Source organism: Nansenia antarctica, assembly GCF_963989245.1.
Source record: "Nansenia antarctica genome assembly, chromosome: 3".
In the NCBI taxonomy this organism is placed as follows: Eukaryota; Metazoa; Chordata; class Actinopteri; order Argentiniformes; family Microstomatidae; genus Nansenia; species Nansenia antarctica.
In genome coordinates, this window is record NC_137688.1 from 35,883,736 (window position 1) to 36,001,235 (window position 117,500).

Consider the following 117,500-nt stretch of genomic DNA (forward strand, 5'->3'; position numbering starts at 1 on the left):
GGGATGAAGAGGTCTGTATTGGGGGATAGAGGGGATGAAGAGGTCTGTACAGGGGGGTAGAGGGGATGAAGAGGTCTGTATTGGGGGGTAGAGGGGATGAAGAGGTCTGTATTGGGGGGTAGAGGGGATGAAGAGGTCTGTATTGGGGGGTAGAGGGGATGAAGAGGTCTTGGGAGGGACAGTTAAGGTGTAGCCTGAAGAAATTAGTCTTCAGTCTACAGTGGGATATAAGAAAATTAGATCTCTGTTTCTTACTACCCCAGGGCCATCCAGGCCCTGAACACAGCAAAGACCTAGGTTCTGGGCCCTGGACAGTCTGGACGGATTGATGGCAGCTGCTGGATTGAAAAAATCAGGTGTAGTGCTGAGGCACAAATGTGTACATTTCAAGCCTGCAAACTGCGACACTTTAAATGAATGTGCAATAACACTATGTGCAATATGACAACCCTAGTCGTCTTATCTGTACAGTATAGTATAGTGGATAGTGTACATAGCCTTTATTTATGTAAACCAGCTCCTTTCCCTTTTTTTTCTTTTTGTTTCTTTTTTTCTTTTCTAGCACCAGGGGAGCCACCCCTCCCAAATTTCGTTGTTTGGTACCTGTACTATAGCAATGACAATAAAGACCATTCATTCATTACTACAAATGGTCTCAGAAACAAGGTGAACAGCCACACCCTTATTTCGAGCTTTCATTTGACTGAACACATATACCTCTAAGCTAAGGGTGTCATGACAAGATCAAAAGCGGCATACAGTAATGGCACATGTTCATAAACAATCTGAAGTATGTCACCCGATTGTACTCGTATAACCAGAGTGACAAATAAACATACAGTCAAATTGGTGTGTCAGAAACAGAATGCTTTATTGTCATTCATTGAAGTACAGTTTAATCCATGTCATCTGTCCTTGAACCTCTAAGTTAAATAAGTAAAGCTCTATTTTTACAGTTGAACATTTTAGTACAAAACGAGAGAGAAACGACAGAATTATGACTCCTTGGTGACTTCCGGTCTACGTGATGAGCGGGTAGGACATGAAGTTCAGAGCTCTTGAATCCGTTATTCAATCCGTTATCATCAACACCTATTTTTCACTCCAATAGTTGTTACTGTGTTATAGTATCATCATACTCGTTTTTATTTACGTTTTCAGAGTTTTTGCTTTTACCTATAGCCACCAAATCGTGAGCAGTGGCTACTACAATGCCGCACACGCGTGCTACTATGCAGGCTAGCTCTCCTGATGCTAACTCTGCCCCTATTAACGAAGCTAGCTCTACCGAAGCGGTGCTACTAGGGGCTATAGCCGGGCTGCGCGAGGAAATCAAGGGAATCAAGCATGACATCAGTGCTGCAAAGAATGACATCTGTACCTCTGTTGACACAAAAATAAAGAGCTTGGCTGACCTGATGAAAACTGAAATAGCTGCGGTGAGAGTCGAGCATCACCAGGCGGTGGCTGGCATTCAAGCTGAAGTTGGCACCCAGGTTACCCGTATAGATGAGCTGGAGCAGGGACTATCCCATTGGTCCGACGAGACGACCGACCTCCAGGCGCAGGTGCGTTCTCTGACAGCGGAGGTAACATCCATCCGAGACAAATGCGAGGACCTGGAGAGCCGCTCACGCCGGAATAACATTCGGGTGCTGGGCATCGACGAGGCTGAGGGCTCACGCGACCCTCGCGAGTTGTTGGCTAACTTGCTGAAATCCATGCTGAACCTCGAGGAAGCCCCATTGCTGGATCGGGCTCATAGGCTATACTCCCAGCCGAGGCCAGGAGCGTCCCGTCCTTTCATAGCGAGGGTCCACTTTTTTCATGTCCGTGAGGAAATTCTCCGACGCGCCAGAGAAGCGGGGCCGCTCACTCATAATGGGAAACGTGTCATCCTGTTCCCTGATCTCAAGGCAGCTGTTGCTAAGAAGAGAGCTGCCTTCAACGACGTCAAGCAAATGCTCCGAGGCCAGCAGGGTGTCAAATTCGGGTTTTTACACCCAGCCCGGTTCAGACTGACTTTCGACGGCAAACATAACATCTTCAGCACCAGGGAAGAGGCGGAGTTGTATGTGAAGGAGCAGGTCCTTTCCTCCAGGGATAAAGGTTGAACAGTGCACTTTCGTGCATATCCGATCGATGGGTAACCACAGTCGGGCTGACGATTGGGCTGTTTTTCCTCATGCCCCCCGGTTTGAGGGTAGGTTTGTGTGATCTATCACTGCTGGTAGTATACATCACTACACTTTTTTTTATTATAATTGTTTGCACTATTTGGCGGTTGATGCTAATACTATGCAAATTGTCAAAGTGGTACTATCAGCCTGTTCGTGTTGTAGAGCGTTACTACTTTTGTTGCTTAATGCGGGGTACACACATAAGGATTTTCGGATGTCTGATGTCTGAAAACAACAGAAAACGCCCGGTTATCAGATGGATCTTAACATTTTCCTATAACAGAATCCTGTGGTGTGAGGTGTGTTAAGAGTCACTTCTCTTCAATTGTGCAATCAACTCTCCCGGCAACCTGCTCGGAAAATGGGCGTGGCCGGCAATCGTAAATGTGAAATGCGTTCTATTCATAGCTTTCAGTCACGTGCAGGGCTGGACTGGGACAAAAATTAGGCCCTGCCATGTGGCTCAGACCGGCCCAACACAATCGGTCCGACACCGCCGATCAACATGCTGGCAGTCTGTTGAATATATCATTTGTAAAAAAAAAACTATAGAGCGGAGTAAGTGACATGGACAGCAAGTATACCAATGCAAGTGTGAACCAGTGTACTCACTCACTGTTGACGTACTCCACGGTGATGAGACATGGCTGCTGTATCTGTAGTAGGCCTAGCCCCCACAGTCGATCCAGAGAACATATCTGTCAGTTTCTGACATTTTGAGGCATCCTCTGCTAGCTTCTTACTTTTTTTCTCCCTAATTTTCTGGGCACCCCCTTTCACTATCTTATCTACGAACATGACACTGCACTTGGGTTGTCGGCCGAGGGATCAGAGAGGGGGAGGGGGCCGATGGACAGCAGGGCCTAAGCATGTGATTGGGCCAGCCCATGTGTTAGTATAAACGGGGGCCGCCGCTTGATTCAGCGCTAGTTGATGCCGCGCTATTTTGGGCCGCGCTAGTTTGGGGTCGGCCGAACAAATTAATTTTTTTGGGGGGGGGGGTCGTCCCGACCGGCCCAAAACTAGCGCGGCCCACCTGCCAGCGGGCAGGTAGATTGTATGGCCAGTCCAGCGGTGGTCACGTGGTTTCTTCCCTAGCAACCACCAACCTGACGGGCAAAAAGTATCATAGCAACATCGCTCAACATGGCGATTTACCGGCTGCCTACTATTTAGACCACCTCACCGATGAAGAACTATCAAGATACACGACGGTGATAGGAGTGGAGGATCGACTCCATTCAAAAACGTTTGGATTCCATGTCTTCTCCTCTATCCGGACACGTTGGAATTATTTTCCTAACCCCCGGAGAATCAAAGTTATTAACCCGCAAAAGGTGCGTCCTTGACCGGCTTTCTCCGTGAATAACACCGGTTATGGAGGTGGTACTAACACAAGACTATTATTGCTAAATTCACCATCAGTATACGGTCATTTTGAGCCCTTAACCACCTCGCTGACACCCCGAGAAGATATACTTTTAATACGAAACTCGATCAACCGGGCGTTCGGGAGTTCTACCGCTGCTGGACGGAACTCCCGCTGACAGAGGGTCGAGGGGATATTTCTACCCGGGAATTCGCTCCTTGCTGTGTCCACGGTGATAGGAGTGGAGGATCGACTCCATTCAAAAACTCTTCGATTCCCTGGCTTCTCCTCTTTCCGGACACGTTGGAATTATTTTCCTAACCCACGGGAAATCAAAGTTATTAACCCGCAAAAAGTGGGTTTTGCCCGTGGGTTTTGCCTGCAAAAAGTGCCTTTTGCCCGTCAGGTGGGCGTTTCCACTATGCTGTGACGTCACATGAAAGCTATGAATACTTCCGACCAGAAACCATAGGGTTGCCAGATTGTTTGGTGAAATTAGCGGTTTTAGACTGTGGTTAGGGTGGAAAATGTCATTCCCATCTGGCAACCCAGATGCACCAATCAGAGAGCGCCCGCACCACTCCTCCCCCCGCTTCTTCCTTTTTTCTTTTTTGTGTGTTAGTATTCTACTTAAAACGGATCCCGCAAACTCAGTGTTATTAATTCATCTTTAAAGGGAGTAAAGGATTGAACAGAATCAGCATAGGTTTTATTTCAATAAAAGCATTTTTAAAGTAATTTTAAGGAGCACCATATTCACAGTGATGGAACCCTGCTCGCCAATCAAGAAGCGTGGGGAACGAGACTAGAGAGTTTGGAGTCTGTCGTAACGAACATCTTTATGTCTGTGGGGTGCTGAAATGGGTAAATTGGCGCACACCACACACAACACGATCAAGGCTGTTCAAATCCAAGATTTTGTTTCTTCATGTGTGGGGTCTGTCTCAGATAAGATTTCTGTTAAGATTTTGAAATTCCTTATGTGTGTACCCCGCTTAAGGCTCCTGCCCACTGTGCGATTTGTCCACGAATTTGTTGTCGCAGACTACGTTGCGTAGTCGTAGAGACATCCTAGCGTCGTAAGGCCAAATCGGGACGTCGTAAGTCGCACAGTGTGAGAGAGTCAGCGATCAACGACTAATTGCTCTTACGTTCTAAAGACGAGGCTACGACCTGCCGACAAATTTCTGGCAGGTCAGAAATTTTCGTCGTGGCTCGTGAAGTGTGGCTGGTCCTACGATAACATACTGCTCTGTGAGAATGAAGCTCAACCCGGCGCAGGGGGCTGTCCTTAATACGAGGCGTGAGAACCGTGTAGACTCAACCATCTCTGCTCAGCAGTCTTAGCTGGCGAAATGTCCGGGCGCCTGTGTTTTCTCCTCGCGAATAACGGGCTATAAGTCACCGGTGGTGCCGAGTTGAGGTCCAAATGCAAACGGGCCAGCGAGCAGACTTGCCTCCGTTTAGAATAAAGTCATGTGAGCCGCGAAGACCTCGTGTGTTTTGTTGTGACTTGCTCAAAACCCCGCAGTTCCACCGTCGAAGGGAGCGGTGCGCAGAACTGCCTTCTAGATGGAACCCCTGCTCACCAATATTTAATAATGATGCACTCTTAATTGGGGGGCGTCCGATTAGATTCCAACAATGGGCTGACAGGGGTATTCATTCATTGGGCGATGTTATTGGGGATAAAGGTCTTCACTCTTTTGAAGAGTTACGAATTCATTTTAATTTACCACGCTCCTCGTTTTTCTTTTATTTACAACTAAGGGCTGCCATGAAAACCTATGGGGTCCCATGGAAGGAGCCACTTCATAGGCACCCGGTGCTTGTTGTTCTGGACAGGGTGGGTAGTACGAGGGGCTTAGTTTCCACATTATATAGGTACTTCCTGCAGAAAACATACCTGCCATTGGCAGTTGGATCGGTATGGAAGGTGGACATTCCGGACTTAGACCTAGAATTTGACTGGGATAAAGTGTGGTCAGATGTCCTACAAACATCAAGGAATCCTGAAATGATTGTGGGCAAATTTTTTCATATGATTTGGGAGTGTCCAGAGGTTACAGAGTTTTGGGTAATGGTCGCTTCTAAACTTTCTGCTCTGCTCTCTGTGACTATACCCCCTTCTCCTTCTGTATTGATCCTCAATGATCTTTCCCTGTTACCCCTCCCTCAAACTAAAAAACGCATTCTGTTTGCTGGTCTGACGGCAGCAAAGAAAATGGTTGCCACGCGTTGGAAGCCTCCACATTCACTTTCATTTAAACAATGGGTTTTAAGTTTTTGGGATGTTGTTTATTTGGAACTCTCTACGGCCCGTATGCATGGTGCTAAAGAGGCAAATATTAATTTGTGGATATCCACAGCTGTCGATCTTAAAAATCTTTTGAGTTGAGTGTAGGTTATCACAATCGTAATTGACTGTTGTCCTCTGGTCCCTGGGGTGGGTGTGTGGGGGTTATTTGATTTACTTTCTTTTTTGTTTTGGGTCCCGACTTGTAATGTATGTCCCTAATACCTAGATAGCTATATTGTAATGTGTGTGTTGTGGTATGGTTGTATGGGCTGTTGGGGGCGTTGATTGCAGGATGTGGCCTTGTTGTCTTGTTTTGTCATTATGTGTGTTTTAAAAGAAAATAAAGAAACATTTGATCACAAAAAAAAGAATTATGACTCCTTCTTCTTCTTCTTCTTCAGTTCTTAGGGCATCATACAATACAACATGTGATAAATGTGTTTAATTTGAACAGTGTGGCCATTACAACATTGTCAATCCCATCTGGCAACCCTGCTAGAGTGATGTAAAAGTCGCATAAACGCGACTTGACAGTTCAGACGGGGGCGCGTTGCTAAATATCAGATATGTATCCGATATAATACCACCTCTGAACGCGATCGAGGTCGGATTTAAAAAAGTCAGATTTCATGTGACTTGGCTGTTCACACGGTCATGCATAAATCAGACCTGAGTCGCATGTCGGCAAAAAAAAAAAAGATTTGGATCACATTTCACTGCCGTGTGAACGAAGCCTAATTCCCCATTTGCCATGAAAAGCAGAAAAGACACATTTTGACAGTTGATGAACTTCCATGTTAGCCATTATAAGCAGATATCTTTGGATACAGTTCCTTGTTTACCTATTTACATCATATACAGTGGGGGAAATAAGTATTGAGCACATCAACATTTTGTCCAGTAAATGTATTTCCAATGAGCCTATTCAAGTGAAATTTGCACCAGACGTTGGTATTAACTCAAACAATCCAGAGTCCATATGCAAATAAAGTTATGTGGAATAAAGTGGAATGAAACAGGAAAAAAGTATTAGGTAAATTAGGTAAATAGCTTTTAAGGGGGGATGCAAAATGAATTATAGCCACATTGTAATAACTATTTTAACATGAGTTACACTATTAAATGTATGTTTTCTCAGCCTCAAAATAATAAAAGTGTTTTTAAGGAATTAATATCTTGATATAGCAGAGGAGTGTTGTTTGTAAGCCTGGGCTACACAATCATCTGACATCACAATAGGAATTCCAAGTGACAAACAAAGACACAGAATTCCATGTGTGGAGTTCTAATTCCACTCAGAACCTTGGAACCCCGTGTTAGAGCTGAAACTGTTCATTAGCTGATCAGCCAGACAGAGAGAGAGACAGACAGACAGAGAGAGAGATAGAGAGAGAACAGGTCATACAGAAAGAGAGATTACCCAGAGAAAGAGAAAGAGAGAGAGAGAGACAGAGAAAGGCTACCCAGAGAAAAAGAGAGAGACAGAAAGACTAAATACCCAAGGAAAGAGAAATAGAGAGGAATAAAGAGAGTTCAGAGATGATCCGTGAGAGGTTGTCTGGGTCTCCCTCCTTCGCCGCCCAGGGGGTCCGGAGTGAGGCCTCCTCCTGGTCCCAGGTGGGTCTGGAGATGCCCCCCCAGGTGTGGGGGGGTGTGGCCGCCCAGGGGGTCTGGAGTGAGGCCTCCTCCTGGCTGGTCCAGGACTGGTCCTGTCTGCTCTGGGTCCTGGTCGGATTCTGCCTGGTCGGGTTCTGCCTGGTCCGCTTCATAACCAACAGCAGCCGTAGAGGGGATGAACACAAGCAGGTAACTGATGGAGGAGAGGAGAGGAGGAGGGAGAGAGAGACAGAGGAGGGAGGGAGGAGGAGGGAGAGAGAGGGAGGAGGGAGGGAGAGAGAGAGAGAGGAGGGATAGGGAGAGAGAGAGAGGGAGATAGATAGGGAGAGAGAGAGAGAGAGGAGGGAGGGATGGAGCGGGAGAGAGAGAGAGAGAGGAGGGAGGGATAGATGGAGAGAGAGGAGGAAGGGATGGAGAGAGAGAAGGAGGGAGAGAGAGAGGTAAGACCCAGCAGTAACAATTCAGTGATGACATTCAGAACGAAAACCCCCACACGTCCAATTGACCTCTGACCCCCCCCCCCTCCACCAGCGTCGCCCCTCCCCCATGCCCTCCATGGTCCGCCAGGGTCTGGAGGTGCAGGCAGAGATCCTCAGCAGGCTCATCTCCATGGAGACCAGGCTGGCGGCCGTAGAGGACTTCGTGTCTGGCCCGGCGAGGCGCGGTCGCTATGGCAACGACCACAGCAGCTCCTCCGATGATGGATCCGATTACCACTCTGTGACGTGTCTGTGACATCACCGGTGACATCATGGTGTCTTCCCCAACCACCATTTCCCCTTTAGTTCCTTATGTTGAGTTAATAAAGACCAAGTTACTTTTACATTTAAACCTTGGTTGTGTCCTTTATGTTGCTACGTTCCTTTGAGCTGGGGTTGTAACAACACACATACACACACACACACACACACACATTTTAAATGCTTTATTTATGTCCACATACAAAGTACAATTCTAAAGGACATAAATACTAACAGTGCATTTTGACATCCTGGAAACAATTTGTTACAGTAATGTTGAGCCAACAACCAGTTCTGCCACACACAGGATGTTATTCGCACAAGACCAGTGGGTTGATCAATACTACTAAAAGACAGACAGTATCCCGCTCATGGGTACAGGAAGCACCGCCTTCTCCATATTGAGCGGCTACCAATAATAGCGGATATTGAGCAGTATTTTGCTAACACACACACACACACACACACACACACACACACACACACACACACACACACACACACACACACACACACAGGAAAGATCAAGTAAAATAAAAAGAAACAAAAAGAGAAATAAAAGAAAGTAGGCTATAGGGGTTACTAAATCTAAATCTAAGTCTCTTTGTAGGATACATGTCTACTCTGTATACTGCAAGTATATCTAGATTTATGATATATAATATATATGATAACATGATAACATATATAGGATAACATGATAACGTTACAACCGGTTTCATTTTGAAGTTTTTGTGCAGCGAAAGCCGGCAAAGATAAGAGCAAGTGCGTCTAGAGTGCAGGGTTGCCAGATGGGGCGGGTTACCGCCGAATTGTCTACTGGATTTAGCGGTTATAGACTGGTTAGGCTGTAAAACTCGGTTAGGGTTAGAGAAAGAAAACCACAGGAAACATCAATGTGACGGACACTGCAACAATGCACAAAATGACCCCTGTGATATCAGCCGAGACTAGTGAACCCTTTCGACGAGAACCTTTTCAAAAGGGGCAGAAGTGAAAATGGACAGAGCTACACTATTTATGGAATGCAAGGAAGTGAACCTTTGAACCAACATTCTCTGGTTTTCATCTAAAAATAAACAGGGCAATAAATAACAATGCATAAAATGACATATCTCATAGATCTGTTAGGTCTGACATATCTCATAGATCTGTTAGGTTTGACATATCTCATAGATCTGTTTCATTTTACTTACTTGAATGAGGAGTTTTTGCAGGATTGCACTGTGATAATTCATAAATGAAAAAGAAGGTCAGCTGGTCTGCATGGTTGGCTTCTGCTGTGTGTGTGTGTGTGTGTGTGTGTGTGTGTGTGTGTGTGTGTGTGCGTGTGTGTGTGTGTGTGTGTGTGAAAAAGACAGACAAGAAAGATGATGTTACTTTACCCTAGGCTGGGTGGCCGGTGGCCCTTTGGTGACACTGTTATGACCTGGTCCCTCTATCTGAAGGACACTCTCGCTTTATACCCTGCACATGCACGGAACACTCATGGCGGCTGTCGTCAGCAGAGCAGTGGAATGCAGTGTCAGTTACTTTCCTTATCCCACTCATTTCCATACATACCCAACTATGGAAGAGGGACTGTTATCTATCAGATAAAAAGCATCATTTGTCCATCTTTTTGATATCACACAGATCATTTTGCGCATTCAAATTAAACACATTTATCATCTACTGTACCTTCTGTGGTTAGGCGGTTAGAGCAAACTTGATGAAAACATTTCCGATACTACTATATATATATTATTTTTTGTATGCCCACGAGATCTGTCAGATCTTTCATTCCGATCCCAACCTCTGCTATAGCTGAATGAAATGTTGGGGTTAAGACTGCCTTTGAGGCCCTGCTTAGCCTCTTTAATATGGCTGAGCCCCATAAGGCAGGAGAAAGTGTCAGTGTGAAAGAGTCCCTCTATGACATTATGACCAATTAGTGCAGTGACCCCTAACCAGCAGGGGAATGTTAATCCCACAGCTGTCAGCTATTAACAATGCACACAATAACACCACCAGGGCTGTTTGCATTGGAATAGCCAAATCACATGAATGTTATACACATGACGTGATATTCAATATTCTACTGACACTGAAGAACAAGGACATACAGTACATTGTCTAGGAACAGTTATCACCGTATTGCTGCTCAGTACTTTGCCACTAATTAGTCAAGCACAGCAGAAGTTAATACTACATCATAGCACGTAGCCTGGGGTGGTCCAGGGCTCTAGCACCACAGCCTACAGTGCACACATTATGCCCATGTCGGCATGGCTTCGAATCCGGCCCACACCTTGCTGACATGCCCTCTTCTCCTTACTTTCCTGTCTGTCTATCTTCACTATCTCTATCCAATCAAATGAAAAAATATGAGTGGGACTGCCCCACTCAGAAAAAAAAAAAAAAAAAAGTTAAATACTGAAGCATTGCTATACTGTGTTTATTCACAAACTGAAATCCTTGAGCACGAGATACTCTGTCCAGCTTATGAAAATGTTCCCCAAGGAGGCTCAATGTCATGAGCAGTTCCTCTGGTCAGTCCTGAAATATCCCCAACTTGAGACGCAGAGGGCTGATAGCTGCACTGACAATCTCTTGACAAATAGCGGTAGTTCAGTAGCAAATGCGCAGGGATGATCAATAACAGACCGACAGTTGGTAGATTCGTCATGTACGGCCCTTCAGAAGCACATTGTAAAACATACTATTGGAATGAAGAAATGACAGCAAACAGGGCTTGTCTCCTAGGAAGACCTCAGCAGACGTCGTGAGTTTGTCTTCCAGCTTTCATGCCTGTGATGAGTAAGTGTTTTTTGAGTCATAGATACTTGTCGAGTAGGCCTTTGGCTCATGTCCATCTATTCAGTATGACACTCAGACTGTAGGGCCTGGCATACTTGTAAAGACTGTACTGCAGTCAAAAGGCATGTCTAATCAATTACATTTGCTCTCAGGATTGAAAATGTGAAGGTTGAAGTCTACTGTTACATCTGGTAAAGAAAAGTTGAATAGGATTGGTACAGCAGGCCTATTTGTAATTTAGTTGTGGATATGGTACCCTGTATATTCTATTACAAATCAAAAGAGGTATTGGCTGACTTGAAAAAAGTTATTTTTCAGTTATATATTTTCTTCAAAACTCAAAGTTTTGCCAGAAAGGTCACAAAACGGACACTGTTAAATCATTACTTGGTTTTTCACAGTGGGACTTGTGTGCGCCAGTGCCAACTGCTTGTCCACAGCCACTCCCGTGCTTCAACAGGGCCAACTGAACTCCTATTTGGTTCTTAAAACTCAGGCTTTTAACCTCCTCTAACCCCCTGGTCCTCTGAGGCCAAACAGGGCTAGGACCAAGGGATGAATATTCTTATCAGCCAAGTGCTTTAGTTGCCTAGCGAACTTGCTGGGTGACAGGCATATATCGTTGTACACAATGATTTGAATAGCGCTCACGCTGAATAGCTTAGAACTGAAATAGATAGATACTGTAGGTACTTTATTGATCCCCGAGGGCAAATTAAGCCATTACAGCAGCTCACACCACAAACAACAACAACAACAACAAAAATAAAGTGATAATTGAATGATAGATTTTTTTTTTTTAAACAGACAACTGAACTGTTACACTAAGTGTTTAAGTTATCAAAATTTGTTGGGAAACCAGAGGATTTGACATGTTGTCTCTGTATAATTCACCACCTCTACTATGTGCAGAATGTAAACAAACTGGATATCATACAATATACAGGGTGGGACTAGAAAGCGACAGCGTTGTTTACAAGGCTCGAAGCTCCAGGCTTTGATCACTGGCTGGCTGATAGTAACTTTGGCACACACAGGCACTGCTGTCAAGAAGTGGCAATGTGTACAGTATGACTGGAACTGAATAGAGCAAAAGGATGAACAACTATTGCACAATGTTGTTTGGATGTCAAAAAAGCGAAGTTGTTCCCAGACCAATCTGTGTGTGTATAGTATTTGCTGGACAGGCGGTGTTGACAGGCATGGTGAACAGTTGCCCAACGTGGACACTGGCCCAGATCCAGGGGTTAAAGCAGTGGTGGAGTGGGTGACACAGTGGTGCTTCCCAGCATGGGAAAGTAAACTAAGAAACACACACACACACACACACACACACACACACACACACACAATCAAACAGCCTCTGAACAAACCAACTTGGTACACTGATTGACTGATTCCATGAACTGAGCGAGTCGGTTCAAAAGTATATCGTCCTACTCTACGATTTGTTGTGTGACCATATCAGAGAATATTATATTAATATTATATTATAAGTCTTACACCTCTGTGAATGCTTTCAGTCTGTGTGTAAGTACTAAAGACAGATTCAGATCAGGCAGAAAAACATTACAGCATGAAATTGTGAGATAATAATGAGATAATATGAGCATCAGGAGATAATAATGAGATAATATGAGCATCAGGAGATAATAATGAAATAATATGAGCAACATGAGATAATAATGAGATAATATGAGCATCATGAGATAATAATGCATCATAGCTGCATCAACCTCCAGTCAAGTCAAACCTTGTTTACGTGTTATTACAGAAGTATACAATACAACACAAGGCCTGAGGCAGATCAGCTCTACAACATCAATCAACATCAACAACAGAATGTAATAAAGATAATGGCTAAACAATAAACTATCAACAGTAATAACATTAAATACTGTCAATATATAATACAATATAGAGAATCTTATTAGCAGCAGTAGCAGCAGCAGTTGTGTTGCCAGTTGTTCTCAACCCAGAAGAGGCAAGTACTTACAGGACACACTTAAGGTGGTGTTTTTTTTTTCTTTCTGTATTATTAGGTCTGAAAATGATTGATCGTACAATAAAGTCCATGTAAAGTCTGTGGTTGAACGTGTTGACGAGAGGGTGTGAATACTGTATCAATCCAGCAATAACACATGTGAGGCTTTACATTAGAGTTTCCCTCCCTCTGTACATCAGTATGAATCACAGCCCTCCAGCCTTATTCCTCTCTGTTTCTGAACATGTTGCTGTGTGTACATTCACATTCTGTGGTTTCTGTGTGACTCGACAGACTGCAGACAGATTTATTGTATTGTTTGGTTGACACGAAGGTAAACAATCCCTTAACTGTCATTCCTAAGACCTCTTCATCTCTTCTATCCCCCTGTACAGTTTCTCTACTGTAAATACATTTAAAAAAGAAATAATCAAAATTCTTCCTTCTTCTAGCATTATGACTGGCAATGGCCCCCGGCCCTAGCATAGATTACTTTTTCCTTACGATGACTGATGGATAGATGATTGACTTACTTTAGACAAATGTACATATTGTAAGTTGCTTTGGAAAAAGGCGTCTGCTAAATACCAAAACTATATAAATGTAAGCTTGGTACAGTGAGATAGAGTTCCCACTGTTAATAGGAACAGGAATATCAGGTTTAACTGTTGGGAGTAAGGTACGCCCACCCTCATGGTCATTATGACTAAGTGACTCCCAAACAGAGTAGAAATTATATAGGCTTTCTGAATGTTTGTTTCGTTCAACTAAAAGTATAAACACAGCCCGAACGTCATGTCTCAGTCATTGATTTGAAAGCTTGCAACAACGCAATGGCCACTTCCAACTTTGTACACTGTATCACCCACCCAGCATTTAACCTCTCCTCTACCTGCCCGCAAACATTTCCAGTACGTTCCTTGCAGCAAACCCTGGGCCCTGTCCCATATTACAAGGTGGCAGTAGTGGACTGGCGCTGTGGGGCTGGTGGATGGGCTGGTCGATCTGTGGGCTGCAAGCATTTCCCTTTAAGATATCACGATTCCTGTCGGCCATATCTTTTCATTTGATTTCAACAAGGTGGGGTTTGATGGTATTACAAACATGTGTTTGATTACATTGTTGGTTATTTATTGTTTATCAGATATTATTATTGACAGAATACTAGTGTTCCTATTTTTACATCAATGAATATTCAGGCCAGTGACCAACGAAAATGAACAGCTGGTTTTCACACCTGGTTTTTACACAGGTAGATCCATGTGGGTTACACACCTGGTTGTCACACCTGGTTGTCACACAGGTAGATCCATGTGGGTTTCACACCTGGTTGTCACACATGTGGGTTACACACCTGGTTGTCACACAGGTAGCTCCATAAGGGTTGGACACCACACAAGGCCCCTCTTTGTACGTGATCCTGAGCAGGAAATCTCCATGCTTTTATTAAGCCCTTAGTCAGGTAACAGGCGAACCAGGTAATGGACTGGGACAATGAGGTTTAGGTGTCTGGGTCTAACATTCCTCTGGCAAAACAGTGCTTTGTTGGCCTGTGTGGGCATTTCCCCAGCTCGACAACATGGACCGATCTGTATAGGAGGTACTACAGTACATGACCTTTCCTACATTTAAAAGCAGCATAGTGAATCTGTACAGAATAGATAGGGGAAATGAAGGCGTTATAGCAGCACACATCACCAACAACAACAAAATAAAGTGACAATACAATAATAGAATAAAATAAAATAGACTTCTGAACATTCTGGAACATTATACACAGTAAGAGCAGTCCAGTATGATTTAACATCCCCCAGCTTGACTCTGATCACCCCGATCGAGCCAGCCGGTGGAGGAGTTATAGTAAGTTACAGTCTTTTTGCGGCAGGAAGAAAAGAAAAAGAAAAGAATGCCGACCCTCTCTGTTTTCTGGCCTGGGTATCAGCATCTTCCATTACATAAAAATGCTGACTGTCATCTGCTCTGACAGAGTTAAAAGGTCAATGGCCAACAGTCTGAACTAGTGTTTTGAAGTCATACAGCTGTCGCTTATTTCTGATTACTGCATTGCATGGAGACCAAGTGGACTCTGTTACATAGAGTATGTCTGCACATGCAATCAGTTATTCAGGATGTGAACAGTTATTCAATCAGTTATTCAGGCTGTGAACAGTTATTCAGGCTATTAAAACGTTATTCAGTCAGTTATTCAGACTGTGAACAACACTGTTTCAAACTGTAGACATGCTAGTCTATTCATGCCACTGCAAACCTGAAGATGGGGAATGTACATGTTCACACCTATTCAGGTGCGCCACATTCTCTTGAGTTCCACATTCAACAGAGATAATACAGAGCAGAGCAGAGCCTGGATTGAGAACGCTGCTATGTCCCTGGGGTGTCAGAGGGCGAGCATGGATCAAACTTATTTATTTTAGATCATTTGCCCAGATAGATCTAAGCACATCTGACGCTTTCTTTGCCATCTTGTTGATGACATTTCAGAGTGCCATCAACATTAAGTTAGACTACAACCATGCAGCCCTAAGGCCTGGACTACACGTATATGTTATTTTTTATTTATTTTTAACTGTTCAATCCATGATTTTTTAAATCTTCATGTGTGGGGTCTCTCTCAGATAAAAAATCTGTTAAGATTTAGAAAATCTTTATGTGTGTACCAGGCTTAAACCAGAACATACACAAACTGTTTAAGTTAAATATCTTTATTTTATTTAGTTATATCATGCAGTTATAATCACCATTAATCAGTCATGATATACAGCGGGCATTCTTTCATTCTGAAGCTGTCTGTTTACCAGCAGAGTTCAATATTATAACAATACAAGACAGTTTTCCTCATTATCCTGCGCCTAAATCTTACAATTTACTATGATACATGACTGTAGGAAGCTGCATAGGCATTGCCATGACAACCGCAAAATAATTAATGGAGCACACATCTATAACATATATAAATACCAAATCGTGTTAAAATAAGATGAAAAGCAGAGCAGAAATGTCAACGTATTGATGAAGGTCGTTATTGAAAAGAGAAATAGACACGACTATTTGACACCTCTTGTTCTGTACAGCATGTATGTTCATTACCAAAGCTGAAGGACAGTATATGTGAGTAATTGGGTCTTTGTCCATATTTCAAAAGTCGCCTCTCAAGGCAATCAGGTCTGCAGGATGAAGCTGCTTTGCAGCAGATGTCATGATATTAACTAACTAGATTAACTAGCAATATTTCATTATAATAGGTGCTGAATTGTACATGTTCTCATACGTTTCATTTGCGTTGAGAGTAGAGTGCATTGCACTGTACCTCCAGCTTCTCTGCAGGGACATCTGAGTGGCTGATCAGTGCCACTGCAGCTGGGATGCAGTGCATTACCATCAACTCCAAAACAGCACCCTCTAGTGGGGGACAAAGTCTGTTTTTCACCCAATTAATGTGTCACAAATCAAGAGCTATTCAGAAATTGTTTTGAACCCCCCCCCCCCTTAACTTGAGAAGAAAAATAGGCCTAAAACATTGAATGAGACAAATATGTCAGACCTTTAAGTATGGTGTCATCATTAAGTTAGGACCACTGAGACAATTCTGCTCTTACTTTAAAGGAAATGAAAACATTCAGTAAAGGCGACATTTATGTGACAGACTAACAATGTATCTATATATGTAAACTACATAATGGGCAAAAGATTCACTAAAAGTAGAAAGCTATACATTAAAAGCATTGGAAACTACACATTATTAACATATTGTAAAATGGAGCAAGAAATTGGCAAATTATAACTTTACTAAGTAAACTAATATGGTGCAAAACAATGCAGACAGCGCTCATTCCAATCTGAACAAAATGTCCACGAGATCTATGGTACTGTAGGTGTATGTTGGTCTCTCTTAATAGCTGACTCTCTAATATAAATGGGACCTTCGTGCAACACAGCTAAACCTCTGAAAGAAAACACTTCTGTAGATCTGTAGCTATCAAATTACTCTCACGACAATGTAACATGTAGAAAAAAACAAAATGCAGCATGAATGTACATTAATGTACAATTTCTGATGCAGACAGCTGGTGTGTTGTGGTGAGTCTTTGAGATGTATGATAGATAGCAGTCTGTTGAGTAGGCTGTCCAGAGAATGCTCCAGGAGGAAGGACAGGAGATGGGCAGGAGTTGTCCGGTCCGGCACCGGGTATGAAGCGGTCTGTAGCTGGTCTGTATAGCCGGTCTGTAGCTGGTCTGTAGCCTACATGCACTTCTGACTCATGGTCTGTCTGTAGCGGAGAGAGAGAGGGAGAGAAGGGATGATTACCAGGCAGTCACTGATTTCAGCTACTTTATCTCACAGCGTGATGGCCACGATGAATCAAGAAATGAGATCACATGATAACGTTAATTAAAGAGCGCTGTTTTAGTTCCAGCCAAGCTCTTTCTAAAATCTACTGTCGAGGTTGAGCACTGGACTTAACGTATCTATTTAACTTTTCTTTGTTAACAAGGATATGTTGCCACATGTTTGCCTCTATTAGAAAATGTAGCATATTTAATGCTTTCAGATTTTCCATGTGGCCAGAAAGGGCAGCAAAGCATAAAACTACCTGCTTCACCTTTACATCATCATAACCTATCATCATCATAACCCATAATAATAATAATAATAATAATAATAATAATAATAATAATAATAATAATAATAATAATAATAATAATAATAATAATAACTTTATTTGTATAGCGCTTTTCCTGCTAACATTGCAGCTCAAAGTGCTCCAATCATTATATAATCATAATTTAATTACTTCGTCATTTAAAGGCAATATTAAAAAGATGGGTTTTTAGTCTTGACTTTGCTGAGGTTGCATCCCTAATGTAAACTGGCAGTGCATTCCACAATTTGGGTGCATAAAATGAGAATGCAGCCTCCCCAAATCTCTTCTTTTATACATGTCATCATCCACATAACCTATCATCATCATAACCCATCATCATCATAACCCATCATCCTCATAACCTATCATCCTCATAACCTATCATCATCATCATAACCTATCATCATCATCATAACCTATCATCATCATCATAACCTATCATCATCATCATAACCCATCATCATCATAACCTATCATCATCATCATCATCATCATAACCTATCATCATCATAACCTATCATCATCATAACCTATCATCATCATCATAACCTATCATCATCATAACCCACCATCATCATCATAACCTATCATCATCATAACCTATCATCATCATAACCCATCATCATCATCATAACCTATCATCATCATCATAACCTATCATCATCATAACCCATCATCATCATCATAACCTATCATCATCATAACCTATCATCATCATAACCCATCATCATCATAACCTATCATCATCATAACCCATCATCATCATCATAACCTATCATCATCATCATAACCCATCATCATCATAACCTATCATCATCATCATAACCTATCATCATCATCATAACCCATCATCATCATAACCTATCATCATCATAACCTATCATCATCATAACCCATCATCATCATCATAACCTATCATCATCATAACCCATCATCATCATCATCATAACCTATCATCATCATCATAACCCATCATCATAACCTATCATCATCATAACCCATCATCATCATAACCTATCATCATCATAACCCATCATCATCATAACCTATCATCATCATCATAACCCATCATCATCATAACCCATCATCATCATAACCTATCATCATCATAACCTATCATCATCATAACCTATCATCATCATAACCTATCATCATCATCATAACCCATCATCATCATCATAACCTATCATCATCATCACCTATCATCATCATAACCTATCATCATCATCATAACCTATCATCATCATAACCCATCATCATCATAACCCATCATCATCATAACCTATCATCATCATAACCTATCATCATCATAACCTATCATCATCATAACCTATCATCATCATAAGATCATCATCATCATAACCCATCATCATCATAACCTATCATCATCATAACCCATCATCATCATCATAACCTATCATCATCATCATAACCTATCATCATCATAACCTATCATCATCATCATAACCTATCATCATCATCATAACCTATCATCATCATCATCATCATCATAACCCATCATCATCATCATAACCTATCATCATCATCATAACCTATCATCATCATAACCCATCATCATCATAACCTATCATCATCATCATAACCCATCATCATCATCATCATAACCCATCATCATCATCATAACCCATCATCATCATCATAACCCATCATCATCATCATAACCTATCATCATCATCATAACCCATCATCATCATAACCCATCATCATCATCATCATCATAACCTATCATCATCATAACCTATCATCATCATCATAACCTATCATCATCATCATAACCCATCATCATCATAACCCATCATCATCATCATAACCTATCATCATCATAACCCATCATCATCATCATCATAACCCATCATCATCATCATAACCTATCATCATCATAACCTATCATCATCATCATAACCCATCATCATCATAACCTATCATCATCATCATAACCTATCATCATCATCATCATCATCATCATAACCCATCATCATCATAACCTATCATCATCATCATAACCTATCATCATCATAACCTATCATCATCATCATAACCTATCATCATCATAACCCATCATCATCATAACCTATCATCATAACCTATCATCATCATCATAACCTATCATCATCATAACCTATCATCATCATAACCCATCATCATCATAACCTATCATCATCATCATAACCCATCATCATCATCATAACCCATCATCATCATAACCTATCATCATCATAACCCATCATCATCATCTAGTAAACCTCAAGTGATGTCACATACGGTGGTGGTTATGGTGGTTACTTGTTGTGGTTGTAGTGGTGGCTGTATAGACCTCCACCCCTAATGGAGTGGGCTGTAGGGGAGGACAGCGGGTGGTGACCTGGGCGGACAGGCTTAGCTGCAACACAGAGAAGACCCGTCCATTAAACACCACAGAGAGGAGTGACACTTGGTTAGAGGCATTCACAAACTGCAAAAAGTAAATCAAAGTAAGATTAAATATTTTAAATCAAGGCAATTATATGCCTTTGTTTTTTGTCTGACTGCACTAGTTTTAAGATATCTTTTGCTTAGTTTTAAGAAAATCTTGGCAAGTTAAATTTGGTTGGATAGTTTTGCTTATTTTAGGCAATATTTCCCCCATTTGTTTTTGAGAGCTGACTTGTTGCAGTGCAGCTATGTTATCCTCATGGTTATTATCATTGTTTCTAGCCCCCACCCCCCGCCCCAGTCTCCCTGTCCTTACCTATCTGAGCAGAGTGGCCTCTCCTGGCAAAGTTCTTAGCCCTGACCGCTTCCTTGATGCGGTCCACTTCCACCTGGTAGCGCTTGCGGTCCCTCATGGAGTTCTCCTTGGCCTCCTTCAGGGCGTTCTCCAGGGCCTTCACCCTCTCCGCCGTGGCCCGGAGCCGCTTCTCCAGCTTGGGCAGCTCACAGCGCAGGTCGGCGTTATCACGTACCAGCTGGATGGGACCGAGAGGATGTGATAGAGTAGACGGGAGAGTGGGGGGGGGGGCGGGGGGGAGATTTTGATTGAAGACGCTTCAGGTCGTGTTTCATTCATACTGTGTAGGACTGTGTAGGGGCATTAACTTGTGGTCGTCTGTGGCTCAGAGCATGGCCCTAACAACGCTTAGGTTGTTGGTTGGATTCCCGCTGGGACCATATATACTGACAGATGTGTGCACTCAGTGTGAACTACAGGCCTGTACTACCCTCACTGTACTACCCTTACCCTACAGGTAGGTGTGTACAGGTAGGTGTGAATGGATCTACAGGTAGGTGTGGATGGATTTACAGGTACTGTAGGTGTGAATGGGTCTACAGGTAGAGGTTAATGTCTCTACAGGTAGGTGTGAATGGGTCTACAGGTATATGTTAATGTCTCTACAGGTAGATGTTAATGTCTCTACAGGTAGGTGTGAATGGGTCTACATGTAGGTGTGAATGGGTCTACAGGTAGGTGTGAATGGGTCTACATGTATGTGTTAATGGGTCTACAGGTAGGTGTGAATGGGTCTACAGGTACAGTAGGTGTGAATGGGTCTACAGGTACAGTAGGTGTGAATGGGTTTCCCAGTACCTGCTTGTGGACCTTGGTGAGCTGCTCCAGGTTGTTCTCCAGGAAGGAGATCTTCTGTTTTTGGGCAGCGCTTCCAACCCCGTCCTCACAGTCCAGCTCTGCACTCTGAGCAGGAAGCAGAAATCATCTATGTCAATAAACACTACAACGCAGGGGGGTAATTCCATCAATGTCGCTAAAGGAAAATCCAGGCTTATTCTTGATAACTGCCGCGAGGATAAGGCTAGATTTTCCTTTAGCGACGCTGATGGAATACCCCCCAGGACTCCTCTGCTTACAGCACAACGTTTGCTGCATCTTTTAAAAGATATCGCTGTCACTTACTCAGAATGATCACAATGAGGGGTAAAATATAGACATATACCTTCTTGACCCGTGTCGTGAGATCCTGGACAAAGAATCTGCGCAGGTTATGAAGTGTCTGCAGCTCCTTGGCCTGTGAAAACCCAACAGAAAGAGACAACACTTACTTAACACACGGAGAACACAAACACACTACTTTTCAACACTACTGGATGGATCCCCATAGTGCCACAAGTAGTTTGAACTGGTAAGAAACAAACGGTATTTTAGCATCATTACTTCTCGTCTCAGTTTATGTAAATAGCCTGATTTTATTCTACACAGTGCCCCCAGTATTAGACCTTCGATCAGCAAGTGGATAACAGCGAATGAACATAGGCCTTACCACAGTCTCCTCCAGGCCCTTGAGGTCCTGTGTGGCCTGCTCTCTCTGCTCGTTGAGGACGCTGAGGTTAAAGAAGCAGGTCATTACATCCCTCCTCAGTAGGAGAAAAAACACAGTTCACTGGAAAAAACTGTAAGTCAATGGCCTGTCGTGAGCTTAGAATGATAAGGTTCTATCTCCGTTTAGGGTAGTTCAGAGATATTGAGTGTCAAAGTTTTTACATTCCATTATGTTTTGTGAGATGGAACCTTTGTATTTGATTAATTACTAACTAAAAAATTTAAACATTTAAAAATTAACACCACACAGGCATTAATAAATCAGATTATGTAAAAAACAATAAAGTTGAATCGAATTAAAAAAAAATCTATCTTGGTCGTAGCACAGAAGTGATACCTACACAAGCCTCTGCAGCTTCATGTCCTTCTCCTGCTCCTCTAACTTGAGTTTGTCGTGGTCAGACATCAGCCTCTCCTGCTCCAGCACCAGACCCTGGTTCATACTAGACCAGATAAAACATTGTTTTAATAGTTGAATGAATATGGTAGAACAAATAGGTTTGACGTAATCAGATGGCTCCGCTATGATATAGCCCATACATTCCCCCCCCCCCCCCCCCCCCCCCCCGCTTTAGGTAGGTAAACACAAAGCAAAAGGGTAGGTGGAAGCCGGGGTCTGGGTGGGGCGACCAAAGAATACACCTCTCATAGCCAGGGGCGAGAAACTGCTTAGCCATAGAAGAGTGCTGCAAGACTCGGCTTTTAGAATCAGAATCAGAGAATCTGAATTGCTTTTATTCCGTACAATCACAATAATAGAGTAAAGTAAAAAAAATAAGTAAAATAAGTAATAATAAAGTCTCTCCTTAAAGTGCCCGGTCTGACCTTTGAACTTTACTACACTTATTTACATATATAATTTTCTACATTTATTATTTAAAAAATGGTTTAATAACTTTTCTTTATAACTTTATTTATATATGATTTTCAAATATCCAAAAATACAAACAGTAGCAAGCAGTAGCACAACAACAACAACAACAGTTGATGAAGAGCCTAATCATTTACAAAAAAAAAAAAAAAAGCATCCAGTACCAGTATTTTTAAAATTATTATTATTTTAAATAAATAAATAAAACAATTATTTTATTAGTTGTTGTTTTTTTTTCTGAGTGGGGCTGTCCCACTCATATTTTTCATTTTATTGGACAGATATAGTGAAGACAGGAAAGTAAGGAGAGAGGGCATGTCAGCAAGTGCATGGGCCGGATTCCAACCCATGCTGACATGGGCATATTATGTGTGCACTGTAGACCGCGGTGCTAGACCACTGGACCACCCCCAGGCCACCACTTCATTTCTTTCTTACTCTGTGAGCTCGTCCAGCCTCCTCTGCTTGTGGTCGATATCGTCTCGGAGAAGACTCAGCTGCTTCTGGTGGGCCTCCCTGTGGCTCTCCATCTGCTCCTCTAGAGTCTTCTGCACGGGGCAGGAGAAGGTAGGGAGGTACGGGAGGAAGGGAGGGAGGCAGGGAGGTAGGGAGGCAGGTAGGGAGGGAGGTAGGGAGGTACGAGAGGAAGGGAGGGAGGCAGGGAGGTAGGGAGGGAGGCAGGTAGGGAGGGAGGTAGGGAGGTAGGGAGGTACGGGAGGAAGGGAGGGAGGGAGGGAGGTAGGGAGGGAGGTAGGGGGGCAGGCAGGCAGGGAGGGAGGGAGAGAGGGAGGGAGGTAGGTACGGGAGGAAGGGAGGGAGGTAGGTACGGGAGGAAGGGAGGGAGGCAGGGAAGTAGGGAAGGAGGTAGGGGGGCAGGCAGGGAGGGAGGGAGGGAGTAAGGGAGGTAGGGAGGGAGGTTGCAGGGCAGGCAGGCAGGGAGGGAGGGATGGAGGTAGGGGGGCAGGCAGGCAGGGAGGGAGGGAGGGAGGTAGGGGGGCAGGCAGGCAGGCAGGGAGGGAGGAAGGCCGGGAGGTAGGGAGGGAGGTAGGGGGGAGGGAGGTAGGGAGGCAGGGAGGGAGGGAGGGAGGTAGGTAGGTAGGTAGGTAGGTAGGGAGGTAGGGAGGGAGGGATGGAGGTTTAGGGAGGTTTTTTAGCAGGCTCATAAAACAAGCTGTGTTAGTTGACAGGCGATGTGTCATTGATTTTCAACAACGCGGAAATGTATTCACGTTTCGAAAGAAAAGTCAGATTACATCAGATCCCGACATGAGGACCAAAGCATCAGAATGTGTCACATCTATTTACATTTTTCTGAATAAAAGTCTGAACATTTGATCGCCTGCCGACTTGTTCTTGTGTGGTCACATATTTCTGCTACAGTACATACACAAGATGTTGTATTACTGTTATTATTGCAGTCATTAATGCTGTTACTTACACTACACCCTTATGCACTGCTACTGTCACCGTTTTATTATTACTATATTATATACAATATGACTGTTGTTGGATCGAGGAGCAAGAACCCAAAGCATCTCACTATGTCCATTACTGCTGTATGCCATGTGCGTGACGAATGCAATTTGATTTGATTTGATGTCACACACATACTGTACAGGCACAGAACAACAGAAACTCAAACACAGATGACAGGTGAGACCCTGCAGCCCTATACCACCCATGCTGATCAATAACAGGTGCTTTACACAAATCACTGCAGTTTACTTACCTTTATCTCCTCTTCGCCTTGGAGCATGCTGATGTGCTCCTTCTCCTTATCCAACACTGACACCTCGTGCATTTTCTCTGAGGAAGAACAAACCCAAGACCCACACCAGGACACCACGTGACGTTAGAATTATACGGTAAATTTTTGGTCAAAATTGAGTTTTTTACATAATCTGATCCATTAGGTGTTTATTAATGCCTGTGTGGTGTTATTTTTTAAATGTTTAAATGTTTTAGTTAGTAATTAATAAAATACAAAGGTTCCATCTCACAAAACATAATGGAATGTAAAAACTTTGACGCTCAATATCTCTGAACTGCCCTAAACGGAGATAGAACCTTATCATTCTAAGCTCACGACCAGTATCAGAGGAAACATCTTGACAGACCACTCTGTGGTGTGTAAAGTGTTGCCATAAGGGGGGTATAGTGTGAGTCAGGGACGCACTGGGACAACAAAACAGCCCTGGAGGGGAGGCATTCAGCCAATGGAGGGGAGGCATTTGACATTTACATTTTTTAACCATTTAGCAGACGCTTTTATCCAAAGCGACTTACAATGGAGAGATTACAGAGACAGTCTCCCTGGAGTAACTTAGGGCTGAGTGCCTTGCTCAAGGGCACACAAGTGGTAGTCCAACTCACTATCCTCTAGGCCAGGCCACCACTACCTAGAGGCTGCGTGAAGCCCACAGATTGACCAGCCTACGGGGAGTAGGACCAGGGCACGTGCATCACACTCTGTGCGTAGGGCACCGGGTGGCCAGATAGGGGGGCACCAAACCGGCCTAATGATCATCATAACAATGAATTACAATAGAGGCACCATTAGACCATAATTAGACCCCCCACCCCCCCATTCAATTACACTTAGGGCACCCAAATGGCCAGCATCGGCCCTGAGTAGGACATGGGAGGGCTCCCCAGAGAGCCCCCCCCCCCCCCCCCCAGAGAGCCCCCAGAGAGCCCAGAGAGCCCCCAGAGAGCCCCCAGAGAGCCCAGAGAGCCCCCAGAGAGCCCAGAGAGCCCCCCCCCCCAGAGAGCCCCCAGAGAGCCCCCAGAGAGCCCAGAGAGCCCCCCCCCCCCAGAGAGCCTCACCCTGAGCGTGTAGTTTGGCCAGCTCCTCAGTAAGGGCGTCCTGACTCTCCTCCAGCTGTCTCTTCTTCTGCTCCATGTTCTGCATGTAGTCTGTCAGAGACTTGATCTTGGCCTGGTGCTACAGCCACACCCCAGCATGACAGGGTACACACACACACACACACACACACACACAACACACACCACAGAATGACAGGGTACACACACACACACACACAACACACACCACAGAATGACAGGGTACACACACACACACACACACACACACACACAACACACAACACACACCACAGCATGGCAGGGTACACTCACACACACACACACAACACAACACACACCACAGAATGACAGGGTACACACACACACACACACACAACACACACCACAGAATGACAGGGTACACACACACACACACACACAACACACAACACACACCACAGCATGACAGGGTACACACACACACACACACACAACACACAACACACACCACAGAATGACAGGGTCGGTACACACAACACACACCACAGAATGACAGGTACACACACAACACACAACACACAACACACACCACAGAATGACAGGGTACACACACAACACACAACACACACCACAGCATGACAGGGTACACACACATACACACACACACACAACACACAACACACACCACAGCATGACAGGGTACACACACCACACACAACACACACCACAGAATGACAGGGTACACACACAACACACACACACACACACACACACACACACACACACACACAGCACAACATACACCACAGAATGACAGGGTACCCATAAAACACACACCACACACCACAGCATGACAGGGTGGATACACAAACAACACACAACACACACCACATCATGACAGGGTACACACACAACACACACCACAGCATGACAGGGTACACAAACAACACACACCACACACCACAGAATGACAGGGTACACACACACACACACACACACACACACAACACACACCACACACCACAGCATGACAGGGTGGATACACAAACAACACACAACACACACCACATCATGACAGGGTACACACACAACACACACCACATCATGACAGGGTACACACACAACACACACCACAGAATGACAGGGTACACAAACAACACACAACACACACCACAGCATGACAGGGTACACACACAACACACAACACACACCACATCATGACAGGGTACACACACAAACACACCAACACACACACTCATCAACAAACAGCTCTCCATCTTCATAGGCACCTCTGTGATTGTATTCATTATATTTTTACATTTATATGTTTTGCATTTGTCTAAGTAAGTGGATGGTCTATCCATCAGTCATCATAAGGAAAGGTTATCTATGCCAAACCAAAGCTAACTAGGGCCGTTGGCCCCAATGCTAGAAGAAGGACGATTTACTATTCAGACCAATATTTGTACTGTGGGTCCTCCTCTCTGTTACCTGGGAGATGAGCAGCTGACAGGAGGCCAGCTCCTTCTCGTTGGCCTGCATCTTGCGGCTGGTGTCGGCCTGGGCGGTCTCCAGCAGCTTGCTGCGGTTCACCAGAGACTTGACCTCTGACCTCATCTTGCTGATGTAGAGACGGGCCATGGTGAACTCCTCCTCGATCACGCCACCGTTACCGTTCCCCTCAGACATCTACAGATGAAGGAAGGATGACTCAGACATCTACAGATGAAGGAAGGATGACTGTAGCAAATTGAGTAGCCCTCTGGGAGAAGAGGAGGTGCTGTGTGATGTGCTAGTGGGAGGTTATAATTGCTACATTGGTGGACAAAGTTCACAACTCATTGAAGGAAAAGTTAGGGATGGTGTGTGTGTGTGTGTGTGTGTGTGTGTGTGTGTGTGTGTGTGTGTGTGTGTGTTTGTGTATATGTTACGGTATGTGGGAATACGGTACATGTGGGAAAACTAGGGTTAGGGTTAGGTGCTAGGGTGACTTGGTACATGCTGGCATGTCTAGCCCTACCCCTAACCTTAACCTTAACCCTAACCCTAACCCTACCCCTAACCTTAACCCTAACCTTAACCCTAGCACCCTAGCACCTAACCCTAACCCTAGTTTTCCCACATGTACCGTATTCCCACATGTACCGTAACATATATATTTGTATTGCTGTGCCTATGTGCGTCAGTTAGACCCTCTCACCGTCTTGATGTCGGTGGTGCTGATGATGCTCCCTATCTCACTGAGGTCCCGGAGCAGCAGGTTGAGGATCTCAGCTGCTCTCTTCCTCTGGTGTCCATTGAGCTCCTGAAGTTGAGCCAGCTCCCTCTGCACCGCTACCAGGACCTCCTGAAACACACACACACACACACACACACACACACACACACACACACACACAAACAGACTTGAGTAACATTTCAGACTGAAACATCGTGCTGCCCTTTCCAACCCTTAAGAGGTTTGAGGTAGCCCATTGAGGTATTACTACACTGCAGAAAGTCAGCTCTCCCAATAAAATGGGGGAAACATTACTTAAAATAAGCAAGATTATCTGCCAACAGAACAGGAGAATTTCCCTCGCCAAGCTTCTCTTAAAACAAGTAAATAAGATATCTTAAAACGTGTGCAGTCAGAGAGAAAAAACAAGCCTATATGACCTTGATTTAAGATCTTCATCTTACCTAGATTTACTTTTTTGCAGTGTACCCAACTTAACTTAACGGAGTGAGCAACTCAATGTCTTCCTGGGTTACTATCAGGTCAATACCATCTGTCCAATAACTCTAAGGGGAAGGCCTTAGTCAAATAGTTTTATTGCCAATCAATCATGAATCAATCAATGCATCCTATTCCAGTGGATCGAGGAGAAACCCCCCACCGTCACACAGTGGTACAAAGAAACCTTTAAGGTCTTTCCTATGGAACGCCTCAGTGCTACATTAATGCTAACTTTTTCTATAATATTTGGCAACCCTTTCTTGATTATCTCCCTGATGATTTAGTTGACCTACTGCAGAAAGGGCGCCCGCGATTTGTTTTCACAAATAAATCATAGTCATTTGTTTTGCTTTTGTAGTCTCTTTACCTCTGACGTGATTCTGTTGTGTTTGAAATGTCATATACCGTATTTTCCGCACTATAAGGCGCACTTAAAAGCCTTTAATTTTCAAAAAAAACGACAGTGCGCCTTATAACCCGGAGCGCCTTATATATGGATCAATTGGTTAATTTGTTGATCCATACTGGTTGTACACGGCGCTCAAGGCGCTCTGTCAAAATGTTTCAGTACGACTGGTAAACTACAAAGCCGCACCGCTTGCAGCATTACGGTAATCAGTAAACACCGGTATACTGTGCTTACTCACAGTCCCCCACCACAAGACCCCAAGTAAAGAAGACTAAACAGAGTTTCCGAGGGAACAAAGTGAGATTCTTGGTGCTTTCAACTTGAAGTTTTAAAGTACCCACTCGATATAATAAACAACAGTTTAACGATCACTAAACACTTATCATTTGTGTATTGGATTCATTATTCTCGTTTGCCGGAGGCTACCGGTAAGGGAGGGTTGACTTGTAAACATAGTTTCGTTTTAGCTCGTGTTCAAAAGCAAGAACTGTGTGTTCATCTAGTTATGTGTAGTTATGTGTTTTTAGCATGTCGATGTTCTCCCAGTATGTTGTCATGTTATTAAAATACAGTTTAGACCTTCGTAGCGATGTGTTTTGTTAGCTGTTAGCCGCTAGCAGCGTTTGTTGTGGTTTGGTCAGAGTCACTTTTCTCCCATTCAGTGTTTGAGGTGAACCAACATTCAAATACGCCTGTCGTGTTCAATCTTTCTCTGATTTTAATGTATGACACATCATTTGAAAGCTTACAATCTGTAGTTTAAGCATGTGTAAAAACTGAAAAAGTACGTTGCACATTTCACCAGGAGCTGTCACATATTGGTTGTTGGTTATAATTGTATAGCCTATTGGTTGTTTTCTGGTGTTGTTTTGCTCTGTTTGTAGTCTACTTGATGTATTTTTATCAGCTGTTAAATCACCACAGCGGTTAATCCACTAATAGAGATAATAGCAGATTGAAAATGCTTGTAGCTAACTACTCTATATCTCGTGGTTGCAGCTATTGCGAATTGCTATTCACGCGAGTCAGCTGTGAATCACCGCAGGTCCTTGACGCTTGTTGCAAAAATGGATGACGAACGGCTGATACTTGAGGTGGAAAAATATATATTTTTGACAGTGGAGCAGGTAGAACGTTGACGGTGACAACGCTCAGGTGGAGCTTGGACAACGGGAAGTTGACACAACACCGATGGAGAGGTGACGCAACGCAGTAGGTGGAGCTTGGGCGTAACGCAACCCCAGTCAAACGTTTGACTGCAGTATCTATTCTATGCGCCTTATAATCCGGTGCGCCTTATAATCCGGTGCGCCCTGTATATGAAAACAGTTCTAAAATAGGCCATTCATTGAAGGTGCGCCTTATAATCCGGTGCGCCTTAAGGGCTCTGCACACAGCGTGCGATTTCTGTTGCGTGTCAACATTCCATTTTGAAGTTTGAATGGAAGTCTATGAGAACATCGCATCTCAACACACACGGCCCCGATTTTAATCGCACGGCGAAAATTCGATTCCATTCATTTTGAAGCTAACATTTGCAAAATTTGACAGTGCGACAAAACTCGCATGCCGTGTGCTTTGTCCCATTCAAAATGAATGGAATCGAATTTTCGCCGTGCAATTAAAATCGGGGCCGTGTGTGTTGAGATGCGATGTTCTCATAGACTTCCATTCAAACTTCAAAATGGAATGTTGACGCGCAACAGAAATCGCACGCTGTGTGCAGAGCCCTTTATAGTGCGGAAAATACGGTATGTCCAGTGTACTAATGCAACCCATGTATGCTAACCATTATTTTTGTTTTGTAACTTGACAATACCTGTGCTGTCTGATTGTTCTGTTATGCAAATCGAATAAAATATTATATTATTATATTATAATCAATCACTGTTTGGAATGTGCTTTTTCTGCACTAACCCTAACCCTACCGATTGACCTACCGATTGCTGGCCGGCCTCTCTAACCTCTAGGCCACCTGCTACAACCCCCTACGTCCCCCCCTCTCTCTCCTGTCTGACTCACAGTCTTTTGCGCCAGTTCCTCTGCTAGCCCTTCGTTGGTGTGACCCCGGTCCTCCACCTCCTGGCTCTTCTGGTCGTAGTTGACGGCCAGCTCCTCCAGGGCCTGCAGCACCTCCTTCACCTCCTCCTTGGCCGCCTCGTTCTCCTGCTGCAGACGAGACAGCTCCTCGTGGATCTTCTCGTAGTCCCTCCTTGTGGACGCCAGCAGCTGCACGTCGGATGGACACACGGGAACATGGACACACACAGAGACAGAACGTTAGAATGATAAGGTTCTATCTCCATTTTTGTCAAAATTGAGTTTTTTACATAATCTGATCCATTAGGTGTTTATTAATGCCTGTGTGGTGTTATTTTTCAAATGATGATTTTTTTGTTTGTTAGTTATTCATAAAATACAAAGGTTCCATCTCCCAAAATGGCATGTAAAAACTTTGACGCTCAATATCTCTGAACTACCCTAAAACGGAGATAGAACCTTATAATTCTAAGCTCACGAGAATCAGAATTGCTTTTATTACATCCAATGTACGGGTACACAGGAGTCAAATTCTAATGCTCAGGTTCTTCGACATTGGCATTGCAGCAGAATACAAAATCAACAATAATAGAATAAAGTAAAATAAGTAAGGTAATTCATTTTTAAAAAGTAGAATATGGTAATAAAGTGATAAAGTGATGGTAGTCGTACTACAGCGGGACCGGTCGTCGTACTGCAATAGAACAGTAGTGCAACATGCTGTGCAGGTATTGACCCGAATATGAGACAGGTTTTTCCCCCCGGAAAAAAGTCTGAAAAACTCGCATCGTCTTTTGGGTCAATACGGTAATACCAAAATGAGATTCTGACTGTTACCTGTACCGCCCATGTATGGCCAGTAGGTGGCGGTAAAGGAAACACTACTGTGTTAGTGTATTGTTTTAGGAAGTGAGTTTCTGTAGAGTTAATAGAAGTCTGGCGGTCACCTCGTCCTGGTCCAGCATCTGTTCCTTGAGTTTCTCTGCCAGTTGACTCTGCTGGTTGATTTCATCATCCTGTAAGAGAGGTTACAAGCAACCTTTGTATAAATCAACTGGTTGGGTTGGATGATATTAGACTTTTGGAGATGTTCCGATCAGTCAATGTCTACTCTACCTCATGAGTGATTTCGTTATAAATGACTACATTGAATTCTCTCAAAATGCAATTGGTTGTCATGGTTGTCATGGGGACTGGAGCACAGAATGTTTTGGACACTGCCCTAGGCCAAGTCAGTCTGTATGCACCCTCACCCCCTCCCCGAGTCCCCAACCCACCTCTGCCTTTAAACTACCACACTTATTGGAATGACATGATTGTTCTTAGTTTCAGTGAGTTACTTCATACCACAGGTATGATATCTACATTAAGATTCTACCGTTGTCTAGCTTCCCACTGCTGTCAGGAATGCAGTCACTACCTATCTTCCGTCAGAGACTGAAGACCCATCTCTTCAGTTTACATCTTGACTGTCCTTCCTAAAGACCTATTCAACCCCCACCACTCCTCTGTACAATGACTCTACTGTTAATCAAATAAAAAATAAAATAAAAAATTCAGTAATCCTTCCTTCTTCTAGCAGTGTGAATGCCAGTGGCATTTAAATGTTATGGCATGGGACGCTTAGGTGGAGTAGCGGACTAAGCGCTGACCATGTAACCGCAGGGTTCCCGGTTCGATTCTGGCCGCGGACATATCCTGCATGTCATCCCTTCTCTCACCCATCCTTCCTGTCAAATCTCTACTGTCTCTGTCACAATGAACAAATATGAGTGGGACTGCCCCACTCAGAAAAAAAAAAAAAAAAAAAAGGCATGGCATTCAAATGTAAACATGTTAAGGGACTACCTTGTCATCCAGCTGCTTGTAGAGGTTACTGATGTTCTCCTCGTACTTGCTTTTCTCCTCGGTGGACACCAGCATGCCATTGGCTGGGGCCAGGTTGTCGATGATGGGCGTGTTGTCACATGGCTCCAGGTTCTTCTGCTCCTTAGCGCTCAGCTGCTCATCCTCAGGCACGTTCTCACCTTAGGCAGAAGGGGGCACTGTTTACAACACCGGGGCTATTACCACACAGGGGCTATGGTAGATACAGTGCCCTCCGTAAGCATTGGAAAGAGGAAGAAGCTTTTTTTTGTCTATTTTTATTTTTACTCTGTACGCCAGCAGTTTGGATTTGACATTAAATATGGGGTCAAAGTAGAGATTCTTGGCTTGAATTAAATGTTTGGGTTTAGAAAGACGTTTTTAAAACATACTCCCCCTTTTCATGGCTCCAAACATATTGTAAAAAAAAATCATATAATGCCAAAATAAAGTACTCATATTTAGTATTTTGTTGACAATCTTTTGCATGCAATGCCTGAAGTCTACAACCCATTGACCCCACCAAATGCTGGGTATTATTATCTGGTGATGTTCTGCCAAGCCTGTACTGCAGCCATCTTCAGCCGTTGAACTTTCTGCTTTTTGGCCCTGAAAAACTCCCTAGTTGCTATGGCAGTATGTTTGGGGTCATTGTCTTACTTTATGATGAAGCGCCATCCAAAGCACTTGAGCAGACAAGATGTTTCTGTACACTTCAGAAAGCTATATGTTGCTGCTGTCAGCTGTAACATCATCAAATAAGTTAGCCTGTTCTTGGACAGATTTTTCAACTTCTACAATAACTCTAGTCTGATCTGTCCACAAAACCCTTTTCCTCTGCAGACTTTTTAGGAAATGTTACTTTATTACAGATCCTTTTTGAGAATAGCTAATGGTTTGCTTCCACATTCACCCCTGAGCAGCGCTCCAGGAGCCCCATGCTCTACATGTTCACCCCTGAGCAGCGCTCCAGGAGACCCCCTGCCAGCCTCACCGTTCCTCCAGCGGTTGAGCTCCATCTCCAGCCTCTGGATGACGCTCTTCAGGCCCTTGTTCTTGTCCTTCTCCTTCTCGTACTTCTTCTTCCACTCCTCGGCAGTCAGCTCCAGGTTCACAGACACTGTGTTCTTTATGGTCTTGGCTCTGCATGTGGCAAACATTAATTATGATTATTTTATATACATGTATGTATTATTGTTTAATTAATTAATTAATTAGACACAACTGAACAGTGGACAAGCTGAAGTCAAACAACGCCTTGTCCAAAAACAACCTTAATTCCTGGTAGGCTAAATGGTATTGTTTCACAAGCTTGCTAATACCTATCCAATCTTTCAGGCTATGTATGCACTATGTACTGTATCTGGGCGAAAGGGTTGTTTCTGAATAGGACCAATGATTCAGTCACCACTTAAGTGTAAGGGGCTTAACCGTTAAGGGGCTGTGGGAAGAGGTTTCCCAGCAGGAACCTAAGCGTTGTTAGCGCCATGCTCTACCAACTGAGCCACAGAGGACCATGGCAGATGGCCGGTGAGCCAGTCATCCACCAGGGAACTGCTGGGTGATGAGAAGAGCAATTTGAGCACTGGGACACTTCCTACTTCCTACTTTAATCCTGTGTACTTACACTGAATGAGAGATTGGGTGATCAGAGTCAGGCTGGAGTATGTTAAATCCTACTGTATATAAGGTTGCAGATGTTTAATATTTGTATTTCATTTTATTGTCTATTATTCCATTTATTGACTATTATCTATTAGTCACTTTATTTTGTATCTATCTATCTATCTATCTATCTATAAGAAGCCTGATGTTATCCAGATGAAGAAGACATTGTTCATCTGTCTCTGATCAGAAATGGCAACACTCAAATGCATGCCCTGCTGACCCTCTCCTCCTTACTTCCTGTCTTTCCCTACTGTCTCTGTCCCATAAAAAACTTAACAAAAATATGAGAGTGGGACTGGGTAAATCCTAGTCTACTGAGTCCAACACCGCCTTATTTAATGTACACATATTTTTTTCAGGCTGTCATTAGGCTACAATTCTTCTGGAAACAGTATCAGTCATTCAAACAATCAAACTTTATTTATATAGCACAAGTCATGCATTGAATGCAACTCTAAGTGCTGAACATAAAAACAATAGTAAATAACTATAACTATAATACTATAATAAACTACAATACAATAAAACATAAGGTAGGAGTCGGGATAAGAAATAGATCAAATACATACAACACAATAAAACAAGGAATAAAACAAGACATAGGAGATTAACATTTCTTGACATCGACACTAGATAAAAGCTAAGCTAAAAAGGTGTGTTTTAAGGTTTCTTTTAAAGATATCTACACTCTCTGCCACTCTCTGACAGGCCGTTCCCAGTAGACAAGGAAGTCAATACTCTAAATATAGGATTAAAAATAGATGAATTCAATTCATTGTAATCATATTGTTATTGCCATCATGCGTGACACGTGTGTCTGTCTTTAAGAGGACTCTCAGTGAGACACTAGGCCACTATTCCAAGAGAGGCTGGCTGGTGGAGGCAGAAATCGGAGGACGGGCTCATTGTAATGAATGGAATAGAACTCCATCCCCCCTGCACTGTTCACACCCCTGTTGAAGGGTTAGTGAGCCGATACGTCAGGTTTTATCGACAGGAATGCTGTTGGATAAATAAATAAAAAGACCTTACTAAGCAGAAACCGAGACGCTGTCCCATTCTCCTCCTCCTGCCCATTGGTCTCTGTCCCTGGCCTGCCTGGCCGCACCCTAAGCTCAGCTCATGCTCGTGCTTTTCTTTTCTTTTTTCTTTTATCCTATTATTCAATGGTCACTTTATTTTGGTGTTGTTGTTTTTGGTGTGAGCTGCTGTAACGCCTTCATTGATCTATAATGTATCATGTTCACACTCCCTCCCTCATCCGCTAGGCTTGTTGTCCCTCCTAAAGACTGACCTCCTCATCCCCACTTCCCCCCCCCTGTACAGTTTCTCTACAACAACAAAAAAGGGATTCTTCCTCCCTAACTGTCTGGTCCTGGTCATAGCACAGATTACTTTTCTCATTCTTACGATGACTGACGGATAGATGGTTTCATTTACTTAGACAAATGTATTTGTTGCAAGTCGCTTGGGATAAAGGCTTCTGCTAAATGTCAAAAAATGTACATGTCAAGTCTTTCCCAGGCCCTGTCTCCTTGCAGAGGAGGCTCCCTCCCGTAGGGATGGCACGCTGAGTGCCAGAGGACACAGAGGACACGCAGCCCTACCTCTGCCCGTGGAGACGGAGTAGGACTACAGGGGTGCTGGGGGGGTGGTGGTGCTACAGTGCTACAGTGCGACAGTGCTTCACTGCACCGCTACTGAGCCATGTGACCAGTAGCTCTGCAGTGTGGCTGAGAGAGCCGTGGGGACGTCACACGCCTCTGGAGATCACTAGGCTAATGAGTCCCCCGACCACCTTGGTAGGAGACAAGGCCACCTCTGGGACCACTCAGCTACAGTAACCCGCCACCAGCAGCCTTGTTATGGTTGACTTATCCCTTCAACTTGTATGGGATAATTGTGCCCCAGCAGTTCCGAATTGTTCCATAAAACCAGACAGTGTCATGATAATGACACCGTATAATAAAATTGTATAATAAAACCATCATAAAAACCATCATAAAAGTGGTATATAAACCATCATAGAAACGAAATAAATAAATTAAAGTGGTATATAAATTAAACCACAATGCTTGTGAGTAGTCTGGTCCCAGATCAGTATGTACTGTACTCGAGGCAACCCTTATGACTAGGCCTGACTATGCTATGCCAGTTGTGTTAGCTAAAGTTGTGTTAGCTCAAGTAAAACAACAACAAACAGCAACAAAAAATAAGTGTTTTTGCTTCTATTTTGTTTTGTCTCAGCCTACACATTTTCGGTAATTTGTTTTGTTTTGTTCTCCATTCGATTTAATGCTTTATTGATATGTATTTTCTATGTTAAAAAAGGACTGAAATAAACTACTACTACTACTACTACCCCTACCACTACTACTACTACTACTACTACTACTACTACTACTACTACTACTACTACTACTACTACTACTACTACTACTACTACTACTACTACTTTATTTATTTTATTTTGTATTTGTATAGCACTTTACATCAAAGTGCTTAACAATAGGTAAGCAGCAATTTAAAACAATTTAAAACAGCTATTTCAATTTTAAAAACACACATAATTACAACAGCACAAATACACAGCCTATGACATGTGGACAACAGAAAACCTCTTCTTATCCACCTAATTTTTCTGGTTTTCTGCTCGAAATGACATGCCCACAGTGAATATAGAATATCTCCACAATCACAAGGGCCTTCATAATGATATTGTTATCAAATGAAAGCTAACACCTGTGGGGTGGCTGTAGAAGTGTCAGAATCAAAATCTATGTTACTGTGTCAGAGCAAATAGAGCTAGAACATTATAAAACATCTCAAATTCAGTCTCCGCCTAAAAAACAAACAGCTTTTACAGTGAATATCACCTTGGAAACCTGATAACCAAGCCCAAATCATCTAGGAATCAGTACTCCAGGGTCTTATTAGTACTTGTGCCAAAGTTGATGCTAGTAATGTGAGCAAATGCAACTTTGTACCTGTTTTAGTACAGGTATGTTTAGGCGGACACCTATATGTTTAGGCCATTTGGAGATATTTTGGCACCATCTTTGACCTTTGACCTTTCTCATGTATCAGATTTATTATTATTATTTTTTTTTTTTGGGGTTGGCCGACCAATGGTATGGACATTTGGCGTTGAAACCGGACATGACACATTCTCCAGTTGGAGAAAACTGGATGTGACTTAGGCCGTGTTTACCGTCTCGGGGGAAAAAATGTGGCATCGTATAGCATGCAAAATTGTGAAAAAAATGTGATATCGATGAAGAGAATTGATCGAGGTAAACTCTTTATATCACTTCGGATGCCCATCTGGGTCAGTGGATAAGAAGAGATTTTTGAACACTTATTTTTAACACTTATTTTTGAACACTTTCACTGATTCTGCCTGTCTGATATCCAGTGGAAGACGGTTCCAGAGAGTTGGTGCACGGAAAGAGAACGCACGCTCACCGATTGTCTTTTCTAACTCTAGGAATAATGAGCAGGGCAGAGCCTTGTGAGCGCAGAGCCCTTGAGGGCACATATGGGTCGAGAAGGTCCTTTATTTCAAACCTGCTAACTGCGACACTTTAATGAATGTGCAACAATACTATGTGCAATATGACAACCCTTGTGTACATAAGGTTCAGATATAGGAAAAAGTTAGGATATTTATAGCATAGCATAGAGTACAGCACAGTGTTTTATTGTATAGTATAGTAGTATAGTATAGTAGTATAGTATAGTAGATAGTGTACATAGCCTTTATTTATGTAAACCAGCTCTTTTCCCTTTTTTACTTTACCCTTGGCCCTCTTGTTTTTAGTCTTTTTTCCAAGCACCAGGGGAGCCCCGACTCCTACATTTCGTTGTATGGTACCTGTACTGTATTAATGACAATAAAGACCATTCATTCATTCATTCATTAAATAAGAAGGCACAGTACCATTTATAGCGTTGTATGTTAGTAGCAGCGTCTTGAAATCCGCTCTAACATGGACAGGGAGCCAATGAAGGGAGGCCAGCACTGGTGAGATATGGTCGTATTTCTTAGACCCAGTCAAAATGCGAGCTGCAGCATTTTGGACCATTTGTATACCATGGAAGCTCTTTTTTGGCAGTCCTGACAAAAGGACATTACAATAATCTAATCTGGATGTCACAAAAGAATGGATCAGAACCTCAGCATCTTCAAAAGAAAGGATTGATCTAATCTTGGCAATTCTTCTGAGTTGAAAGAATGCTATTTTTATCACCCCCTTTATGTGAGGGTCAAATGTGAGGCTCTGATCCAGAATGACACCGAGATTTTTAACCTTGTCCCTGCACTGGATGACACAATCATCCAAGGTCAAAACAAGACTATCACTTGGATGATTTAGTCTAGCTGGACCGAATTGTATAATTTCAGTCTTGTCTGAATTTAATAGCAGAAAGTTCGCTGATAACCAGCCCTTTACAGCAGCCAGACAGGTCTTTAACGTAACTAAGTCTGAGACATTTCCTGCTGTTATAGGCATATATATAGTTGTAAATCATCAGCATAACAATGAAAAGCAAGACCAAAAGAACGCAAGATCTGACCCAGTGGTGCCAAGTACAGTGAGAACAACAGAGGGCCCAGAACGGACCCCTGTGGGACTCCATACTTGACTGCCCGGGATGCAGACAATACATTATTGTGTAGAACACATTGGGATCTATTTAACAGGTATGACTCTAGCCACTGGAATACTTGGCCTGAGATGCCAAACAGGTTCCTGAGCCTATCTAGTAATATGTGATTATCTACTGTGTCAAAAGCAGCGCTCAGGTCCAACAATAAAAGAACAGATGTTGAGCCTGAGTCGACCGTCAATAGCAAGTCATTTACCATCTTAGTGAGTGCTGTTTCAGTAGAATGGTTGGTGCGGAATGCCGACTGTAGTGGCTCAAACAGATTATTAGAAGACAGAAAATCTACAAGCTGTTTTGAGACCACTTTTTCAAAAACCTTAGACAAAAAAGCCAAATTCGAGACAGGTCTATAACTTGCCAGTGAGAGTGGATCTAGACCCGGTTTCTTTAATAGGGGTTTAACCACTGCAGATTTAAAACAGGCTGGGAAAACTCAATTTAAGAGAGATAGATTGAGGATAACTAAGACATAGGCTCCTAGAGTTGACCAAAGATCCTTAATAACCCAGGCTGGTAGCGGATCCAGGGAGCAAGTTGTGGATCTAGAAGCCACGACCACCTTAGTCAGATCATCTAATGAGATGGACTCAAACTCAGAGAAAACATGTCCTGAATAAGGGGGCAAAATGGCACCAAAATCTAATCCCCCCATGGATGGCTGTGGTACTACTACTACTACTACTACTACTACTACTACTACTACTACTACTACTACTACTACTACTACTACTACTACTACTACTACTACTACTACTACTACTACTACTACTACTACTACTACTACTACTACTACTACTACTACTACTACTACTACTACTACTACTACTACTACTACTACTACTACTACTACTACTACTACTACTACTACTACTACTACTACTACTACTACTACTACTACTACTACTACTACTACTACTACTACTACTACTACTACTACTACTACTACTACTACTACTACTACTACTACTACTACTACTACTACTACTACTACTACTACTACTACTACTACTACTACTACTACTACTACTACTACTACTACTACTACTACTACTACTACTACTACTACTACTACTACTACTACTACTACTACTACTACTACTACTACTACTACTACTACTACTACTACTACTACTACTACTACTACTACTACTACTACTACTACTACTACTACTACTACTACTACTACTACTACTACTACTACTACTACTACTACTACTACTACTACTACTACTACTACTACTACTACTACTACTACTACTACTACTACTACTACTACTACTACTACTACTACTACTACTACTACTACTACTACTACTACTACTACTACTACTACTACTACTACTACTACTACTACTACTACTACTACTACTACTACTACTACTACTACTACTACTACTACTACTACTACTACTACTACTACTACTACTACTACTACTACTACTACTACTACTACTACTACTACTACTACTACTACTACTACTACTACTACTACTACTACTACTACTACTACTACTACTACTACTACTACTACTACTACTACTACTACTACTACTACTACTACTACTACTACTACTACTACTACTACTACTACTACTACTACTACTACTACTACTACTACTACTACTACTACTACTACTACTACTACTACTACTACTACTACTACTACTACTACTACTACTACTACTACTACTACTACTACTACTACTACTACTACTACTACTACTACTACTACTACTACTACTACTACTACTACTACTACTACTACTACTACTACTACTACTACTACTACTACTACTACTACTACTACTACTACTACTACTACTACTACTACTACTACTACTACTACTACTACTACTACTACTACTACTACTACTACTACTACTACTACTACTACTACTACTACTACTACTACTACTACTACTACTACTACTACTACTACTACTACTACTACTACTACTACTACTACTACTACTACTACTACTACTACTACTACTACTACTACCTCTACCCCCTACCCCTACCCCTACACCTACCACTACCACTACCACTACCACTAAAGTACATACTGGTCTGAGAGCAGGCTCTGGAGGGATCTCACCTCTGCCCGAACATGAGGGTAGACTTGGTCTCGCACTCGTTGTAGACGGAGGGGGAGCAGCAGATGATGATGGTGGTCCTGCAGTTCCCTCCCAGGGAGTCCTGGAGGATGCGGGTCATTTTGCTGTCTCTGTACGGGACGTGGGTTTTCTACAAAAACACAGAATAGAAAAGCACCAAGCTTTTATGGTGGCAGAAAAGCAGAAGGGTCTTTGGGGGGGGCAAATCAGAGGAAATCAATGACCTTCCCATTATTGGTTGTGTTAGTAACAGCACTTTTGCCCTATTGGAGAAACACTGTGGCTACACCTATTTTAAGTACGCACGCTATACGATATGTGCAGGTATTCTAGAAATCATCAAATAAGGCCCTAGATAACCTTCTATTCATAACAGCCTTGATGGCTTCAAGTATTAACTTGTTCTGGGTTTTAACTGACAATCTATGCATTCACAGTGCCTCTTATCTATCCCTCTACAGCAGGGAAAGGAGAGAGGAAAGCTAGAGACATTATAGGACAGAGGAAACAAGGAATGATACGAAGAACAGACCACTTACAGTCCCTTCAGCCAGTGCAGAGATGACATTTCCCAGTGCAGAGAGGGACTTATTGATATTTTTAGCCTCGTCAAGCACAGATCCTTCTGCACCTGTTTTGCTGACCTTTAAGAGACAAAGAGAGTGAGAGAAGGCTCCGTCAGGAGGTGAATGACAGGGACACATGACTCAGCATCTATCTATCTGTCTGTCTGTCTGTCTATCTATCTATCTATCTATCTATCTATCTATCTATCCATCTATCTATCTATCTATCTATCTATCTATCTATCTATCTATCTATCTATTTATCCATCTATCTATCCATCTATCTATCTATCTATCTGTCTGTCTGTCTGTCTGTCTGTCTGTCTGTCTGTCTGTCTGTCTGTCTGTCTATCTATCTATCTATCATCTATATATCTACCTATGTACCTATCTATCTATATATCTATCTATCCATCTATCTATCTATCATCTATCTATCTATCTATCTATCTATCTATCTATCTATCTATCTATCTATATGTCTGTCTGTCTGTCTGTCTGTCTGTCTATCTATATATCCCTTTAGGAGGTGAATGACAGGGACACATGACTCAGCATCTTAGATAGAACCTGACAGGTCTGGACAATACACGAAGGGCCGGTTTCACAGACAAGGCTTGAGCCTAATCCTGGACTAAATCACACTTTCAGTGTAAAATCTCCATTGAAGATGATTTTTAGTCTAGGATTAGGCTTAAGCCTTGTCTGTGAATCCGGCCCCAAATATCATGCCGAGCTGTGTAGACACCCATACAAGTGTAGTGTCCCACACGATAACACAATGTGGTTGACTTGCAGTATGTTGGACTGTTGGAGTTATGATACCTTCTCACTACCAGCCAGGTCCACCAGGTACAACTTCCCCGACAGTTTCTTCTCTGTTTCGACGTTCTCTTGTTTGATGTTGATCAGGAAAATGCTGTGGCTTCTGGAACTGTGCTCATTCATGTCTACGTGCACAAAACAGAACTATTATATTAGAGGTATTCTTTCGACTAGTTCACTGTAAACAAAGTGCTAATTCACTATACAGTGTATATGTTACGGTACATGTGGGAAAACGGTACATGTGGGAAAACTAGGGTTAGGGTTAGGTGCTAGGGTGCTAGGGTTAAGGTTAGGGTTAGGATTAGGGTTAGGATTAGACATGCCAGCATGTACAAAGTCGACGTAGCACCTAACCCTAACCCTAGTTTTCCCACATGTACCGTATTCCCACATGTACCGTAACATATACACACAGCTGTTGAAGTTGACATAATTAACACTCAAATGGATTTGAGCATAATGCTGGTATGATTATGAAAGCATGGTGAAAGGGAGAGAGAGAGACATACTTGTTACAGCCACGTGACGAGCAGCCTTCCCCTCATCGATGACATCCATGACTTCTTCCGGACTCGACACAAAGCGCTCCGTACAGCCCTGGGAGAAGATCACAGCTTATATTTTACATTTTTGGCATTTAGTCTTTATCCAAAGCGATTTACAACAAATACATTTGACTAAGTAAGGGAATCATCTATGCACCAGTCATAGCAGGAAAAGGGAATCTATGCTCGGGCCATTGGCAGTTGTAATGCGAGAGTTAACAGTAGAGCCACTGTACAGGGGGGTCTCAGGAGGGACAGTTAAGGTGTAGCCAGAAGAGATGGGTCTTCAGTCTATGGCGGAAGATAGGGAGCGACTCTGCATTTCTGACAGCAGTGGGAAGCTTCAACACCTGGTTGGCTTTTCTGATTCAGTGCTCACTACAGTGCCATTGCTACAGATGAAGTGAATCACACCACGCACGCAGCCATCTTTACGGTGCTAAGAATATATTTGTATTGGGGTGGGGTATTAATATCTGAAATCATATTGTATAAAAGACAGTGGAAGTCTCTATGCTACTCACCTTGACATAAGGCACTCTGTTTTTGTCCTCATGTACAGCGAGATTCGTCTTCGAAACTTAAAAATAGATACAATAGAAGAATTGAGAGATATAATACTAATATCCACAAATACACACACACACACACACACACACACACACACACACACGCCAAACTGAATGTGACATCTTACCATCTAGCAAGTCTCTGATCTTGTCCAGGTATATTTCAAAATACGAGACCTGCGCAATTAGATGGGAAATGCAGTGGTCATTTTGATAATCAAACATCACATCAAACATAAACACACACACCTGTTATTTACCACATAGTGTACAGGAAGTCACCCGCCTGGGTTTACCTTGATGTGGAACTCCAGGTTCTCATCCATGGAGTAGATGTGGTCGAAGATGTCATGTGCGATGCGAGGGATTATGCCCATCAACTGGGGGTCATGCAGCTTGCCCTGAGAATGAAGAAGAGAACATTTTATTTATAAAGCACCTTTCAAAACAGAGTTACAAAGTGCTGTACAGTGGACATCACATAAAAACAATCAGGTAAAAACAAGTTAGCACAAGGCACATAAGGGCATAAGAGCAATAAAACAACAAGAGATAAAACAAAACAATGACCTATAGAAGTGGGTCAGGTGAAAATATCATAAAACAAAGTGCAAACGAAACAGGTGTGTTTTTAACAAGTTCTTAAAACAATTAATAGATTGAGCATTCTTTATCGACACTGGGAGGGCGTTCCACAGTGTGGGAGCCACTACTACAAAAGCTCGGTCACGATGTAATACTCCACACAGTACCAAACACTCTCATCATAACAAACTCAGAGGGAGTATGCCCAGCAGACAGCTGTTCTGTAAGGATTCATTTCCTGGTTATTGACCAATGATCCGGAGTAGAAACAAACAATGTTCTTCTAAGCCTAAGGACATATGCAATCTAGAGAATGCAATCAGTATCACCCACAATACTAAACTCAACCTTAATTAAATCTTAACGCCCTTATGCAATGTCCACCCCACTGTAATAATTGTATGTTTTCTAATGCTCTTATACGGATAGAGAGGACTGGCTTTCACTGCGATTTCATGGCAGAGACCCTTGGCACTACTGGATTGTGTGAGGATGCTGAGTAAAGTAGTTTGATCTGAACAGCTATTCTGCCCCACAGCAGTGCATGTAATTCAAACAATGTGAATCTATACAAACATGGTCTGATCCACCCATCAACACTGAAGCTCAAGTCTACCTAGTTGCAAGTTGCCTAGGGGTTAGAGAACCCGGCTAGCAATCGTTAAGTTTCTGCTTCAATCCCCACCCCAGGAGGGAGCTGGATGTGAACTGGTGACTGGAGGGTTGCAGGTATCATATCTAAGGTGCCTACCAGTGCTGTTGTGCCCTTGAGCAAGGCACATAACCCCTAACTGCTCCAGGAACTGCAAAGATGGCTGACTCTGTGCCCAGAGCTCTGTTCTCGCTGGGGGGGGGGCACGAACTACATTCTGTTGTCTCAGTACTCTGTTGGCTCAATGACATGATCAAGTTGAATCTTATCTTTAAGAGTGTTAAAGTATTCCTGTTTACAATTAATCAGGCTGACCTCCATGGTGTGTGTCTTTCCTGAGGAGGTTTGTCCGTAGGCAAAAATGGTTCCATTGTAACCTCCCAGGACATCTGTGTAGACACAAGGAATTTGGGTCAGTCGTAACAGTCGTTTATTACAGGAGGACTATTAAGTAGTGGACAATGGACACAGCTGGGATTAGCTTACCTTTAACAATCTGTTTGGCACACGCATCGTAGACTTGCTCCTGGGCCGTGTTTGGGGGCAGGACACGATCAAAGACATATGGTTTGGCCTGTACATAACGTAGAAGAGAGACACAGTGACATATGGTTTGGCCTGTACAGGACGGAGAAGAGAGACACAGTGATTCTCAAGTCTTAACACAAGCTGGAAGGAGGAGGGAGATTAATACATTACAGTTTTCCTAGTTGCTAAAATACAGTCTGTCTTGTCATTATCAGTCCACACCACACACGCGGCACACACACAGCACGCACACACACACACACACACACACACACACACACACACAACATCAAAAAACATTTAAGTTACGTTGATCAACTGAGAACAAGGCAATTGTAGAGCAATGTGACTTACTATAGAAGGGCATTTTCATGATAACAGGATGTTGTAGGGAATAGAGTTTCCACTTTCAAACATAATGTCAAATAAAAACCCTGGATAGAACAGTTTAACAAACCATACAACTCTATGCACAAGGACTACTCCTAACAATTCCCACTGAAAATGGAATCTCCCTGTTTTTTTTTATGTAACTACTTTTCGGCCACATTTCCCCACTAACTGCATCAAATTAGGTTAAAATATGCCTGCAGAAAGATTGGGGTGATTGCTATCATATGATACTTGATGATCTCAGCAATCACAAACAGGCTGGTAGACCAAGGAATACTTCTACAGTGGATGATGAACAATGCTCACCATGAATAAGAAAAACTCCAAAACAAAACAACTGCCCCACAGATCAGAAACACTCCCCAGGAAGTAGGCATGAAATAGACGACCATCCGCAAAATACGTCACCAGCCCAACTACAGAGGCTTCACTGCAAGGTGCTAACACTGGTTATCCTCTAAACAAAAAGCATGGTTACATTCCAGTTTGCAACAACAACAACAACAACAACAACAACAACAACAAAGTCCTTAAGAGTCTTCAGAGGTCTGGAAAACAGTTGTGTGCATATGTTACGGTACATGTGGGAACATGGTACATGTGGGAAAACTAGGGTTAGGGTTAGGTGCTAGGGTGCTACGGTTAGGGTTAGGGTTAGGGGTAGGGTTAGGGTTAGGGTTAGGATTAGGGTTAGGGTTAGACATGCCAGCATGTACCAAGTCGACGTAGCACCTAACCCTAACCCTAGTTTTCCCACATGTACCGTATTCCCACATGTACCGTAACACATAGATACAGTAAGACAAATAGTATCATGTACCAGAGTGATTGCAAGAGGAAAGTTTGAAGAAAAAGTAACTAAGGAATTTTTCAGAGCCAAAAAGTAGAAAGTAAAATCTTCAGATTTAAATCCAATTGAACATGCATTTCATTTTCACCTGATGTTGTTTTGTTTTGAGGCAAAGGGCAAAAAGGGCCTCAAAACAAACAACAACAGAAGATACGAAGCATCTGATGGGGGTCAATGTGTCGCAGATTTCAGGCAGTTATTGAAAGCAAAGAATTGTTGACCAAATACACAAAATGTGTGCTTAATTAGGACTTTATATGAATCTGTCCCATTACTTTTGCTGCCCAGAAATAGGGGGACTATGTAAACAATTAATCTGACAATCTGTACTTTAACCTCAGAGTAAATGTTTTGATTTCAAATCAAATATTTTGGAGTGTTGAGCCAAAATAAAAAAATAAAACGCTGGCCCCATTACTTATGCAGGGAACGCTATATATAACATATAATATGTATTATTTACATCGGGTAACAGAATGACAGCATGGATCTCCATGCATCATTTCTGAATTTCCTTTTTTTTCTCCATGATGACGTACCTAAAACACTCTCATTAAGGTAATAATGTCTTCTCACAAAGTCACAAAACACAAGGGAACATAAATCAGCCTTGGAACCTCTTCTCTTTTTAACATGATTTAAATGATTTAATTCAATCACACTTGTTCTCAATGTTTTTTTCTCCATTATACAAAACAGAAATACCCCCCCCAAAAAATTGCCTAATACAATACGTTTTTGCCACCAACATTATATATTTTTAAAAATAGGTCTATTGTGCAGACACACACAATCTGCTCCTAGTTTGCCTCAGAGATAACCTCTGCACCATGAACACATTCTTTATTGTCTGCAACCGGTGTGGGAAGGATCCCAAAACCCTGTTAGGGACACCACACCATTATGTCAACGCTCCCTTGGTGAAGATAAATCCCTTGCTATCCAACAAGTGTACAACATGTTTAAGCAACATCATGCTTAATGGTAGTTACTTGCTCTCCATATATTTGTGTGATTTGCTGGCTTTGCTTTCCCCACTGTACTCAACAACAGTGAAGTCTACATTTTTTGGAGCATGAGATGAGGATGTTGATGAATGAATGAATGAATGAATGGTCTTTATTGTCATTGCTACAGTACAGGTACCAAACAACTACATTTAGGAGGGGTGGCTCCCCTGGTGTTAGGAAAGGGAAAAAAAAAAAAAAAACTTTAAAAAAAAATCACAAGAAGGTAAGGAGCTGGTTTACATAAACAAAGGCTATGTACACTATCCACTATACTATACTGTACAGATAGACGAGTAGGGTTGTCATATTGCACAATAGTGTTATTTCACATTTATTTAAAGTGTCGCAGTTTGCAGGCTTGAAATGTACATGTTTGTGCCTCAGCACTACACCTGATTTTTTCAGTCCAGCAGCTGCCATCAATCCGTCCAGACTGTCCAGGGCCCAGAACCTAGGTGCTGTGTTCAGGGCCTGGACGGCCCTGTGGTAGAAGCTGTTCTTCAGTCTGTTTGTCCTTGCGGCCAAGGTCCTGAACTGCCTTTTCGAGGGCAGCCTGGTAAAGTGTTCGTACCCAGGGTGGGTTGGGTCCCTGGAGATCTTGGAGGCCTTCCTGAGACAGCGTGTGTTGTACAGCTCTTCCAGAGAGGGGAGGGGGGCGCCGGTGATCTTCTGTGCTGTTCTCACGACTCTCTGTAGCGCATTTCTCTCCGCTGTTGTGCAGCTGGAGAACCAGTTGCAGATGCCGTAGGTGAGGATGCTCTCCACTGCGCCGCGGTAGAAGGTCACCAGTATCTCCTGCTTGCTGTGTTCCTTCCTGAGGACTCTCAGGGTGTATAGCCGCTGTTGTGCCTTCTTGATGGTGGCTTTTGTGTTGTCCTTCCAGGTCAGGTCATCCCGCATGTGCATCCCCAGGAATCGGAGGGTTGAGACTCTCTCCACGCTCTCTCCGTCGATGAGCAGGGGCTGGATCTCGGACTTTTTCCTCCTGAAGTCTACGATGATTTCCTGGGTCTTTGACTTGTTCAGCAGCAGGTTGTTAACCTTGCACAGCTTGCTCAGTTGCTCTACCTCATCCCTGTACGCCGCCTCGTCCCACCCCCGAGATGCATCCCACCACGGTGGTGTCGTCTGCAAACTTTACGATGGAGTTGCTGGGGTGGACGGGGTGAAGTCGTAGGTGTAGAGGTTGTAGAGGATGGGGCTTAGCACGCAGCCCTGGGGGGACCCAGTGCTGAGTCTGAGGGCTGTGGAGGTGTGGGTGCCCACCCGCACCCTCTGGGGGCGGTCGGTCAGGAAGTCCTTGATCCATGCACATATAGAGTGTGATAGACCCAGGTCTAGTAGTTTGGTCACTAGCCTGTCTGGAAGGATGGTGTTGAAGGCGGAGCTGAAGTCCACAAAGAGCAGTCTCGCGTAGCTGTTTCCCCTCTCCAGGTGGGATAGAGTGGCGTGGAGAGTCGTCGCGATGGCGTCCTCTGTGGACCTGTGGGCTCTGTAGGCGAACTGGTATGGATCCAGGTTGGGCGGGAGGCGTGTGAGTATGTGGGCCCGGACTAGTTTCTCGAAGCACTTCATGATGATTGGTGTGAGTGCCACCGGGCGGTAGTCGTTTAGGCAGCTCACCGTGCTTTTCTTCGGGACTGGGATGATAGTTGAGGTTTTCAGGCAGGGTGGGATGGTGGCCTGGGACAGGGACTGGTTGAAGATGTTGGTGAAAACCCCGGCCAGCTGGTCGGCGCAGTCCCTCAGCACCCGTCCCAGGACGCCATCCGGCCCCGAGGCTTTCCTGGGGTCCACCGCCTTCAGCACACGTCTCACTTCATGCTCTGTGAGGGTGAGGCTGCTGAGAGCTGGAGAGAGTGGTGTTTGTGTTGTGGTTACCTCCGTTCGCCCCTCGTCGAACCGGGCGTAGAAGGTGTTCAGCTTTCCCGCCAGCAGGGGGTCGTCCTCTGCGGCTGTGAGCCTGTTGGCTCTATAGTTTGTCATCTGCTGAACCCCCTGCCCCCCCCTGATGCAGTGGTTGGTGAGGACGTTGATGCAGTGGGTTTGTATGATTTCAGTTTTTGTGTCTATCCTTGTGGAATATCTCTTTTAGAACCTTTTTAAGTTCCATAGAACCCTTTTAAGTTCCATGTAGAACACTGTGAAAAGAGACAGCTGTCCCACAGGGACACAGCCTTTGCTTCCCTATTCTTAAGATAGACGATGGTTGAGAAAAAAAATTCTGACTTCATTTCCTAGAAATATACAGACTCTTAGCTTTTATTTGGCATCCAATTTGATATGCACTCATGAATTTCACATTTTGGACCTCATGGGTCCTTTTTACACAGAACTGCCCAGAACTCCAACTAACAGTGTTTGGGTAAGCGTACTAGACTGGCTGATAAGCGCAGGGATAACTCCTGGGATTCAACAGTAAAGGACCAGACGCAGGAAATCATTTAATTCTGGATCCCAGAAGTCTCTCAGGAAAAGGCCTTCCTTCATTTGAAAACAGGCCTCTCAGCAGCAAGCCACTGGCGATGTCTGTACCAGTGCAATGTGAAACAGGGCTCTGTTTCATTAGCTGAAACAAGTGGTTGTAGTGACGACACAATTGCATACAGGCCTGTTGCCTTCGTAAAATATGAGTTCCATTTAAGATCCGTCTGTCTCAGAGGTAAACATGCAGTGTATTATACAGCCTCAGTGATTATTGAATGCATTGCAATCCAATGAATAATGCATGAAAACTCACTGAACTCACTGTGTGTGGAGAGGAGAGAGAAGCAGAGATAGAGAGATACAGTGTAGTATAGCTATTGTGACAGCAGGCTGCCTATATATATATATTCTATATATATGTATGTATATATTATTGATAAGCATTTTTTCTTTTTACATTTGGCAGGCATCTGCATATGTATATAAATGGACCTGCATGACTATACATAGTAAAGTAAATAAGTAAAAACAAAACCTGCTTTTGTTTTATTACTAGAGGATCTATAATCATCTATGGTGGCAAATAATGTGCACAGAGCATATCAATGAAGTGCAGATACCAACTGCCAAGCCAGCCATGCACGATAGTCAATGATGTTCACTGGCCTTATCATTAGGCTGTGACTGCCTACATAGATGGGAATATAGGCCTAAATAGGCTAACTGACTTTCTCCTGCAGTGTCTTGGCTTTTTTTTTTTTACTTTCAATGCATTCAGTGAATAATGGTAGCCAATTCATCTGTGTGGTTTATAGCTTCAAAATAAAATCATGACGAGGTGGTTTATTTTCCCAATCGCCCTCCTCCACTCCACAGGTGACAGAGCAGAGCAGAGCAGAACGCCCCCTGAAATCTGCCAATTCAGCAGAAGTGAATACCGCATCAGTGTCAGAAAACTCGCCAATTCCAGTGAGATCTAAGTCATGCCATGAGTAGATTTAAAATAGGGAGTTATCGAAAACCCCCCAGTGAATGCAGATTTACCGCACATGTGTGAGCCATGTAGCCATCACGCGATTTGCTTACAATCAGAACAAGCTGTGCGCAGATTTCATGTTGATGTAACCTGCTACCAAACAGCTCTATTGCAAAAGCGCACAGCGCTGCAATTTCCCACTGCGTGTACAAGTTGGTTAGTTTAGGCCACAATGTTTCCCATGCGCTAAAACCCAAGCATCCAAATTGTTCACCCCCAGACTAGGCAGACAACTGTTTAAGATATATGACTTACAGTTATAACCACGGTGTCGTCTTCTTTAAATTTGGGTATGTATTTGTCTCCTCTTGTGATTTCTGATTCGTTCAATGGCCTGAATCGGCACATTACTTTCACACCGCACTCGGCCGCCACGTCCGCCATAGTCAGACTGTCCAGGCCAGCAGAGATTTCAAGATAAAACTCTGAAAAATTATACTGAAATATCAATATTTTGTATCATTTGATTGCAAATAAACCACGTCCTTCACACGAGTGGCTCTGACTTCTCGGGCTACGCCATGGGCAGATCAAACGCAGTCCACTGCGATCAGAAGGTAAGCGATGGTCCAGCCGACAGCATCGGATGAAAATCCTACCAAAAAATAGTGTGGTGTCATTTATTAGACAGAAAGGCAGGCCGGGCAAAGCGTATCCTTCAAAACAGACGATGCAGAGTTCCCGAAACCGCACCGTCCTGTCTGTGCGCTCTTCCCCCTGCATCAGCACCACTCCCCCATCCCCCGCCTCCCCCTTCTTCCCCCTCGCCTCCCTCCTCTCCTTGCGCCTAACATCTCGGCTATATTCAACCTACCAGCGACGGTGGGAGTTGTATTAAATCAGAGATAAACATATTATTATAGAAATATTATGTAATAATAATAAATACAATTTCTCCAGTTTATTGCCAATATATTTCCCTGTGCTATCAGTGAGACTTAAATTCCTTTACTGCAATAACAGTAACCATAATTGGCCAAAACCACAGATGAAGTAAGCCCAAATACATTACTTATTTTGAATTACACTACAGGGATTTCATTATGATATTCAACAGTCTTCTCTGAGCCGTTTTATAAAGTACCGCCAAAATGATTTAAAATAGACCAAGTCAAGTTCATAGTATCATGGTCCATGGTTTTTACCTCCCTTCTTTCAAAGACTGTTGGTTTTAAAAATTGACATTTCCTGTAGCTAATGCATCACATTTCTTTGATATAATTTGATAATTGGGCATGCATTCAACTTTATATACAAAACAAAATCTGCACATGGAAGAAAAAGACAGCTTACCAGAATAGTGAACTTTGATGATTCAAATAATTCAAGTATGAGTGACCAGTTTTTAATATCTTTAACATTTGCGCAACATTGTTCAAATGTTACATCACTGCATGACCTGTAATGTTCACAATATTTACAAAAAAAATGCTGCTTACACGAAATCATAAAAAATCCAAACAATTAGAAATTATGGACTTCAACTATTCCTAGCACCCACATCAAATGCAACAAATTAAATCAAGTGCACAACATACTTCACAAAGTCTATTTTTGTAAAGTATATATTAGTGAGAAAATATATACTTAGTTACATGTTGAAAAAACAACACTGACAACGAAATGTTGATAACAAAAGACAAAGAGCAAGCAAGGGTCAGAGACACACACATTAAGTAAAACACAAACAAGCTCACAGCATTTAGAAGAAAACAAATCTGCATGCCACACACACGCACACGCACACGCACACACACACACACACACACACACACACACACACACACACACACATACACACACATACACACTCGCACACACAGGGGTGAATAAAATGGACTGACCATTTGAGCACAGAATGCATTGACCTTGGACAAGAAAAATGTGAAACTGAAAAACAGATCATAGACATGGGGTTTGAACATGAGACCGGGTCTTCATGTCATTGCACAAGGGCAGAATGAACTTTACCAAAAGCACTCATGTGTTCCTCCTGACTGCTGTCATGTCAATTTAGTGAAAAGCTTGAATAAAGCAAGGTATCATGTTTTAAATGAATGAGTGAGTGAAAGAGGTCTTGCAAAAAACCAAAACAAAAAAGACAGTAAATTGATTTAGACAAAGTTTGTAACAAAAACATTTGTATACATCAGTGAAGAACATTCTGAATAGCAGAACATTTTGAAATGCAGAATTAGTCATTTAAGTTTCCATTGTTTTATATTGCACTTGATAATTCCGTAGTGAATCAACAGTTCTATTCAGGTGGTCCAGAAATCTCATTTGACGCCTATTAGAGCAGTTGCATATACTGTACTGTGTCTTAACAGTCTCCATCAATGGAACTTGCTTTGAGCTTGATTTAGGATTAGTGATCTTTCCCATCAATTTAGCAAGCCTGTCACAGTACTGTCAAGGCCCAAATAAGTATTTCTTTGACTACAAGATACTGCACATCATTATTAACGTTAAAAACAAACCAATTAGTCTTTACTACTTTTTTATACTAACTGCATACATAGTCATGGCTAATTATGTTGCTTGAAAGTTGACTATGAAAAAACAAAAACAAAAAACAAAACACTGTCTACCTTTTTAGACATGCAAGTTCATAAATACTAAGGTCCTGAGGCAGACATCTCTATTGAGAAACAACTTCCTGTAAGGAGCCAATCAATCATCTATTCTGGACATGTTAACAATCTATTGTAACAAAGAAGCTAGCATAGATGTAAAACATAATTGTAAATGTTATGTGTTCCAAAAGAAAAGCACACTGTTTAAATAAAGGGGGAAATATTCATGTTAATGGAAAACTGAATACATACTGTAGTCTATTCCTGTGTAAAAGGAACATACACACATATATATATATATAATATACAACACACATACACATATAAGGCTTTGAGTTTTCAACTCTTGGTAGTATTATTGCCATCTAGCATATTGTAAAGCTTAAAATAAATATGAAGTACTATACATTAATAATTTATAACAGCAACAAAAACATAAGGCCTCTAATCGCAAGATGATTTCTTTCACCATTTATGAAGCTTAGGCAGTTAGTGTTTTTTTTCACAATCCACACTTAGGTCGTATACTATATTTATCTTTTGAGCTTGGTTATTCTACCTAAAGCTATAGCTGTGACAAAAAATGTACTACGACATCTGAAAATCATATTAAAAATGACCACATGGATAAAAATCGACAATTTCGCGCCAGCTGAATGGACTTCAGTGATGCCTGCGTTTTTAAGTTGAGTTAGAAGCACAGAAACACTTTCAGCTGGTAAAGTTCATTCTATTTAGACACATACTTGAACACTTACTGGTGTGAAAAGGCTGTCGTTATCAATGGATTACATAATCATGCCTGTTCTCCTGCTGTTCAGCACAAAAACAGCATGTCTAAACATACGGTAATCATATAAAAGCTTTAGGCTGCATCTTTTTATGTATCCTATGCACAGTCATATTGACTGTGTATTGAATAAAAACCCAAGACATTTGTACACTTCATTCTGCTTTGTTTTGTACAATAAAAGATAAAATGTGCATTAAGTATGCTTGTACATGTCACTATTGTACAATATTTACATACGTTTCTTAATCATGAAATTTCAGTATTATACATATGGAAAATGTATCAGAAATATTTGGACTGTCTATTTTCATAAATGTAGGATATTTTTGTTTTTTAATACCTTATTCTAGAAAAAAATAGTTATTCAGCGAGTTGTAGACAAAATGCAACTGTTGTTTACAGTTTTAAAACAGTTTATTTTTTTTATTGGCTTTTCCAGCACCTTCAATGTCAGTCAGGGAGACCATGGAACAATCATCCACTATCTGTGTTGTAGCACCTGTGGGGGTTCACATGTTGCGAGGCGATATGAACACTGTGAAAGTTCACATGTTGCGAGGCGATATGAACACTGTTCCAAGGCTGGGTACTGTACTCGGGGCCAACACATTCAATGTTATCTGGAGATCTTCCTCCTCTTGGGTTTCGGCAGCTTGACCTGTCTGTCTCTCGATGGCATCTGATGAACCTGGAGACAGGGCATGCTGTTGTTACTTTGCATCTTTAAAAATGTATGACTTGTGTATGGGACAGTTAAAAAAAACATTCATACAGGAGAAATGGTTTCCATATAGAGATGGAGATTATAACATTGTAATCCCCCCCCAAAAAGTGAAAAGTTGTTACTTTACATATTTCTTACATTTACATTTCTTAAAAAGCATGCAACTGGAGAAGGCTTAAATCTGATATCTAAAGTACCATGTCACACATCTGCTCGTTCAGTATCCTGGCATTTAAATGTGTGTTTTAATGTTTGAGCACTGAAAAAAATCAGCATTCAGGCAAAAAAAATGTGTAAGATTTAAATGGCTAGGCTCTCTGCTGTGCTAGTGCTTTCACGTTGGTTCAGTGAGATACACAAAACTCATAATAATCTGACAAAGCTTCCCCTGCTGTGTCTAGTTGTGTATGGTTTGTCTGCTAGGAAGGGAAGGCGAGACACATTAAGAGTAGTCAATCCCTTTCATGTAAATGTGAGCTGCCAGGGCAGCGGTGTCAGGTGAGGTGGTTGAAGCTTGTTTATGTAATCCTGTAAGACTGGCATCTCCAGGCCCTTTGATCAAAACTGTCTGTCTTCAAAAGATAAATATATATTATTTATTATTTCCTTTTTCTAGCATTGTGACTGGCCAATGGTACCTGGTTCTAGCATAGACCTTTGCTTATGATGACTGGCGTACAGATGATGATGTTACTTACTTTAGACAAAGTAAGTCGTAAGTCTCTTTGGATAAAACATTTCTGCTTAAAGTAAAAAAAAGTACAATGTCTAAGCTCAGCATAGTCTGTAGGGAGACCAGGAGAGGCGGGAGGGAAATGTAGAGAGAGAAAGCAAAGGAGTGATAGAAGGAGAAAGCAAGGGAGTGATAGAAGGAGAAAGCAGGGGAGTGATAGAAGGAGAAAGCAAGGGAGTGATAGAAAGAAAAAGCAAGGGGCCGATAGAAGGAGAAAGCTTAGGTGGCGTAGCGGGTTAAGCGTCGACCATGTAACCGCAGGGTCCCCGGTGCGAATCCGGCCGGGGACATATCCTGCATGTCATCCCTCCTCTCTCTCTCACCCATCCTTCCTATCTAATTCTCCACTTTATCTATCAATAAAAATGAAAAATATGAGTGGGACTGCCCCAGTCAGAAAAAATAACTTAAAAAAAAAGAAGAAGGAGAAAGCAAAGGAGTGATAGAAAGAAAAAGCAAGGGAGTGATAGACAAAAAACTAACTGACCTTGTTTTTTCTTTAGCTGGTAGGCAGCCTTGACTATGAGCAGTATCATAAAAGAAAGACGCAACAGGTGAAAGCAGCCATATGCCGCCACCGCCCCCCCCCCCACATACACCCCCACACACACACACACGCTCCATTGTAAACATTCCGCCCATGAACTTTCTGAAGTGTATGGAAAGGTTATTGTATATACTCACAGTGCCCGACATCTTGTCCAGTTCACTCATTGCTTCGTGTATAGCAGCTTCTAAATGATTATTCAACTTCCCAGCTCTATTGAAGAAAGGAGCAAAACAACACTTCATCAACACATTTCTTTCTGGGGGTTTTTCCGTTCTTACTGCACTTTGGACAACATGAGTCTGACTGTGATTTGAAGCGTAACATTTCCAGCATCCATCGCATCTACAAGCCTCTCCGCAGGGAAGAAAGGGCTCCTGAAGTGAGCGAGGGGGGAGGGAGGAGGGCGGAGGAACAGGTGCTGTTTGAAATCTACAATTGCAGCGAGGAGGAGTGTAGCACCAGGGGGCTAATGGCTTTCCAGCGAGGGCAGCAGTCACATGGCCACAGAGCGGGTAAACAGGTGACTCTGTGGTCAGTCCTATTAACCCCTCATAGCAGCTAGGCTAGAGCTAGCCTGAGATATTTAAAGGGATGGTTCATCTTATCTTCATTATGTCTTTATCCCAAGCGACTTACAACAAATACATTTGTCTAAGTAAGTGAGTCATCTATCCCATCAGTCATTGTAAGATAACGTAATCGATGCTAGGGCCAAGTGCTTTTGGCAGTCATAATGCTAGAAGAAGGAAAAATTCAGAATCTTTTTATTTTTTTAGACAGTAGAGAAACAGTACAGGGGGGTAGAGGGGATGAAGAGGTCTTAGGAGGGACAGTTAAGGTGTAGCCTGAAGAGATGGGTCTTCAGTCTAAGTTCTCTACTTCGCTACCGCAGCAGAAGCTAAGAGTTACCGTCTCCGTCTCCAAAAGAGCGGATTCCAACAGCCCCTAACTCAGCATCGTTTAAATGACATGCCATAAACTTATGCCATAAACTTGTAACAGGAACTTCAAACAAACTTCAGTAGCAAGTTACCCATGAAAAGGATTTATTGACATGTATACTATTGAAGACTCCAACAGACTCCAAGTTAGCATTGTTGAAATGACATGCCATAATCTTGTTAAGAGAAACTTTAAACAAAGTTTAGTGGTGGTTGTACAGTATTCCGGAAAAACCAGTAGATTCCAAATGACATTGTTTTGCTATAATATGCAATACGCCTTTGTCGCATACCCTTCCTTGATTCTATTATGAGACCGGAAAGTCTTTGTTCCCAGCTAGTAATGACTCCACTGTGAAGTATGTTTCATTTTGTTTGTTATTTCTAATGTTTGTATATTGTTCTGTACAACGCTTTTGTGTTGCAAAAATAAATAGAGCAATCTGTCATGCTGTTGTTGAAAACCCCGACAACAACAAAGCCTGAAGCTAACTGGCTGTGAGGTCACAAAGAGGAACATTAGTTCCACACTGAGCAAATACATTTTGAGACAAAAAAAAGGTCTTAGTATAATAGTTGTCAAAAGTATGCATGTCGATAAATTATTTCATGCGTAACTTTCTACTAAGGTTTCTCTGCATGTTTATGGCATGTCATCTGAACAATGCTAAGTTAGGAAACAGGAGAAGCTTTCGGGTAAGATGATATTTATATATGAGGACAACTTAGGGTAAGATGATATTTCACCTAAACATGGAAAAAAGGCTAAACCAGGAACGGACTCTCAAATAAGGGGAACAAATTAATGACCTGTGTTTGGGTCAGTTGAAAACACATTCATACAAGGGAAATGGTTTCACTACAGACACTTTGAGTGTCTTTTTATCTTTTGTAGAGATTGTCTGTAAGCCTATGTCTGTTTTTGTATGTTCAGGACCCCAGGAAGACTAGAGGTAAGTGTGCTTCTAATGGGGATCCTTAAATACAATAAATAAATAAATCAAATCAAATGGTTTCCATATAGTGATGGAGATAACATTATAACAACAAACTAGTCAGATGTGAGAATTGGAAAAAAATGGTGTGAAAGTAACCATTAGTACTTCTTTAATTAGGTTACTTACTTCCTGTTCCTCTTCGAGGCTCTGTCCAGTGCCTCCAGGTCATGAGTTAGTGTTTTCAGGTTCTCCGGCTCCACCTGAGTAAGACCAGAGTACCAAATTAAAATCAGCCCAAACTCAAATAACCCCTCTCTCTCTCTCTCTCTCTCTCTCTCTCTCTCTCTCTCTCTCTCTCTCTCTCTCTCTCTCTCTCTCTCTCTCTCTCTCTCTCTCTCTCTCTCTCTCTCTCTCTCTCTCTCTCTCTCTCTCTCTCTCTCTCTCTCTCTCTCTCTCTCTCTCTCTCTCTCTCTCTCTCTCTCTCTCTCTCTCTCTCTCTCTCTCTCTCTCTCTCTCTCTCTCTCTCTCTCTCTCTCTCTCATAGATCGATAGATCTCTCTCATAGATAGATAGATCTCTCTCATAGATAGATAGATCTCTCTCATAGATAGATAGATCTCTCTCTCACATAGATAAATAGATCTCTCTCTCACATAGATAAATAGATCTCTCTCTCTCTCTGAATCAGAATCAGAAGACTTCATTGCCATGACATACAAACATGTTCGAAATTTGGTTTGGGACAGTGGAGCACGATCTCTCTCATAGATGGATAGATCTATCTCTCTCTCTCTCTCTCTCATAGATCTCTCTCTCATAGATAGATCTCTCTCATAGATCTCTCTAATAGATAGAGATCTCTCTCTCACAGATATAGATCTCTCTCTCTCTCTCTCTCTCTCATAGATCTCTCTCATAGATAGATCTCTCTCTCTCTCTCTCTCTCTCTCTCTCTCTCTCTCAGTAGTGGCTTTCAGAACACACAAACAATCAAACATGTTCAGACATCACTGCTTTTCTGTGACAAAAGCTGAGTCAAGCTGAGAAAAGCGATGATGACTCATGATGTCTCCTAATTTCAAAACTCAAACATGACGGATGTTGAGTCAGCAAACTCCTGTTGAACACAAGAACTTGTGAACTTCAAAACAGGTCATTTTCTGTGCTCACAGACAAGCAAAGGGACACACAGAACTAAAATGGCCACCTGCTCGAAGTTCCCATCAAAATGACCAGCAGCATTTCTGTGTCTAGTCTAGTCCATTTCTGTGTCTAGTCTAGTCACTCACCTTGCCCTGCTCTCTGAGCTGCATGGCAGCATTGTGCACTTGCTCCTCTCCCACCAGTTTCCCAGGCCAGGAGGGGAAGCCTTTCAGCTGTCCCCAGACCAGGTCTCCCATGTTAAAGGTCCTGCCTGACCGGTAGTGGAGCAGCTCGGAGGAGGGCGAGTCTGGGTGGCGTAGGTCCTCCTCGCTGCTGAGGCTCTTGGTGTCAGAGGGGCTGGGGGCGCAGCCGTTGAAGTGGCCGTTGTAGTGGACGTATTCCTTGGCGAGGGAGCCCTCCAAGCTGGTGGAGGAGCTCGGCGACTGGTCGTCCCCCGTCAGCTCCTGCCTCGGGGGGCCGAGGACGTCTCCGTAGCCCCGCATGGAGAAGAGGGGCCCTCCTCCTCCTCCACCGTTCATGTGGGCACAGCGCTCCACCGTCTGTTCCAACCTGTCCTTATAGTTGACCGCGGCCGTCCTGTTGCAGTTGTTGAAGCGGAAGCCGTCCTCCAGGAAGGCCTTGTCTGCCGCGGCCATCGGCAGCCCGTGCTCGTGGGGGCTGTCGGCCGGACAAGGCGGCGCTGGAGCCAGGCTGCCGGGCCTCTCCATGCAGGGGCTGCTACGCATGTGAGTCGAGCACTCCAGGAACTCCTCCCCTCCCCACGTGGCGTGGCCGTCCAGGCCCGTGTGCGTCTCCCCCTCCCACTGACCGCCCCTGGGCGTGCTGCAGCCGGAGGACCTGAAGTAGTCGTGCGTAGTCGTGGTCTCCGCTCCCTCGGGGGTGCTCTTGCCCTGCTCCGAGTTCTTCCTGGGCCGGCCCGGTCTGGCCTGCCTGGTCCTGGGTGGTTGTTGTTGTTGTTGCGTCAGGCTGTTGTCCCCCCCCACCTCCTGGTGGCCCCGGTGGCCGTGGATGACCGAGTTGACGACATGTGGGAGGTTGACAGGCTCCCCGGCCCCGATGGAGGAGGTGAAGGCACTCATGGCGCTGAGGGCGGGCACGGGGCTGGCTTGCGTGGTGCCGCTCACCGTGGTCGTGATCACGACGTGCATGCCTTTGCTGGCGGCGTCGACCACCGCTCTGTAGATGGCGTCTACCGACTCTGCGCTGCCGCCGCCGCCGCCCCCCAGCAGCCTGTCAGAGCCGGGCATCATCCCCCCGTCGCCCTGCGTCTGCATCTCTTGCTGCACCTCCCCAAACTGGGGGTGTGACAGCATCCCCTGTGCCTCAGGAAGCGATGTCATCCCCGACGGTGTGCTCATCTGCGTGTGGTGGACAGAAGCGGTGTCTGGCAAACAGCCCTGAAACAGACACAAGGTTCATTGAGGGGGAAAAAGAAAGCACATATCAGAAAATCCCAGTCCAGTCTCCAAGGCCCAGTTGTTCAAAACCTTTTAATCTGGATCAGAATGATCCCGATTCTTTTCTCTGAGGCAGGATCAGATCAAGCTGGCTGATTTCACTTATATGACTCAGTCAGCCAGCTCGATCTGATCCTGGATCAGAGAAATTAATCGAGATCATTCTGATGGACCCAGATGACTAAGTTCTGGGGGATCGTTTCTGCAGACCAAAGAACACGACCCGTGGCGAGGCGGCGGAGGCAGAAAGTCGCTGACTTGTAACCCGAACGGTGTTGGTTCTGATAATGCTGCGGACAGCAGTTTCTTTATACCTTCCCCAGACATCTTACCCTAACCAGTTGAAGTTAATACCCAACCGTAACACTAGAAGAGCCGTGAGGGGTCACATTGACCCCTGTAAGTAAAAAAAAAAATCTATATTTGCACTCGATCAAATTTCAGGACCCTCATTTCATGACTTTTCCTAGATATGTGCGTTCTACCACCCAGTATAAAATCACTTTAGGATAAGATGGTATAAAGCTGTTTTGCAGTTTTTCTGTGCAGTTTCTCTGTTTTTCTGTGCAGTTTTTCTGTGTAGGATGCAGGCTAAGAAAAGAAGCGCCCTCTAGTGATCTCTGTGTGTAAATAGCAGATTTACATTCTAAAAAGGGTGTCTATTTGACCCCCAAGGCGGCTCTACTAGTAGGTAAAATAGGCACGGCTGTTGTAGTGTTAACCAGTCAAAGTTAATGCCTAATAATGCCACCCAAACACAAGTTGTAATTCCAAACACAAGTCATAATTCACACAACTCTTACGCAACTTATCTTTGAAGTGTCAAATGTAAAACAGGTGGTCAAATCCCCCAGATCGTATTTCCTGTTTCCGCAGAAACGATCCTGATCCAAGAACTTAACAATTCTGAGACTATGTTGGAAAATCCACAAAGAACAGCTCAGCCCTTCACATTGACATTGTCTAACCTGGAAATTCTGATAGAGGCAAGACATAGGATTGGAGGAGGAGTTGTTGTTGTCCGGAAAGGGGTTTTCAGGAAAAGGCTGCAAGCCCTGGAACCCAGGGTGCCCTTGCATGGACTGCATGCCCTGGTGGAGCTGCTGTTGCTGGGCATGCTGCTGGAACACCTGGCCGCCACTGCTGCTGCTGTTGATGATGTGGGGCTGGAGGTTATCCAGCTGGGGGGTTTTCATGCTGCAGTTAAGGGACGATGTGTCACCTGTTGGGTTGCAGGGAGAGGTGAGACAGATCAGAGGGGAAGTCTTTATTTAACTTTATATATTATTTTTTTTGGTGGGGGAATCCCACTCTTAAAAATGTTTTAATGTTTTTTTATTGGATAGAGACAGTGTAGAGAGACAGGAAGGTAAGGAGTGTATGTCAGCAGGGCATGGGCAGATTTGAACCCATGCCGACATGGTGAGACCACTGGACCACCCCAGGCCACCAGAGGGCACTAGAGGGGAATTCATAAGAAACGTTCTGAGAAAACAGGAATGTTTACTAGCTATAGGCTACACTCTGAAAGTCCAGATGTCACAAGCTGCAGAACATAAACAAAACTGGAGCTAATTAACTGTACATTCCAATAAACTACTAAATTTACCTTAACCGCAAGCTTAGTAAACCTTGGGCAAAATCAGAACATTTTACTATTCGTTAGCAACTGCTCAAATTACTTTGCTAGCAATCATAATGGTGACGTCTGTTTCCAAAAACGACTAGTGTCTCCAGTTTATATTCTGCAGTTTGTGACGTACGGGCTTTCGTAGCCTATTAAATCAACCAGCCTCACCATGTCATCTGAAACAATGTCACAATGTGGTTAGTCTTTGACATTGGTAAAGCTCTCGTCAGCTGTGCCTACACAATGGCTTATATAACAAACCTTGGTGTGGAGGCAGGACTCTCCAGTCTCTGATATTAGAAATAATGCAAGTGACTGATTTTCAAGGTCTGCCATTCACGATATTACAAAAGACCAATTCAGATGTTAATGAGCAGAAACAACGACAGAAATGACTAGGCAAAATTCAAGGAAATGTCAAGGACTCTTTCATAACTTTCACAACAATAACACACAACTAGCATTCAATAACTCTTAACTCGAGAGAGAAAAGCTTGGCTTGACCCAACACTGGACAAAATAGTTTTTCAGTGCTCCATCTGAACATAAATTCAAGATTTGTTGCACATAAAATCATAAACCTACACTGTCTGAGAATATGAAGCCCAACAGCAATTTCTCAACATCAAATCTAGCAGTTTGTTGCACAAAAGGAATGTTGAAAATAGTGACTAAGAGCATCATGCAGGGCGGGAGGGGGCAAAGGGAGAGAGGGGCAAAGGGAGATAGAGGGGGGGGCAGAGAGGCTCTAGAAACATCAGACTGTTGTGTGAGACAGACAGGCCCTGTGGCTGGGCAGGCTGGTAGAGGCTGGAGCAGCTGGTGCAGTGCTGTGTAGCAGGAGTGCCCGCTGGGCAGCTGTGTTCTCCCTCTCTCCCCTCTCTCCCTCCCCCCCTCCCTCTACTCCAGTGTCTCCTCCACGGCCAGGAGCCTGGGCTCAACCAGTGTGGCCGCCCGCTAGGATACAGTGATGGTGGTTGCTAGGGAGGTTACTATGGGAACTGTGTGGTGATTGGTGGTGGTGCCGCTGCTGTGGCTTGTTCCAGGCTGCCTGGAGGCTGTGGGGTTGAGGGACATGATAAAACTGGCCGGGGGATGGGATCAGAGCTGGAGCCGGGTGGTAGTTTGGGTAAAAAGGGGGGGGGGGGGGGGGGGGGAGGGAGGCAAAGTACCACTGGGTATGAGGTAAGGGAAGCGCTTGCAACCAATCCAGGCAGAGAGCAGTACCACACATAACACAAACAGATGCTGAGAGCCGCTGGCTATGCTACATAAAAAGGGAAGCACAAGCAGTACGTTGCTTTTGTTTACTGAGCTACAGTATATGCCAGACGGGCGTCGTTCTCCCTTTAGATATGGTCCCTGATGTTTGTTCCCTGGGAGGCCGTTGAAGGAGTGAGCAGGAGGTTTGGTTTAGGCCCAGTGTATGCCAGACGGGCGCCCTCCCATTAGATATGGTCCCTGATGTTTGTTCCCTGGGAGGCCGTTGAAGGAGTGAGCAGGAGGTTTGGTTTAGGCCCAGTGCACCAGCTCCTGTGTTGCCACACATTGGGCCGGTTTCACAGACAAGGCTGAAGCCTAAATCCTAGACTAAAAAGCATTGTCAATGGAGATTTTTTCATTGAAAGTGTGATTTAGTCCGGGACAAGTCTTATAGTCTAGCAGCAAGTCCTCAAAAAAGGCTTTAGTTTTCGAGATACCCCTACCCGAGGTAGAGCAAATGACAACAATGATTTTTCTTATCTTTAGGGTCTCCCATTAATGAAATTGATTGTTGTCAAATTTTATTTTTGGGGAAAATATGTTTTTTTGGTTGTTCTTTAGAGCTACCCCAATCCCTGAAAAAGAGCCAAATTAGACCAGGCCGAATATGGGGAAGGTGACAAAAAAGCCCATAACTTGAGAATGATCACTCCTTTCCTCTTCAGATTTGCTGAGGTATGAACCAGGTGGTTGTCCTACATCACCAAATAGTCAGACAACTATTTACCTAAATAAATACTGAATTGTAGTCCTGTAAACTTAGCTTTAGTTTAGACGGAAATTGTACTTTTTGGTGACAGGAACATAGGACTCCATCACTTTTCTCTCATTTATCAGAAAAACAGAAATCCCTGAAAAATATATCATTACTGAATTGTCTAGGGTGTGCTATTGAACAATAACCAGTAGTTGTATGGAAATATCTCATACAGTTCTATTGCAAATGAGATTTCTTTAGACATAGGCCTACCTCTTCTCTGATACAGTCAAATTCAGAATGGGGGATAAGTGGCATAATAGCCTATAAGTTAAGAATGCTCACTCTGATGGTCATTATATTTGGAGAGGGAAATACCAGGTGGCTGAACTACATCACCAAATAGTCAGAATAAGAGTAACCCAATAAAATAAAGTTTATTAGTTCTAAATTGCAAGCCTCTAAAACATAGGTGTAAATAGTACAGGTTTTATTAAAACTGGAACCTTAATTCAAAGTACAGTATAGAAATAATTTTGAAGCTTGACAGTGGAACACTCTCTGCCACTCTGGTTTGAGTGACAGCTGCATGTTTCAAAACTGTGTAGCCAACTGGGCAGCAGCAGCCATAACATTCTCCATCTCAGAGGGAGAGGGGCTGTGGATTGACAGTTCTGTTCAGATTATCACCAATCTAATGACAGATAACAGGTAACACATATGTCCAACTATGATATTAATATGTTGTTGAATATGTTGTTAGATTTGTGAGCTTTTAAACCATAGTGCAGGCATTCGGATCTAGGCAGAGGCTAGCAGAGCCCAGCTTACAAGGACTCAGAACCATACTGAACGTTGCTCAAGGACGAGATGATGAAGTTCATAAGAGACTATCGCCCCACTCAGATGACATACTGTCCTTCAAGGTCAAGGTTTCATATCACAGGTCATGTCGGGCCAGTTATTCAAGCACACATAACTATACGCCTACAACCAGTGATCAAGAACCACCCCAGGATCAGTAAAAGACTTAGACTGTCCAGAGACACTAGATTTGACATCCGTAGCTAGTGTTTCATTTGCAGCCAATGTTTCAATTGCAGCCAGAAAGTCACAAAGAGAGAAGGCCTGACCCCTATATGTACCGGTACAGGTGAAAGTACAAGGTCAAAGGTCCTCAACGCAGCCTCAGAGAGGTTTGATGAAATAATACATCACCGTATACTGACCTATGAAGATCTTTTTGCCTATGATGCAAAGTATCACAGAAGTTGCCTAGGACACTATCTTTCAGAAAGGAACATTCTAGCAGCTAGAAACAAACATTTAACAGAAAAGAAGTTAAATGAACATGAAAGAGCTTTCATTGAGCTAACTGAAGAATTAACTAATTCAAAGCATATGACTGTCACAACACTGAGTGCTGTAACTGAGAGCTATAAAGGAAAACTGAGTACAGCTACAGAACCAACAATGTATAAATCCTGGAAACTCAAAGAAAAGATGAACCAGCATTATGGGGATAAACTCATCTTCATTGAACGTCCTGGAAAATCTGATCTGATCTGTTCTGGTGTCATGACTGTTGGCCATGCAATGAGAGAAGCTTCTCTCCTCAGAGAAAACATAACAGAAGACAGGGAGACAATGCCTCCACAGAGAACAGAGACCCTCACTGACACTCAAATCCTCCACCAGGCTGCAGGTATATTGAGGAAAACTATGGAAAAGGTTGAGCATGAGCCTCAATTCTACATAAGCAGTGACAAGCTTTCCCTTCTCCAGTGCAGTGAATATGTGCCAAATACTCTGTATGATTTTGTGAACTGGTGTGTCAATGCAGGTGCATTTAAAAATGTGCAGACCTGTGATGAGGACCCAGCTCTGAAGAATAACACAAGTGTTATAACCTTTTGCCATGATCTAATTGCACAGTGCTGCAGCAGGCGTACACCTATCACACTAGGACTTGGGATTATGATCCATCATGAGTTTGGCAGCAAGGCCCTTATCAACAAGCTACACATGATGGGTCATTGTGTGTCGTATGATGAAGTGCGTCAATTTCTCACATCAGTAGCAGCAGATCAATTACAGAGAAGCAAAGGTGTTTACATTCCAAATGGACTGACAAGAACCACAGAACATGGGATAATCGATGCAGCCATTGACAACTTTGACCAGAATGAAGAGACGCTGGATGGCAAAAATACAACAGATTCCATGGCAATTGTTGTATACAGAAGAGGTGATGTTGCCACAGCACACAACCCCATCCTGAGAATCCCAGAGAGATCTCTCCATGCCCTGGACAGCTGTGATTTGGATAATGAAGAGGTTCAGAGGTAAATATTATAGACCAACTATCTGCCAGACACATGCAATACTTGATTGAAATGGCTCTGATATACTGTATGTTAATGCAATATAATCCAATATTAAAATGTAAAATGTGTAATGTGCACTGGAGGCTTCAAGTTTCACATTACACTTGTGTAAGTCAGACTAGCATTTGTCCAATATTCAAGTTACACATTATTTGTGAGGTCACACATCATAATCTAAGGAATCTGGAGTGTTGTTGTTTGTAAGGGCATTTTGTTAAAGATTGAATTATATGACAAAAGATGCCTAATGACTTGTTCTTGAATTTCAGATACATGAAGCCAGGTAGGCGATCTGAACCACCAGCAGTTCTACCACAGGTCCTCAAATCAGACAGCACAAAAGCTCAGGCAGCAGAAGGCCAAGACTTACTTTGGAAGGTGAGCCGTATCATGAAAGAAGAAGACCAGAGAATCCCAGGATGGTCTGCATTCAATGCCTATGTATCCACGTCAGACATCCCATTAACAACAGTACAATATATGCCCTTCATAAGAGCTTCACCATCAGACCTATCTACAATCTATACAGCTCTTTTGCAGCTCACACAGCTTGCTCAAGAACTGGGACAGAGGCATATACTTGTAACTGCTGACCTTGCCATCTACAGCAAAGCACAGCAAATTCTGTGGAGCAAACCTGAAGCTTTGGATGGCAAGATCACCATGAGAATTGGAGGAATGCACGTCACCATGGCCTTTCTGGCAAGCATTGGGAAGGTGTATGCAGACGGGGGCCTCTTTGACATGATAACCGAGTCTGGAGTCTATGCTGACGCAACAGCTCGGCAGATGCTTCAGGGGAAACAACTGACAAGAGGTGTGAGGAGCATCAAGGTTGTTTCAGAGGCTCTGTTCAGGCTCTTCTGGATGGCACTGGTCTCCTGGCTGAACAAAAAAGGCCAAAGTCCATTGTCTGCTGAACAAGAACACCTCCTGCGAGATGTGCAGCATGCCTTTCATGGCGACGACCAGGTCTCTGCCAGACAGTTCTTAAGTGAAGTGGAGACAGACCTTCCTGAACTGAGGAGAAGAATACAACAGTTTTCAGAGAGGGGAGTTCAACAATCAGCAACTTTTAAGTACTGGCTGAATTTCCTCAAAGGGGCTGATCTCTTACTCAGAATGCTACGATCAGAGCGTGAAGCTAACTTTGACCTTCATCTCAACTGCATGTTTGAAGCAATACCATGGTTCCGGGCTGCTGGCAGGATGAAATGCAATGTGTGGTCATGGTATTTGACAGGTATGACGGCCCACAGTCAATCAAAGACCTGGAGAGGCAAAGGAGAGGTGCAAGTGATGGAAGGCCTACACATGTTATCACTGGCAACACAAATGTCCCAAACTACAGGAAGTACTTGAGGAGAAGTGGAAACAAGACTGCACTGTGCATGTTTGTGAGCAACTACATTGTCACTGCAGCCCCATAGAGACTACACTCAGATGACTCCATCATCTTGGCAGGTGGATTTGACAAAGGGGAGGAGGTGAAGAGCATCTGCACAGCAGGAGTCAGCAGTTTGACATCACTGTACAGTGATCAGGAGGAGGCAGACACAAGGATGGTGCTCCATGCCATACATCTTGCAGAGTCATATTCCCGCATCATTGTGAGGTCTGATGACACAGATGTGGAAGTACTGCTCATATACTATGCAAGCAAAGAAATGTTTGGTTCATCTCTGGTGTACATGCATACAGGCCATGGAATGAGAGAGAGCTATGTCCCCATCAACACCATATCTGAGAAGATTGGAAAAGACATGTCTAACTGTCTACCAGCATGTCATGCACTCACTGGCTGTGACACAACAAGTAGTTTGTACAGAATAGGAAAGACAACAGCATTCAACAAACTCAAGACCCATCTCAGCGAGCTCAAAGATCTGGCCCATTTTGGACTCTCTGCCAGCTTGGAAGAGTCTTTGCCAGTCGCAAGAGAATTTGCGCTACTCCTATATGGAAAAAAGAAAATGGAAAATGGATTGATTGGGTTACTCTTATTCTGACTATTTGGTGATGTAGTTCAGCCACCTGGTATTTCCCTCTCCAAATATCATGACCATCAGAGTGAGCATTCTTAACTTATAGGCTATTATGCCACTTATCCCCCATTCGGAATTTGACTGTATCAGAGAAGAGGTAGGCCTATGTCTAAAGAAATCTCATTTGCAATAGAACTGTATGAGATATTTCCATACAACTACTGGTTATTGTTCAATAGCACCCTAGACAATTCAGTAATGATATATTTTTCAGGGATTTCTGTTTTTCTGATAAATGAGAGAAAAGTGATGGAGTCCTATGTTCCTGTCACCAAAAAGTACAATTTCCGTCTAAACTAAAGCTAAGTTTACAGGACTATAATTCAGTATTTATTTAGGTAAATAGTTGTCTGACTATTTGGTGATGTAGGACAACCACCTGGTTCATACCTCAGCAAATCTGAAGAGGAAAGGAGTGATCATTCTCAAGTTATGGGCTTTTTTGTCACCTTCCCCATATTCGGCCTGGTCTAATTTGGCTCTTTTTCAGGGATTGGGGTAGCTCTAAAGAACAACCAAAAAAACATCTTTTCCCCCAAAATAAAATTTGACAACAATCAATTTCATTAATGGGAGACCCTAAAGATAAGAAAAATCATGGTTGTCATTTGCTCTACCTCGGGTAGGGGTATCTCAAAATCTGAGGGCCCTTCCTGCTAGACTATTAAGCCCCCTTGTCTATGAAACCAGCCCTTAGCCTAGCTCATATAATAGAAGGTTAGATTTCAACTATCTGTTTACCTGTCTTTTTTTATGATTGTGTATGTTTCTCCGTAACTATTAAATGGATTCATTTTGTTTTGAAACGATGGCATCCTCATTCTTCCTATAGCCTCAATCCATTAGTGTTGGGTTAGTGGGAACTGCTGAAGAGTACAAAGTATTCTTGCGATGTTTCATTTAAAAGGCTAACATTCATTGTTGTGTGTGGAGTTGCTAAGACACCTATTTACACCTAGAATTAATAAATGCATTGTGTATCCCTGAGATCCTCCGCTTCCTGACTGTGTCAGAGACAGGTCGTGAGCTTAGAATTATAAGGTTCTATCTCCGTTTAGGGTAGTTCAGAGATATTGAGCGTCAAAGTTTTTACATTCCATTATGTTTTGTGAGATGGAACCTTTGTATTTTATGAATTACTAACTCAAAAATGTCAACATTTAAAAAAGAACACCACACAGGCATTAATAAACACCTAATGGATCAGATTATGTAAAAAAACAACATTTTGACAAATGGAGATAGAACCTTATAATTCTAACGTCACAAGGTGTAAATGAAAAAGAGACGCATTGTGATCCGATCGCGATCTGATCTGGTCGAGATGGACGAGCTTCCATTGTGGCTGCGTCACGGACACGTGTAAACACACCCAGGCACACCGAGGTCCCCTCAATCACGTTCTATTCAACCTCGTTCCAATTAAGCCATGTGACACGCGAGAAGGGACGTCGAATCGAAATCCGATCACAATGACGACAAGGAAGTCAGATGAACAGTGCATTTTCACACAAGGCGGTAAAAGCGAGCTGGCCAGATCCGATTGCTGTCAGGTCATACACCGTCTGATCACAGGACAGGTGTTAATGCATGTAAGGGTCTTTTTTTATCAGGTATAGTGTTGCTCAAGTGCCGTATACTCGTTTTCTTAATAGTTATTTTTCTCACACAGGTGTAAATGCGAGCTGGTCAGATCTGATTGCTGTGTCATATAGACTCACCGAACACTTTATTATGAACACCTGTATACCATCTCATTCATTCAGGTGGTGTAATGGTGTGGGGAATGTTTTCTTGGCACACTTTGGGCCCGTTAATACCAATCAATCATCACTTGAATGTCGCAATGTACCCATCATAGCCACAATGTAGGCTACCCATCTTCTAATGGCTACTCCCAGCATGATAATGTACCATGTCGCAAAGCAAAAGTAGTCTCAAACTGGTTTCATGAACATGACAATGAGTTCAGTGTTCTTCAGTGGCTTTCCCAATCACCAGATCTGAATCCAATAGAAAAACCTTTGGGATGCGGTAGAACGGGAAATTCACAGCTTGAAAGTGCACCTGCAGGAATTGTGTGATGCAATCATGTCATCGTGGACCAGAATCTCAAAGGAATGTTTCCAACACCTTGTGAAATCAATGCCACAAAGAATTTAGGATGTTTTGAGAGCAACGGTATTTAGTAGATATAGTGTTCCTATTAAAGTGTTCGGTGAGTATAATATACAGGCCATTTAGCTGGCGCTTTAATCCCAAGCGACTTAAATTGCAGTGAATGTGTTACGGTACATGTGGGAATACGGTATATGTGGGAAAACTAGGATTAGGGGGCCCCGCGGTGGCGTAGCGGTCTAAGCACTAGCCACTAGCCACTAGCCCATCCCGGTCTCGCCAGACCCGGATATGGCCGAGGCACACAGGGAGCGGCATATTGAGCGGCCGCTCCAGAGGGCGGTATAGGACTATTTCCGGACAAGGATCCGTCGCGCAACTGCGCCCCCGGGGTGCCGGAATAACGGTGCTGGGCTCGAGGAGCCAGTCAGCTAGTCTGCCTGGCGGTCTCCTCTGGGGCTGCCGGCCACGGGGTCGTGCGGCGGATCCTACGCAATAGGCAGGGGATAATTGGATGCTAGGTTGGGTTCAATTGGATACCAAATTGGGTGAAAAAGGGATAAAAATAAATAAATAAATAAATAAATATATAAATAAATAAATATATAAATAAATAAATTTTAAAACTAGGATTAGGGTTAGGTGCTACGTCGACTTGGTACATGCTGGCATGTCTAACCCTAACCCTAATCCTAACCCTAACCCTACCCCTAACCCTAGTTTTCCCACATGTACCGTATTCCCACATGTACCGTAACATATACATTTTTGAGTGTATATGGTCCCAGCAGGACTCAAACCCCCAACCTACGTGTTGTTAGCACCATGCTCTACCAACTGAGCCACTGAGATTCTCTAATGAAAGCCTTGGCTCGGGTCTGTCAAACATTAGCAATCATATTTCATATTAATTTAGATTATAATTTCATTTTAACTGGTGTCACTAGTTTTATGTGACCACTATAACGTAGAGTCTGCTTTTGTCTCGTCTATGACGGAGTATAGCCTCATTTTGTAGAACTACTCTAGAATTATCCCCCCTATAACTTGTCCTTCAGGACTACATTAACAAACATTTTATGATGGAATAAAAATATGCACATCGCAAGTCCTACTTATTCAGTGAACCCTGACAATATGGGTAAAAAAAAAAAATATATATAAACTATTCTAGAAGACACACAGACCTAGAACCCTTTCAAAGGCTTCACTCAGGGTTCCATTCAGACTCCACTGTTACTATAGCTACCGGCCGGCTCTGAGAAGCTCTTTAGTGTATCTCGGTTTCTTTTTTTCTTTTTTAAAAAAGGAAGCAGATTCCGTTTGAGTTATTCTGCCATTGAGCTGGGAACATGCTGCTAGCGCGCAACAAAGAGAGTCATTAGCTAACAGGGCGATTATCTATGCAATACTGAATGCCTGTAAAATACAGACACACTTTCCATAATCCACAGAAGAAGGAAAGAACCCATCCTCCTGATGCAATGGCTTCAACATTCATTCAGCAATAATCTACTCTGAAACACTGAGGTTATAGACCGCCATCATTTAACAAACAGTATACCAGTCTGTCAACAAGCTAGTGAGCATAAATGGTAATAACTAGTAGTAGTCTACATTATAACTGTATATTTATTTCAACAAATGAAATAAAGGTGGTGGTGGTGTTAAGACATGTTCTTCTACAAAGAGTGACAAGCCACTGTGACTGACTACGACCCCTAACTGTGTCGACCAGTGTCTCACCTGACTCCGAGATGGCTTGGCCACAGCTCCCGTCGTTGCTGTTGTGAACCATGCCCGACATGCTAGTCCGTCCGTACGTGTGAAGGTGGTTGTGCTGCTGTGGGTGTTGTTGACTCGGGTGAGACAGTGGTGGCGGGTTAGTGTTGGGGTGGCCCAGAGACAGGTTCCCTGGTCCCACTTGTCCTCCACTAGGCCCCAGGGGGCCACAGTTCCCCAGCGACGAGGCCTGCATCTGGCCCATCATCCCAGGGAACTGGCCGTGTGGTGGGCCCCTTGAGTCCATACCCTGGCAGTGCATACCCTCGCCCCCCGGGCCGTGAAGCCTCTGCTGGGCCAGTAAGCTCTGCTGGGAGGCCCCGGGGCCCATGGCCCCGTCGCTGTAGTGCATTGGAGGACCGGAGCCTGTCGGGGCGGCCCGGTTGTTCCCGGACATGTGGGAGCTCTGGCAGCTCATGGACTGGAGGAGCTGGGCCATGGAGGTGTTGGGTGGGAGGCCCCCCATCCGGGCCACTTTCCTCAGCTGTTCAGCGGGGCCCGGCGGCCTGGGGGGGCCCACGCCAACACCGCCCATGTTGGGCTTGAGCATGTTGAAGACCATGCTGCCGCCGCCGCCGCCGTCATGGTTGCCGTTGTTGGGCTGCTTGCGCTTGCGGAGCGGGTCTCTCTGCTGGGCCATGAGCTTGTCCCGCAGGGCGGCCCGTCCGCTCTGGCCCTCCGTCATGGTCAGCAGCATGGTGGAGTTCGGGGGGAGCATGGGGTTTAAAGTGCTGTGCCCCTCGACTAAGTTCCTAGTGCCGCCGATTTGATTGATTTGATTTGCTAGCTGTGCTTTGGCTGCTGCTGACAATAAGCTGCTTGCAGGGAAGGAGGCAGCGTTCTGCTGATTCAGCATCTGGTTCAGGGGCATCCCTAGCAGACCCGGCGGGGGGTGTCCCTTCTGGGGCGCGATGGTGGCCGAGGCGGAGGGGTACATGGGGTTGTGCTGGGTGCCGATGGCGTTGCTCATCCCCACCAGCAGCTGACTGGGCATGTCTTTGTATTGGTGGAGCGAGTCGGGCTTGGCGGAGGAGGAGGGGCTCGAGGGCATGGTAGGGCGGGGGGACCCCATGGATGACCTGGGGGGGACCTTCATGCTCCCACACGGGAGCCCCTGGGGCCCCGAGGGCATGGCGAAGCTCCCGTGGTCGGAGGAGGTGGAAGAGGAGCGAGAGCGCTGGGGCGACGCCTCCACCCTGCCCAGGGCCGGTCCTGCCATGTGTACAGGGGAGGTGACGGGCGAGGGAGACATGGAGGAGGTGGTAGCAGTCCTCTGTAAATGACCGCCGTGGGCCGCTGGCCCGGGCTTGACTGTCGGTAATGGAAGGTTACTTGGCAAGGGGACGATGGCCGGAGGGACATTTACATTCATCATTGGTACCTGAGAGGGGACGCTAGGTTGGAAGTTGGGAGGGTTCGAGTTCGTGGTAGAGGAGGAGGAGGAGGCCTGGCCGACGGGCTTGCTGGGGATGGGGTCTAGGATGCCTAAGGGGTCTTTCTCTGAGGTGGTCATTTGCTTTTTCTGGAGGGCGCACGAGGGTGGCGGTGGGGGGCCCGGGTGAGACCCCGACGGCTGCTGGGTGGTTTTGTGGTGAAACGAGGCGCGCGGCATGTCCATACCGGAGGGGAAGTTACACAGAGGCTTCTTCATGACGGGGCTTTTGGCGGTGACGGTGGGGGAGAGGGGTGTGCTAGTCCTCCCCGCCAAGGCGCAGGACGACTGGGCCGCGGGGGAGCCGTGGAGCAGCATGCCGGGCGGGGAGAGCGGGGTCCTGCCGCTGCCGTGGATGGAGCTACTGGGGCTGTGGGCCCCCCCCGGGAGGAAGCCACAGGGGTTGTTGTTCCGTGAATACAACACATCCGGGCTCCCCAGGGGGTCAGTCCTAGGGGACAGGGGCGATCCGTCCCCGTAGAGCTGGGAGCCGGCGGAGGAGGGCGGGCTCAGCATGCCTCCGTAGCCGGTGCGGTGGTACGGAGACCTGGGTCCTGGATCACTGCTGCCCAGTCTGTGTTGTCTAGGGTATCCGACGTAAAGCTCCTGCTGCTGCTGCTGCTGAGGTCCACTCAGCTCCTGTTGGTAGTGCCGCTGTTGCCCGACTGCCATCATCATTTTGAAAGGATTCTTGCAGTCAGGAACCACCGAGTTAGGCAGCACCTCGTGGGATGTGTTCCTTATTGCTCGCTGAGTTGTGGAATGTGTGGGGGCCATCGCTGTCGCACCTGGAGGACAAATAAGTCAATTACTGGTCGAAGACGGACGGTGGTAATTATAGGAAGTCTCTACTGCCCATAAGATATGCCGGAATCCTTTAGAAGTTGATTTGGAAACCAACACAAATACATTTACAATTACATTTTAATCATTTTAGCAGACGCTTTTATACAAAGCGACTTACAATTAAGAGATTACAGAGACAGTCTCCCTGGAATAACTTAGGGCTAAGTGCCTTACTCAAGGGCACACTAGTGGTGGTGTTCCTAGGTGGGATTTGAACTTTGACTTTCGGATCACCAGTCCAACTCACTATCCACTAGGCCACTAACTCACTATTCACTATCCACTAAGCCACCACTACCCCAAATACTGCACAGCATCGGACTTGGCAGAGTTCAATGAGAAGGGACAGCAATGTGTTCAGCTGTGGTTGAACCACATCTAGCCAAGCCTTGTAACTGACTCTCTTGTGGACACGAAAAGAAGAAGAAGACCCCAAATACTAAATGTTATGAGGCTGAATTTGAAAGAACTCAATGAATAAGGAGCAGTACCTCCCCCCGGACTAGTCAGAGTTAGAGATGGGTGGGGTAGCTCCATACTCTGGTGCAGTGTTGCCACAGCCAGCAGCCTTCTCTTGTGGATACAGAGTTTGGTGACATCTTCATCTGCTCTCACGTCCTCCGCGGTCCTCAGCTTGACAGCAGCTCCCAGATCAAAGTTAAACACCTGAGGAGAGAGAAAGCTTTCTTTTATCCAGGCTCGTCTTGACACACACACACACACACACACACACACACACACACTCTCTCTCTCTCTCTCAGTTCCTTCTTCGGCGTATGGGTAGTTGTTTTCCTCTCCACTCCACCAGGCTCGGGGCCGAGGGGCTACCCTTTTACCACCCCGAGACCTGGTTGAGGGGCTCACCCGGGCTATATTTCTGGACACCCCTCCAGAAGCCACGTCATCGTCTCGTCATCTAATACCGACAGACCATGCATCCCGTTGGGTGGGTGGTACACCGGGCAATCCAGGATAACATGGTCTGCGGTTTGGTCCTCTGCGCCACACTCGCACAACGCATTTGGGGCCAAGCCCCATCTGTGCATTGATGAGCGGAAACGCCCGACGCCGGTCCGGAGACGATTGAGCCTCACCCAGGATAGCCTTGGCAAGTCCATCCCGAGGGGCTCAGGGCCGGCGACTGGGATGTGGTCGCGGAGTTTGGAGGTGTTAGACTCCCACTCCGCCCGCCACATATAATCCGCCCATCCTGCCGCACTGATGTTAAGATCTCTGCATTGCTGCCTGAGATCCTGTGCGGCAGGCACAAATGGGTGTCTCGACTTGAGACGCCGGGAGGGCTCCGCTGTTATAGTGAGCCTATCATGGAGCAGATGGTTATTAAGCTCCACGGCCCAGCAGGCGAGACGTGCTGTGGCTCCCATGCGGCAGAAGCCTGCGGGCTGGATGCCTGCTAGGATGGGAAGGTTGTCCACGGGGGTAGGACGCAGGCATCCTGTCACAATGCGCAAGGCTTCGTTTATAGGCGAGTCGATGAGGCGGGTGTGGGCACTGCGACACCATACTGGGGCCAGGGTTTCCGTTAACCGGTAATTACCGGTCTTTGTCCGATAAAATGTGTTGAAGTCCGACATATTTAAACCTCTTCGGTCATATTGTCCGGTGAAAATAACCGCTAAACCCAGTAGCCCATTCGGCGGTAACCCGCCCCATCTGGCAACCCTGTCTCTCAACGGCGCGAGTACCGTAGTTTAGTCAGTTACCGTAATTGAGTTTGATCTAGTCTAAATAAAACCACTGCAGTGACAGGAGTCAAGGTTATTGTTCTGCGTGTTTTGGATGTGCTAGAGCACAGTGAATGACCACCGAGGGCCGTGAGATGCGGCTAGTAAAGGACGCTAGCCATCTCAACCCCGTTCATTGATTGAGCCTGCCGTGCCCGTTCCAGCCCTGAGTCGGGAGAAGTACTACGGGAGTAGTGCGCTACTATCGACAACCTGGGCTCCTGGTACCATTACATTAATTAGGATTGATTAGATTAGGTTGACAATACCACACTACATTTGAGTTTAGGGATATCAATGTTATATATTTGTGTATGTTTTATCTTTATGTATTAAATGTTATAATTGTTCCACATTTGAGACCTGTCTTCCCCCACTCAGTTATTCAGTCGGTGTCCATCATTTAAGTTCAATTTAGTCTATCTATAGTGTTAGAGTTGAATTTGTGCCACTAAGGTGAAATAGTCCACGGGTGTGTATCCCCCCGATACATCCTCCCCATTCTCATACTCGCGAGTCCGAGTAAGTATGATTTGACAGGCAGCTAGACGTAATGCCTTCCCAATCAGCGAGACGTGGTTATAGAATTGACGTTGTTTTATTGATAAAAAGGGTAAAACTGGAAAGAGAATATAAAAAACTTACATTACTGTCGTGAAACTACGTATTTAACACACTTCAGTTAACGTAATGTCCGTTCATTGATCGATCGATGCAGTCCGTTCAAATAGCCATCAAAAGCTAAACTAGGCATACTTAAAATTACCAATTACATACTCAAATCCCATTAATGCAAATGAAATAAACATCTTAAAGTAGCCTACAGTCGTAATTCAAAGTAGCAAAGGTGACTAGGCTGCCCAGTGTGGCGCGCGTGCAGCCCTGGACATATGCCATAGTAGCGCATGTGAATCATGAAAGCCTATATTATTATATAGTTAGGCATCTAATCGTATCGGATGAGAAATAGACATTAAATGGCATAGGCCTATATAGGGTACAGAACAGCTAATCACCGCGACAAACACCTATATTATATTTTAATATGATGACCGGAATTTCTCCCGTTTGTCCGACACATTGAAATCTTCCCGGACACGTTGACCGGCACCAATTTTTTCTAACGGAAACCCTGAGCGGGTGTTAACCCACAGCTAAGCCATAATGCTTGTTTCCAACATAGTCCTCCGTCCGACATAACTGAATATTCAGAAAAGGCTAATATTCCGATTAAGGTGTTAACATGTCACAATATTCCGATTCAAACAGGCATATGCCAGGGGTCTTAATCAGAATATGGCCTTAATCGGGTTCGGTAGGTGTTTACATGACTCTTGCCCAATCAGAATATTGAGCATATTCTGATTAATACAGGAATATGGTGTGCATGTAAATGCAGTCAATGCAAGGTACAACACAAATATCAATATGACTGCAAGGAGGAGATATTTAAATATAAATAAATATATGTGATATTTCTTTTAACATGCAAATAATAAAGACTGGTTTGAATACATCTTTCTCTAGGAAAATGGAGACTTCAACATCTTGAGAATCTTCGGTCTCAAACAATCTTTTCGTGGGCCAGTTTTGAGATTTCAATAGGATTATAAGAAGATACTTTGCACCTTACAAGTATTTGTATTGGGGAACACACATGAATTGTGACATTGAAAGGCCTTCATTTAAAGCAGCAATTACATAATTTGTACCCCGGGTAACTAAACATCTGTTCTTCTGCTCACTTCTGAGCCAACCCTTAGGGCCAATCCCAATTCACCCCTAGCCCTTCGTTTTCACCCCTATGGCTCGATTTGCGCGTTCACGTTTAGGGGGAGGGCTGTCCCATATTCATATTTCATCGAGGGCTAGGGGTAAGGGGGAGGGCTAACTATTACTTCGTTTCGAGCGATTCCAGGACCAGACTAGCTTCGAAGGGCTAGGGGTACGCTACCCCTTGATACCAGGATGCATTGCGAATCATCTACAAATATAAAATCCTCAATTTTGGCCGCCATTGGCTACAATCTGTAATTTGGCTCTACATGTGTGTTAATATGTCATTTTATGAAGTTTTTATATGTTTTCAGGCGAGAAAGTAACCATATATATTCACAAAATGTGTCCAGTTTATCAAAATAACCCGTTTATCCTAGATACTACGGAGGATGTTATCATAGTGTTGTTAGCATAGTGTTTGTGATGCTAACGGCCGCCATCTTTGCTATCTCCTCCGGTCACAGGAGATGTGAGAATTCGCCGGCAACACAACACGTCACCCGTACCGCGTCTAAACCACTGTTGATGACGTAGGCGCCGTGAAGGGCTGTCCCAATTCATAGGGCTTAGATTTCAAGGGGTAGGGCTTGTGACGTATTCGAAGGCCTTGCCTTCGAATCGAGTGACACTCGAAAACGAGCCATAGGGGTAGAAAAGGGAATTGGGATTGGCCCTTAACTCTTTGACTGCCAGCCATGTTCAGAGCGGAGAGCTCCACACTGCCAGACTTTTGGGGCATTTTCGCTGAACTTTGAAGACCCACCAAATATTGAATTTTCGGACTACATAAACATTGAACATATCTACCAAAACTTTAGACTCTCTTCTTTCATCAGAAAAAGAAAGTTTGTTTCTAGCCTCTTTGAGTGTTTAGAAATCGGCCGTAGAACATAGGGTGGTTTCAGCAAAAACACCTGATTTTGACCAATAAACAGAGAAAACGAGCTTTTTCTGCAGAACTTTTTATTTTATTTTACTGCACTTTTTCTGTATCATCCGACTCTGAACTGTTTGAAGAGTCGCGCGATGGCCGCAATGCTCCGCGCCGCAATGCTCCGCGCCGCAATGCTCCGCGCCGCGTTTGGCACATACCCTGATCCGTTTCGCCATTACTACAACCCACAGCAAGCCACTTCCTTCTCCAGGCTTTTATCGAACTACTGCCCCCATCTGGGACCGAAATACATTACACCCAAGTCTGAAATTCACTCGCTAGGTGTAGAACATGTCAATAACGCGATCCCCGCGGAAATTTTTTTTTTCTATAAGACGCCAATTGGCGTCTTTGGCAGTCAACGTTACTATTCTATAAGACGCCAATTGGCGTCTTTGGCAGTCAATGAGTTAATCTCCGGGTAAGGCTTTGTGTGATGCTTAGTTAATAACATCTGCTCATTTGGACTCAACTCAACGCTTTCTGACACAATCTCTAGCAGGGTACAAAAAGCGCTTACCTTTGGAAGGATGAGTGGGCACTCGAGGCCGCACTTGCATGTCCCATCTGTTAGCAGGTAGGCTTTAACCTGGTCCAGACTGGACAGCACTGAGCCGCTGGGACTGCGGGTTAGAGAGACAGAGAGATAGACAGGTACTTTATTTATCCCCCAGGGGGAAATTAAGGCGTTACAGCAGCTCACACCAGAAACAACAACAACAAAATAAACTGTATAACAGTACAGTGTAGTGACCGCTCGCTAGCAAGCAGAGTATTCGTAATTCACGGCGTTCCAGCCTTGTATAAAGCACTGTTGATATGTTTGTGTTTACTCAATCACCCAGGATGCTTAGCGGGTGATATGACGGGATATAAGTGGGACAGAGAGGAATGAAAGTTTGTTGTTGTCAGTACGCATGCAGAGAGTGAGAATAAAGCACATGATTGTTTTTCTACCGGCAAACCGACTACATCGTCCTGTTATTGCCGTCACTCCTACATTGGTGACCCTGATATTCTCTCGAACGTTTTCGGAGATCATTGAAACATGACAACAAACGCAGTTTCACTCAAGCTGCCCGTTTTTTGGGAACAAAATGCCATTGCATGGTTTGCACAAGCTGAAGCTCAATTCGCCCTCAGGGATATTACCGTGGATAATACCAAATACTACTACGTGGTAGCAGCTCTAACCAATTCAACGGCAGCGAGAGTGGTGAGTCTTATTGAAAACCCACCGGCACAGCACAAATATGTTACCTTGAAGGCGCACCTCATCGATACTTTTTGTCTGTCTGAATCTGGACGTGCACGCCAGCTCCTCTCTCTCCCTGGGCTCGGTGACACAAAACCCTCTGAACTGATGGACCACATGCTAGCTCTGCTGGGCGACCATCAGCCGTGTTTTCTTTTTAAAGAGCTTTTTCTGCAACAGTTACCAGACCAGGTTCGTTTTTCAATGGCTAATTCCATCAAAACAGACTTTCGTCAGCTAGCCAAGGAAGCGGATATATTTTTCTCAGCTGGGAAGAAGTGTTTTACAGCCACCATGGATGAGTTTGGGTTCCAACCACTGTCCATCTCCGCTACTGCTGTGGCCCGACGGGTGAGGCCGTCGGGGTTGTGCTTTTACCATATGAAATTCGGGGACAAAGCTAAGAAGTGCCTGCCACCATGCAACTTCAGTGTGTCGGGAAACGCACAGGCCGCCACTCATTAGCAGCTGTGGGTGCCGGCCATTCTGCAGGCTTGCTGTACGTCACTGACTCCCTCTCCGGCCGCCGTTTTCTGTGTGACACAGGTGCCCAGGTGAGCGTGCTGCCTGTATCGGCAATAGACATTAAAACAGCGAAACGAGGACCCTCCCTTGAGGCTGCCAATGGCAGTGCTATCGCTACCTTCGGCAAGCGCACTGTGGGTTTGTGTTTTGCTGACCAGCGTTTTACCTGGAGTTTTGTGTTGGCCAAAGTGTCTACTCCCCTCTTAGGCGCTGACTTTCTCTGCGCTAACAGCCTCCTGGTGGACGTGGGGAACCGCCGACTCGTCAACGCTGAGACATTCGGCTCCTTGTCATGTGAGCGCAGTGACGCAGCCACAATGAAGCTGTCCAGTGCTGTCTCGCCGGCTGACGATTTCTCTCCTCTTCTATTGGAGTTCTCAGACATCACAACACCTACCTTCTCGGCTGCTACCACCAAACACGGCGTCATGCATTACATCTCCACGGAAGGCCCACCAGTGCATGCCAGGGCCCGTCGCCTCGACCCACACAAGCTCACCATCGCGAAAGAGGAGTTTGCAGCCATGGAGGCACTTGGCATCATTCGCCGTTCTGACAGTCCTTGGGCCTCGCCTCTCCATCTCGTTCCCAAGTCCAACGGAGGCTGGCGTCCGTGCGGCGACTACCGGCGTCTAAATGATGTCACCACACCTGACCGTTACCCCGTTCCACACATTCAAGACTTTTCGGCCCATCTAGCGGGCGCGTCTATTTTTTCTAAAGTGGATTTGGTACGGGGATACCACCAGGTGCCAGTTAGCCCTCAGGACGTCCCCAAGACAGCGGTTATAACACCATTCGGACTTTTTGAGTTTTTGAGGATGCCGTTTGGCCTCAAGAATGCTGCCCAGACCTTTCAGAGGTTGATGGACGCCATGCTGGGCAACCTCCCTTTTGTGTTTGTCTACCTAGACGATATCCTGGTAGCTAGCACGTCCAAGGCAGAGCACCTATCCCACCTCCGTCTCCTCTTCAGTCGCCTCCGGGAACATGGATTAATCATCAACCCAGCAAAGTGCCAGTTTGGACTGCCTGCCATGGATTTCCTCGGCCACCACATCACTACTGCTGGGGCGGTCCCGCTGCCATCAAAGGTGGACGCTGTGCTGCAGCTCCCACGCCCTACCAGCATTAGAGCTTTACAGGAGTTCCTGGGGATGGTGAATTTCTACCATCGATTCATCCCCCAGGCTGCCCACCTAATGCGACCCCTGTATGGGGCTCTCAAGGACAAGACCCCTAAGCACATCATCGCATGGTCCGACGAAATGTCAAAGGCATTCTCAGACACCAAGGAAGCCCTCGCGAGCGCGACCATGCTGACTCACCCCGTGCCTGAAGCTTCCGTGGCCTTGACAACTGATGCCTCAGATTATGCCGTTGGAGGCGTTTACGAACAGCTGGTCAAGGGGGTTTGGCAACCCCTGGCATTTTTCAGCCGACAACTCCGCTCCAGTGAGCAAAAATACAGCACCTTTGACCGAGAGCTCCTCGCTCTGTACTTGGCAGTCAGGCACTTCCGTTTCCTGCTGGAGGCTCGTCCATTCACAGTTTTTGTGGACCACAAACCCTTGATTTTTGCCATGGCTAAGGTGTCGGAGCCGTGGTCTGCCAGGCAGCAGCGTCATCTGGCTTATATCTCCGAGTTCACTACAGACATTCGGCATGTGGCGGGGAAGGACAACCCCGTAGCTGACTGCCTCTCTCGTGCCACTATCGGGGCTGTCCACCTCGGCATCGACTACGCCCATATGGCTGCGGATCAGGTTTCGGACCCAGACATCCAGGCATGCAGGACTAAAGTTTCTGGCCTCCAGTTGGCGGACATCCCCTTCAGTGACGACGGCACAACGCTGCTTTGTGACGTGTCCATGGAGCAGCCGCGCCCCGTGGTTCCACATGCATGGAGACGGCAAGTTTTCGAGTCCATACATGGCCTCTCACACCCAGGCAGGAAACCTTCGCAGCGCCTGATTGCGGCGAAATTCGTCTGGCCCAGGATGAAGGTTGACATTGGTGGGTGGGTCAGGACCTGCGTGCCATGCCAACGTGCGAAGGTCCATCGTCATGTTAAGGCCCCGCTGGAGCGGTTCACGGTCCCGGAAAGACGCTTCGACCACGTCAACATTGATCTGGTGGGTCCCCTTCCCGCCTCCAGGGGGTACACTCACCTTCTGACGATGGTGGACAGGACCACCCGTTGGCCAGAGGCCGTCCCACTGACGGAGACTACCACAGCTGAGGTGGCCCGCGCATTCATCGGCACCTGGGTCTCCCGGTTTGGGGTCCCCTCAGACCTTTCCTCTGATCGGGGGGCCCAGTTCACTTCTGGCTTATGGACTTCCATTACTCAGCAGCTGGGTGTCTCCCTCCACCGCACTACGGCTTACCACCCACAGGCCAATGGCCTGTGTGAACGTTTTCACCGGTCCATGAAGGCTGCCCTTAAAGCCGATCTCCGGGGCGACGGCTGGGTCGACAGGCTTCCTTGGGTGATGCTGGGACTCCGTACTGCACCTAAGGAGGACCTCCTTTCGTCCTCTGCTGAGCTGGTGTACGGCCAACCCCTCCGGGTTCCGGGGGATTTCCTCCCCTGTGCTACGGTCCCCTGGTCAGCACCAGAACAGCGAAGTGCGCTGCTGGACAAGGCCAAGTCCTTCCGGCCGATCCCTACCTCATGCCACGGCGTTCCTAAGGTACGTGTCCCGCCTGATCTGAAGGCAGCGGGGTATGTCTTTATCCGCCAAGACGCCCATCGAGCCCCTCTGCAACCGCCCTATGATGGTCCCTACCGGGTCTTGGAGACAGGCGACAAATCCTTTATTATCGACATGGGGGGTAGTAAGGAACGCATCTCGGTGGATCGCCTTAAGCCAGCTCATCTGGACTTGGACCGTCCCATCGAGGTGGCCCACCCGCCCCGCCGCGGTCGCCCCCCTGTTAAAACAGTCCCGACCCTAGCTCCTGCAGACCCCCTGCCCTGCCGTCCGAGGCCGGCCAAACGTCCGCCTGTTGTTTTTCCCCGGCCTCGGTCTCCTGTGCCTGCTCAAGGGCGCCAGAGTCGCTTTGGGCGAGTGATCAGAGTCCCTGACCGTTTTTTGGGGCCGGTTCTTGTGAATTCTGGGGGGACGTGTGTAGTGACCGCTCGCTAGCAAGCAGAGTATTCGTAATTCACGGCGTTCCAGCCTTGTATAAAGCACTGTTGATATGTTTGTGTTTACTCAATCACCCAGGATGCTTAGCGGGTGATATGACGGGATATAAGTGGGACAGAGAGGAATGAAAGTTTGTTGTTGTCAGTACGCATGCAGAGAGTGAGAATAAAGCACATGATTGTTTTTCTACCGGCAAACCGACTACATCGTCCTGTTATTGCCGTCACTCCTACAACAGTATGATTTAACATCCCCCAGCCTGATCACCCCCCGATCGAGCCAGCTGGAGGAGGAGTTGTACAGTCTTATTGCGGAAAGGCAGTAAGACTGTACAAAACAAGAGCTCATGTTGATGCTACTAGGACTGCGAGTTACCGAGCTAAATGTCTGGCCATCGTTACAAAAATAGAGGTAGTCCTACCTTATGTAGATGACCCCACTGGGATCCACCTTGCGTCGCCAGCCAATGGGCACCTGGATAGGTACTGTTTGTGCATCCCCTCCCTCACAATCCTTTCCTCCAGTCATTGTTCTGGTTTTGCACACAACACCTCAAAGGATATCACACGTCAACCAGTGTCTTCACAATACATGTCATTTTTGTCTTCCAATAAGAGGACTGTGAGCTTCAACTTAACTCCCGAGTTCGGATGCTTGTGGCTGAATTGAGGCGAGGAACGCTCACTGCAAGTCTCTACCCTCTGAGATCCCTCACAGTTTTCCAACTAAACACCAACGAGATTTCCATAACTGTCTGTTTCGTTCAGAGCCAAAGACACTGAATCAGATACAGGGATGGCCTGGGGTAACATAGGTGTGAAGGAGATAAGGAGTGGCTCATGAACTCTTTCACAAGTCCTTTAGATTCAGAGGCCACAGTTGAGCTTCTCTTTCCTGGTATGGAAATCTGTCATCCTCAATCTGTCAATTAAGTCCAAGATCATTGCTCAGCTCCTCAACTTCTTGCTCTGGTCTTCTCATGGTTCCTGGGTGGGAGAAACAAATACATATATAAGAGAACAGTTGATTCACAAGTTGACAGACGATGTTCGTGCTGAAAGCAAGTCTGGAAGATGATGAATATTGATGTTGTATTCCATCAACCCCTATGGATATCATACATTATACAACAGTTAGTTCTGACCAAGTAATTTGATTGGACAAGAGGCATTCCATGAGTTACGATATACAGTATAACAGCACTGGGACTTTTAACTAGATGTATCACTCCGCCGCACAGGTGTTCTAAATGACCGTTAATTAGACTACATTGTAGAGCGGACCTGCGCCATCGTACTGCTGTTCTAACCTCCGGACATTTGTCAGTGTGAGTTCAAGAGGCGCGTCTGATTCAATTGCTTGTGCTAGAATAGACTGTGTACTACTCGATACCTCACCGTATTCATTGTTAGAGAGTTGACTCATGTTGATATTTGACTATAATGTGCACACTAGAAAACGATGGAGCAGCGTGCTGTCTGATGTCAACTGGTCTGACTCTGAATCACATTCACACATGCCACCAAAGCGACTGTCAACCGAGTCATATTTCACTGGTTGCAAAATACATGGAAATGTACAAATAAATGTACACGATACAAAGTAGCTAGCCACGATACAAAGTAGCTAGTTTGTGTTCAGGTTACTAGGCAACAGTCCAGTTGAACAGTCCCGTTGGGGAACTATTTTTTCTTGACGGAGCCAAAATAAATGATTAAATAAACAAACAAATAATAATCTGTTGTCACTTATTACTGTTAATTAATAAATTGCGCTGTAGAACTGTTGTATAAAAGCAATATCACACTCGAGGTCGTGTGTTATACTGAATATCAGCACGGCTGTGATTGTCTTCGGTACTCGGCCTGGCGGCCTCGTACCTATGACCGAATCACAGCCGTGCTGATATTCAGTATAACACACTCCCTCTCGTGTGATATTGCTTAAACAACCAGGTCAGCAGTAAAATATTATGTAATCTACCAGAAACTAGGTGATATAGCCTAGATGGTAAATTCTGACATTAATAATTCATGTTCTCATGACATTTTTTGATTTAATTGCAAGCTTTTTTTTTTGCACAGTGTTTGAGTGTGCGGATGCTGTTATTTTGAACTCTATTGACACTCTTCAGTTCCAGTACCTCAGCAAAGTCTGATCACGGATGAGCGGTGGTATTTTCACTCATTCATTTGGACTTTTGATTGAATTAAAATAAAATGTCTACCTGTCACAACAATAGTCTAGGGTTGATGTTAGGTGGGTGACAACTGGAACTATACAGCACCAGTAGGGTGCATTATGTTTCCAGCGATTGCACAACTAGACTTTGTTTCCATGCATCATATTCCAAATCGCGGTCTGAGCTACTGGACAATTCCTTAGGCTTTCCTTAGGCTAGAGCCCTACTTGTGTCAATGTTGTTAAGTGTTAAGTGATATTATTATTTTTGGCCTTGACTGTGAGAGGGCTGCAGTCACACGCAGGCTACTCCCTGAGTCATTACCGTTCCTCTGTAGGACCAGGCTAAACTAAAGCAGGCACACAAGCAGGTGTGTCTAGTCAAGGTATGGTGGGTCACAACAAACACCATTGTGATAAATCCACCTCCCCAATGGATGATTGTCATGCCAGTTAACATGCTTTAAGGAAGAACAAACCATATTGAAATGCAGCTTATCTATGGTGATTCAACGAATCAGCCAAGCTACTAATGGGATGGGACAACAGCTCGCACACACACTGTGGGTCCTCAGGACAAGAATTGGAAGGACGTTTAACAAAAACACTGCTTATAGTTTTATACCTTTCACAATTGCAATGTGATTTAAAAGATAGGGTCGTCACTTTATAAGGTACATAAACAAATATAAATGTTGTGGCAACATATGCAGAGTGTCTGGCCATCTGCATGCCCCAAAACACAGCCTACTGAATACACTGTTACAGTAACACAATGAGTATCTGAAACACATGAGACCAAAGACAGAGAGAGAGAGAGAGAGAGAGAGAGAGAGAGAGAGAGAGAGAGAGAGAGAGAGAGAGAGAGATTGCTCAAGTGATGACATGTGTGACAAGCTCTGTATAGCAAAGCTCAAGGTGTGTGAATGTCCACGAGGAGGTTTCAAATCACACAACAACATTGACATGTCAACGGACAATTGGAACAAATCAACCATGTATAACGCAAGCATCAGGACATAGGCTTAGACCTATTGTAACATGCAACACGCATCAGTGTCACCAGCACACACATGCCATATTCAACCCCATATTCAGAAAAGTCAGCAATACAGCAACACTGACTGTCATGACGCTGCTACATCGGAGTGTTGTGTACGAACTGAACTGACACCTGTGAACCTATTGCAACTCCTCCAGCTGTTTGGGGGACCAGTTGTAGAGATCTGACTCAAAATGCTGTAACAGGGAATTGTTTCTCATTGGCACTATATCTGTGTTGGCAAGCTTTAGTAGGTGGAATGAACTTTTAAACAAGGCATCTTTAGCGAACGAAGTGGTTGATTTCACCAATGCGAAATGGCTTGGGTGGAAAATGCTAAACCACCGTCAGCCACATGTTTAATAACTAGCAAACAGCTAGATGTGTACTTGAAACCAGACGCACCCCGGGCCTGGTTTAGTACATGGTCCTTCTTGAGCTATAAGCAAAACACGAACGTCCACTGACACTACTCCCTCTGCAGAGTGCAGACCTGAGCAGCTAACTAGCTAGCTAGCCAACCTGAGCAAATCTGCTCGAGTTCAACTCAATGGGTCTGGTTGCTACACTTGCTTGTGATGTAAACGCTAGCTAGTGAGCTTCTTTAGACAGGACAACGTTTTAATGTCAGACGTCCCTGCCTGGTCTGTCAGTTGGCATCAGGCCTGCTAGTGCTAGCTAGCTAGTAAACACATTCGCAAGTGTCAAATAGCCACAGCTAGCAGCGACGCTAGTAGTCAATGGCGAGTTAGCCATCTATGCAATTAGCTAGCTGTCTAGTTAACTCTGTCTAGCTTAGCTACCCAGCTCAAACGGCTGTGTTCGTGAAAACAACAACAAGCGGGCCTTGTTGGACAGCTGCCCGTGTCAACTAGCAAAGCCATCAGAGTGTTAAACGAAATGCATCTACAGTGAGAGCTGTGGGTGTAGGCTAGCTAGCTCACTAACCAGACACAACTTAGCTTAGCTTAGCTTAGTAGCAAGCTAGCTAAAACGCTTAATCAAAATGAATCACATTTAGGTCGCAGAACGTCAATTGTAAGACAATCTCAAAACATGCATATAGCTACCTTCACGACATTACACTGACCGTACGAGGAGACGAAACCCCCGACTTCAAATGACGACGTGTTTAGACGTCGTAGAGGGCTAACGTTGTGGACAGAGAGTATTCTCCTAAGAAATGTCTCCAGCCAGTCAGGGCCGAGGCACAGACACACAGCCAGGGGAACGACCAGTGCAGAGCGTTGCGTTTACACTCTTGCAAAAGAGAGTGGTGGACAGGTTAATTTCCACTCTATTTTTACTCCTAAAAATCGTTCCCTTTAGTCCTTGCAGTACCTAATGTTTTTCTGAATGGCTATGGGTTCTAAAAAAAGGTGGGTTTAAACTCTCTTGAACGCCTTTCTGTCCCTTTAAAAAATAAAAAGCCTACCCATCAACTGCCTCTGGCTCTGTGGATCTTGGATCTCCCCATTGTCTCACGTCAGACAGCGCGACTGCGTCTGCACGCAGAGGAACAACGCCACCTGCCGTAAGGCAATGGAATCTTCCTGGGATACGGTAAAGATGGAACGCTGCGACGCGCCTGCGCGGAGAGGAGAGCGCACGATCTCCGAGAAGCTTCATCTTCCGGTTTCGCTTTTCGCGACTTCAAAATAAAAGCTCGCGAGATGAATGGAAAGTGATGGGATGGGATCATAACATTTTCTCTTTTTTGTTGAAATACGGACAAACTACCCAATTTCGAAAAAGTCATTTTTACCTTTACACATTGGCTCAACTCAAAGTGCATTATCTGAACTGCATAGGAAACATATAATGAACTGTCCAAAAATATTTAAATCATTTCAATTAATCTTTAGTATCACTCAATGTCAAGTTAAATTGTATTTGTCATTACATCATGCACAAATACAGCGCACGAAATGCTTAAGACAGCTCTAAAACATCAATCAAGAACACAATACATAGGTAATAGGTACAAATTATAAAACATAAATATAAGCACTGTTCAAGAATAACAGGAAGTGGGTTGAAGTTGCATGCCTTGTTTAAAGGAAATATTTAATTATTTTCAGTGGGGGACGAGGTGGGCTAAATTCAAAATTGACCCATTTGCTCCTACCGTAGGCACTCCTGTAGATGTAAGCACATGGGGAATGGCTCAATCTTTACGTCTGACATGGTTATCGCCATATTGCTTAACCCTATCGAATAATGTTAGATCTACAGGTATACATATGAAGAGGGACTACAAGGGGAATTGGAATCCAGTCTTAGTGTTCCCGCGAAGTAGACTGTCAGAGAGAGATCTGAGAGGGATAAACAGTCATATTCTTTGAGAATTCAACCCCAAATTGCTACCCCTAAGAGCTAGATGCACACCTTTTAATGCAACTACGGTGAGTTCTTATCAGGAAATATAGGCTACTGTTGTGCTTTGCTAACGTCTCACATGTGCTGTTGTTAGCGATAGAGTTATCGATTCAACTGGGATTGTACTGTAGCTATGTTGTAGCAGGAGAAGAAGTTATCAAATGTTGTAGCACGAGAAGAAGTTATCAAAAGCCTGCATGCCGATTGCAATGTGTGCTATATGAATCCCCGTAGCGCTACACTGTTGCGACGCTGCCATGAGTAAACGGAAGGAGAAAGAAACGCACATGACAGCTGGCGAATGCGTCTCCCAGGTATGTTTTTTTGTTTTTTTGTTTTTTTGTTTTGTTTTATTCAGTTTGAATTGTTTCAAGTTCAAGAACTTTACTTTTCTAGCACTAAGCCATAATACCCTGTTTTGTCTGTGCATTTTTTCAGGTTCAGAGGATATTACGGGAGAGGTTTTGTCATCAGAAACTCCCTGAGAAGGCAGTGGGGATGGAGTCTCAACATAAGTAGGTCTGCTGTATTGATGGTGATGACGATGATGATGGCGGGCCTGATCAGAGATGTTATGTATTAGAAGATGGTTGAGTGGCCTGAAATCGCTGTTACACATTTGACAGGTTGTGTACTGAGCTGCATTGGGGGATATCTTATTGGTAATGCTACCTCTTTTTCAGACACCTACTGGAGCTGCTGAGGAGGACAGCTGTCCACGGGGAGAGTAACTCAGTACTCATCGTGGGACCTAGAGGAGCTGGGAAAACAATGGTACGGTACAATGGAGGCTCCGTATACCAGCCTGCACTGTTTTGTTCCCTGTGTTGCCCTTCCTGCACACACCATTGTTTCCTACGTTTACATTTTTGGCATTTAGCAGACACCTTTATCCAAAGCAACATGCAACAAATACATTTGGCTAATTCAGTGAATCATCTATCCACCAGTCATAGGAGAAAAAAAGTAATTTATGCTTGGGCCAGGGGCCATCGGCAGTCACATTAACATTTTTGACAGTAGAGAAACTGTACAGGGGGGTAGAGGGGATGTAGACATCTTAGGAGCGACAGTTAAGGTGTAGCCTGAAGAGATGCGTCTTCAACCTACGGTGGAAGATAGGGAGTGATGATGCCGTCCTGACAGCAGAGGGAAGCTCTTTGGGAAGGCTAGGAATTGCCAGTTTCCAGTTAGCTGCCAGTTTCCTAACATGGCAACCATTGTATATTAGAACACTAGATACTCGAACACTTGAAAGGCACTACTAGACACCATCTTAAGTCCTCTGTATGAATGTTTTTTTGTGTGAACTAGATATAGATCCTCTCATATACAAGTTGACTCTCCGCTCTCCCTTGTTCTTCAGCTTCTGAACTGTGTCTTGAGAGAGCTGCTGGGGGTGAAGGAGGTGAACAAGAATGTTTTACAGGTTCATCTGAATGGTGGGTAGAAGACACGTGTTCAGGGCCGGTCCTAGGCATTTAGGTGCCCTAGGCGAGAGTATGATTTGATGCCCCCCCAAAAAATATTTTTTAGGGGCGCCACCCCCACCACCACCACATTAAGCCACCAGTACTGCCTCATCACCACCCACACATTCAACAGTAAAAATATGGACAACAATGGTTTCAAGACAAAAATAGACAGTAGGCTGAGACATATTTTCATAGAGACATGAAATTCATAGAGACAAAATTATTGAAATGTAAATGTTTTTTTGGGGGGGGGAGCATTTGGCACGCCCCAGGCATTTGGCGCCCTAGGCGACCGCCTAGTTCGCCTATGCCTAGGACCGGCCCTGGGTAGAAGACACATGTTCAATATATTTCTCCACTAGATTTTGTCCTGTAATGGTTCATTGTATTGACGGGGTGTGACCCGTGAGGGGAGGAGTTATCCGTTGTTAGGGAGTTATCTGTCATCGGTTGTTAGGGAGATCAGTTATTATTATTACTACAAGTAAATGGTTGACTCTACTTTCCGTCTGTCTCGTCTTAAATAATGTAATTATCTAACAGATTTCCTGCCTTTTATAGGTCTTTTACAGACAGATGATAGAATTGCCCTCAAAGAAATCACGCGTCAGCTCAGTCTGGAGAATGTTGTTGGAGACAAGGTTTTTGTAAGTGTTAACTTTACAGCCTCTGCTCTGTATTTTTCTTACATTTCTTACACAAACTAAGGTTTGAGGACATGAACATCTATTTCATTAGTTATGCTTTGCTCTTCATTTCATCATTTTAGGGAAGTTTTGCAGAAAACTTGGCGTTTCTTCTTGAAGCATTGAAGAAAGGTAATTACTCCAGCACAGTACTCTTCTTTTGATGTCGTGTTTCTGACTGTGTACTATACATCTAAATGTTCAATTGCATATGATAATATGACTTGTGGAAGTTGCACAGTGCACACTCTACAGTACACAGCAGAAACATGTTGGTTGTGTTAATATATCAGTGCCCTCCTTGACTTGAAATCAAACAATTACAATGAGTTCAAAGTAGACATTTAATTACATTTGGTTTTCATTCAAATTTGTTGGAAAAAAATAATATATATAAATCAAAGGCTAGAATCTATACTGGACATTTAACAGCTCTCAGTATACCTGACTAACCAGAAACACCTGTCAACCAAATACTAAACATGAGTGCTTCATTTGGATTATATTATTTTTGTGATACTTTTGGTGCCCCGAAATAGTGGGACTGTATAAAAAGGGTTGTAAAAGATGAAAAAAGTGTGAATGAAAACAAAAGTGAGTTAAAGCTGAGAATCGACGTTAACCATATCGTTGTTTGATTTCAAATCCACACTGGAGTATAGAGCCAAATGAAAGAAATGCGTCCTTTTCCCAATATGGAGGGCACTGTATATGCTGCTCTGCTCTAGTTTGGAGTTCATTGGTAAGGACATATTTTAGTAATGTCCATGTTGTTGTCTCTTTGTTCCAGGTGATCGTAGCAGTAGTCGGCCCGTCCTCTTCATTCTGGACGAGTTTGACCTCTTTGCTCACCATAAGAACCAGACGCTGCTCTACAACCTCCTTGACGTCTCACAGTCGGCCCAAGCGCCCGTCGCAGTGGTCGGCCTCACCTGCCGACTGGTACGCTCTCCCTTCGGCCTCCCCTCGCTCTCCCCTCGCTCTCCCTTAGCCCTCCCCATCTCTCCCCTCCTCTCCCCTATCTCTTCCCTCGCTTGTCCCTGGCGTGTAACATATTCTAACGTTTACACCAAACGGACAATACACCTCAAAAAACGAATAATAATTTTAAAAAGCTTAAAATCTGAGATTCATGAAAGTAGTCTAACATGAAGACGGTGGTGGTTTGCGAAAGATGGAAATCAGTAAGTATGCGAGTAGAGTACCAGGTCAAATCAAGGAAGTGACGGCCCTTTATCATTTTTTTCTAACGTTTTTTTTAGGGCATTTCTGCTTTATTGGGATAGAGACAGTGGAGATTTACAGGAAGGATGGGCAAGAGAGATGGGGGGATGACATGCAGGATATGTCCATGGCCGGAATCGAACCGGGGGCCGTGAGATTATATGGTCTGCGCCTTAGCGTGCTACGCCACTTACGCGCTCCGAAGTGACAGTCCTGTGTTCTTACGACAGACTCCATCCACACTGTAGGTCATCTAGAATGATGAGCACACCTGACGACAGACAATGACCTAAAACCTGTCTCCTGTGCAGGATGTCCTGGAGCTGTTGGAGAAGCGGGTCAAATCCAGGTTCTCCCACAGGCAGATCCACCTGTTCAGTGCCCTGACCTTCAGGCAATACCTGGAGAACATCCACACACAGCTGAGCCTGCCCGACGACTTCCCAGACTCTAGGTTCTCTGTGGAGTGGAATGCTAGCGTCAAGGTTAGGTCATGGCTGCAACCTGACTGTACGAGACAGCTATTGAGATATTGTTCTGGGGGGGGGGTTTATGGGTTTTCAGGTTCACATCACAAACACACGGGTACATCACAATGCAACACTATGGAAGCAACAACATACCAACGAAAAAGGTAAACAAATAATAAGAAAAACAACAACAACATATATTATTGAAATAAATACATACCGTAAGTAAAAACATAGAAGGGAAAAAAAAGAAAAAAGAAAAGTACAAAGGTTAGATAGGTAGGTAGGTCAAAGTCGTTGCCAAGTCAGTATTGTGATGTTCTAACTGACCCACTGTGCTTATACTTAAGCATATACATACTCAATTTGACTTCAAGTGTGATTTAGAAGTGTCCTCTCATATCTCTTTCAGACGCTGTGTGAAGACAAATCAGTGGAGGACGTCTTACAAAGACATTTTAACTCTAGCAAAGACTTCCGTTCCTTACACTTGTTACTGGTAAGAGTTCAATATCTCAGTAAGAGTTTGTCTGTCGTAATGAAGCAAGTGGAACTTAACCTCATGTTGCCTTCTGTGTTGCCCTCTTTGCAGATGCTGGCTGTAAGCCATGTGACTGCATCTAAACCTGCCATCAAACCCACAGATTTTCTGGAGGCCAGTCGATTGTGTATAGTGGACTCCAAAGCTAACATCCTCCACGGTAAAGCCTCTTATTACAGTATGCTGCTAATTCACTAGCGTGGCATAAGCCCTGCTGTGGAAAGCCAGATATTGATGGTTAACATTGTCTATAGATGATATTAACATTTACATTTTAAGCATTTAGCAGACGCTTTTATCCGAAGCGCCTTACAATTAGAAAATACAGGGACAGTCACTTAGGGCTAAGTGCCTTACTCAAGGGCGCACTATTGGTGGTGTTCCCAGGTGGGAACTCATGACCTTCTGATCACCAGTCCAACTCACTATCTACTAGGCCACTACACCTATTAACACTGGTCTGGTTTCAAAGTGTTTTATACCAAAGTCTTTTTTTTTCTTTCTCACAGGTCTGTCTGTTCTTGAACTTTGCCTGATAATTGCCATGAAACACTTAAATGACATATACGATGGAGAGCCCTTCAACTTCCAAATGGTTCACAATGGTAAGGATAGATATTGTTATTATATAATGATAATATAATAATAATAATAATTATTATTATTATTATTATTATATAAGTATCATCTGACATTTGTCCTTCAGAGTTTAGGAAATTCCTCCAGAGGAAATCCCACTCCATACATAACTTTGACAAGCCAGTGGTCATCAAGGTGAGTCAAAGGTCACACCAGTAGAAAATACCTTTTATTTTTATTTTCTAATCTCAGTAACCTCATACACATTATAGATTACACTGTTTCTTTCGTTGTTCTTCCTAAGACCAGCCATTTTCCCTGTTTCAGGCGTTCGAGCACTTGCAGCAGTTGGAGCTCATTAAGCCTATGGACGCGTCCACTGCTAAGATTCAAAAGGAATACCAGCTTATGAAACTCATGCTGGACCACAGCCAGATCATGGAAGCCCTGCAGAAGTACCCACAGTGCCCCACTGATGTCAAACAGTGGGCAATGTCTGCGTTTGGTTAATATCACAAGGGGTCCAGAGCGTGTGTCAAGGTTAAAGTTTATTGTTACATCACATTACATAAGTGTAAGAGAGTCAAATTCTTAGGCTTTGGTTTCTGACATTGCAGCACAAGACATAAGGTGAAAAAAAAGTGACAGTATTGCAGGACATAGTGTTTTGGACTACCAACTGATTGTTTTGGACTACCGATCGTCATCGGCAGTACTGCTAGCACTCAGTGACATCAGCCGGTTGTCAACCAATCCGGAGACACTGCTTGCCCTCATGGACCTCCGCTGGGTAACACTGAACGCTACCTGATACATCAGGTTGTTATATTCTCCATGTGATTTGATAATGTGATAATCTTAATGTAAATGGGAAGATTAAATAGTTGTCTTAGTCTGTTGTATTTTGGGCTTTTTTGTGATCTTCAATAAAGCCAATCAATGAATGTGAAAGTTCTGTCCAAGGTTTGAGTTAAGATCTCTGTGATTCCTCTAATATGCTGGGGGAAGGCTCCCTTCCTGCTAATACTGTCACTGATGTTGCAGAAAGCATATTGACAGACTTCCAGGAGCTCAGTCAGCCCATCTCATCATCCAAGATGATTGGTGAAACTGGAGCTCATGTGTCAGAGAAGAAGATCTGGGCTGTTTCCCTCAATATGTACCACAGTGTGCAGAGGAGGATGAAAGGGTTTCTCAAACAGCAGCGATCCAGTCAACATGATGACTTAACCCTCCGGTTGTGTTCATGTTTGCCCCCCCATCCTTGGTGTTCCCGGTCTAATTAGACCGGTCTGATTAACTGCTTCATATCTCCAAAACTACATGGTCAAATTTGCTAAATTTGGTACCTGGTGAAAGCTGAGACCTGTGAGATGTGAACATAGATATGACCAAATTACTGTAAAGTGACTAAATACACAGTAGAAATTGAATATTTCATTTCCGTTTTTGAGAATTTCAAATAAGAAGGCCAGTTACACCCTGAAACTCTATATATCTCTGCCAAACAACACATTGGATCAGTTCTTCAACATCTCAACATATACTGTGCAAAATTTGATGAGACATAAACAATGTAGACTATTGGTTAACCTGAATAACTGGATGGGCATATAAGCACGGGAAAGAGAAGGGTTCCCATAACAAACACCTGTTTCATTTGATACATTTCATAAGCACGGGAAAGAGAAGGGTTCCCATAACAAACACCTGTTTCGTTTGATACATTTCAGTGTTTGTTATGGGAACCCTTCTCTTTCCCGTGCTTATGTGTCCATCAGAACCATACCTTCCAGAGTTATGGGAACCCTTCTCTTTCACACCTAAGGTCTGGTTCGGATGGGCAAATAAGCACGGGAAAGAGAAGGGTTCCCATAACAAACACCTAATTGTTTAGTTTGAAATGTGTCAAACTTTATATATGAGGTATTTGAACAGGTCTGATACATCCTGGAATGTTGTAGCTTGTTACAACTTGTGTTATCCATTAATTTCCTATGGCGGTCATTTTTGACCGGAAACACCACAGATGTTACAAAGTTGACTAAAACCTCAAAATTCAATGCCAGTGGTTAGTCAGCAATTTTATATGTTCAAATGCCTAGTGTGGAGGATATCATAAGGCCTTGAGGCAATCAAATGTAAAACACAATATTTATGATTGATGAAAGTTGCTCTAGGTCAGATTTGACCGGGAACACAACCTGCTTTAATCAATGACCAGAGCAGTATCAGAGCTGATATGGAAGATGTTAGTACTATGGAGGATACTGACAGTGAGCTGTAGGGGTGCTGACATCCTGAATGCACGAGAGCCCTCGCCCTGCGCCGTTCACTCACAAGTGTTCCCAACAGCAGAGCTGTACCCAAATCGTCCCTTGAGTCAGGCATAAGCTTCGCAACGAGTGATATTGTTCAACGAGTGTAAGATTTGGTGAAGGTACAAACAGTGAGCCCTCGCCCTGCTCCTCCCACTCAAGGTCCTCCTCAAAGGCCAGACGGTCAGAATGGGAGATCACCTTACCTGGCACTCCTATCCCTTATGAGATGCCTGATTCTGGATGTCCTATTATAAGGCATACAATTATTCAGGACTCAAGACTTGAGTCAGAGGATTATGAAACAGCAATTCCCAAGGCGATTACAAGCCGATTACATTGCCTGAAGTCATAGTGTTATCAACAGCAGAGCTGCAACCAAATCGTCCCTTAAGTCAGGCACAAGCTTGGCAGTTATCCAGGACTCACTTGGCATTGAAGACACGCTGTCACTTACACTGATTGACAAACATCTGGAAAAACTGCCGGGGCAATAGCTGAGAAGATGGTGGGATGCATTAAGCTAACACAGGCTAATGAACCGCCCTCTGTTGCTATGGAGGTGGAGAGTTTAATCTCCACTGGGACCCTCCACGTTTTCACCTTTGAATATGCAGAGAAGGTTAGTCATCTCATAAGCGATAGCCGCAGCACTCCACATGTCCTAACATGGGCAGCAGATAGGAGTGCCTCTGATTCAATTCTTTCAAGGCTGCAATGGGGACAGAAGCTATGTGTTGCATCCAGGAAGTTGTCCTCACAACTCCTCCATGTTTTTGCGGAGGAATCAGCAAGAATCAGCGATTTGTTAGGAGTCTGCAACCAGCATCACCAAGGAGGTCTGATGAAAGAGAGACTGCTGTCTTTGATCTTCCAGCACAGAGGGAACACAGCACACAGCACCACTACTATATGGTAATTCCTTTACAAATTGATCAGACTGTGTCAGAGGATGATGTAACAATTCTTTCCAAGGCGATTACAAGCCAAACGATGGATGTGTTTTCTATTGGCTCAAGACCAAGTGTCATCGACGGCAGAGCTGCAGCCAAATCATCCCTTGAGTCAGGCACAAGCTTGGCAACGAATGATATTGTTCAAGGAGTGTTAGGTTTGGTGAAGTACACAAACAGTACAGGCGAGATCCAAGCCATATCTAAAAGAGTGTCACCCCTGCAACGTCATGTGACCCCAGAAATCACTGAACATGGCCATGTCATGCCCAACTTGGACAGGGATGATTTTCGCGGACTGGTGCAATTGCAAAATGTGTTAGACTGCTCATGGATATATTTCCCACCACATCTGAGAGAGTATCCCACGTAGGTGAAAGGTGCAGAGGCGTCACAGCGAGGGTCCTCGCAGAGTTCTGCGCAGCATCAGGCTTCTCACAGACTCAGGCCTATCTTCAGGATCTGAAAATCCTAAGATCATAAGATCTACAGGAATGTCTACGATGAGCTTATGCAAGAGTTTGGTGGCGAGGAAGGTCTCAAGATGGCTGTGGAATCTAAAGATCCATCAATTGTCAATGTGTTGGGTCACTTCATTGATAAAGGAGCTTCTTCGTGCATGTGGTGCAGCACAGACTACAGGTGGCATCATCCCATCGTCCTTGCCAGTTGTTGAGCCAGATCTCCTTGAGAACAAGGTCAAGAAAAACAGGGGGAGAAAATTATTGTCTGGTATAATGGGTATAATGAGTTGAAAGGCAGCGGAGGAACGGAGAGTGCGAGTGTAGGTGTGAAGGAGTTCAGAGATATGGGGGTGCAAGATTATGAAGGGCCTTGAAAGTGAGGAGCAGAATTTTGAAGTTGATATTTAACGGGAAACCAATGCGGTTGTTGAAGAACCGGACTGTGTCCTGTTGTTGGTGCCAGACAGGCTGGTATGAGTATTTCAGAAAGTGTTGATCTAGAGATGATAACATCTCTGTCAACAGCGCTAAGATGATCCTGGTAGCCGGGGCGCTTAGGTGGCGTAGCGGGTTAAGCGTTGACCATGTAACCGCAGGGTCCCCGGTTCGATTCCAGCCGCGGACATATCCTGCATGTCATCCCTTCTCTCTCTCTCACCCATCCTTCCTGTCAAATCTCTACTATCTCTGTCACAATAAAAATGAAAAATGGGGGCGCTTAGGTGGCATAGCGGGTTAAGCGCTGACCATGTAACCGCAGGGTCCCCGGTTCGAATCCGGCCGGGGACATATCCTGCATGTCATCCCTCCTCTCTCTCTCACCCATCCTTCCTGTCTAAATCTTCACTGCATCTATCAATAAAATGAAAAATATGAGTGGGACTGCCCCACTCATAAAAAAAATAAAAAAAAATATGAGTGGGACTGCCCCAAAATAAAAAAAAAGTAAAAAAAAAGATGGTCCTGGTGACCAGCAGGGCCTCTGCCGGGGAGAAGAAGACGAGGACCAGTGTTGCTGCTTCCCCATGATGCCCAGCGTCCCCAACATCTTCCCAGTGGAGGCTCCTCCTCCTCAGAGGAAGTCATTCAGAGATTTTCAAAAATGTTCTTTGTCGTCTCAGCTAGAACTTTTGTGTAATGACCATTTTATTCACATAACTACAACTTAATGTGCAAGTTCTTGATGTGTTTACAATTTTCTTATTGATGCACTGTCCATATAACATTTTGGAGTTGACACGTTATCAGATATGACTAAATTATTATGATGATATATGATTTCAGAAAGACAACATTTTCAACAAGACAAATTGAGCAGTCACTATACTTTATTTCAAGGGGAACAGCATACAATTTCTCTGTACAATATTTAACAATCACTTCCAACCAGGCTTTCGAAACAGTTTGTGAAATACTTGCAAAAGAACTAAAGTTGGCAAGTCCACTTGTAAAGTAGTACAGCACAGCCATATGTGCCCAAGATGCACTGACTATCAGCAGATACTGAAAGCCCAAGTTAACAGATGTTAGCTTTTGGGCTTATTTTAGAGGTAATGCATTAAAAACACTGCTGGTCAAATCCCATGGGAACATTACAACATCTCGCAACACTGCTGGAACATCGTACCAATGGTACCTCACTGCTGTAACGTCTGGAGCCTTCGCTGGGATGTCTGAGGTAAACAATCTATTGATTCAGGATGTGAAGAGGTGCACCAGAACGGCTTAGACAGAAAGAGCCTCAATTGGGGAAGAAAAAGTGACTTTGGGCCATGACAAATGAATACATATACTGTACATACATATATATATATATATACACACACACACACATACATATATACAGTATGTGTATATGTATACGTACGTACGTGTGTGCATATATATATACATACATACACACACATATATATATATATATATACACATATACATACACATATATACAGTATATACATGTATATATACATATACATATACATACATACACACACATACTGTATATGTTTTTCTGCTTTGTGATATCTTTGAAAATAATAGAAACAACTTCATGCTATATTCACAATCTAAAAACATCAATATTTACATAATGTGCATTTCCATTCAATCGGAAGCCAAGGTTGTTGAGTTGAAAGCCAACTTCAATAAAAAAAAAAAAGGCCCAGGTCTGATAATCTGGAAAAGAAAAGGTGAGATTTGGGGGTACAATGTCAGTACACCGACTATTACAGTGTAATCAGCGCTATACATGTAGCGGAGGTTGAAAAGGAAAGTAGGGGACACAAAATACCAAGAAATCAAGTCACATGGCTACATATTCTTTCTTAAAATCACAGACAACCAAAACCCAGAATGATCCAGTGTTGATGGCATATCTTTCTGTTCACGGCAACCTGCCTGGAGACAGATGGCCTTGCCTTATTCCCTGCTTGCTATTGCTGTGAGCTACAGGGAGCTCCAGTGTGCAGGTGTGTTCACAGTAACAGCCCGGGCCTGCCTCCACTGCCTCGGTCAACTAGGCCCTGCACCCCCCCCCTCACACACAGTCCAGTAGTGCAGTCAGGAGCCTTCCCTTACACCGTTTTTGCGGAGAGGTAAAGTAATAGTAGTGTATTATTAGAGTTGGCACCTGCCCTCTTGTCTCTCCCCTAAGCTCAGGCCGCCCTGCAAATAAATACAAACATCGATAGACACGGTCACTGTTTAAAAAATAAATAAAAATGCTACAATTGTGTGAAAGTCGTTGATGCAGGAGTGAAAGTACGTCGCTGCACTCGCACTGCCTGCATAGAATTACTGTAACTTAGAAAAGCATAGTTATTGAATCCCTGAACATTGTTGTCGTTCCAGTCAAAAACACTGACTAAATGGTGAGGAGAGAATGCAAATGTGAACACTAAACTCCGTGTTAATATTACAGCATGTTCAAGCTATAAGTGGAATATAGAGACACATTCACGAAGAAACACATGAAGATGAATACATCCTTTTAGCCCAAGATCTCCATTAACGTACCACTCACAGGGAGGACAGGGTTGAAATGGCACCAGGATGAGTGTGAAAGGAGCCACTCGCGTTGGAAAGCAGAGGGGCTGGCGACTCCGAAGACTAAGTTTTCCTGAGGCGTATCAAACAAGAGATGTCAGCAGAGCTTGATTACTCAATGATCATGAATCAGTACAGTGGATCCACTCAGAGAAAGAACATTTTTATGACCAAATCAAAAACAGGTCCAGCTAAAGATACCAGTGTTACAGCTCAGAGGGGCTAAAAAGACCAAAGGAGAACCAAAAAGGCATGCTCATCACTTCATTAAATATTCTGTTGACACAGCAAACCAAAATAGGGAAGTGCTTTTCAAATCGTTTAAAATTATATTACTCAGGGGGGGTTATTAAGTTACCTTAAAACATATATATATCTTTTTTTCTTTTTAAATAAATGGTTTTAAAATAAAACAGCGAGGATAAAATACACAAAAGTTAACAAGAAGGCAGAAACACTGGTGTGTACATGTATGGCCATACTGTATTTCTCTTGGCATACAAAAGCTGTTAAAAACCAAACTGATGTCATCTGAATTGTTGAGAATAGATTGTTTCAGTGTTATTAAAGAGAGCACGTTATTGACCACCAGATGTGGAACTGAGGTATACCTTGTTGAGGGAGGTTTATGGTTTTCATAGTAATGCTTGGAAATGGTTCCCCTCCCCCCAAAACTAATAATATATAATAAAATAATAATAACTTTGATTACCGTGATCTCTGTTGATATATGTACAGCAGCAGTACACTAAACATTCAAAAGCTGTTTCTTATTGGCATTACAAATTACAATAGTCATTTATAAACACAAAAACAGCAAATGCATTTTAAAACAAGTTGCCCTTTTTATACTGAACTGAGCTGTGAGATATCTTGGGAGAGTCCTTCCTCTTCTTTTCTTAAAAAAAGTCGAACATGTCCGTCAGAGGGGGGGTCCTGTTTTTCCTCATATCAAAAAAGAAAAAATACCTGACAAAAGTTTCATTTTCAACAACAATATTGTTTTTGTCCAGCGCACAGGGACTGGTGCTAATCCTTTGAAGGACTCTTGTGTCCTTGGGCTCACCACGGGAGTCCAGCTGTAGAGCCTCACAGCATGTAACTATATGAAGTGTATAGAAACTAGTGTGGCGTGGACACAGGTATTCCCTGAATGAGAGTAGCGCCCCGCACTAAAACACACCATACCACAGCAGTCTGTGGGTGGGGGGGGGGGGGACTCGCCAACCAGGGTCAGAGCCAGAGTTTGGGTCTCTGAGGAACCAGTCTGATTGGTCATTGTGCCTCCCATGTGGTGGGCGTCTAACGTCCAATCGCCCTCATCGTGGCCGATCATAGACTCGACTCTTTGGGTGGGAAGTCCACATTGGTCACCATGGTGACGACCGTGACGATCTCCTCGGGGGCGATGAGGTTGGTCTGTCGCTGCATCTGGATGATCCGCTCCTCCACGCAGCCCGCCGACAGGCGCGCCTCGGCCTCGTGATCCCAGCACTCCTCGATGGTTTCACACAGCATGGTCAGGCCCTGTGCCCAACACACACACACAGACACACACACACACACACATTAAAGAAGCTACTCGACAACATGTCACACAGGTACACACAGCTCCAACCCTGTGGACAGTCTGAGTTTAAAACAATCTAATATAAACATGAGAAACCCAGGCCACATTTTATTTTAATGCATTTCTGAATGATCTGGAGGTCTGGCTTGTAATCCTGTCACTGTTTTATTATGACTATGCTATATTGTCTTATTGACTGTCGACTGTTGTTGACCGAGGAGCAAGATTCACAAAGCATTTCACTACATCAATTATGTATACACAGTATACGCCATTTAGCTGACACTTAGCATCCAAAGCGACTGACATTGCAGTGACTGCATACATTTTGTCAGTATATCATATGGTCCCAGCGGGAATTGAACCCCCCAACCTAAGCATTGTTAGTTAGTGCCATGCTCTACCAACTGAGCCACAGGGGGGACCACACAGAGGGACACACAGAGGACCTCACCGCATGTTTCTGCCAGCATTCTCTGAGGGTGGGCCGCAGCTTCTTGTGGACGACCACCTCCTGCATGTCCTCCAGAGACGGATGCTGGCCCACCTCCTCCTCGAAGGGCAGGGTGTACTCATCCACTGGGCCTGCAACCACACATGATCCACGTCATCTCCAAGGAAAACTCACAACACACACACCCAGATCACATATCACAAACAGACACACACGCACAGATCACAAACAGACACACACACACAGATCACAAACAAACACACGCACAGATCACATAAACCAGGGGTCCCCAAACCACGGCCCGCGGGCCGAACACGGCCCGCCCCCACACTTGGACCGGCCCTTTGTCGCCTCCACACACTCTCAACAATGCCAGAAACATATTTTGAAAATTAAACTTTAAATATATGTTTTAATCATATCATATCTGTATTTGATATTAAAGGTTGGCTTTCAAATTAAAATATCCCTTAGTTATAAACTATTTTCATTAATAACATTATTAGTTAGTTTCACCCCAATGCGGTACATTCAACGTAACGTTCCATAGTGAACGAGCACGGATCTGTAGCAGGTGCACGCGAGCTAGAACGAAAATTCAGAGAGATGAAAAATGGCCAAACGTTTGGTAAAGAGAAAAGTTGATTCAGAATGCAGGGGATTTAACCAACAGTGCACAAGTGATTATTATTGTTAAATGCAAAGAATTTGTCAATAAATGTATGAATGTGATCGCGGAGGAGGTGTGTCCCGCGGTGAGTCTGTCAGCAAGTAGGCACCAGATGAATTGAAACAATGGGGGATAGATAATGTAGATGCCCAGCTGCAGGAGAAGACTAAATCATTTTACCGATATGTTACCGACATCTGTGTCAAGCAGGGTTTTTCCTGCATAGAGAATTATGAGGCGGCCGCCTCCGTCATATTTCTAGCCGCCTTCAGCTCTCAACAAAACTCTGACGGTCGTATTTTCTACAAGCACTGCACTCGGTGGATTTATGTCATTTCTAACTGCAATTGCGGCATTGCGCCGACGTGGTGGCGGGGGCGCTGTTTCGCAAATAAGTTAGCTTTCGTGTTTGCTAGCGAAATAGCTGATAGTTGATGTTGACTGCTCAAGGAGAATACATATTTGAAAGTACAGAATGCCTGAGAGCCTTATATTGCATTATATTACATTACATTTTGAATTTGTCATCTGGTGCCTGAATATTGTGTTTTCCTTTACATAAATAATGACATTTCCACCATAAATTGATGCAGAAAGGGCACAAATTGGTGCATCTAAATTCACCAGAATGCAAGAAATTAAGTATTTGATGCTCGTTTAATCAAGGACCCCCAGACAGCCCTGCTTCATGGCCCCCCCCCGTGTATGATGAGGGTCCTCCCTCATGTATCAGACTGTAAAACTGATTATATTTCATTGACATATCACTATAGGTATACATTCCATCCAAATTCAACTGTTTAGACTTTGTTTGCATCCACCAGTGCTCTCCTGCGCGTAATTGCTTTGCGCAACCGCCTCCATTTCACACCGTTCCACTCCGTTCCATATTATTTTATGTTAGAGACCGACCCAGGCCCCCCATCACAGAAAGGAAAAATGATGTGGCCCTCACAGAAAAAAGTTTGGGGACCCCTGACATAAACAGACACACGCATAGATCACAAACACACACATGGCCACACACACATATCATAGACACATGCTCGCGCACACACACACACAGAGATCACATAAACAGACACACGTGAGTGGGGGGGACTGGTGGTGTGTGAGTGGGGGGGACTGGGAGGACTGGTGGTGTGTGAGTGGGGGGGACTGGGAGGACTGGGGGTGTGTGAGTGGGGGGGACTGGTGGTGTGTGAGTGGGGGGGACTGGTGGTGTGTGAGTGGGGGGGGCTGGGAGGACAGGTGGTTCTCACCGTCTGCAGCCGTGCAGCGAGCGGCCAGCTCCCACAGGATCAGCCCCATGGCGTACATGTCTATCCTCAGGAAGGAGTCTCTCTGGAAGTTGATCGCCCCCTCCAACACCTCGGGAGCCATGTACCGCCTGGTGCCCACCTTGAGAAACAACAACAACAACATCAACAACAAGAACAACAACAACATCAACCACAACAACAACAACAACTGTCTAACATATAGACATCGCCTCCAATGTGTACCAATATGTATAATGTATGGCCATGTTTTAGTTGCCCATACAGGTTGACAAAACAAGCCTGAAAGTGTTCTAGCAGAGGGAGGATTTTCTTTGTGTGGACTAAATAAACCAGATTGAGAGAACAAATGATTTATTTATTTATTTTTACTTTTAACTGCCATCAGCTGAGCTCACCTGCCCGTGTGTGTCTCCCGCCGACTTGCCGGCCTCAAACTTCAGAGCCAGGCCGAAGTCCGCTATGCAGGCGGTGAGGTTGCTCTTCAGCAGCACGTTCTTGCTCTTCATGTCCCTGTTGTTTCAGCCAAGGACAAGTTTCAAGTTCAAGGTTCAAGTTTATTGTTACGTCACATTACACAAGTGTAAGAGAGTAAAATTCTTAGGCTTCAGTTCCTGACATTTCAGCATAAGACAATAAGGCGATAGGCATAATTCAAGATAATTAACAAAAAAGTGATAATAGTACAGGATACGAGTAGTAGGAGGATGAAAACCAGAGAGGACAAAATAAGACTTTTTTTGGGGGGGGGGGGGCGGTTTCACAGACAAGGCTTAAGCCTCAATCCTAGACTAAAAAGCTTCTTCAATGGAGATTTTTTCATTGAAAGTGAGATTTAGTGCGGGACTAGGCGTAAGCCCAAGGTGTGTCTGATTTTACTGGTAAGAAACGGGCCGAGAGTCTGGGAGGAGTGGATTAGCACGTAGGCAAGGTTGTGGTGGTGGTGCGGGGTATTGTAAAGGGGGGGGGAGATGGTGGGTGGGTGAGGTAAACATAATCTATCATTCATAATGAAGTGAGCTGCCACAAGGCATTAGCAGAGTGCTGGCAGTGCTGCTCTTCGGGGAAATGCCTCTCTCCTGAGACACTGATAAATAATGCACTTCAATCCAGCAGGGATGGATGGATGGGGGGTGGGGGACGGGGTATGACAGACAGCTGGCAGAGAGGGGGAAAAGGGAGGGGAGGGGGGGGTGGTGACAGGGGTAAGAGAAGAGGGAATGGAAGAACACCTCCTCCGAGCCCCCCTGGACGGGGCAGAGGGCAGGGTCTGGGGGGGAAGGCACACCTGTGGGCGATGGCGGGCTTGTGTCCGTCCTTCAGGCCCGGGATGTCCTCGTGGAGGTAGGCCAGCCCCCGGGCCAAGGTCTGGGCGATGTGGCACAGTTCGTTCCAGGACACCACGTTGGCCTTCAGGTAATCAGTCAGCGAGCCCTGCAGACCAAACAGGAGCAGGAGCACAGGAGGAGACGTCACCCACAGGCCTGGGCTGTCTCCACTCAGCCTGCTACACAGCTGTGGCATGACAATAGCATGGGGGGATTTATTTTATTTTATATCTTTTGGTTGCACTGTCTAAGTCTGACCACTAGAGGGAAGCGCTAACCTGTAACAGACATCACGGGAGGACAAGCGTGATGAAAAAGGGAAAAGGAAAAGCTGCTTTTAGAGGCTTCTAAAAATATATTAAAGCAACAACAGGACAATAAAACAATAAAAACCTGGTGCACATAAAGCAACACAAGGAGATCTCAATGATAAGATATTGGGCCAAAGTTACTATGGAGCTTTTTATCCATAAATACTTTTTTTTAGAGCAGAGCAGAAAAGCTCCTTTAGGAACAGACTATTACAACCTTGTTGCACTAAAGGAGCGCTATAAGAGATCTTTTCTGTCTGCTGCAATAAGGCTGAACAAGTCAACTCACACTGGACTGTTCTTACTGTATCTAATGTTTCAGATGTCTATTTTTAAATTTTATTCTATTATTCAATTGTTAATTGTTATTTAATTCAATTGTCGTTGGATTTATGGTGTGAGCTGCTGTAACGGCTTAATTTCAATCAATAATGTACCCATCTATCTTTTTTCACATGCCCTCATGTAAAATGGTAAATGGACTGCACTTATATAGCGCCTTTTTTGCTGCTCCAAAGCTGCTCCAAAGCGCTTTACAACGGCCTCTCATTCACCCATTCACACACACATTCACACACCAATGGCGGCAAGCTGCCATGCAAGGCACTGGCCCACTCACTGGGAGCAATTTTGGGGTTCAGTGTCTTGCCCAAGGACACTTCGACATGTGGCCAGCCGGGGCTCGAACCGCTGATCTGCCAACCTTGTGATCATTAGACGGCAACTCTACCTCCTGCGCCACAGCCACCCCAGAAGTGCAATGACTAACACTGTACATTACGTTATATTTCTGGCATTTACCAGACACCTTTATCCAAAGCGACTTACAACAAATCCATTTGACTAAGTAAGTGAATCATCTATCCACTAGTCATATCAGGAAAGTCATCTATGCTCGGGCCAGGGGCCATTGGCAGTCGTAATAGTAGACGAGGAGGAGGAGCTGGAGGAGGAGAGGAGAAGGAGGTCATACTGGAGAGCTGCTGTACTGCACCTTGTCATGGTAGGCTGTAATAAGCCACAGCTCTATGTCCATGTTGTTGCTCCTCTTCTCCACGCCGATGAAATGCAAGAGGTTCTTGTGTTTCATGCCACTGATGCTGTAGATCTCATACTCGTTCTGCCACGACAGTTTATCCTGGGAACAGCCAAGACAGATCAAATAATGTCACATTATCTGTCCTACAATACGACACAAACCAAAACACTAAAATACACAACATATTGCTCACAGCTAGGGTTTCAAAATTCCTGTACGTTTGGGAAACGTTCTGATAATTCCCATATTGAAACCCCATTATAGAAATTAATGGGAAAGTTTGCCAAACTTACGGGAATTTTGCAACCCTACTCACTGCTCTCTCAGAGAAACACATAAAAAAAAACATCTTATTAAATGGTCAACTTTCTAAATCGAATAGCCAGAACCCCCAAATACCTGAATGGGGAAGATCTTCACAGCAACATAGTCGCTGAGCAGCTGTGCCTTCCACACGCAGCCGAAGCGCCCCCTGGCTTTGACCTCGATCAACTGCAATGGCTTCTGTCCGATGATGGGAGAGGGAGGAGTGGGTCCTGGGTCCTGCGTGGGACAAAGAGAGCAGGTTGTCATTCAGCTCAGTACAAAGCACGCTCCCCACTCAGCAATGCCGCTGTGCCATTCGAGCTACGATTGAAAAGCAAAGCTCCCCAAAAAATGTTACGTTAATGAGTGAACAGAAAGAGTGCGAGAGTGACGGGTTCAAGTGAGTAAGTACATTTTTGACATTTAGCAGATGCTTTTTTCCAAAGCGACTTACAACAACAAGTGTGTCTAAAGTATGTGAATCATCTACACATGGGTTACATCCTAAGCAAAGAATCTAGGCCAGGACAAGGTGCCATTGGCAGTCACAAAGCTAGAAGGAAGGAAGGATTACTTTTTTAAATGTTTTATTATTAACAGTAGAGGAACTGTACAGAGGGATAGTGGGGTGGTGAAGAGGTCGTTTAGGAGGGACAGTCAAGATGTAGCCTCAAGAAATGGGTCTTCAGTCTACACCGGAAGACAAGTAGTGACTAGGTAGTGAGTGGTTGAAGTGAGTAAGTAATATTGATTGATTGATTGAGAGAGAATGTTTATTTTGGTAAATTCATAATACAGATATAACAAATGGACACAGTCACAATGCGTAACACCAGGACCAAAAAGGTGTAGGCTGAAGCCATGGCTAATACAGAAGCATGAGAGATGCTCAGAGGTGGTTGGACACTCACAAGCTCTCCAACCAGAGAACAGCAGAGGAAAATGCCCTCAAGTGTCAGTACTAATGGGGGCTGAGACATTTCTAAACATCTTCTCTCTCAAATCTGGTCCATTGTTGGTCACTAGCTGGGTGTTTTTCTGATTTCAAATTCTAAAAGCCATCATGTAATTATAGTAATTATTAGCATTATTGAATGATGTTATTATGTAACTATTAGCTCCACATGTTGTCTGGAGGGACAGACCATTTTTTCTTTTTTAAAAAGAGTCTGGATGAGACCTCGAAGGAAACTTGAGATTTATCTGAAAGATGTTATCAAAGAAGGGTGTATTAGATAGTCTAGACATGGTGTGAGCGCTCTTAACTCAGCAGGGGTACGGTTTTGCGGCAAAGAAGAGGAGCGAAGCCTTCCTTCCCGATGCTCCAGCAATAATAATGAGGGGTTTTGTAAAGGTATTTTGAAACCGTGAAGCCATTACAGACTTCATTCAGTCTTATTATATATGAAATAAAGGACCCAGAGCAAGCCGAAGGGTTGATAAAAAAACACATCAAGGTAAAGCACTTTAGAAAATAACTGTGCAACCTAAAAGGAGTGGCTGACAAAGACAGGGGAAGGAGGTGGAAGAGCTGAGAGAGATGTGTTTAATCACAGGGAAGAAGAGTATGGTGCGGGCACGTGGACGCTAAACGCGTCTTTGAGGAAGGGTGATGCTGTTGACGTAACGCAGTGTGCTGGACCACAGTGTGTTTTTATAGAACTGCTGTATGAAGAGCATCCTGATGTGACCAGCACTGGCAGTCAAGGGTTCTTTCTGGGGGTAGCTTAAGGCACGGCAAGCTTATGTAAACAAAAATGAGAATAAGTGCTCCAGATGAATAACAACAACAACAGCAACAACAAAAATAAATGTCCAGCTGGTTGCTCAGGATTAAACAAATAATTCCCATGTGTGACCTTCATCAGAGGGGCAGAGTGGAAGAGAGAGAGAGAGAGAGGAAGGTTAATAGAAAACACACAGAGCAGGATGAGAGGCATGTAGGTGAGAGAGAGAGAGAGAGAGAGAGAGAGAGAGAGAGAGGGCGATAAGAGTGTAACATATTCACAATACTGTGCAAGAACGAGGGGGATGACAACAAAACAGTATCTGGAGGTATGTAGTGGGTCTGTCAGTGTCACTAGCAATGCACCGTAGTGCTAAAAACATGACAAATGGTGGTTCAATGTCCACTGGAGGGTATGGCCAGAGAAAGCGAGGGGAGGGTGGGGTAGGGTGGGGGGGTTCATGGGGAGCAGCAACAACCCTCCAGCACGGAGGCGGAATGCTGGGACAGGCAGTTGCCGTAAACAACAGGCAGTACGCTGACATTGGCCAGGGTCGATGCAGTAAACACACAAGGCCCCCCCCTACATGCTTACGCTTGACTTTTTCCCAAGTTTCAATAATTAATCAGATGCTGAGTCATAAAAGTAAGGATTTGAAACCATATTGTTTTTAATGGAGACCTGCCCTCTGGACACTCGTAAAAAAAATGTGGATGTGTGGTAATATAATTTTTAGTTTACGACGCATTAAAAAAAGAAAATAAAAAATTAGAAAGAAAAACAATTAAGTTTTTTTTTTACAGGCAATTTACGGTTAGAAGGCTTCTGACTCTTGGCTACCACTGTAGTGGTGGAGGCAAAGACGTATTCACACTGAGGGACTGTTTTAGAAAAGCCCTTTCTCAAGGAACTGTGATACAGCCACAAAGGACCACAGCATTTTTACAATAGATGGCAACTTTCTACAGGAAAATTGGAAGACGTTACCCTGGTAACAGTGAGGTCAGTGAGGTTCTCCTCGACCCGAGATGGACTGACTGTCTGTCTAAAGGCCCGGATCTGCATTCATGATGGGGTTGCATTCATGCCCTTTTTCTACAAAGGCTGGAGAGCAACTCCTTGTGGCACAATACCATTGATTGTCAACGGCCTGCATCCTTCCCATCACTGAGAGTCCTACTTGATCCCCAAGGGGTGAGTCAGACTGACCTGAAGGGGAAGGCAGGGAGGGAGAGGGGGGAGGGGAAGGAATCAGGGGCGGAAGCTCGCTAACTTTCCGTCTGCGCCAGCATTGTTCCGAACCTCATCCGTCATCCGGCCTGTGATCTGTGTACAGTAGCCAGTCGGGAGTGTCACCAGAGCCCAGCTCTGAACACGGGGGGGGGGGGGGGGGGGGGGGTGCATTACACTTTGTCAGCAGACCACGGGAAACGAAAAAATATCTGTCGCCTGTCGCCACTCTCCTCCCCACACCCTGCCTTATCATCTTTCTTTAATATGATAGCCCCTTTCACAGTGGGGGGGTTATGGGAGCTGTGGCTCACACCTAAGCCTCACTAGAAATGTGGCTGGACCTTTAAGCGTGCGAGCAATGACCCATAACAACTGACCAATTGAAAAGGAACCATTCCCCCCCCCCCATAATAAGAAAGCCCTCATTCATGTCACTGAAACAAATCGCACTGCTATTTCAATTACACGCAATCACATTGTGCACGGTGAGTATTGAATCATATAATGGATACATTCTTGACTTTCTGTACTCAAGTGATTCCAACACCTCTTTCTTCAATCTGGACATAATATCAAGGTCCAGCACACCCATTGTCCTTGGTTGCATTACCACAGATGTGCAGGGACATGATCATCACAGGACGACACCCATGCTCATAGAAATGCATTTAGTTCACCTTTCCACTGATTCATGCAGTCTTTTGGTCACTGGTTCCACGGTGCACTTTGCATAAGGTGAGACAAACACATCCATCCATGCAAAAACAGACAATTTAAATAAAAATGTAAAAAAATAAAATAAAAAATAAGATACTAAGAAGTGAGAAAAAAATGTGATGACTCACATCAGCTTACTTATTTCAAAAAACAAAAAACAAAACCCATTCAAAACATAAAATAAAAACGGCGGGGGCATAAATGAAATGGCCATGTTATCAAGCTCCCACCCAAACCCATTGAGAAACGTTTTTGAGTCAATTAAACTTATCTTACCTCTATCATTATATGAAAGGCGTGCTAGTTAAGGAAAAAAAGGAAGCAAAAAGAAATTATTGTTTTCAGTGAGGGATGAAATGGTGGCAGATAAAGCAGCACTGAGATGATGATAGATGACTGGCGAGAGAGGGATTTTTCTTCTCTCGTCCTCCCGGGCCTCGGATGTGAAAGCACTGGGACTGTTTAGTCAAGCACTGAATCAATTCCAGCTTCCCTGACCTCGCATTGCTGTATGAAAAATGGAGCCGTGATGACAAATATGTGGGCAGGAGTCTGGCGCAGTACAGTGTGCGATGACGTGTGGGCAGCCGTCTGGCGCGGTACGATGCGATGACATGTGCGTTTGGATGGTGGAGGAGTTGAAACGTTGAATAGAGACGCTTGCCACCTCTCCTTCCTGAGCCTCGCCCTCTCCTGTAGCTAAAAGCAGTAAATAATAGTTCGGAAAAGTATTCAGACCCCGTCCCCTTTTCCACATTTTGTTGTGTAATAGGCTCAATTTAAAACGTATTAAGTTTAAAACAATTTGCCATCAATCCACAAACAATACCCCAGAATGACAAAGCAAAAACACATTTTAATAAAAAAAATTAAAAAAAAATATTAAAATTGAAATTCAGAAATACCTCAAGTATTCAGACCCTTTGCTATGACACTTAAAATGAGATACAAATGTAAAAATGTCAACAACAAATCACTCAAAAAGATGAATTGAGGCCATTTTAATGCAAGGATAACTCTTCATGTAATTTTGGAATTGATATTGTTGTTTTTATAGGGTCTCTGACTTGCATTGGAATCAATTACACACTGTACATTAGGACTGTGTGATGATATGTGCGGTTGGAGGGTGGAGGAGTTAGAACATAAAATAGAGCCGTCTGCCACCACTCCTTTCTGGGCTTTGCCCTCTCCTGTCGCTAAAAGCTAAGGTTTTGGGGAGGATCCAAATATCATCCAAAAAAACTACTTTTGCAGTTACATATTTTTATAGAACCAACCATTTCATAAAATAGACATAAAAAAATATGGAAAAAAACGGTTGTGCTTTGTTCTACCTCGGGTAGAGTTATAGAAGGCTTTAGTTCCTAAGGCATCTCTTTAATCCTGTTTATCTTAACTGACTTGGTTCCCATAGTAAGGTGATAAGGATTCTAGACTTCCTGGTGCCAAGCCAAGACCCATGTGTGCCAGATGTTTTATGGCCAACTTGTTGACCACAGGCTATAAGATACCATTCATTCCTGTGTTCCTGGCTCATTGCTGGTGGATCACTGTTGAGTGAGCAGCCAGTTGTGTGAGCCCAGATCGATCTGAATAAATTGTCTCAATCCAACTTTCCTTTGAGCATCAACTTTAGATTTGGATTTTATACTTCAATATCAGAAATCATCATTATAAATCACGATTGGACACAGCTTGACAGCAGGTCAGCAGCCAGCATAGTGCTGGTTAGCCGGATGGATAGCGTCCTCCTCTATAGAGTCCTATGGAGAGATGGAGCCAGAGACTTTGTCATGCATCGAAATAAAAATGAACCCCACCAAGCCACAGTTAGTATTAAAAATCATTTCTTCACTGAGGTACGCCGGAAGTGTTGAAATCCCGGAAATCTGAAGCCACCCCTCTCGACTGGCGTACAGAAGTCATGTTTCCCCAATGACCTGACCTGAGTGAACACTCTCGTTGAGCGGGGAATACTGTTGAAGGATACACAAACATTGGGTTTCCGTCTCGTAAGGTTACACTTTCTCATATTCCTGTTTGTTGGGGATGAGGTATTGGAGCTGGGACTGTCTCGCAATTGCCAACTTTTTTAAGTGATCAAAAAAGATTTCTGAGGTAAACCCTTATCAGTAAACCCTTATCAGTAAAACAACTTTTTTTAGGAGACAAGTCCTCATGGTTTTAAACAAATAAAAGACACAGAGGAGCTGGGCGTTCAAGTTTAAAATGGTTTTAATTATGTAATTTCCACTTTGACTGAAGCAACTGTTTTGGCTGTAGGAGGGAGAGGCATTGGCTCTTGGTTGGCTCTTGCCCGGAAAAAGAGTGTGAGGAGCTGACTGCCAGCGCTAGTGCTGGTCCTGCTTTAACACCACATGTTTTCAAATGTTCCATTGTGCAGGTGTTCGCCCTTCCTCTGTCTCCGGGTTTAAACCAAGCATCCTCCTTTTCTCCCTCTTTCACCCTTTTTGTTTTTCTGCTGCCCATGTCGGTTTGCCGAAGCGCCTTTGCTGTTTTGTAAGCATGTGCACATCCTGATCTCTCATAATATTAAGTTAAAATCAATCAATGCGTTGCTTTTTAAATTATTGCTCATGGTACAATGCGGGGAAGGCTCATTTAAGGGGGGATCGATATGGGAGAGCGATTGGTGGATGAAGCTGGAGCTGTACATCAGGCGGCTTGATGTGAAAATCATTGGGGGCTGCGGCTAGTGCTGATCAGCCTGGTGAGCCCCCCCAGCCGGCCTCCTGGCTCATGGGAGGCAGAGCCACAACCGCCATGCTGGGAAGCAGCTCAGGGATCAAGGGAGGGGAGTAGGAAGGCAGATGAGGCAGAGGCAGAGGCTGGGCAGGCACAGAGAGATTATGGTGCGGCAGGGGGCGAGGGCGAGGTAGGGGAAGGAGAGGTAGGGGGTGTGACTGCTACAGCGGTTGCCGAGTCAGTTATGGAAGGGGAAATGGGGGGGGGGGGGTGAGGGATAGGTTGAGCCAATGGAGGATGAATGTTGTTGTTGTTGGTGTTCAAAATGTCAGCCAGTAAGAGGAAATCTAGTAAGGATGTTACAGGTTATGAATCTGAGAACAGTCAACGTGAAGCAGAGTTAGTGAGCAGAGTGGCAAAGTGCCAGTTTGCCCATTAATTACCTAGATTGTGGCAGCCCGTCAGTCTAATTTGTCCCGCCATAGTCTCCTAATGAACCGAAAACATTTTATACGCAAGCCGTTGACGAAAGACTTTAGAGGGTCCAAGGTCCACCACAGTCTCACAAAATCCTGTGGGAAACACTGAAGTTCTATTCATCACAGTCGAGGATCTTTCCTCTGGGGAAGATAGTGAGGGCTGTCAAACGGGAGTCTGGCGCTGTCCGACGGGTCAGTGCAGAACAGTTGAAGAGGCGGGTTTAAAGGGGCTATGGCACAGACCGGGTTCGCAATGTTCTAGACCCGACAAAGGGGAAGAAATGACGTGATGGAGTATTTCCCCGACCTTGAATTGTTTGTGGATTCAGGTATCTGAAAACTAACGGGGTGGGATGCGGTTTGACCAACCCCGAAGTTGCTAGACTCAAGAAGGTAGTCACAAAAGTAACAGCTGAACTCAATTCCAATGGAAATGCAGTGTCACAGTCACAGACATAACTTGCAGGCTTTATCTTGTTGTCCTTGCAATAATTCTAACCATGAGTGAGTTTAGGATTTCATCCTTAAGCCTAAATCGGGCAAAATGGGACATCAGGAAAAACAATGCAGTAGTTTGGCAACAGAGTGCTGAGCCACAAGAGCTCCACAAGTGGGGGCGTGGCCTGTTCTCTAGGAATGTTTTGGCCTAGAAACATCAACATGGTGTTTATGCCCTCCTGTTGGCAGCTGAGAGGGTGGGTTTCATAGAGGCACTATACAATACCATCATCAATTGTAACACTGAAGACTGTTTATTCCTTTCTGGGGATTTCAACTGCCCAGGCAGCGACTAAAGATAGGAATCACAATGAACCTCATGCAGCCTCTCGGCCAGTATTGGCACACCTTGTTGAGACATGAGTTGTGTGACATTTGGCGTGACCAGCATGATAACACAGGATTCCACATCGACATACACACTGGCAAACTCCATCTCCACGGCCGGGCTAGACTGATGTTATTGCTTGGAGCATCGCTCTGGTTTTTAAGTGAAGTGTGATAACCCCAGTAGGTTTTTCTGAACATTGTTTTGTAACAAGTGGTGGTGTTCATTAATTCTGTGAAACCCAAGAGGGCTTACTGGCATTTCAATACAACTTTTTAAAAGTGATGCTCAAATTCAGGAAGGTTATTTTTTGGGGTTTCTTTGGAGAGAGACGGAGGTCTCATAAGTCTGGTTTTGTATTCCCCCAGCAGTGGTAGGACGTGGGTAAAGTTCAAATCCAACATTTCTGTAATCACTACACATTCAATATCACCAGGGATATTGTCCAATCAATGAAGGCCATAGAGCGATTTTGTGAAACTCCAGGCTCCTGTGGTTGAGACCACAGGAGATCGAGGCCAAACTCAGGTCTTACACAAGACAAAACCATTGGCAGGCCTGATGGGTGTTAGAAATGTTTCTTTAGTTTAGAGAAAATGAATGGCCAGAGTAAGATTCATTCACTGCCTTCTCTCAGCTAAACGACACAAGCTCATTGGGCCAACTGAAACCTGAAAAAGGGCCGTAAGAGTTTTATACAGATCTCTACCAGCGTGCACGGCACGCAGAGAATAAAACAATGTTACGGCAGCAGTTCTCTAACTCATTCAGTGCAGAGGGTGGATAAAGTCGCACAAACTGTCCACATTACACAGTGTCAAGGGTTAGCCATAAATTATTGTGCTTCATTTTGTAGCCAATCAAAGGGTTGTTGCTAAGTAAATA

The 117,500-nt window shown here is 44.3% G+C and overlaps 4 protein-coding genes across 4 annotated transcripts in view; 1 reads left to right on the forward strand and 3 right to left on the reverse strand.

Moving 5' to 3' along the window:
* Window positions 1-19,952: 19,952 nt before the first annotated feature.
* On the reverse strand, window positions 19,953-51,524 carry LOC308154041 (kinesin heavy chain-like; the record flags this gene model as incomplete). Its single annotated transcript, XM_080527221.1, has 25 exons — window positions 19,953-20,053; window positions 20,402-20,618; window positions 21,239-21,343; window positions 21,603-21,674; window positions 21,927-21,987; window positions 22,327-22,428; window positions 23,295-23,404; window positions 24,586-24,662; window positions 25,683-25,800; window positions 27,153-27,350; window positions 27,862-28,008; window positions 30,812-31,018; window positions 31,777-31,845; window positions 32,678-32,856; window positions 33,690-33,838; window positions 41,133-41,281; window positions 41,691-41,795; window positions 42,543-42,667; window positions 43,055-43,142; window positions 43,615-43,670; window positions 43,788-43,836; window positions 43,956-44,060; window positions 45,212-45,285; window positions 45,383-45,470; window positions 51,396-51,524. The coding sequence occupies 25 exons, from the start codon at window positions 51,522-51,524 to the stop codon at window positions 19,953-19,955; spliced, it is 2,880 nt and encodes a 959-aa protein (XP_080383347.1).
* Window positions 51,525-55,065: 3,541 nt separating this feature from the next.
* Window positions 55,066-85,137, reverse strand: mbd5 (methyl-CpG binding domain protein 5; the record flags this gene model as incomplete). The annotated part of the gene is made up of 9 exons (XM_080527837.1): window positions 55,066-55,188; window positions 56,651-56,726; window positions 58,582-58,655; window positions 59,685-60,956; window positions 61,985-62,238; window positions 72,903-75,158; window positions 75,708-75,882; window positions 80,195-80,297; window positions 85,031-85,137. 9 exons carry the CDS (start codon window positions 85,135-85,137, stop codon window positions 55,126-55,128), a joined length of 4,380 nt encoding a protein of 1,459 aa, XP_080383963.1. The 3' UTR covers window positions 55,066-55,125.
* A 5,026-nt stretch (window positions 85,138-90,163) lies between these two features.
* Window positions 90,164-96,048, forward strand: orc4 (origin recognition complex, subunit 4). Its single transcript, XM_080525189.1, has 14 exons — window positions 90,164-90,237; window positions 90,446-90,525; window positions 90,650-90,726; window positions 90,895-90,985; window positions 91,578-91,653; window positions 92,248-92,333; window positions 92,456-92,504; window positions 93,163-93,314; window positions 93,908-94,081; window positions 94,479-94,565; window positions 94,659-94,767; window positions 95,117-95,212; window positions 95,314-95,381; window positions 95,514-96,048. The coding sequence occupies exons 2-14, from the start codon at window positions 90,469-90,471 to the stop codon at window positions 95,694-95,696; spliced, it is 1,305 nt and encodes a 434-aa protein (XP_080381315.1). The 5' UTR covers window positions 90,164-90,237; window positions 90,446-90,468; the 3' UTR covers window positions 95,697-96,048.
* Window positions 96,049-102,433: 6,385 nt separating this feature from the next.
* acvr2ab (activin A receptor type 2Ab) overlaps window positions 102,434-117,500 on the reverse strand; it is a 38,238-nt gene continuing 23,171 nt past the window's right edge. The window contains exons 5-11 of the mRNA XM_080526783.1: window positions 109,018-109,161; window positions 108,574-108,717; window positions 107,229-107,374; window positions 106,339-106,453; window positions 105,923-106,061; window positions 103,991-104,121; window positions 102,434-103,493 (exon numbers count right to left, since the gene is read on the reverse strand). Of these exons, the coding sequence (XP_080382909.1) occupies window positions 103,299-103,493; window positions 103,991-104,121; window positions 105,923-106,061; window positions 106,339-106,453; window positions 107,229-107,374; window positions 108,574-108,717; window positions 109,018-109,161 (1,014 nt within the window). The 3' untranslated portion in view covers window positions 102,434-103,298. The remainder of the gene's footprint in view (window positions 103,494-103,990; window positions 104,122-105,922; window positions 106,062-106,338; window positions 106,454-107,228; window positions 107,375-108,573; window positions 108,718-109,017; window positions 109,162-117,500) is intronic.

Coding starts and splice junctions, on each gene's coding strand:
- orc4 (XM_080525189.1), top strand. CDS start 90,469: ATGAGTAAACGGAAGGAGAAAGAAACGCACATGACAGCTGGCGAATGC. Junction 92,505..93,162: donor TCTTGAAGCATTGAAGAAAG/GTAATTACTCCA, acceptor TCTTTGTTCCAG/GTGATCGTAGCAGTAGTCGG. Junction 94,768..95,116: donor CAAAGCTAACATCCTCCACG/GTAAAGCCTCTT, acceptor TCTTTCTCACAG/GTCTGTCTGTTCTTGAACTT.